At 36.6% G+C, this 144179-nt stretch overlaps 3 protein-coding genes across 11 annotated transcripts in view; all 3 read right to left on the minus strand.

The window, feature by feature from the left end:
• Positions 1 to 5980: 5980 nt before the first annotated feature.
• On the minus strand, positions 5981 to 77190 carry eya1 (EYA transcriptional coactivator and phosphatase 1). 9 transcript variants are annotated; one of them, XM_026201061.1, is made up of 19 exons: positions 77124 to 77190; positions 61691 to 61766; positions 42105 to 42232; positions 41481 to 41546; positions 39324 to 39401; positions 37721 to 37787; positions 37211 to 37353; positions 35518 to 35655; positions 31295 to 31377; positions 30748 to 30934; positions 29316 to 29458; positions 27935 to 28018; positions 22268 to 22357; positions 12844 to 12902; positions 12588 to 12748; positions 12290 to 12404; positions 11946 to 12067; positions 11214 to 11314; positions 5981 to 9145 (listed from the first exon to the last, which is right to left on the minus strand). In XM_026201061.1, the coding sequence occupies exons 2-19, from the start codon at positions 61759 to 61761 to the stop codon at positions 9065 to 9067; spliced, it is 1917 nt and encodes a 638-aa protein (XP_026056846.1). In that variant the 5' UTR covers positions 61762 to 61766; positions 77124 to 77190; the 3' UTR covers positions 5981 to 9064. The 9 variants fall into 9 exon arrangements, with proteins under 9 accessions (XP_026056846.1, XP_026056852.1, XP_026056847.1 ...); XM_026201067.1 differs by lacking the exon at positions 35518 to 35655 and having other exon boundaries at positions 37211 to 37356; XM_026201062.1 differs by lacking the exon at positions 77124 to 77190 and having other exon boundaries at positions 35518 to 35640; positions 37211 to 37356.
• Positions 77191 to 112619: 35429 nt separating this feature from the next.
• On the minus strand, positions 112620 to 114650 carry msc (musculin (activated B-cell factor-1)). Its single transcript, XM_026201758.1, has 2 exons — positions 114107 to 114650; positions 112620 to 113026 (listed from the first exon to the last, which is right to left on the minus strand). Exons 1-2 carry the CDS (start codon positions 114509 to 114511, stop codon positions 112943 to 112945), a joined length of 489 nt encoding a protein of 162 aa, XP_026057543.1. The 5' UTR covers positions 114512 to 114650; the 3' UTR covers positions 112620 to 112942.
• An 8998-nt stretch (positions 114651 to 123648) lies between these two features.
• The window catches only part of trpa1b (transient receptor potential cation channel, subfamily A, member 1b), a 170373-nt gene continuing 149842 nt past the window's right edge, over positions 123649 to 144179 (minus strand). The window contains exons 9-32 of the mRNA XM_026201071.1: positions 143708 to 143818; positions 143509 to 143617; positions 142743 to 142888; positions 141461 to 141597; positions 139833 to 139881; positions 139480 to 139579; positions 138764 to 138864; positions 138431 to 138600; positions 138043 to 138207; positions 136216 to 136330; positions 135369 to 135535; positions 134766 to 134850; positions 134610 to 134669; positions 134418 to 134516; positions 132513 to 132583; positions 132153 to 132306; positions 129561 to 129650; positions 129069 to 129238; positions 128045 to 128174; positions 127758 to 127940; positions 127587 to 127655; positions 127369 to 127464; positions 127113 to 127231; positions 123649 to 124851 (exon numbers count right to left, since the gene is read on the minus strand). Of these exons, the coding sequence (XP_026056856.1) occupies positions 124656 to 124851; positions 127113 to 127231; positions 127369 to 127464; positions 127587 to 127655; positions 127758 to 127940; positions 128045 to 128174; positions 129069 to 129238; positions 129561 to 129650; positions 132153 to 132306; positions 132513 to 132583; positions 134418 to 134516; positions 134610 to 134669; positions 134766 to 134850; positions 135369 to 135535; positions 136216 to 136330; positions 138043 to 138207; positions 138431 to 138600; positions 138764 to 138864; positions 139480 to 139579; positions 139833 to 139881; positions 141461 to 141597; positions 142743 to 142888; positions 143509 to 143617; positions 143708 to 143818 (2892 nt within the window). The 3' untranslated portion in view covers positions 123649 to 124655. The remainder of the gene's footprint in view (positions 124852 to 127112; positions 127232 to 127368; positions 127465 to 127586; positions 127656 to 127757; positions 127941 to 128044; positions 128175 to 129068; positions 129239 to 129560; positions 129651 to 132152; positions 132307 to 132512; positions 132584 to 134417; positions 134517 to 134609; positions 134670 to 134765; positions 134851 to 135368; positions 135536 to 136215; positions 136331 to 138042; positions 138208 to 138430; positions 138601 to 138763; positions 138865 to 139479; positions 139580 to 139832; positions 139882 to 141460; positions 141598 to 142742; positions 142889 to 143508; positions 143618 to 143707; positions 143819 to 144179) is intronic.

The raw sequence follows: 144179 nt of genomic DNA on the forward strand, positions 1-144179 counted from the left end.
GACAAATGTTTACAAGAATGAGTACAGTGAGGTTTCATACAGAGCACTGTGAATAATTAAGATGTATATTGTTGTTACAGGACTATGGATCATTGTTAGACTCAACAATCACTGTTGACTGGAATTCCAAATGTGTTTTGCCACAGCATTGTTCATATATGCTGATGTTGTGTATATGAAACAGAGACAATGTTACACAAATGCATAACTAATATTGTAAACAAAGACGAGAATTACATGTGTCTTGGTTTCTGTCACAGCCAATGCATTTAAATCTCAGAAATTTAGTGACTATAGAATGAACTAACTGAGTAAATGTTTATGAAACATGTCAGACACAGATGTGTAAAATGTCTTCTAGACTCCTTCAGTTCTGTCTTAAAGTCAACATGAAATCACAATAGACCCAATTTACTTTCTTAATATAGGTTCCTTGTCCCATTGGAAACAATGTATTGATTGATATTATTTGAAACACACACACACACACACACACACACACACTAACCACCTATCATACACAGCACACTTTTTATAAAAAAAAAAAAAAAAATGTAGTCTTTGCCAATAATGATATTTATACATATTGAAGTCAATACCTAAATATATTGAAATGAAATGCCAATACCTGAACAATACCTTTCTTGTATTGAGAAATTAAATGCCTGTGTGCTTAAACTAATGAAACAGATAACACTAAAAAGTCAAACTTATTGGTAGATACTGATATGACAACCAATATATTGCACATTACCATAATTCTGACGCATAAAATCATGCCTTGGCCAACATTTCTTCTTCCTTACTAATTTGAATATCTTGTTTCACTTTGAAATGTTACATTAAGAAAATAAAAAGTCTGTAAACGGTATTTCACGTCGACTTCAAATATGCCTGTGATAACTCTGTAGTCTTAATCGAACAAATAAACCCACTCGGAAGCAGACGTCCCCTCGCACAGCTGAGAGGGTATTCATTTCTACTGTGAGCGCTGTTAATGCTTTAAGGTGATGGCTTGGTCAATGGAGATACAGATCGTATGAATTATTGAACAAGGGCAATGGATGGTCCCTGTGTTACCCAAAGGGATCATAGCGTTCGTCCTGGACTCATTAGACAATAATGCAGGCGCATTTTAACACAAGAAATTTCTGTGAAATTAATAGTTGCGTATAACGTTACTATTCAAATGATCTTCGAGTTTGTTATTGATCGTATTGACTTTTTATATCTTTCTATTGTACTTGAATTGATTAGTTTGCGTCTGATGTTGCAGTAAAGCAGGCAGGGTTGAGTGATGTTAAGGAAGTCATTACTAACTTAAAACCTTCTTGCTAATTGTACTGAATTATAAAATATGTCTGGGCGCTCTCTAACCTGTCTGCGATTAAATATGCATGAGCGAGTCATTGTATGCCCTTGTCCCAAGCGAACCCTGACCCGGCAGTGACTCTGCCAGCTTCCTGTGGCTTCAGGCTGGCTAAGTGGCGGGCAGGGGCCGCTGGCGCAGAATGCCATACTGTATGCGCTCTCTGTTGTAGGGCCTTAGGGATGGAGGGATGAAGGTGGGGGGAAAGGCTGTGGTTTCCTGCTCTCTGAATGCTTAGCTCCTGTCTGTACGCAGGTATACAAAGCCTTCCTTCAGCTTACCGGAGGAGCAGCGGTCAGATGAAAAGGCCTCGCTGATGGCTAACAGATCTGTCCCCCAAGAATCCCTCCCCCACCTTCACAACACCGTGTTTGTTTACACTCTCCCAGAGCCTTTTTAGCATTTTCAGGCCTGGCCCGGGACTTGGCAGCCCTCCATACTGCTGATTGCCATATTCCCAGACCAGAAATGTCACTTACCACTTTGCTTTCCTTCATCCGCCGGTTTAAAGCCTCTGTAATCCCCCGGCCGACGGGAGTCACAGAGGAAATCAAATATTTTTTCCTGTTCAAAAAGACTGATGTGCTTTTTTTTTTCTTTGGCAAATGAAAGGTCAAAAAAGAGAGAGAAATTATTTGTCCAACATTAACATTCCTTTAGAAGTAAGAAAAAAAGGAAGAAAGAATGCAGTGCAAATAAACTCATTGTGGGCACACTGACATCATAGTTGATAGATTTTTTTGGTTTTCAAAGAGACAAGAATTGGTAAAGATATTTCATATTGTCAGATAAAATATTTCATATTTAAATTCATCCTGAAAACAAGTTTTATAGCATGCACTGTATTTACAGTGTTAAAAGAGTTTAAAATATGAATTTACAAGTGTTTTTATTTTACTCAAAAACATATATGATAGAATGTGTTTCATTTCACATATTATAAACAAGTCATGCAAAAAGTCACAAAAACAAATATAACACACAGCATATTAGCTACACAAAACAACTTAGGGTTATTGCCAAATTAAACCGTTCAAAACTTTACATTCCTTATTTCTTCATTTTGTTGGTTTCCAGTCTTTTGTGACAGTTGTGTATGCATTCCTTCTAACACCCTGAGAGCCAAAGATGGATGGCAACATCATAAAGTCATCGTGGAGAAGAAATCAAATGAGAAAAGCATGCTGGGAAACAAACAGGAACAGGGGACAACTCATGATATTAAGAATCAAGGGTTTGTAAACAGGGAAATTTATGCATATTCCATTATTGTTATTATTATGCCTTGTGGAATATATGTAAACAACTTATCAGGTTGGTACGTTTTTGAAACCTGTTATTAAAAAAAAAACAAAAACATTGTAAACAGCATTTATAAAAGTATATATAAACACGGAAAATCATCATTGATCCTTTCAAGAGCACATTACCTCAGCTGAGACCAGAGCAATTGTGGTGTATCTGTCATCTATCTGTAAATGACATCAGCCCACATTCACCAGTATAAGAGAGTCAGCACTGCTCAAACATCACTCAACCAACTTAGGCAGAAGAGAAAGAAAAGCAGCCTCCCTCTTCACTGGAATCCAAGGAGAAAAGGAAGTGTTTTACGAATGTAAATTCGACTTACTATAATGCTTTTCTGTGGTACCCAATGAGCTTGACACACCAGAAGAATCAGGCAGTAGGAGGAGATCAATTTTTATAGAGAGAGTAAAAAATCCATGATTCACTTCACACGGAGAGTATTTTAGCCTCATTTTTCCGAAATCGCCCGTGGAGAGAGATAGAGAAAGGTAGAGGGTGAGTGAGAGAGGAAAAATCCCATGACTTATTGAAGAAAAACAAGCCAAGGCGGGACACGATGCTGTTTTATTAACCGGACGACATAAAGTTTATTAAACTCACAGAGAGGTTGGAACGCGGGCCGGCCGAGAAAGGGCTTGGAGCGAATCCGAGCCATAATGGGAGAAATCTGACCAATTAACACCAGACCGGGAGGTCTGAGCGCGGCTCGCTAGCCAAATTAAGTCCCAGGAGATGCAGAAGCTCACATCTCAAAGCAGGGGAAGCCAGAGTCCTCGGCTCTGCACTGCCAAAACGAGCCCTGAGTCCATATAACTCATTGCCACTCACTGCCTGGTGGAACTAGAAGGAGCTCCGAGCATGCAGTTCGACCGCAAGTGTATGTGGAGGTTGCGAACGGGAGATAGGAAAGCCAATGTCGAGATCTCTCGCAAATATGACTAACAGCTCCCAGTTAAATGAGTGGGGCCAACCCTCAGCTGCTATAAAACCAGCACCGTTAACTGTGATAGGCTGCAATGTTTACACAACGGAGGGTTTGGAGGATACAACACACAAGGCACTGCTTTAGTGTTGCACTCAAGAACATCCTCTTAGAATTGTTAATAGATCAAAGATACGTTCACTGAGCCAATGGGAGAGACACTTTAACAAGGCCAATATCATAAATTGCACATAACTCAAAAAATCTATGTAGTATAATGTAATAGATTACTGGATTGGAGCCAAGGTCCTCATAGACCGAACAGGACTACAACAATAAAGCATCTGAAGACTCGGTTTGGCGTAAAAATGGAATTACCTCTTCATGATACTTTCATACTCTGTTCCAAACCTAGTGAGCTTCTTCAGTAGACATATTGAGCTCCATTTCTATAAAAGATTTGCACAAAACGTTTGCGATATTGTATAAATCTCAATAAGATAACTATTGCAAAATGCCAGCGTTTCTCTTAACAAATGGTATGCAGCTAAAACTGAAAATTTTTCCTCTCGCGATAAGTTATGATGATGGATGCTGGAAGGTTTTCATAAATAGCTGCCACCGCACTAGTCATTATTTTTAATCGAATGAGATGTAGGTGTGTATCTTTAGCGAAACAATGCAGAAAGCTGTTTCTGGGATGATTCTGAATAATGCGACGGCGCAGCTGGTATAAACACAAGCATTAACTAGAGTGGTTGCAATAGAGCGGTAATGCGTCTGTGTAAATAAAGGGTTATCTAAGCATTAATGGCATGGAAAGCCCCTTATAATTGAGAGTAGCCACAAAAGAAGGTGTTTATTGGAGTTTATAGTCCATCAAAGAGTTATCATATGATTTTTAAGTATGCCAGGTGACCTGTAAAATTTCCAATGCAGTTTTGTGAAATATACCTTTTTGAATTGCCTGAAAACCACCTCATACGAGCGTCAAAATATTTTTCGATATATGGGTTTTTTTGTGAAATTGACTTGATTGTTTCCATTTGGTGTATTTAAAATGCACGGTTTCAGTCTGCGCAATTTGAACAGTAATGAAAATGCAGCTATAGGCTGCCGTTCCAAAAGGGCATGTCTACACTTGGCAGAGAAACAAACACTGGTGCGATTGTTCTGTTTGTGTGGTTCATTTGAATAAGAGTGAACGCTGAACTCTACACCTTGGTTCACGCCGAACAAGAGGGCCGAGACCAACCTTTTAAGGGGTCTCAGTCTGCTTCCAAATGAGCTCTGGTGTGGTTTGGCTGATATATGAACAAAACACTGACCAAAGACATCTAAAGAAACCAAAGACAGGATGCAATATCAGAAGATGTGACTTTTAAAAGGACAAAATGCTCTAGGATGCATTGTTGTTCTCATCATAATACCTTAAAGTCATTAAATCACATAAAAAAAATTGTATCTGTAACTGTCTCAACTTTTTCACCCCTCATGAAACAAACAAAACAAAAACATACAAACCAAAAGGCCCACTATGAGCAGCAAGGCAGCTGGAATGGCAGGTCATTTGCTCCCCGGGAGAATTTAAGTAAGTCTTTACTCTGAGCAGTAAATCGGCCTGTCTAAAACCCACCATGAAAAGAGGCAACAATAACTTCAGATATGTTTTTCTTCTCCCAAAGGCAAACATCATAATTAAAGACGATGGCAGTAAAATGACAGGCACCGCTGACTTATGTAGTTTCATAATGTTACTGTTGGAGGAAAGAGGGAGGAATGTGGATTTCAAGTCCTTTATTAGAACACTCTCGCTCTCCCTTGTCAGCAGTGTAAAGACGAAGTGAACTCCCTCGGCTTGAAACACATTAGCTACCGCATCTGTGGGGAACAAGGGCCTTTTAATAGACCCTCCGGCTGTAAAGTAACTCATGCGGAGTGAGTTTTTATTGTTTGATATGTATGTAATACAATATTAGTTCACTTACGATGGACTAGGAGTGACTCTTTCTTTTTGGATCTGCATGAAATCGGTGTCTGGGCTAAAGCAGTAAATCACTCTGCTGTTTGTCAAGGCATTACTGGAATAGAAGTTTTTTTTTTTCTTGTTTTTTTTTTAAACACAGAATGTAAAGTATAACTTTTAAATAATCAAATCAATGTAAAAAAAAAAATTAAGCTGGGTGATTTAGTGAGAAATCTATTTTTTTGTGTTTTGCATTAAAAATGCTACTATTTTTTATATCGAGGATAAAATCTTTTTTTTTTTTTTATCGTGGTCTCTTAGGGTCTTTTGGACCCCATTGTATATCAAAGGGAACAAAACCCATTCTGTCTCAATGTGGTAAATGAGCCTCTGACATTATTTTGGCTTTCAGTTGCTGAGTTGTGGGAAAAGGTTTTTTTTTTTTTTTTGCATTCCAAGGATAACAGCCCTATCTGCTCTTCCTGCCAGCCTTCAAGTCCCCTGGTATATCACTCAGATGCCATCTGAAAACATAATTGACTTCAATATTGAAGAACAGAACCCTGTAAAATAAGACTCCGTGAATGCTTGATTCTTCTGAGCACTTGCAGGAGCGCCTCTATTCCTCTGCCAGTCTCTCGTTACATCTTCATTTTGGCCACCTCATAAAATCAGTCTCATAAATATTTTTCATGTGTTATATAAACCAACTCTACTCCCCAAATGCAAGTGGCCGAGCGGTGTGTTTTTTCGAAAAACACAGGGAAACATTTGTGGAGAGGAGCTGTTATTGGAAGCATTTGGCTGCGCTGCGAAGAAAAATCACAATTAGGTGAGGGTTTCACCTTCAACTGTCCCCAAGAATAACACAAACCTCCCGACTGACAAATCTGCGGGGCCTATGTAGCATGATTATGGCTCATTACCTCATCTGAATCCAGAAATTCTGGCTGAAGCAGAAAATCAAAGCAATGATCAGACTCATCATAACAAAAGGACATTTTTTTTTGCTGTCAGTTTATGAGAATTTTAGACGTTGTCTATAGATCACATTGTGTGGATGTGAGTCCTTTAAAACTGAACTAAACACACTGATTTTGATTGCACACTTCGAAATCCCACATATTGTTTTAACAGTTGCTTTGCACAGAGATGAGAGGGACATGGAGCTTTATATGGCATTACATCAGTTATGATGTTTTAAACAAAAGTGCCATACATGACGTGTTGTCTGAGAATCTGTCAGAGGGGGAAATGCTGAATTGCAGACCACCAAACGTCAGAGGAGGCCACACAAATTCTACATTCCCATCCCATAAAATGGGACTTTTATAAAGTATCCTTCTATGCATGTATATATATCTATATAAATTGTTTATATAATGATCTCTGGACATTCATCAATTGGAGAAAACTGCCATTCCGAAACACTTAATTTGGGGGGCATTTGATCGCAAGACCAAACAGTCAATAAATACAAACTCTGTGGCAGAAAATTGCAGAGCCACCATTTCAATCACTTGCATAAAGGGAAAAATATGTGTAACAGTTCACAAATCAGTTTTTATTAATTTAAACACAATCAAATAATAAATGTCAAAAACATCTGTACACATTTTCGTTTTTTTTTTTTTTTTTTTTGCACACACGACAAACTGTTTCACAATGAGGCCCACATATTGTCAATTATTTCCAGTTTGCATTATGATTGCATCATTTATAAAAAAAAAAAAAAAAAAATGTGTGTTAAATTTAGAAAACATCTACTGTTACCGTGATCTAGCAGCAAAATGTGATTCCCCGGTACGGGAGGTGGCGGGCGATGCAATAAGAGGAGTGAAATTGTAAATGTGGTGAGAAAGGCTAGGCCAGAGAAGAAGACCTCACCTGCAGGAGCCGAACATTATCATGTGCCTGAAGGGAGAATTAAAAACTGATCGAGTTAGCTGGGGAAATTCACAGTTGATAGCACATGTATGTTCTCAACTCCATTGTGAGTGCGTGTGTGTAGGTGTGAGTGAGTAGTGGCTTTCTTTCTTAAATTCTAAGAGCTAGAGTTTCCAGTCCACAGTTACCTTAGAACTACCAATATGCATCATGAAAATCCAACTACAGCGATTTCCAAATAAAATAAAAAGACTACTTCATACAAAATTACACTTGCTGTACAAGACTTTCTGCTTTTGCGCCGGTACAAAAGATAATAAAACCTATTTAAGCTTAAACGCCCATGGTGGACGCTGAGGTTCAATGTCCAGCTTGAGCAGGAGATACAGGGGATACAGACATTTACACTCAGTTCGAAGCTTGACATTCAAAAGATTATTATTTTTATTATGCTGCTAATGTTCTGCCTTAGAGTTTGAGCTACCATTGGGATTTAATTCACTTTGAAATCCTGACTGAAAGAGCCACATTTCATGGTGGAGAAAGTCTCTATGGACTCTGCAAGTTCTCACCACCTTTGAGGAGCAGAAGCCTACAAAGGAGGAAGCAAAACATCGCTGAAGAAAATTACGAAATTATTGACACTTGACATCCATGCTTTTGGTCATGACAAAACAATTTTCACAAAAAAAAAGAAAAAAAAAAAGAAAAAATCCTTATCTACATTTATTTATTGAATGAAACCTCGAACACGTCAACACTTTCAGGCTTTGCACGAGCTTCTGCGCCAACGCCTTTACGTACGTAGTTCCAAGAAACGGCTTTCCACAGCATGTACCTTAATCAATATAGGAAGGAATAGTCCAGTGATTACAAATTTACACACACACTCTCACACACACGCACACACGCACACCAAAATGGCTGTACACGATTGTCTCTGCAATGTAAATAACGTTTCGTTAAATTTTTTTCTTTAAATTATTTAGAAAATCCTTTTTTTTCCCTCCGTAGACTTCTTGGTGTAGGGGAATCAAAGTACTTTGTAATGCAAAAAGGCACAAGTCTCTTTTTCAGGGTCGGTGCCGCTCCACAAAGTCTCTCAAAGATTATAAATAAGAAGTGTAGGACATCCAGGGCGAAATAAGGAAAACGTAGGGCTTGTGCTCGACTGTCTTTGTACCATCGGTGGAGACATAAAGAGACAAAACATTACACCAAGTCGCAGTGGGATCGGAGTCCTGCTGAGTTCCAAAGGCATCGGTAGCTCAGTTTTTGTCACAGGTGTGAACCCTTGCCGAGTCCCCTGCATACACAGGGCTGTAAAACATTTTGATGGCTTCGGAAAAAAAGCCAATTCACAGTTAACCAGGGCCAGCAGCTGCAACGCCATAAATTCACTCTCCTCCACTTCGAAAAAGGTTTAGGGTTAAGACGAATTGCGGCCATGTGTCAACACGCTGAGCATGTCGCTCTCTCTCTCTACGTTATGTATGTGAATGGTTTTGTTTTTGGTCTGGTGCTGTAGGAACGCAGACGCTCGGGCGACGCAGGGTATGGGTCTGCAGGGCCCCCGCATGGTCTGGGACAGAGCGATAGGGCCGTCACAGTGCTACAAGTACTCCAGGTCCAGAGCATGATGCAGGGCCATGAGGTCAGAGTGACTAGAGATCCTCCAGAAAGGCATGTTGTGCTGGAAAACACAGGGAGAGAGAGAGAGTGTGTGTTTGAGGGTGAAAGAGAAAATAAAGAAACACAAAACCTGCAATGAACACTTCACTTAGAAAAACAATCACGCCTGTGAGTGCCGTCTGAACAGCCTCGATGGCCCGTAACAATCACACAAGACTTGAAAAGAGAAAGAACTGACAAACTACAACCACTGAAGCAGCACCATACCAATGAGATTACTCAGCAAGTATCAGTTAAGAAAATAATAATAATAATAAAAATACTATGGACAGATAGCTCAATATTACAAGGAAATAAATCTAGTTAAAAATAAAGGACATATATCTACTTCAATAAATGTATTTAATGTATTCTTTGTGTTCATGTTGGTTTAAAAGAAGAAAAAAAAACATTTTCAATTTAAACCATTTTTTTTCCTACATTTTGAATACACATGCACATGTGTATCTTAATCTTTTTTAATAATATCAAAAAGGTTTTTGAAAATGTTTAAAAAAGCTTTTATAATAATAATAATAAATAGCATTAATTATTCATTCATAACATATGATTTCATTTTTGGGAGGTCAGCTCACATGATATTGTATAACCTGAACTTGGTCATGAAAAGATTTTAAGAAACTTATGGACCTTGACACACAGTCATGAGATTCTTCAGGGGTCCTCTACTTCTTATTCAGTTTTTTTTTTCTTTCTGCAGGATGATTTGGTGGGTACATGTTGTTCAAATATTAATGAGCAGTGAGGGAAATTAGAGGGGTAAAAAAAAAAATCAGTTTAATTTAAATGAAAAAAATATAATAATATATTTAAAATATGTAAAACAACAAAGGCCCCATTAGAAAACACAGCAAAATGTTTTACTACTTGTAAGGAAATGTAAAGGTGCAATATATATATATATATATATATATATATATATATATATATATATATATATATATATATATATATATATACGGCACTTCTGCACAAACTTATCTGAACACAACATTGCAAATAAGGCATTGTTCCTGGGAGAGGCCACAGGGAAATATGATTCTGCCAGAATGAAAGAAGCTTGTCAGCCCAGAGTCGTCTGCACACAAACCATTACTGAATCTTATCAAAGGTATAGCCTCTCTCAAGCATATGTTCCGCTTAAAGAAGCTTGCACTGACCCTTAAAAGACTCTTTTCTTTTGTTTTGTAAATTGTCTTTGCTTTTAACTTTAAAAGCCAGAGATGATATCTACTTTTGCCTTGGTCGGGTTATTAACTAGAGGGGAATTGTTTCTGGGATACGATGGAAAAAACGAAAGTATACAAAGGTTTAACTTTGCTGTGGTGGTTTCCTAGAAAGTCACTTGACGCTAGTGTTGTATCTGACAAAACTGTGGCATTTTATATCAAGCCGGGTTTCTCAAGTGCCAAGGACTTATTAAAATCCCCTCCGCTACGTCGAAACACTTTGTTTCAGAGGAAATGGGGACTGACACGTAAAGCTTAGACTTCCTACATTCACATTCCTTGCATGATCAACTGACAACATGGAACGAATCACTTGGCACGATATAATAATCACACCAACAAGTTTTTGTCTGTTCGGAACCTGTCTGAACAACAAGCAGCTTTGATAATTAATTACACAATGAATAATTTCATGTTTTGTGGCTTACAGCTTTGGAAAACCTGGTGGATGTTCTGAATGCACAGGCGGCAGGTAACATAAATCTTCTGGTCTGAACAACAAGAGACGGGACAACAACACTCCTAATGTTCTTCTGAATATCCTCGACTTATCTAACAATGATTTAAGCGCCTTAAATGCATGTTATATTTATGAACCGGCCCCTCTAACGTGCCTGAGAGGACTTGTCTAGCATTACACACGGTGAAACGGCACAGTCACATGCAGGGACATGTAATTATGTCATCTCCCCTCCTTTTACATTCGAGCTGTCAGGGGAATTGAGCTGATTACAATACGAGAATCATTCTCTCACTGGTCAAATGACATTTTCAGAGAATGGACTGAAGAAATTGAAGGTTTAAAGGGAAAGTGCTTTAGAGTTCTAAGCATCTTCATACCTTTTTCGAACCTTGCTCCTCCTCCACGCCATCCCCCACCACCACATAAACAACTTTCCTCCCGAACCTCTGGATTACTCTCTCGAAGCAGCTCTCTTTTCCTGGGGAGAGAAGAATCAGGTTTAGGTTGCTGCAGAAAGCAAAGAAGCCACATCCAAGATCCAGCCCTGGTGAGGGGCTCTTTAAATACGCAATAAGTTACACAAAATTACGCAGTATAAACACTTTGCCTTGGCTTGGAGATACGATAAGATCGATGCTCCGATAAAAGTAGTCTGAAAAGCATTAAGTGTGCCTTATTCCTCCCACAACATGGGACAAATGGAGTTTAACAAGCTAAATCAACCTCACATGCAAATGCCGCAGCGAGGGAAGCGCTGAGCTTTGCGCGAACGAATGTATGAAAGTACAGGTCGGTGTTTATTTTGCATTCACAAAAGCAGAGAAGAAGAAAAACGTCAAAGTGGAATGACATAAATTTGCCGAAGTGGTTTCATATGTAGACCTGAAAAGGAGAGGCCCAGTTCAGGCTGAGCTCCAAGAAAATAATCCCAGCCTGATTAGACCTCTTCCTGAACATCAACCCTCTCGTGTGTCCGCCACTTCTGCAGCCTAACCCAATCACACGCCATGTGTCTCGCACTGTTTACACGTAATATTGCTGCAATTATGGCCACACTCCAATAGAGTCCATTCATACACGCAGGTAGTCAATACTGAGCTCACACTCACCTATTTTCGTGGCGCTATAAATATTTTCAATTGGAAATACTACTCCCAGTCCGTACAGGAGGACCTTGGCGAGGGCTGGTATGAGCTGTGTTGTGGTCACTAAGATGTTCACACAGTTTGATCTGTAATTGAAAGGCAAATAATGTCAAGTTAAATCACACAAGGGAGGACAAGGCTAAAGAGGAGCGCCATTTGTCATTCAGAATGCTCCATGAAAAATGTATGGTCACTTAAAATGTGTTCTTTGAGGTATTGGGGCATAAAGCACACTGTTATTCATGCCTCTCGCTGATTTATGTGTATCAGAGATGGGCTCTATATAATTCACTCGTGCTAAGGCCTACCTTGAGTGGATTAATGTTAGTGCTTTCAGAGCCAGTGTTAACCAGGAGTCAGTCAGGGCTTCAATTTCTGCTCGCAATTGCAACCAGGCTTCCCTTTTGGCCGGGCCAAGCAGACCTGAAATGAACAGAAACATTGTTTGAGTTGGAACGTCTTTGAATACTTTGCGAAATTTTCGAAATTTACCCAGACCAAGTGGTTTCTGCATAAGAGATTATTTGAGAAACTTGTGAGTGCTTTTGTTGACACACCACCCCTCTTCCCCAGTAATTTTAGCAAAGCAGTTTATTGGGGGATTACCTCCGACGTTATTTTTATAGGTGGTGTAAATTTCTTTTACTCGTCTGTAGCGGAAGGCCAGCTTTCTCATCCAGTCCACACCTCCTCGTACGCCGGTGGCCAGACACAGGTTGGCACTAGTGGCAGCAGCGTGGAATCCGTCTGTGCTAAAATTATATGTACTAAACAGAGAGGAGGGAAAAAGAGAATGAATGGCTTTTGAGCTTGACTTCAATTGGAGATAACTGTGAAAGGACTAGTAAGGTACTAGCTTTACCTTAGATCCTGCCCGTTGTCGTCTGATGACACGTCGTCGATATGGACCTGATCACACTCCTGGAAACAAGCAAAAACAAAGGGCGGCCATGGTGAGCTGGTTGGAATTAAAATATACCAATTTGATTAATGGTTTTCATGTGCAAAATTGGTTGCGATTTGGCAGCTTGAATCCATGAAGTGAATAATGTCAACAACTGTGGAATTCCCAATTGAAGGCTGAGCTCTCTCCCGAAAGCTCAAATCAACCCTCAACCACTTCCAGCCTCTAACCCCCCACCTGCTAAATCTTAATAAAAATAAACACCATCATCAGGGGACTGGGGATCCAACCCATTTGACCACTACCACTAGGGGGATCTCTTGATATACACATCTGGTGGTATGTAAAGTCGGTATCGGTAGACTCCGGGAAGGTAGCAACTGCCTCTACGTGTTAGGTCTGCTTATCCAGAGTCCAGTGCCTGAACAAAGAGATAGCTGTGGGATAATGAGAGCGTCTGTGCCCCCTTCAGGGTCTCCACTTCTTGGAGAGGCTGAGTGATTCTCCAGCTCAAAGCTGATTCAGCCAGTGTCCACAGTAACACAAACCAGACTTTCTGGTAAATGTAACGTACTAGAAAAATTGAACCTGATGCTAACCGCCAATGAAATTATGACCTCTGATTGCTGCCGAGCCACACACCAACACAGCCCGAGGCCAGCTTTTTGGAGAAAGCAGACTGAAAATCTGTTATTAGTTTTCCATTTATAGTCGTTCTCTCTCCCCTCCCCTTGCAAGAGCTCGAGATGTTAGTGAGCAGGGCATGAGCATTCAAATCAAACAAAAATCACATGGAAAGACAGGGTTGGCGGCTTGTGTGTTCCAAAAATCTTCTGCAAGAAAATAAGTTAACAGATAAAATAATAATAAAACTAAATAATAATAAACTAAACTTAAATACATTATTACATATTAAATAAATTATTAAATAAAATATATATATTACATCTATTATTACATTTCTATAATAGATTAAATACAATTTAATTATGAATTAAACCCCATCCAATGAAGTAAAAGAAAAATGGGTTGACATTGCCAGCTCTTCTGTTAAACCTCCATTCATATTTCAAGTTTAATCCAACAATTTACTTGGTAGTTGAATATTAAAAGGGGGTATTTCCTTTTAGCTATTCTTTTCTAATTTCCTTCCCAGAACTTTAAGCCTTTTAATTAAGTTTCAACAGGCTGCTAAGACACAAAAATACAAAAAGGACTTCCTTGTTTTAACTCAATCTGAACCTGGCCAAATGCTGACGTTATTGCATTCCTGTCTAATGCTACAGCAGGGTAGGGGTAAGCGCTTTAGACCGTAAACCTTTTTTATTTTACTGGTTCCCCTCTGAACAAATTTTTCATCTCTCTGGATTTGTGGGGAGAGGGAGGGTAGAGCGACGTGAAGAGAAACTCAAACCAGCTGTTCTTTAACAGAATTAAAATCTTGACCCCTAACCCCTGCTCTAATGCAACCATTCTCTCGCCAAGCCTCTCCCAGCAAGCCTCGAGATCCAAAGAGGAAAAGACTTTGACCCGGTGCCCTGCTCCTCCTCTCCAGGGCTCAGATAAGGGGGAGGGGGGCAGGAGGCAGGGGCGTTTGTGGGGGGGAGCTGGGGTGACCTCACATGGAGAACTCAAGAGTGTTGCGGGGCCAAAAGATGGACTGCCAAATGCAGCCGCGGCTCAGGAACACCTCAAGCTATTTGTGTAATCTGTTTCTAGATAGTCAGCGATGGATCTGTAATACATCTGAAGTACCAATTTGTTTTCCAGAGAGGACCTTTGGACAGGCCAAAATCATTACCGAAAGCTGGGGCCTCCATCGCAACGTTTAATCCTAAGTATGACGGTTATGCTGACAAATGCGCCATTTCAGATAAATCAAATATACTGAGATATTTCCAACCGAAAGTATGATTTAGAAAAAAAATCCAAACTATAAAAACTGTCATGCAAAAACACGTTCCAGAAGTACCACCCCCGTTCGAGTGCGTGCAGCTGCCTTGGTCTCTTAACACGTTACCATCTCCGTTTGACGGAATCACCGCATGTTTACATTGCCTTTTAATTCGCTGGTTATTACGACACAATTAACAGTCGTGTTGTGGGTTTCCAGACCTCCGGGATGAAAGTGAGGGCAAAGAAAGAATGCACAACCTCTAGCAATTACTGCACACAGCTGGAGCCCACATAAACCACTTGACTGCCTCTCTGGTAGCTGCACCCGGACCCTAATGGAGCCGCCCGGTCCTAATGTCTTACAGTAACTCATGAGACTCATTAGGGCAGCTTCTTAAGCACTCGTAAACACCGTTAAGCCTAATGACCGAGGATGGGCCAGCTTTAAGTGGTTAAATACAGCATGTGGTTGATCTTCAAGGCTGGCTGAAGGTATCTTCAAGAAGGTGTTATGTTGAAAGGGTGAGATAATATAATTATTGTATGAACAATAGCACGACTGAGCTGGTGGTAAAAAAAAAAAACACAACAATTAATATATTGGAAAAACCGAGATGGCAATGAAGTTGTCTTTTCTTTTATCGTACTTCTTGTTCACCAAGCAGTGGTTCTTACAGACTTACAATCGCTGCTAACTAACACCAGATGTTCCTACTGTAGGCTGTGTAAAGATCCTCCTCTGCAATCCGTACATAATTACGTCTTACACAAACACATTGTCTCTGTTTAATCCATCAATTTTTTGATCCCTTCTCATTCGTTAAACTCTCCGAAGGTCCTGCTAAAAGAAATAAATGTGTAAATGTGTGGGAAAAATTGCGGGAAACTGCGAGAGGAGCCTAAAAAACTACAAAATAAACACCTTGAAATCAGCTCTTCTCTATTTACATTTACTCGTTCTCATTTTCCTTTCAGTTCCTCCTCCGACTATCCCGGCCTAGAAAAACCTTTTCATTTATGCGAGCTATCAGAGCCTCCTTTGTTCGGCTGGCATCTGTCATTAAGCAATCAGGCCGGACTGGCTGATTCTTCCTGTTGGCCAGAGGAAGGGCTTTGCTGCCGACTGCACAGAAGCGACTGCTGCAGAATGTCAAAAAAGAAAATGATTATTTAAAACTACAAACCTCACTTTCCGTCTCGTCCCGAGCTGGAAACATCCGTATTGCATTACTCTCCCTGGCTACAACCATTTCTCCCCCCTCCCCTCTCTTTCTCTCTCAGCTCAGGAGCATTCATCCCTGGCTTTGCCTTTGGGCCAGACCCTAAACTCTGCTAAAGCGTAGTCTGGAGAAGGAACCGGCTCCCCACACAGGTGAGCGTCCCAGGTAACAAAGGCACAGTGTGAGTGATTACAGCCATCATCACAACATTCCTCCAAGCCTACAAGCTAAGTCCATGTGAAAAAGCCCAATCCACGGTTCGCAGGTTCTCAATACTGCCACTCCATTGGCAGGTCTATCATCCCCCCATCTGTGAGAGGGGTTCATGACCCCAGTGTTTGCCCCCCCCCCCATCACTTTCCCACCACAGTTGGCCCACGTGAAGAGTGAGAGAGGTAGAGGGGAAAGAGGGAGGGTGCAGCTTACCTGTGGGTCGGACACAGGATATGGAGAACAAAGAGAGTTCTTCAGACCCACTTCATTCCAATCCACAGTTTGTGCTTGAACAGTCATGGAATTCAAACAGCCGAGTATAACAAAGCTCTCTGGAAGCATGACCTTCCTAAAACAGAGGCTTTTCGCACTCTGGCATATGAAGATGGAAAAGAGCAGAGGCCAGATTCATGAAAATCTTCTTAAGAAAGAAACGGTATGATATGATACGATACTTACGATACAAAATATTCTTAACTCTACTCATAAAGAATAAGAATAGCAGTTAAGAAGAATTTCTTAACATTAATAAGTATATTTCGCGAAACTTCAAGTTAAGTAAACTCAAGTAAAGTGAGTATGATGCAGAGAAGATAACGGAAAATATGGTTTGAATTTGGTCAAACGTGGTCTCAGCATAAACATCCAAGGCCCAAATGTTCCACTGCATTTGTACCTTTTAGGTGTGAAGCCAGTTAAAACAAAAGTCCGTCCAAATTGGAAGAAAAGCAAACACCTGCTCTTATTAACAGTTTGACGATTATATCAGCAAATAACATGATACATTGTTCTCATATTGTCTAAACTGAGGATCTTAATTTAAAACACAGTGTTGCTTAAATCCAAAAAAAAAATAAAAAATTGCATAAGGATGAAGAAACAATCATTTGTCACCACATTGTTTATAACACTACATTTTCCACAGACGCACAACCCTTATTGCTTTTAGGCCCCATTACTGTGGGCTGCTGGGTAAGAGAGGGGCCGATGCTGAAAGAAGACTTTAGAAGCTCTCTTTTCTCTTTTTAGTCATTCCAAAACACATCAGGGCTCCTGCCTGGGGACCTCTGAAGCCCCGACAGCCAAAAGACACTACCTGCGTCTAGACGTAAAAACACATTAAATCCACAGAGTCAATCGTGTTCCCGAACACACAATGTGTGCAGGGAAAGTTATGATAATGACTTATTTCACTTTCAAAAGAGGTCCCTCCTCTATTTTGATTTGGTCCAAAGAGCTCGAGGAATTTTGATGGAACATTTGCTTGTGGTATTGGCCAGAAATACTGTATATTAAATAACAAAGCTACCATCTACCAAATCTACCTACGTAAATAACCGAGAGGAAAACTGCAAACTAAGATAGGTGAATTGCACTGGAAAGATTTCAGATTTACACACTGTGTTAAATGTTTTAAAGTCACAAAAAAATGCAATTCTAAAAAAAGTCACACCTCTACTCAATCCCAGTTGTAAACTGATAAGCAAAGGCCCTTCATCCTGGAGGTGCTAAAATCGTCCCGTTTGCAGTGTCACAGGGTTGGCCTCAGGTATGCGTCTGCGGAGGTACGGCCGGGGATAATTAAAACCGTTCCCACCTCGGCAGAGCCAGGGAGGAGAACTCTGTCCGGCAGACGGCTCTGTGTTGTTTTCTCTCCCGGCGAGCAGTGGCCCTTCCCCACTGAGAGGGAGCACGGACGGGCCTCCAGAGACGCACATTCCCACACACCAACCCGCACTCCACCTCTCACCCAACACACAAGAATGCTTTCATCCCCAACACATCCTCAAACTCAGGTACTGCACGCTGCATATCACACAGACTGGGGTAATTGCATACAAGAATTATGGTATAACCAGTTGTGGTATAATTAAAGGGAAGGATGCCAACTAAACCTGTGTGCGTTTATTTATACTCATTTTAAATGTGTGACTTCTCCTGTAAAAATGCTATTTGTTGTGCCTTGATTTCTCATAAAAACTATTAAATATTTAAACCAATTAAAGGATTTTTAAAGGGTTTATTTTAGTTTCAAATTCAATTGTGAATATTAAGTTTCCATAGAAAAAGTACATTATTTTATTTTATTTTATTTTATTGAAAATACTTTATGCATATACATTACTTTGAAAGTGATCGGACCATTATGATTTCTTTTTTGTAAAACAAAAACATATTACTGTTATTTATCAAGGGCACATTAATATGATCAAAAGTGGAAGTAAAGACATTTATAATGTTACAAAAAGTGTATATGTCAAATAAATGCTGTTTTTTTTTTCATCAAAAAAATCTTGGGGAAAAAATCATGGTTTCTTCAAAAATTATAGCAGGACAACTGTTTTTATCATTGATTATAATAAAAAAAATAAGCATCAATTCAGCATCTTAAAATGATTTCTGAAGGATCATGTGACACTGAAGAAAATTATGCTGAAGCTTTGCATTACAGAAAAACACACTTTAAAAAAGAAAACAGTTATTTTAAATGTTAAGAATATTTCACTATTATTGTTTGTACTGTATTTTTGTTCAAATAAACGCATCCTTGGTGAGCATATTACTCAAAAACATAAACAGTTACTGACCCTAAACTTTGAATGCTAGTTTACTTAATGCTACGTGTAAATCAATGACAAAATATAGTACATAGTAGAAGATTATTTATAAATGTAAAAATTAAAAAGGGCACAGCGTTTTTTAAGATTAAGTACATTTTACACATGCATAAAAAAAAAAAAAGCAATTCACTTTTTAACTAACCATTCAATAAAATTATTCATAAAAACATCACCAGACATTCTGCACACACTGTTTTAGTGTCAAACTTGTGGTTCCTGAAAATAACCTCTAAAATCTTCCTCTTTCATGAAGAAATTTGAATCAATATACTGCAATCAATACAAGGATCATATTGCTGCCAGGCATGAAATATTTTCTGTCATTGTACAACATCAATAATTAAGTGAGCCAAAAAAATAAGACAGAGACCTCTGCGTCAGTATATGTGTGTGTGTAAGTGAAGTACATCCCTTATGACCAATACGACATGGCTTTTTATTACATCCCTATATATGCACAATCGTGCAATTATCAGAAATTAAACAAACTCCAATCACACACAGGTGCAAGAAAGCAGGCGGAACCGCGAACAAATAACACAACCCATCCACTACACAGAACCCCCACACATCACCAACACACGCTGACGTTTTAATCACACAGGATGTGACCACAAGAAAATGTATCCATGTGCATTTCTACCCTAAACAGTCTTGGTTTATTCCCCAAAATGAGCGATGTAAGAGTTTGGAGCAAAGCAACTGCAGAGAGGCCGGTGGTGTATTTCTGGACTGCGCCGGCTGTCCTTTGCACATTTGTAAGTTACACAGTTGACAATCACCAGTCACCATTAGACATTTGTATGTGTAAGGCCAGAGAGAACTCTGACTATATTCGACTGAGCATGTGCATTTCTTCAAGGTCTCAAATACATTTCTGCTGTGGAATTATTTACAACTTGAAGTTCTCCACAATTTTGGCCTGTCCTTCTAAACACCCCGTTTAGTTCAAAGAATACATTCTGTCACGGCTTATAGTAAGTTTTCTGCTTTTGCATGCAATCGCCGTTTTAAGAGAAATGTCCTTAGCTTTAAAGTGTCAAAACGAAATGCAATAATTCCGTTGCTGAGACGTAGTAGAAAGGAAAAACTGCGCATTGCACAATCCAGTCATTTTACAAGATGCCTCGACAGCCGAATCCTACGCGAGTGGTTTAAACACATGAAACGAAATCAAAATACAGGACAGATGTTTTGAAAAGCCACATTTAAGCTTTGTCACAAAACTGTCATAATGTTTTAAATGACAGAAGGGCATATTCATTATACAGAGTGCAGCGGGCACAACTTAGTGTAGCCCAACACACGGAAATATTTAACAGCCAATTGCTGCCAATTAACTTTGATCAAGATGAGTGCGATTGGAATCTCCCCGTCACTCGAATGTCTCGGGCAGCACAAACATTTTCTTTCTCCCTGGTTCTCGCGGCAGGAAAAGCGGAGCAGGGCCGTTGACTAATGAGACTTGGCAGACTCGCAACAGTTCTCCTCACACTTCAGTATCAAACAAAACATTTCCTCCTCCACGGGGTCAGCCACGAGCAGGACACATAGGAAAATCAATGGGTCAGTGGTGTCGGGTTCTGGGGATGAGGGAAGTGGCTCGAAAGTGGTGTCTGGGCTCGGGTGGGTTCAGTGGGATAGGTTAGAGCTGGTCCACAAAGTCTGCTAGTGTCCTTTCAAACCCGAATTACTGTAATTCTTCAGTGGAACACAAAAGAAGATATTCTGGAGAATGTTCAAGCTGCTCTTTTTCATACAATTGGCACAGTTGTGCATGTGAGTCAAATTATTGCTTTGTGCAGGACTGATTTTTTTATTTTATTTTTATTTAATCACTTATAATCTTCCAATGCAACTGTAATCAATTAGTTTAACCCTGTAAAGCCTGACTATTAAATATATTTTCCCCCATTGTTGTTAAATTAACACAAAAAGACAAATTTGTATGTTTTCTGTCATATTTGATAAATAAGGCTTTTATCGCTTATACTGTATATTACATAATAAGAATATGGAGCTCATACTCAAGGAAGAAGAGTAAGAAAAAAAAAAAAACATCAGAATTTTCCTCAGAGGCCCAAACTGAGCAAAAAAAAAAGGGCAGTCAAAAAAAGAAAAGAAAAAAAAAAGCAATTTAATACAGTGATGATTGAAAAACTAAAACAAATAAACTGTCGATTAAACATAATGCCCCCCCCCCCCCTCAAAAAAAAAAGATGTATGTATAAACCTAATTGCTTCAGTCCAATAACTTGATATATTTTTCACTATATAATAGTTATGGTTATATTAACTTTATGTAAATGTGAGGAAAAAAAATCACTGTAAAATGATATATAATATTGGAATTATATTAAAAGGACTTTTACTTGTTAAAAAAAGTATAGACTGACAATCAGACAACAGTTTATTCAGCAAAGTTTAGATCGTATTGATAATTTTGTCTTAGAAATGTGCATATAAAAATGATACATAATCATATTTATTCTTTTTGTGAACGAATCATTCAGAACAGTTTTGTCTGAACTGAATCAACTGATTAATTGAATAGATTTCCAGCGAATAAAAACCTCAATTTTTGTCTTTTTCTAGCACAAAGCTTTTAAGGGGTTGTGCATCTATTGAATGATTTCACAGTCTGTATTTACAGACCTGCAGCTATTTTAACAAGCCATATCGCTGATCGGTTCAAATCACTAAATGAAGTGTTAGCTCGAGCAACACCAGATCTGGACAAACTGAACTTCACTGCTATGAACAAGTGGAGCGCTGCCAATCACGAGCAGAAGTGACCCTACCGGTCTTATTTTCACCCCTCACCAGGCGGGGCAGACAGACACCTAGATACCCTCTCAGTATCTGCCCCCGGGGGCAGATTTGACAATGATCCGACATGAATCAGGCAGAGCGGGCAGAGCTGCCACTTTCAGACCGTGACTGAGAGTCTGTGGCCGGAGCGGACAGAGACACAGAGCACACAGCACGACATGCAGATAGTCAGACCATGTACAGAAATATTAGAAGCTGACAAATCGGCCTGGGCGGCAGGGAAGGGATGGGGCCGGTGATGGCCGCAGGACGGGGAGACTGACAGTGCATGTCAAATTCATAGTGCCCCATGGGTTCCGAGGTAATACTTCACCACTGAGGGACGTTAGTGCGAAATAGGCACCCTGCTATTAAATGGTTGTTGATGCGATGGCTTAAACTTTAATGGACTGCTCTTGTGCTCGTAATGTAATGTATACACTGTGTTGTGACATATCCACATCTTGGGGCTGGGTTTTAAATATGGCCGCGAAGAACGCAAGCTGAAGAAGTAATCACTGTATTAGAAGACTTGCATTAAGCTTCGCAGGGGGTGAAGAAAGATACGGTGACCGCAAAAAAACACAATCCCCCCAAAGTCTCAGCAAGTCCTGGACTTACCTCCAAGTCGTTGAAGAAGAAATGTGTGTCGGCCAAGTTGAAGATCATCTCTTCCATTCTTAGTCCCAATGACACTGACGTTGGTGGATCCTGAAAGACACACAGCAAGAAAAAATTGTTTTTCCATATTTACTTAGGAAAATATATTTTGAACATAATACTACATCTCTCTCTCTCTCTCTCTCTCTCTCTCTCTCTCTCTCTCTCTCTCTCTATATATATATATATATATATATATATATATATATATAGTAATTTAATTATATTTTATCAAATGTTTCATATTATATGACAGTTAATAATACACACATACAGTATAATGTAGATAGATAGATAGATAGATAGATAGATAGATAGATAGATAGATAGATAGATAGATAGACAGACAGACAGACAGACAGACAGACAGACAGACAGATAGATAGATAGATAGATAGATAGACAGACAGACAGATAGATAGATAGATAGATAGATAGATAGATAGATAGATAGATAGATAGATAGATAGATAGATAGATAGATAGATAGATAGATAGATAGATAGATAGATAGATAGATAGATAGATAGATAGATAGATAGTACTGTGGGCAGTAAAACCCAATCTAAGATGCCTTATAAGTTGAAATGAGTTTGAGGTCAAGGTGTTCTCAAGAATATATCACTGTCCACATACCTCAGAGCCCAGATCATATTTCTACACATTACTACTGATGCATTTCACCCTCATTTCCCCCAAACAATCTTCTCACATCAGATAAAGCATTTTCCAACAATTTGTGAGAGGCTGAAGTCGGGAATTTAATAGAAACTTCTAGAAACAGGAAGATGCACACTTTTCCTACACAAAACCGCTTTAGCAAGTGATGCTTAAACCTGGGCACTGGCAGTAATCAAAATGGATTACTCACTTAAAATATAATGGACTCTTTTTTTAACATGTATTCCATGTATTCAGTTTCCACCGTAATGCAATACTGGCAAGTAATGGCGATCTCGTGTTGTGTTCGAGCTGACACAAAGATGGGAGCGACTGCTCTCTAAATAGTTAATGAATCATTTGCAGAGTGTTTTTTCTCTTTAATACCTAGTCAGCACTCATTAAGGAAGCTCATTACAAAATGACACCTTTGCACATGTATATGGTTAATTTTTCTCAACCCAACTGAACTACACATATTTAGGAGTTTGTGCATTTAAAGTGACAGCGCGCAGTGTTGAAACAAAGAAACACTGTAGTACAGCACCGTAAGGCAGCAGGGTTTATTAAATGGATATTTAGACTAGCATTCAATTTAAAATCATCTTTGGTAATCTTCATTCCACACAGGCTTATTTTTCTAATCAGTGGCTGCTCTCTAGTTGTTCATTAAGAGGTTAAAGCAAGTGTGCGAATGAGCGAGGAAAGCAAAGGAGGGGATTTATTCCAGTGTCTGTACAGCCGTGCTGAGTCAGAGAGCTCTGCTCAGGGATTAGAGCTCAAAGCCACCTGAAGAAACGCCTGAGCTTTTCACTGATTACATGTCACACGCAACAAAGAAATCTGCGGAAACCACACAAGAAGAACAGAACCCCAGCAAAAAAAAAAACTGATGAGGTTATTAAATTGATGTTCAAACTGAGTATAGTCTACAAATTAGTATATTTATGATGGCACACAGACATTTTTTTTTCTGTTCATACACAGTACGATCTCTTTTGCTCATCAAAACTGAAAAGACAGTATATAGTAATAGTGTGAAAATGTAAATAACCGTTTTCTATTTAAATATGTTTTAAAATGTCATGTATTCCTGTTATGGAAAAGCTATTTTTTTATCTGCCATTACTCCACTCTTCAGTGTCACATGATCTTTCAGAAATCATTCTAAATATGCTGATTTGGTGCTCAAGAAAAAAATTATTATCAGTGTTGAAGACCGTTTTCCAACAATATCTGATGAATGGAAAGTTCAAAATAACAGCATGCATTTTAAAATAAGTTATTTTTTTGTGATATTATGAATGTCTTTACTGTGGAAAAAATCTTACTGACACTTTTAAACATTAACCCACATGTTCTGTTGAGACTGACTCTCACAGACTCCAATTATGTACCAATTATGTAATTATCATGCACCATTTAAAATTTTTAAGTGTGAAATGTCAATTTAATACATTATAGTAACAACAGGAACTCCAGGTTTGAGTTCGTTGACCTCACAAAAAAATAACACACTACTAAAAAAATAAAATAAATAAATTCGACTAAAACAACTGAAATTGGCAGGCACGCACTTTTATAATTTTTTTTTTGCATGTGAAAATCCATCGCAATTATTCTTTGTTTATATCGGAGGCCTCCCAAACTAAAATAAAATATTTCACGGCGGTCGCTGGATGCATGTTAGCAAGTTAAAATGATGTTTATAATCAGTTCTCATGAGTGCAGGAAGTCATCAACCTGATACTTCAATGTTAAGTATGTTTTCAGAGCTATTAAAAGAGTCGTGGAGTCTCTCAGACTGAGAATAAGAACATGAGGTTTAATGAAAAAAGCGATCAATAATTTCACAGTTTATATACACTACTGAGTTGTAACTTTTAATTATAAAAGAAGTTTTTAAATATATAACCTAATCAAAAATAGGTTCTTTCTTTCTTAAGCGCTTCTCCGACTTGTCTGAACAGTCCTCCCTTCCCTCCCGTCTATTTTGAGTCTGCCAGTCAGTGGACTTAATATAAACACCTGCGTATGTATCTGACAGTTAATAAAAGCAGGTTTGGTGGTGAGAGGTATGCAAAGTGCACTTCTCTGGCCCGATGAATCCTCTCCAATTAAATCTAAACAATCATTCAGCGGGAGAGTTAAGAATACAAGCAGGTCGGAGTGCCGGAGGGTCTTCTGCGCTTGCTGCCACCTGTCCCCAAACATCAGTGCCACCCAAAGGGTGCCAAATCCTCCCCCACGAAACCCCCACACCCTGCAAGCTTTCCCTCCAGGGCTGACGGCCACACAGCTGGCCCGAACCATCAGCTTTATGGGAGCAAACTGCCCTGATGCCAATTAGGATAACTGATAACCACAGCAGTGAGTGCTCCAACACGGCTCTATTTATAGAGCTCTTCCTCAACGGATTCGCTGGAAGAAATGCATTTTGCTGGGTTTTCTTACGGTTTATGTCATCTACTCCTCATATCGGAGAAACGTGAAGCACCTTGGTTTTTAATGTAAGGGTTTGAGATGAGTGTGCTGATATGATTTAAGAGCACATTATATGCGGTTTGCGATGTTGCAGGGTAGATGGGATAAGCATATTTCTTCTGGAAGGGCAACGTGTAATCAGATTTCGACACCAGAGAGGAGGACAAAGAACGATTTAGCACTTAAGAAACATTTCTTATTATTTTTCGTGTTGAAAACAGTTGTGCAGCTTAATGTTTTTGTGGAAGCCATGACACTTTTTTTTCTCCTCAGAATTCTTTCATTCTGATATGCTGAAACCGTGATATTTTATTTATTTATTTTATTTATTTTATTTATTTTATTTATTTTATTTAATTTACAACTTTTTTCTAATATGCTCATTTGGTGCTCAGTTATTTTCAGTGTTGAAAACAGTTGTGCAGCCTAATATTTTTGTGGAAAACATGACAATTTTTTTTTTTCAGAATTCTTTCTTTCTAATTTTTCAGGTTTCTTTAGGTTCAAAAGAACAGCATTTATTTAAAATATAAATATTTTGTGACATCATAAATATATTCATTGTAATTTTTAAAAAAAATAAATTTAACGTATACATGCAGAATCAAAGTGGTAATTTCTTTAAAAAACAAAAAACAAAATGAAAAATCTTACTGACGAAACATTGGAACATTAGTATAGTAGGAACTGAAATAATTAACAATCATTTTCTGTTGAAACTTTCAGTATCTCCAACTATATGCTTAAAAGTAAATACAGAGAATTTGAAATTAATCTCTCTAAAAAATTTCTAATCCATATAATTCTCCAATTAAATTCTTCAAGTACGTTCCTCTGACCAGTCGAAATCCAGTAGACCGAAATTATTATGTGCGAAATTAGACTTTTCCATAGTAACAACTGAAACATCTGATTGGGTTCTGTTTGAACCTATAAGGAAACACACACACTTAAGATTGGTTAGGACCTTAAAATCAGCCATGGCTGCAGCGACGGCTCAGTTTAAGAGTGTGTGAGTGTGTGTGAGCAAAGTGGACACGGCTGAGGCGCTCTCAGATTTTCGCTTCTTTACCCAGCATGCTCAGCCAAGATAAAGTAAATAAACAGTGCAGGGTCGAGGGCCAGGGCTCCCTCACCCTTAAAACAAAACACCACCCCCATCAAACACCCTGACTGAGGAACAAAGAGAACAAACCAGCCGCCGGGCCCCGTTCCACTGACATCCGAGCGCTGCTGTCATCTACACTCACCACAAAGAAAAAACCCTTCAAGAAGCTCAGTCAAAAAATGCCAAGGAAGCAGCTTTCTACATTCTTCAGACACAAAGAGGGGTTAAAAACATATGACGAACTCCGCTTTTTTATGAAATTATAATTTGGTGAATCGAACCAATGTTTGAGCGAGTTAAATAAAGCCATGAGATCATTGACAAAGTCTGAGAATTGCAGATCGACATATTTCCCAAATTGTTTGTTTTGAAAGTTCAAATATAGCTTATGACGGTTTATACAAAATAACAAATACAACAACCGCAGAAGTAAACTAGTTCTTACTGCATGTTCATAACCCTTTTGAACCGGCTAGATTTACATTTAAAAATGAAATGATCCCATATTATATAAAAAGCTAAAATGTTATCCACTCTCACACAAAAAATTTAATTTACACGTATATTTTAATACACATTTTGTATAATAAAATTATTGTATGTACATTACCCAAACATTTGAGGACAGTGAGAAATTAATAGTTTTATTTATTAATACTTTTTAAATCCGGTTCTATCAGACTTACTAATAATCGAATAACTCTTAAAAAAACATGTATAATGGTTTCCACAAAATATTAAGCAGCACAACTGTTTTCAACATTGGTGATAATAAAAAGGCTTTTTGAGCTGCAAATCAACATATTACAATGACTTTCAGTAATGATGCTGAAATTTATATTCTTTTAATTTTAAAATATATTAAAATGAAATATATTTTATTGTATCAATATTTTGTATCACCAAATAAATGCATATTCCGTTCAAATACAGTATATATATATATATATATATAGAGAGAGAGAGAGGGGGGGGGGGGGGGACTCTTTGCCTTTATATGCTAGTAAATATATAATTCTAATATTCAACTTTGCTATAATACATGAGCCCCTCTCAAATGTCAGTTAATGCAAATATTTAATTGAGCTTAACAATGAACCATTTCTGAAGGACAAAACCTTTAAGAAGTGTCAATGGACACTCTCGGTGCAACTGGTTTGTAATCCATGCCTGTTCCAGCCACATAACTCAGACAGCTGCAGGCCGAGCTGAATGCCTGCGAGGCCTCGACCATCTTATTAAAAAAAGAAACAATTACACCGAACTCGGAGTTCCTCGAAGCTGGACGGTGTACCCAAACAGACCCTCTTTCTGTGTATTATTCTAAACTTTGCCGCAATATTTGCCTGTGTTTGCATTTCAAATACATCCCTTACCCTTCCGAATCTGTTGGCGTAAGATCCCGTGAGCAAGGAATGGAAAACGATGATTGTTTCATCCAAGTCCCAAATGAACACGCGCTGAGAAAAGAAAGAGCAAAATCAATGGCTCACTCAGCATGCAAGATGATCTGATTGTCAATAAGAAGGGTGCATAGATTCATGTGGCCCGGGATCAGTAGATATTCAGCACTGATGGTCACCATAGCACCCTGCAACCACCACTGGACAATCCATCTCCTGCCCCTGATGCATTAACACAATCGATACCAACAAACTAATTAACTGGATTTGTTAACACGCTATGATGTCAGCTTGCTAATGGGGCCAAAACCTTCGAGAGCTTCAGGTCATGTTAATGAAAAGACCATGACCTGCACATCTCAAATATGATTGAGATATACAATATACTTCTAAATATACCAAGGCTGTCAAACGATTAATCGCAATTAATCGCATTCAAAATATTTTTTATGTAATGTTGTATGTGTACTGTGTATATTTATCATGCATACAGTATATAAATACACACACATACAGATATTTGAAAAATATTTACATCTATATATTTATATTTGTATAATTTATACTATATATAAATATATTTCATATATAAAGTAACCATGTTTTTCTCTTAAATATATACATGCATGTGTGTGTATTTACATAATAAATGTACTCAGTACATACACATATACTTTGTAAACAAAAACTTATATTTTGGATGCAATTAATTGCAATAAATCGTTTGACAGCACTAAAATATACTTCTTGGTGTAGAAACAATTTTTACATAAGTTACACATTTAATTAAATGTGTTAATTAAATGTGAAATTTAGAAGAAGAAATTGCATAAAAAAATTGAAATTGTATTTTCTTTATTTTCTATATATAAATTTACATAAATAAAAAACTTTTTTTAATTCAAAGCATTTTTAGTAAGTAAATATGCTGGGAATTTTCATTAATATATATTAATAATTATTTTTTGTTTTTATTTATTTATTTTTGCAAAATGTAATAATGCAAGAAAACTATTTATATGATTTTTTAAGTCTTTTTTTTCAAGCCTTCATGTCTTTCATGTGGCAGCCACACAAAATAAACTGACAGAGCGCTGATTTAGGCTTTTGCATGCTAAGCGTGCAAAACATGCAAAACAAAGCTTTCACCAAAAAGCTCAGTTTAGGGCATTTACATGTTGTAACATGTAAAACTAAGCATGGAAACACACTCTTAAACATGTAAATGCATTCGTTTTAAGTTAAAACAGTGAGCAGAATGGACAATTCTAGATAATCAAAAGTATCTAATAGTAATTAATGAACTGCTGTGATTCCAGCTAGATACATTGACTGAGCGGCAGCGTTCCAATACCTCAAGGTCAGAGTCGGGAGGTGGGGATGGGTTGTTATTCCTCCTTCCCCGGCCACGTGACTTTCCATCTGAAGCCCGACGCAATCGATCTGAATCTGAATCTTTAATGGGGGTTGATGGACTGTGGATTGTACTGTAGTCTCCTGCAAGAGAAAAAAGAAAGGCATAAAGTATATCAAAAGAGGAAAATAAAAAAGACTTTCACCTTCACATTGTGGCTGGATCCGTTTACCTCATCTAGTGTTCAGTGCTGTAGCTGCTGCCCACATGCTCTAATATCACGCTGTTTATCTGATCTCCTTATACCCTAGATACCATTTAAGTCTTAGTATTGGCAATGAGGGTGTTATGCACCATACCATCGTTCCCTAATTACATGACAAGGCAAATGTAAGACAATTCTGAATGGGTCACTGGAGGAGCGAAAATAGTCTAAACAACTGGCAATAACAACCATTTTTCCTGAACGCACAATGATAAGAGTACATATTATCTAAATACATTTTAAGTTTAATTCGTTTTCTATGGAACCCGAGAGCACCCAAACAGAAGTTAGAATCCATCATGGCGGCGCTCATCGGTTACTCCGAAAAAAAGTGGATAGTATCAAATACAGTGTGAGGATATCAACTACTTGTTTATAGAACTAAGCAATATCAGTTCTGGCTGATGCAGATAAGATGATCATTATTTTCCCATTATGGATGATAATCGATAAATGGCACAAACTAAGAACAATAATTAATGGATATAAATAATAGATTGATATTAATATTTGTATATTTATATTCTAAACTATGTTTTAAATACATGCTAAGCATCACTATAATGCATGCACATACATCACACACTAATAAAAATCTTATAGATTTCATTTAATAATTTAATACATATATATTACATAAATGTATAACTATTTTGAATATTGCTTTTCAATAGTTTTAATAAATTAATGAGTTTAAAAACTTCATAATACTTTTACAAAATATAAATATTTCAAAACTATTTATACAGATTTTTATAATAATTTTTAAAGATTAACTTTGCGCGAGTGTTAGATGACAGCAAGATAAACTAAATGTAAAGAATACTGGAAATAATGCACAAATAATGCACAAAAAAGTTTGATAACCAATATGGTACCAATATATTGTATCGCATCACAAAAAACATTTACTGGTAATTTAACATTACGTTTAGGGACATTTTTAATCGTAAAATATTGCACACTGTAGTGCATAATTCAAAAAACTGGTAAAACGATAGGAATAAAAAATAAAAACTCAATACAGATAATTGCACGTTGGGACATTTTCGATTGCACCATCAGGGTTTAGTATTGCTAATTTAACCAATCACGTTTTGTCTTTACAGAAACTTGTTGTAGGACCTCCATACCTTTTTATCTCTCATTCAAACCAAGCTTTCTTACCTGGCGGTTGCTCTGAGAGGGCCTGGCTGGTGATCCCTGATGGAGGTTCCTGTAAGGTGTAGGTGGCAGTGGTGGAGGGTGTGGTGGGGCTGGTGTTGTTACTGGTCATGTATGGAGAAGTGTAAGGGCTACTGTTGTAATACTGCGCATACTGACTCTGGCCAAAAGCTGGGTAGGAGGGGTAGTCCTGCAGAAAGACATCAAGTCAAGTAATGTGAGATAGCCGCACGCAACGCTGCTACTTTACAGCGCAGATTCCAAAATGTAAATGTGAACATATGTCTCCTGCGCTCTACATCTGGACAGCGATCTGTCTTCACTCTTTTTTCCCTCCACTCATGGCATAATTCATTCGCGAAAAGAGCAAGAGGTAATCCTTGCATACAGTGGTCGAGACATTTCGAGTGATTCATATCATGCGAGCGTACACATGTTCTATAAAGGCTTACAGGAGGAAAGGAAAAAAATACTGGGCGCATGTGCCAAATGGAGGAAATGTGATTTCAACAGACTAGATAGTGAGGGATAGAAATTTGATTACAGCTACCTGTTGTGTACTATTGAATCCAGTCGAGTTTGTGAGGGAATTGCTTCCAGCGTACAGCCCTGAAGTTGTTGTAAAACTGCCTCCTACGAGAGAAAGAGACATAACCGTGAGCTATCGCAATGCAAAACACACAAAGATCAAATCAAATGAGGCTTTGTTTGCAACTGATGTAATTCTGAGGAAGATAAGTGTAATATAACCGTCAAAATAAATGACATTTTTAAAATTGGAGATGGGGGTCGAGTCAAGCAAGACCTAAAACACCTCAAAGGCATTTAAGACAAAGCCTTGTAGGTCCTATAGGGGCATGAGGGATTGTGTGTGTGTGTATGTGTGTGTGTGTGTGTGAGAGAGAGAGAGAGAGAGAGAGAGAGAGAGAGAGAGAGACTCTATATTTTCTTTCTTCATATCAGTGATTGGATCTTGGCCGATGGTTGGAAAGAAAGAGGAAAGGGGGTTGGGTCTATTATTTCATCCATCGCTACCTTTACAATGACAGACACATGGCCACTGTTGGGAATGAGGGGGAGGGAGAGGGAGGGAGTTTTACCTGACATCCTGTCTCAATGAATATGTATATCTGTCTTCTTTTCAAGCTGCTCAAAGAAGCACCTTCTGGGTAATTAAATCTCTCTATGGAGAGATAGCATCTAATGACTTAATAACATACATGACATGAGTTATAGGGGCGAGACAGCCTGGAGGCAGGCTGCGTTCTGAGGCGCTTCTTGGAGTCACGGTGCTCAAAACTGTTTGGAATTCTAAAGCGGACTGAAAGTCTGGTGTGGAAGAATATTCTGGGAATTTATTTAGATTTTCTACAAAAAAAGCAAAAGTCTGGGTTTACAGTGAGACACATAGAATGGAGGCAATTGGATCAATTTATTCAAATATTTCTGTTATGTGCTTTTATCATTTATTATATTTTTATTTTTATTTTCATTTGTTATATAATATTTATTACATTTTATTTCACTTTATATTTATTTTTAATTTATTGTTATATTATTTACATACAATTTTTAGTTTTAGTAATTTTAGTATTTCATATTAAGCTATATTTAATTCAGCTAGTCGCCAAGGCAAAAAAATTTTTTTTAGAAAACATATTTATGTGTCTTTAACTAATAATTTTCAATAGTGTTAGTGTCTGTTTAAGTAAACTATAACAACACTTACGTAGAAATGTTAAAGTGCTAAAGTGCTTCGATAAACTACATATTTTTTACGTTTCTGCTTTTAAATCCTCAAAAAATTTACCCCATTCATTTCCATTGAAAGTGCCTCAGAGTAACTTAGATTTTTTTTTAAACAATCAAAACCCATTAACCCTGGAATCATCAAGTATACAACACTCATAAACACAAAGTGTGTACAACATTAACTCAATTTACATAAAAGTGTAACTGGACATATGTTCAGCAAAAAAAAACGTAGCAAAGCCTTTCATCTTCTGGTGTTCAGGAAAATGAGGCCCCTCAGACTGTAACAGACATACAGCTTTACTTGTGGACTACTGTCTGGCTCAACAAGCAAGTTTGTTTCCTTTTCTTGTTTTTTATCTCTTGTTTTTAAAGAACAGCGAGAGGTACTCTAAAAGCTGTTGACTTCCTCCCCAGACTTGAGCCGTCACATAAAGTGAGACACATGAATCTCCCAATGCACAACAAATTAGCTAAATCCACAGTTCAAAAAGTCATAAAAGCCAGGACTCGTAGGAAAGCAGTTGACTCCAGAGAGAGTCCGGAGCCACATAAAAGCCAAAGAAGACCCCCTCCGGTCCCAAAAGAATGACTCCATGCTGGGGAGAGGCCTGGTTTTTCCCAGGGGCAAAAACTCCCCCATTCCTCCCCCTCTCTGCTCTGTCTTGCTCCAGTTAGTTCACTCAAGACGAGACACTGGCTCTCCTTATGGCCTCTCCAATTGGGAGTCCATTTGCTGTGCTTGATCAGTCCTCTCGCCATGGGCTATGTCTATCATCAGTGCACAATATTTGTAGCAGAAGTTTTGTAGGCGTCTCTAGGGAGCAGGCGATCAAGTCCAGATGGGCTTCTTTAAAAAGCAGTCTGCTGCTCCTCTCACACGGTGTGCTGAATGGACGGAGGCCCAATTGTTGCTGTAATTATCATCTACTTTGAGTGAAGTCAGTGAGAGAAGTCACTCTATGGCTCCACTTGTGCTTTACAGCCATTATGATTATGGAAAAGGAAGCCAAGCACAAACAGGTGTGAAACTGGAAAATTAATTCCTAATTTATACTTGGATGTACTGAGTGAAATCAAAAAGCCACCAAGAAGTCTTACAATTCATTGACGTACAGCGATTCAAATTTCCACCAAGATAGATAGATTGATAGATTTAACTTAGCTAATTTTTATTTTTATTTTAATTCATTGAAAATATTTATCTTTATTGAAGTTCATGTTCAAATAAAATACAAATAACGATATATATTATATATAATTATTAATGAAGCAAATTAAGTAACCACAATTGATCAATATATTTTCGGAGAAACCTCGCGTTCCAAAAATTGAATTTTTACATTTCAACATAACGGAACAAAGGCCTGATCACGAGCACCCTGAATTTTGATCTGAAATAATATCAGTTAACATTCCCATGTTCTCTCACTATTTTGTTCAATTTATGATAACGCAACAATCTGTGTTGACATTTCAAGCCAGGAAGGGTCGTTCTGTGTTACATTACTGGATCATGTTCAGAGAAAGCCAGCGTCGTTCCATTAGACTTGAAAGAGCGGGGTAAAAACATTAATTTAATTGTATTCCCTCTGACAGCTGGGTTCAGGCTCGCTCTACTAGGGTTATGGGACAACAGTTGGTATCATATAGATGGGGGTCTACATTTGGCTACCGTGTTGAGTCTCTTCCTCTGAGTCCAGACCTGCCTAATCGATGAGGCACAGAGAGGAAGCCAATAGAGACAGACTGGCCTGGTTAATGGTCATCTGTCATCTGCTCTTGCAGTCAGTGGCTAATGTGTTTATGGGTGCGTGGGCTTTGAAAGGAAGACGGAAGGCACCTCAGTTTCTGACGTACAAAAAACTCAATGCAGTGTCGTTGGGAAATGACGGTTAAAGAGGTATTTTATGCTACAAATGGAAATTCTATCATTATTTACTTTCCATCATGTAATTCCATACCCATATGCATTTATTTGTGGTAAAAAGAAGTTTGAGAAAGATGGTCACCATTAACTGTCAAGATGTGAAGATGATCTCCTATAGTTTGGAGTGACACAAGGGTTTTATTTTCATTTTTTTTTTTTGGGGGGGGGGGGGTGAACTATATCTTCAAGGACCATTCTTGCCAAATTTTGATGAACAATCATTGGCTTTTACTTAATGTCTTTGTTGATTATATATCATCTGGAGGCTAAACAAGGTCCTTTAGATTGACTAAAATTACAAAAATGTGGTATCAAACACCATTGGATGCATTTTTGGGGTTCTACACTTTCATGACATTTAGTTTCATTGGACTTGAACGGTGTGAACAGGCCTTTAAACTTCTGCGGTTGGGAAAGTGTAACGCTTACAACCCTGGTGTTGAGGCGGCATCAGCAGAAGCAGAACGTTTCTACTTATGAGGCATGGAAAAGAAGCTTCAACAGACCACATATGTCACATTATTACTCTGGAGAGCGTTCAGAAACGTGGAGATGTTTCTACTGTCACACATTATTTGGAGATTAGAGAGCTCAAACCGGCGCTAACTGTTGGAGGCTCGAAGAAAAACACTAGAGGGAGAAATATGGGAGAAAAAGAAGGGCAGAAAAAGACTGTTGGTTTTGGAGGAGGGACAATGTCTCAAAAAAGAAAACAACAAAACACACAGAGTTTGCCTGATGCACGTTTAATTCCCAGTACGCAAGTGTGACTTCCATGAACTGACCTCAAAGATGAGAGTCACGGGTGTTCCTTCTAAAGAAAACATACTTAAGAAAGTACAGTACATGGCCGAACGCAAAGGGGAAAAGGGGATTTTTGCCATCTGTGTTGGTTCTCTTCAGGCCTAATGCAAAAAAGACTGTGTCTAACTACAACCCAGTACAACCATCTGCTCAGGGATGTTATGAATTGGTCCGTGTCTGCCATTAATTGTGTCCTCTTTTGAAAGGGGCCAGAGAGGAATCACGGCTCTATTTTGTCACTCCACCGGGAAGAGCAGAAGAGGAAAAGAGTATAGGGTGTTCCTGACCTTGCATCTGGTAACTGTAGGGTGCTTGTCCCGTCTGAGGCGTGGAGAAGCTGGAACTGTAGCTGAGGAAGCCACTCTGGCCTGGAGACTGAGCCTGGGTCAGTCCGCCCTCTGTCTTGATGCCTGCCCACAATGGACCTAAATCAGTTAGTGACACCAGAGCAGCATGATGCACAATCCTCAGTGTTACTCCTTCCACGTCAATCAAGAATAAAAGATAACGGTGGCTTGTTTCGCACTGGGCCGTGGTTCAAGCAACCTTTGCATTGAAGTGTTTGTGCCAAACTCGGCATGGACTTCCAAGAATTGGCTGGTTGGAGTTCAAACAAACCTGCTTTTTGATTAGATTGAATCAGGCCCAATGCAGGTTTGCATTTTGCTTCCACTCAAACAAAGACGTGAACTCTCGGGAACGTATTTCGAGATTGTTGTACCTAAACAACATTATCTGTGTGCATATTTTCACAAAGGTTTTCATAACGTTCAAACCCCTGGAAAAGCATTTCTAGCTTGAATTGGGCTCTCACAGTGTATAGACGAGGAATTGGAATCTTTATATCTCTCTTATCTGTCGAACTAGCAAAAAATTAGTAACTGTCTAAAGGAGACACAGACTCTGCAAATGCAAAACAAAAGGTCAGCAGAGTCCCAAGGTGGGAAAAGGGGCGACTAAGGGCTGAAGTAAGCATAAGCCTAATCTAAGTGATCAGCACACTGTTAGCTAAGTTTTAGAATTGATCTTAAAGCTACATGCTAAGTATGAGACAAAAGGTGCATTCCGTTTGACAGGGTCCCTATGCAGTGTTCACTGCTCCCTACTCCCTATGCACGAATATCCATTGAAGTGGACTTCTTTAACAATAATTGCTCATTTAGAATGCGCTAGAATGTCAGCAAAGAATGGCAGCGACAAGATCACGCAGATTATGATGTAACATACATATTGTAATTTATTTTACTTTCAAATTTAAATACGTATAAAATACAAATACAATTTTGAATCTAATAAAAAAGTCAGAATTTATGTGTTTATCATACTTGTGCCATTTTCAGTACCCTTCGAACTGAACATGTTCGCTCCTTTTCGGGTTGAATCCACTTCGCAGTCCACTTACGGTTAAATGAAACACACCAAAGATGCTAAAAACGATTAATGCTCAGATTTAACGGAATCTCATTTGATGACTTGTAAATCAATTAAATGCATTAGAAGGACCAAAAACCATTAAATATTGGCCACAATTGTCAACAAATAAGGAAATATCGAAAAACCCGCTCATGAATTTGACTTAGATAGTGTTCGCCTGGTAGAAATATTTTATTTCTAAAATGTGGGCAAGCAAGACAAATCTTGTAAAATGATTATTTGCCAAAAATGTTTTTTAATATTATTCCTAAAGAAATAATAATAATAATAATGAATATATTTATAAAGCTGTCCACATTTCTATCACTCTGAGTAAATAAATAAATTCATTTTAAAAATGACCAAACAAATCCTAAAGCATAAAAAAAAAAAAAAAAAAATCAAATGAAGAATAATTGTTTTAAAATACTACAAATAAATTTAGTTTAATACTATGGCAGACAATATAGAAAATGCTTCATAAGTGTATCTGCTTGAGTGAAAAGCAAAGCACAATCTGAAATGCAAAGCTTTAAAGAATGGAAAAGAATGAACTGAGTCAATTACCATAGGCTGGAATCGCATAGGGCTGTCCTGGCTGAGGGTACGTGCCATAGGCAGCAGCCTGCTGCATTCCTGTGGTGTATTGTGTCTGTCCGTACGCCGCCATATTTTGGGTGGAAGGAGTCGGAAGAATGTGTGGATAGGGTCTGCTATTTAAGAGCAAAATAAGAGAAAAGGGAGACATATATTTTTACCCAAAAGCCCATATCGCAATATTTGCTCAAAGACAAATTCTCTGTGATTCTGCTACTTAATCATAAATATTTCTCCAAGCTGTGAAACGGAGAAAAATCTAGCCATTTAGCAGCTGATATACATTGGGAAAGAATAATAAATCACAAGGAACATTTTTTGCAAGATAATAATTACAACAGATTTTGGAATACGCAAGCTGCAGACATCAATGAAAACAAAGCAGCTGGGGAGTCCAGAATCTGGCAGCAGGATCTAATTAAAGGCCCAAATGAAGTTGGATGCTGCTTATTTTTTAAAGAAAAATAAAAGAAGCCTTACTTGGAAGGGTAAATCTGGGGAGAGAACTGGTGAGTTTGTCTTGGGCTGAAGCCACTGGTTCCAATGGCTGTGGAGAGTTAAAAAGAAAAGAGGCAAGCACATATTCAAACATTAAAAAATAGGGTAAATATTATTCTTTGCCAACAGAACTTCTGGAGTCCAAGGAAACAGTAATTACATTGCATTACACTATTTATTTCTCTAACCTTATTTTAGGTTGAAAAATTAAGAGCAATAATGAAGGAAAATAATCAGGTAATATTGGAGCATTTTCTGCTGACTGTATACATAAAAACCTACACAGGATGGAAAGGCCTAGTGTCCACAAACAGGCACACACACGGAGCTGGGAATGATGTTTAGCCGCACACACTGGAGGGTTTAAAGTAGGCCGTACAATGAGAAATCAGCGGGCCTGATTACAGGTAAGTAGTACACACAAGGAGCCTTCATTAGACACATACTGGCCCTGTGGTTCCCAGCCCTTAATGACGGTGTGGAGGGCCATTCAGTTAGCTCACACAAACCATACAGCAAGATGAGATCTTTTGATGTGCCAGTGGGTGCATGACTTAAGTTTTGAAAATAGCACTCAAATTGTAGTGCCATTATAAAAGGTACATCTCTTTGCCTTTTTTTAATTTTTTTTTATAATAACTATTGCTAATACTATAACTAGACTTACTACTTACTATTGCTGTTTTTAGACTTCTAAATTTAAATTGGTCCTTTGTGAATTCTCATTTTGTAGGGCTTGGATGTCTTTTCTTTAGGGTCTAGGTATTACGAATATTGCAATTTTCTTGCCTTGCATGTATAATTGGCTGTGACATCTAAAGTAAGGGTTAGTTAAGGAGCTCTTACTCTATGTAACTGTATTCTTTGCACCCCGAAACCAGGACCTTTTCCACACACTTCAGCACCTGGTCTGGGAAAACACTGAGCCTCTACACAACTATATCCCCTGAGTATAACGTGGACTCAAATGACTTCAGTTCATTCATATTGTCAGAGATAGAAGTCCAAGCCTTGATTTATATGAGTCTAACATAAAGGTATCAAGTACTTAGTCAAATGGGTAGTGAAATAAGACAAATTAGCAGGAATGTAATACTTTATGAATAGTTCTCACATTTGCTTAGTAAGTAATGTGAGGAGTCTATAACATGTAGAAGACCTAACTAAATTTGTATGCTTAAGTTTGAAAATAGACCATTGAGAGTATAACATTTTTGACACAAAGCAAAAGAGCTGGTTTTGTGGCTCCAAAATGTCTTAGCAATGGAGTACAAATAGGCATTTAGTATCACTTTACATCTCCCATCTTAAAAAACTTTATAAAGTTTTGAGGTTTTGAACGGCATTTCATAATTTATAAGCCGTGCATCTAAGACCCATAAGATGAATGGACCACCGATGGGGTGTCACTTGATTAGGGCCGAGAAGGGGGATGGGAGGGTCAGCCTGGGAACTGAGACAGAGCCTCACACTACTGGAGCTGGAGCCACAGAGCCACTTCCTGGGCCTCTGCTTATCAGTAATCCATCTGTGGAATCATCTCCCACCAGTCAGCCCTACAGCTTCGAGTGTGTGCGTTTCGTACCTGATCCTGAGAAGCCGTCTAGAGAGCCGTCTGCTACAGAGGTGGTGATTTCACTGCTGCTCATTGGCTCTGTTTTAACTGCAAGCAGAAGGAAAGCAGAGCATTTGTGAGCTGCACTGGTAAAGCCGGTTGTCAGTCACACTACAGGCAAATGCCTTTCTGCTTGTAAAATCAACATACTTAATCTTAAAGTAATGCGTGAATTAAAGCATTGCCAAAAAGCAAACTTTTGTAATGCCAAGTGCTCATCCAGATAGTTTTATTGCCTCACAATGTGGAAAGGATCATTAGGTAGGTGGTTGGGTATTGTAAGGATGGCATAATGAAGTGGGCTTCTTTTGAGATAATAGAGCTTTCAGGTTTCACCAGCTCTTTCCTCGGTAGCTCATAAGAGAGGCCTACAATTAAAGCTAATCTCTTCTACAAATAAAACAAGGACACTTCCCTTCCAATACACACAGCTCTTGTGTTGATTTATGGACAATAGCCATACTAAACACTATTATTTAAATGCATAAACCAATCTACTTCTGACAGAATGACATGTAAACATCAAAGATCAGAGAGTAGATAAATATATAGTTTCATAAATAAATAAATAAAATATTATATATATATATATATATATATATATATATATATATATATATATATATATATACACACACACACTTTGGATTCAGTCCATTTTTTCTTTCTTTCTTTTTTTCTTTTTTTTTTGTTGTTGAAAGAAATCCATTACAAAAGATTCTGTTCTAAACATATCACAAAAATATTACATAGCACAACTGTTTTCAACATTTATATTAATAAGAAAATATTATTTAGCATCGAATCGACATATCGGAATGATTTCTGAATGATGGCTGAATTTAGAAGAAAAGGTTGCTTAAAGTCTGGCTTTGCCATCACAGGGATCAGTTAAGAAATATATAAATAATATTTTTCAATATTTTTCAATATTTTTCTATCTATCTATCTATCTATCTATCTATCTATCTATCTATCTATCTATCTATCTATCTATCTATCTATCTATCTATATAAACTTTCAGTTTAAATTGTAACAATATCACAAAGCATTACTGTTTTTACTGTATGTTTGATTAAATGTATGCACCCTTGGTGAGCATAAGAGACTTCTTTCAAAAACATTAAAAACGTTACCAACTCCAAACTCTGAATTCTATATAATATACTCTTGTTTATTTATTTACATTTTATTTACATTTAACATTGAACTTTTATTTAATGCCAAACGATGTATTCTAAATATCATTAGTCACTTGTTTTCTTACCGGAAGGGTTTTATGTAGCATCAAGGGAAAACAGGCAAAAAAGGTGGAATTTAATGGCAGGAGTAAACTGTGGAATGCATGGACGTGCAGCATAATTGATATGTCAAGGCAATGCATGGTGTATAAAATGCGTTTGACCCAACCGCTCCGAACTATAATGAGGGCAACCGGGAGATGATTTCACAGCATTTAGACAGGCCCGGATCTTTGAAATGAATCCATCTCTGTCTCAGGAGGGGGTGGGGTGGAGGTTTACATTTATGAAAGCAAAATTCACAATGTGGGTACAGAGTCATGCCCACTGAAATCCCTCATGGCTGAGGTAGCCATCAGCTTGTCATGTCGAACATGTTGCAGCTATGCTCTCCCTCAAAGGAACACATGTCGATGGGGAGCGGTTTGAATACGTCCCAACGCTCCCCCCACCCCTCCTTCTCGAAGGGATACGGGAAAATAGTGGCACGGCACATGCAGAAACTAGTGCAGTCAAGTCTTATCACATACCACACATAACCATAAAACCGTCCAGCGGAACATCAAATAAAAAGCTAAACACACATTACGTGTGCCCACAGCTTTTTAACCATTCATTGATGGTCTGGAATCATAGCCAAAAAGTCTCAAACCATGCTTTCAACAGATTCACCATAACACAACACAGAATGCCAAACAAGAGTCCAAATGAAAGGCGCAATAGTTGAAGAAATGTGAGCGCATCAAATTGGCTTTTTCACATTTGTGAATACAATCAGATGGAATTGTTAGGATGGCCTCAGGCTGAAATGACTATATAACGCATGTAATTTCACATATGACGCCAAGTATTGTCCTTTCATTGTTTCGCCAGAACTGCACAAACCTGCAGCGGACTGTGAACTAGAACTTAACAACCAGTCAGCTGTGGTAAGCATAGTGATGTTATCACCTATAGGGAGAAAGAATGGGACAGGACACATGACAATCTGCACTGGCACAGGTTGGGCCTTATCACTGCAGAAATGGGAGAAAACCACAGTCAAGATTACATTGTGTAAACTACTTCAGAGCTGAATAAAATTCTTATGGGCTGTAACATGATCCGTAAAAGAACTGTAAGGTCTACAGTTTATATTGTGCACGCATTGAGTCATTTTTAAAATGAAGCGCTAAAGTGCACTGATGCCTTTGTAATAACTTATGTAGAAATATAGATTCAAGATATTGCAGAGGTCAGGGAAACAGATATTTCAAACTCATGTATATTTAAATGTAATTTTATTAAAAAAAAAAAAAAAAAGTATATGAATCCCCCTGACATGACAAGCATATCACAAATCCAACAGAGCAAAAATCTGCAGATGTTTAACACGGATTCAGCTTTTCACAACTTAACGGTGCATAAATGTTACACAAAGAGAATGGGCAGGTAAAATCCTTGTGCGGTAGTGCTAATAAATCCACAGTAATGAAGGTATACAACCCACCGGAGGATGTGGAGACGTACCTTCAGTGCCATTTGGTGTCATGGAATTGTTATTTATATGTGAGTTGTCGATGTTGGGACCGTTTGGGGACTCACTGCTTCCACTTACTCGGCTGTGTGGACTAGCTAGATCCTGCATTTCCATAGACCTAAGAGGAAGAGACACACGAAATGGTCACATGAAACTAAATGACACGTGCACACACGCTCAAACTAACAAGTACATCAAGATCTGAAATAGGAGTGATCGTTCAAAATACACAATTAACAATTACACAACATTGACAAAAAAATTATTATTATATAATACAAATCCATGTTTATTTAAAAATCCAATACTGACATTTTATGAAACTAAAATAGATTTTTAGATGCATGTAAAACAATACCTATTACCTTTATAAACAATATATATACTATTAATTATCATTATTTAAATCATTTTAAAATGAAATGAAAACAAATTACATTAAAACAAGAACATTCCAGCAGCTCTCCAGAGAAATCCGCTTAAGGGCATTCCTTTGAGGAGCACCAAATGACATTTGACACAAATTTTACAATTAATGAGACATCTGATGATTGATTGACTTTTAAGCATAAAAATGAACCACCATTGGCCCACCGCAATTTTCATACAATGTTAATTTCCCTCAACGATCTCTGATCTGAAACAGATATAGCCAGGCCCGTGTGTGTGAGAGAGAGAGATGTGTGATTGTGAGGACTCAAACCTCAACAAGAGCGAATGAAGAGTTCACTACAGCATGATGTTTGCTCTGGCGAGCGTCTTAATTGTTTCTTTGTTTATGTACTGAGGGCCACGCCACTGAAAACATTATTCTACTGGCTCCATCACACACTCGCGGGATTTTATTATGCATAGCAAATGGAAGGTCAGGCCAGTGTGCGTCTGCGGTTGGATGTATGTTACGGGTGTTTGTGTGTGATGTGAATGCGGTCGCAAAACTAAAACACACATCAGTCTCCAGAAAAGCATTATTGTGCTAATTGCGCCAAAAATGTGATTCCTTGTGTGCCGGGCTGCCAGAATCAATTAGGAATGGTTGTGTCACTGCTATCAACAATCAGTTGGATTTTTATGAATAACAAAGAAGAGGAAATAAGAAACGCATTATCAGCGTAGATTATCATACCTCTTTTTAGCCGTCGTTCTTGATCGGCTATAAAATATCCGTTACAGATGGTCGCAGTTAAAACAGGGAAAAAATTACACATGCCATAGAGAAATTTTTAAACTCAACTTGCTTTTTTAAATAACGCCTGTTTCTGACACAAAGCTTATATGTCAAATGTTTTCCTTCTCTAACACCTCTAACTCTCTCTGTCTTGATTCTTTCAAATGTCCAGCAGTTTACAAAAACTTCCAGACACCTTCTCCTGATGTGTCTCAAGCCGTTTAACTTGACTAAACAACTGGCTGCTTTTCAGTGATGCTGCTGGCAGCAAATCAGCTCCCTCTTACCTGAAAATGGACGGACCTCAACCATTTATGTCAAATAGTGTTTTACCTTGCTTTCTTTCTTTTTCCCTATCCCCTTTTCCACCTGCCAGGACCCTAAAAACAATATCGCTCCTTGTTATTTCAGCTCGATGTCTCTGTGAAGAGCCATCCGTGACACAATAGACGATGTCTGAGAAAACATTTTTGTTATTCTCACACAGAATGGCAAGAGAGGAGTCAGTGGAACAGAGAGGCACATTGTCTGTAGGCTCAACCCCTCCACCGTTGTTTCCTCCTTCCAGGTCTTCCCTCCTCCCAGCAGAATGATGGAAAGGTGATTCATCATTGGTCTACGACAGCTGCAAACTGGATTAGTCCTCCCCCAATCAACATGCAAAGCGGCTTAGCCAAGGTAAGCAACAAAGGGAGGGGTGAGTGACCAGGAGTGGGGGGGTGCGGTTTTAGGCGAGCCAGCCAGGGGTGCCTGCTCTAGGTCGCTGCCGCTGTTTCCTCTGGAAGTGTAGGGAAGGGGGGGTCAAGGCTAAGAGAGATGGGACTTTGTTGAACAGAAGCTAGTCAAGCATGACACCCCTAGCATCTTTCATCTGCAACTGACACTATCTGAAATTTATCTACACTCCCGCTCCAGGCGCACTGACAGTTCCTAATGATGGTCAGAGGGATGACTGCGACTTCGCTTGAGGGTTTGGGGGACAAATAGATACTACTCATTGCATCTTCTACAATAAGACATAGGGAAACCTATTTGGTGTATCTTGCTTAAGAAGTTGAACGAGTTGAACGTATTGAGTGCATCTTGTACAGTTGGAGTGGAACCTTTGGGGCCACATATGTTTTCTATGATACTTCAAATGGTACAATTACTCTTTTTAGCTGACAATTACATTCTGCTGTCCACTACTGCACTGATACCTGCGGCGCTATTACCCAATATCAGACCGGAGCTGAATTCTTGGATCTAGGTCACGGTTATTCGGCCTTTCCACCAAAACGTCTGAAAAATCCTTGCATGAATTTTTAATGCTGGGCTGTTTTCATGATTTAGTAATCCGAGCTGTTTGGTCTTGGTGTTTTTTGCCCCCCTCTTCCCACAATGGCCATGCTGTGATGAATAATGGTCAAGTTTTTTTCCAAATTTCTCCTTCTCTTGACCCCGTCTAGTCATATTAACACAGTTTTGTGCTCTAAAGTCATTCTTTACATCACCCTAAGCTTGGGAACATTACTTTGGCTTTCTATAAAAAGTCCAGCACAAGCTGTTTCATTGCAAGACAAGGGAGATAAAGAAGGAAGGGATATAAAGAACTTGCTACGGCCTGCATTCAGTGCCCTGAGCTTACGAGGCATTACGCATGCCGCTCTCACGGCAAAGCCCCTCATCCAGCAGGTGATTTTTTCACCAGGTGAACGGGCAAAGGAGGGGCCGGGGGGGGGGGGGGGGGGGGGGTTAAAAGCAGAAACAAGCCCTTGTGCTGTACTGCTAAATATTTATTGTTTAAACAAAAAAGGAGTGCATTCAGCATCTTTGATGTGCGCTTCAATTCAACCTGAACTGAGCTGTCTTTGAAGCTCTCGGGAACAAAGGGCTGCGTTGGAAGTGTCATCAAAAAAGCCGAACACGCTTCACTCACAACTGTTTGCACGGCTTTTTGTCTCGCTTTGCTTATTTCAAGCGCTGTTTTTTCTATCGGCAAACACCGCCAGGCTTTTAACATTGATCATTGTAGAGCACGCGGGTTGTCTGAGCCGCTCCGTCACAGATGAGATTCACCTGAATACTTCAATTCTGATGTAATAACAAGCACATCTGGCATATTTTGTGGTATTTATTATACTGTGGGATTTTTTATTTTTTTGTCAATTATATTTTAATTCAAATAAGATTTTTCAAATTTAAAAAAGATATATTGAAATATTATCATTCACTTTCCCCTGCCTGCTTTCCAGCCACGGTTTACAAGATTGTAATTTTATAGGGCAAGACATGCATGTCTCTTTTTGAATTTCATAGACTATGCAAAACATGTGTTGTAAGTTACTAGTTTTGAAAAACAACGCTTTAATCAAAATAACTTTAAAACAACTAATCCCAACTTAAGCTGGTCAGCTGAATCCACATGGTGGCCCAGGAAAAATAAATCCACTTGCAAAGAATGTCGATGTAGACAACAATTGAACACAGATGTGACTAGAATTAGACACAGTTTACAAAATGCTACACTTCACTGGACTCTGAGAGCAGAAAGCAAAGAAATGTGCACTGCCAGCAAAACACTGATTACCTTAAGCATAAAAAAGAACAGAATGGGAAATGCGTGCTTGTAATATCAGATTAAATTTTGTTGCAGGCATATGCTTTAAAGTCCCCCCCCCCCATAACAAAATTATGTATTTAAAATTGTGAATGAACTAAAATACTAATAATATTTTAACAAGAAATTACATGAAAACTATCCACTTAAGATAATCAATATATACTTATAAATGAGGCCTATAAAAATGTATGTGGAAACGCACACTTTATGTGGAAACACACACTTGGACACATTTTCACAAAAAAAAAAAAAAAAAAAAAAAATCTATTTGCTTTTTTAATTGTTCATTTAAACAGAGAATTTAAACTTCATTCTGAACACGTGATGCAGTTTTCTTATTTGTCTCTTCAATTTTGTTCAATCTGAGCTCAAGCAATGGACAGTGAAGCTACATTAAATCTGTTAATTTGCTCAACTGTTTCCAGAAGTCCATCCGCTTTGAATGTCCACCAGAGAAGATTTAAGGTACACATCTGATCAAATTCTCCCCACCGCAGTGTAAAAGGAAAAAAAGCGATCACACTGCGAACACGTAAATTGTTACTGAAAAAGCATTTAATTTTAATGCAAACTTTTCTTCTCGACTTTTAATTTTACAAAAACACTCCATTGCAATTAATTTAAATAATAAAAAAACAAAAACTGATTTTATTGTTAGACATTAACATTTATTTTTTTATTTCCCCTATTTTCTTTAATTCACAACACTAAAACCTGAATCTACACAGACATCCTAAAAGCAAAAAAAAAAAAAAAAAAAAGATACTCAGGTTTAGCTCATCCTCTGCGTCTCTGCTTAAGTAAACAAACTCCTTGATTACATGTAAACAAACACAAAGGATTTGTTCATGTAGAAGAGCCGTAATCAATTGAGCTTCTCAGTCCTTATTTCCTTCTCCCTCAGCGACATTTTCCTGAGACCAACGGTGGCATGTTAACAAAATAACACTCTACTGTGTTTAGTAAACAACTAATCGCCACAAACTGTTTCCGCTGTCTCTATCTCGTAAACAGTGGAGCGCAGCAGTTTCAATTAACCCTGTGTCTTTCACCGCGCACCGTTTCCAGCTCGGCCGCACACATACGGAACGCATTGGGCCTTCAGCAAACAACGGCGCGTCGTTGGGCTGAACGCATGAGGGCTTATCAGAAAGAGCTTAATGCAGTCGAACTTATGCCTTATTAAAACAAATACACTGTGTAAACAGTAGAAATCAAGCAGCCCATTATGAGGTAATTAGATAAGCGGGGTTATTGTGCGAAAGGAACACAGAGAGAGAGCGGCTGGAGGCAACACCGTATTAACACACTCTGGAAAAATCAACGCGAGCCGGGAAACAGCTGCCGTGGGATGGCTTTTCAATTATTATAAAAGAAAAGCAGATTTAAGAAAACAATTTCCAGTGCTTCTTTACTAAATGAATGTACAACAACTTAAAATTACAAGACTAAAGTAAGAACAACATTATCAATTTTGAGAAGTCCTGCATAATTTGAACAGATAACACAAAATGCAAAATTCTCAAAGAAACTTCTTCGTTCTCCCATAGGAAGCAACTCTTTCAAAAATGTACGGGTGTCTTGGTTTTGGTGGCTGCCTGCTGGTGTCTTACAAGACCCCAGTCTGCCTTTCTGTCTACCCTAATGCATTCCTGCCTGCAGCAGATGGCATTGGATGTCAACTGCTAAAACTGAATTGGTTTTGTTTATTCTGCCAGCTGAATAGAATCTTGGGTTTTGCTTGTTGGATGAAAAATAGAAACTTATTGTCTAGGACTCAAAATGGGGTCATTGTTTACAATGCGATCTCTTATTTCATTGCCTTGTACACCTGTTTTAAAGTATCAAAATGTTGTCCCCATCCGAGGGCTAAGGAGATGTAAAAAGGTGAATCTGAAACGGGTGAAGGTGTGAATCAGGTGCGTGAGCTCTCAGGTGTGAGAAAGAGTCACTGGGGATTTAAATTTGAGCGGCAAATGGTGAAAGTGACATGATGCATCTTAAAGACTTAAAACTGTTTAAGCTGTATTTTATAAGGAATTTTATGTTAAAATAAAAAGTGTGTATTCATTCAAATTTTTTTATAAAACTGAAATTGCTAATTTCTGGGAACGTGAACTCAAAATACTATACAACGTATTGCTTTTAAAAAAAGATTAAATTAGCTTTTATGAACTTTGATATCAATAAAAAAAATAATAATAATAACCTGACAATATATACTACAGCAACATAATTTTTTTAACCTATTAAAAATGGTGTTACTGACATAAGTAGTTTTATTTTTATATTTTACAGTCTTTTATTAAGTGTAATAAAGTAAACTGACACTATTGAGGATTTAACAGTGCATTAAGTGTAGATTTAAACAAAAAAAAAACACACAAATAAATAAAATGTTGAGAGAAAACTTAATAATGTTGCCGGTTTAGAAGGACTGCAATTTTGTCATTCAAACATCTCCTGATTGGCTAGCATAAAAATATCAGAAGGTGTTTTTTAAAAACTATTTCAATTTAATCTAGATCTTGATTATATTATCACAGCTGAAAATACCCATGTAACTCTAAAGATTACGTGAAAATTTCAACACGGGACGTGTAAAATAATAAAAGTAGAAGAAAAGACTAATCAAAATAGTACTCACTACAATGATGGTAGAATCCTTGCACTTTTTCTTTTATTCCTCCCTTTTTTTGCAATCTTCTGTTAAGTGTCTGTCCGTTCCAGAGCAAATAAAGTAGTATTTAAAAAAAAAAAAAACTTCTCTCAGAGTTGGTTTTAAACGCGCAGATTAGCGATAAAAGTCAACTTTTTTCTTTTTCATTTTAAGGGTGAAAAGTCATGGAGCCCCGTGCTAGATCTCAAGAGACAGACTCCGAGCAAGAACGAGAGTTGTCCGATTACTGCTGCAGGCAGTGACTAGCTAGTGTCTGACGAAGAGAAAAAAAAAAGAGTGAAAGAGAGAGAGCCAGTTGAGAGAGACTGAGGGAGGGAGGGAGGGAGGGAGCTTGCAGTTCGAAAGCGCAGAAAGTTGCTCACTTCTCTCTTTCACAGGAAGACTTTAGTTTGGAGGAGGCACTGGGGAGTTTTCTTCACACCAGTCCTCCATATGTCATTCGCTCACAGCTTTATGCAATATAGCCTTCCTCTAGATTGTATCAGTGATCCTAAGACAATGAAACGGCAGATCCTGCATGTATCTCTGCTAGTCTGCTGGATCCTGTGGCTCTGCACACACACAGCCCCAGGGCACAGCTTTTTTTCCTCTCTCTCTCTCCTCTCTCTCCCGTTTATTTTTATTTTCTTCTTCCCACAAACCGGCTCTTTTTGGCTGATTCTCTCTGGTTTGTCCCTGACAAAAGGATCCTAGTAGGCATGCATTGTGTAAATATAGTTTGTAAATGATGGAGGTGATTTTATTGGAGCAAACTGGCTCGTCCGATCAGCGTTATAGTGGAAGCCCTCCATCAACAAGTAGACTGTTCACTGCTGTTTGCAAGGTAATGACTGCCGTCTGTCTGCTCCAGCTTATTACTTCATTTGTTTCCAAAGTTTACCTTCACTGCTTCCTCATAATGGAATACTACCAACTGCAATCTATTACATAAAGAAATGCATTCCTATTGTGGAATTTATACATTATTATATACATAAAGATATACATTTACACTGAAATAAAGATGCATACTCATGTATTAAAATATAACATGCAATTCCATTTATTTTTAAATGTAATTAGATCGATAGCTAGATAGATAGCCAGTTATGTTAATATGTAATATATTTGTATGTGTTTGTGTGTGTGTGTGCATATATATATATATATATATATATATATATATATATATATATATATATATATATATACAAACACAAACACACACACACACACACACACACACATTATGAAATAACATTATATGTTAATATAATGGTCTTAATTTTAATGCCATTTTAAGCTACATTACAAACATAACATAGTTACATTATTAGGACCATTAAGAATGTAAATGAACATATATTAACAAACAAGTGCATGTCTATATTATACATTATATACATATAATGTATATAAAATATAAGTATATATAAAATATAAGTACATTTATTTTATACAAAAATAATACAAAATAACACACACACACATACAAACAAACATAAAGTGAATTTCTACTAAATACATATAAAATCTAAATATAATAAAGAAATATGTAATTAAGTAGCTTGTTTGTTTGTTTTTAACCTGTAAATTTATGAGGAAAACGTTTCTTTTTTTTAACTGGAGATACAATACGGTGAAAACTATAATTACATTTTTCAAATAATTTATGAAATATAAATAAATATCTATACAATTTGTTCTATAATGAACAAAAGCAGCCTTATTTTGTATATACAGTATACAGGCCTATAATAATAATAAAAAAAATCCCAAATAAGCTACGAGGTGGCTAAAAAGACAAACACACACTCACAAATTGACTCGCACACCTTCATGAAGCTGGTGTGTCACAATGAAAAGGGCTCAGCAGCCATATATGGGACAGCAGGTCAAACCTCTGCCATTCACCTCAGTATAAATAGACCCAAGCTTGACTTCTCCTCATCTAGATGTGGTGCTACTAAAGCAGTTGTCATGCAAATGCACAGGCATTTACGCTACAGATGTGCCTACAGGTAAAATCCAGCGTTTCACATTTCAGCCTGAGAAAATTAAATATATTGCATTTTGAAGAGGCTCTTGATAACTCAATAGACTAATAAATGCAGAGGGGATCTCAAGTAACTATTCGCCGTAGCTGAGGGGTTTATACGCCAATCGAGTTATAACCCCCTCTCTCGCACATAAAATTAACTTTCAAAGTAATTTTGCAGATATTTTAAAATTGCACAGCATAATTATCCCAAGCTCTTTGTCTCCCAAACAAACACTTTCAATTTCCCCTAAGCAAAGCTTCAACGTCAACGGAAAGGTATGTTTCACATTACTGTACCGTAACTATAAATAGCACAATATCAGGTGAAAGATCTCTCATAATATTCAATAAGACTGAGATTAAGATTCTGAGAGATATATTGACTCACTTAAATGAAAGGCCATGAATAACTTAACTAAATTAATATCATGGGAAAATAAACAAATTGCTAGTTTCAAAGTCGAAAGCTAGTTTCAAAGTTCTGATAATTTGGTTTTATCGTATTGTGTAATATTGCTGTGTGAGTATATTCAAATATATTTAGTTCTGAAATCTAAGCCTCAACAGCCTTATTTTTCCACTAGACTTAAACATGTAGCAAAACGGCCCTTTAGAATTAGACAATCAAGCTCGCGATGTTCCTATTATGTGCCCGCGGTGGACTTAACAAAGATGCATTGATAGTCCTAGACTGACATCAGTGCTAAAACATTACTTGCCAAAAACTATATCACGCTAGAAACATGAGAAGTGGGTAAGATTAAAAGTGAAGCCGTTCTTTATTAAGGATTATGTCGATGGGATCCTGCAGTCTTACTGGGAGGCTGCAGAGATGTCTGCTTGAAATCTAGACACATGGGGGGATCTACAGTGTCCTGCATTGCACCGGGGGTTATCAAGAAATTATGTCACAAATGCATAATTATGCTGTGATTCATGCATTGCCCACAGCTGACCCACTAAAAACAACTGGCTGAAGTTGAGCTACTCATTACTCACTAAAGTAATTCAGCTGAAAGACAATAAAAGGATGCCCTGATGGAATGTCATTATTGTTATTGTATGGCACAATTACGCTTCTTCAAACTACGAGCAATTTCTGCTTTGAGAAAACTGAGAAAACATACAGCCTTTGTGATGCTAATAATGCTAATGCTAACCAACACAACAACACTGGGTGTTTGCAATCCGCTAGCCGAGTGTTTACACAATGTCACACTTCGAGGGGATCGAGTTGCTTTTTCTGCCCGTCTCCCAGAACATAAAACTCTAACGCTTCCCCCAAGATACGAAACCTGAACTTCAGTTTGTGAATAATGAAAGCAACTTTTTACACATTTCACATAATATTTACCTACTAACGAGAGGGAAAAATTATTCTGGGCCTCTAAATTCATGTCCCTGACAGGAGGAGGATGGGAGAGTTGGCTCTGTGGAGATCTTACCAAGCCATCAAGCAGCTGATACTGGATATTTCTTCATACTTTAAAGGATTATTTTCATAGCAAGTAAGTTTTTTGCTTTAAATAACCGAGCTACAAAAAAGAATATAGACACCTTTGATGTACATCTACACATCCTAAACAATTAACATTTTACTAATACTTTAAAAGATAATTCACCAGGGAGAAAATAAAAGAGTTACTTACTAATCACAGTCAATTTAATGGCATGTTTAGCATGCGTTTATTAGGCCATTTAGCATATTTTATATAATCTGTACAGTAAAATTGAGGTAAACCTTAAAATAAGACAATACTTTTCCAAGACTGCATATGTAAATAATATGCAGTGTTGGAAAAAGTCTGTTGTGTTTATTATGTACAAATCCTTATTGTCATTTTGTACATACTTTTTTAAAGGAAGAAATTTAATCCAGCAATGATGCATTCAACTGACTATAAAAAAATATTACTATTTTAACAAATTCTTTTCTTTAAACTTATTCTTTTAAACAAGAATCCTGAAAAAAAAAAAAAAAGTTGTTTCCACAAAATATCAATCAGCAATAAAAATAATAAATAATAATTCTGGAGCAGCAAATCTGAATGATTTCTGAAGGATCATGTGACACTGAAGATGACTGCTAAAACTTACGTTTTTCATCACAGGAATAAATTACATTTTTAAATATACAGCAGTGGTTTAGTTATGACGAATAAAGACAGATAAAAAGGATTCTAATTGTTAATCTGAAAAACTCAATCCAGTGCTGTTGCATTCAAAAGTAATGGGCAAAGCTAAATTCAAACACAATGTATGAGACATTTTATGGATTATTCGACTCCATCAGTGGGTGTTTTTCTCTCCTACTGCCTGATCCCACAGACTGCATCATCAATCTCCAAAACTACATTTGCTGATCCAACCTGCAGTGCTTAATTTCAGGAGAACCAATCAGACAGAATCTGCTCGACAGAGCTCCATACCCACTGTTCAAAAACCGGCTTCATTTGACTCTAGGGCAATCTTTGATGATGATGACGAGTTGTCACCACAATAAAGATTTCTACAGCACAGACAGATAATTTTAAAGCCCCCTAAGGTAAATTAAAGCAAGCAAAGAGCTTTCAAGTGTTGAATAAAAGCTGCAGTGAAGCTCCATTTCTCTATAAACAAACATCACGTTCATCTCCTAGAACTACTGGACGTATGTTCATACGTAATGCCTTTGAAACAACTGGATTTCTCCTCAGAATAATTCAGCTGGTTAACTTCAAAAGAGCGCTGAATAAATCGAAGTTTGCAATCATGGGAAAGACGAACTGGAGAACAACCAAAAAGATGTTACATATGTTTCATATTCAGTTAGTTGCTTTCATTCGATTGCAACTCATCAGTGTGCATTTCCAACTACAATGATGTTTGTACTTTAAAAAATCAGAGACGTTAAAAAAACATCAATGCCGACAGTGTGTTTGTTTAAGAGCGGCAACAAAGGACACTTCTACCCATGAGTGCACCGCAGACCGCACTTTATGAGGATCCGAGCACACCTGGTGAAGTTCTATGAGGGCCCTCTGAACCTCAGGAAGGCGGTTTATTACTCTCTAGGGCTCTGAAAAACAGCAAAACAAGCGAACTGCAGAGACCTATTACTCAGAAAGAGACATCACAGAGAATCATGGTGATATACAGGACATACTCCCTACTGGAGTGTTTATTTAAATGCTGTACTCGAGCCATTGGCTGTCGTTAAAGAGAAGAGAAAGCAGGGCAAGGTTTGAAGTAACTTCAGCTGTTTATAATTTCAATCAAGATTACACTCTGGACAATGCATAAAAAAAAAAAAATGTTAGTCCATTCACTATCCTGGCCGTATTTCCACTGTTCTGGCAGTGCTGATGTTGACAAACTAAATTTCCAAACAAGTTGCAGGTGCTGTAAGTCACAATGTCATATGAAACCACACAATGCCTCAATCTAGAAATCAAGCACTGTCTACATCAACTAAAAGAGTGGCACCAAGTGCCACAAAAAACTACTGGTCAGGAGTATAAACAAAAACACTACTTAAAATATACTTGCATTGAAAAAGTTTTAGTGTTTTTAGTAAATGTATTTAAGAAGTTAATACTTCTATTCAGCAAGAATACATTCAGTAAAGACTGTTCAGAACAAATTTGAATAAATGCTGTTAATTTCAACTTTCTATCAAGCAAAGAATGCTTAAAAATAAATATCTTGGATTCCACATAAAAATTAATCAGAACAACTTCAAGGAATGTTTCAGACCATATAATATATGCATATTAGAAAGATTTCTGAAGGAGTATATCACACTGAAGACTGGAGTAATGCCTGCTAAAATTCAGCTTTGCAACACATGAATAAATTGCGTTTCAAAATATAGTGAAATATAAAATGGCTAATTAAAATTGCAATAATTTTACACAAATTACTATTTTAACTGTATTTTCGATCCAGTAAATGAAGGGGAACATAAGACACTTTTAAGGAACCTTAAAAAAACCCTTTTGAATGGTAGTGTGTGTTTGTGTGTTATTTATGTATAAACATATAAAAGCATAAACATACACACACACACACACACACACACACACACAAAAAAAAACCTTTTGAATGGTGCAGTGTGTATGTATAATATACACATAAACCATAACTATAATCTTAAATTCCTGAATGGGAAAGTCTGCTTGACTCCACTAAATTTAAATCAGCTGCGCTCTAAAATACCAATACGTTTGGTAATAAATTTTCAGGCCCCTTTCAAATGACTCCGAGCAAGCATGCCGGGCGTCCATGGGAACATTTGTCAGCGCTGGCCCAACTGTCTTGGTTTTGGTCAGAAATGTGGCATTCCCAGCCTTCACAGCTGCCTCCCCCAGTTGGGTCCAGGTCAGCAGAGTGCCGCGGCCAGACCGCCGCTCCCTGGCCCCCAGAATGGGCTCTCCCCTGCAGAGAGGACACTTCGGCTCTCAGGCGGAGGGATTAGTTTCAGGCCAGCAGAACTCCCAGTGGGGGAAGAGCACTGAAACTACAGAGGTTATAGAGCCACTGTTTCCTTCCAGCCGGCTGACATTTGTGAAGCCAGGAGCCCACGTAACAAAAACACATTAGGCAAATGTCTGGTTGGGGTTGTCTGTTTAAATTGGCCAGATGAAAGCCACTTTGATTGGGGCACTGCCATTCTGCACAATGGCAGTGGGCAGTTCCAGGGAAGGGGTAGGCACATGGAAGGAATGCAAGAGGGAGAATATGACTGTGTCTCGGCGTAAGGGAGAAATGGATCCGTGTGCACCTCAGCGGGTAGTGTAAATGTGCTAGATGATACCACAGCTTAGAAAAGTGCAGCCTCATTGATATGTAGGCATCATAGGTTAAAGCAATGCAGGCATCGTGAAAGGCCTTTTGTTCTAAACATACGGTTTCTCTCAGCATAAAACAACTTCTTCGTGGTTTATTGAAATACAGTACACAAACAAAAAATACAGTGGGCCAAAAAACAAATGAATGAATGACTAATATATAACAAAATATAAAAAGTGGGGAACAAAAGTTTAAAAGGGGCCATTTATTTAAAAATTATTCTAAAAAAAAAAAAGATGCACAAAATATATGCTTATTTCTTATTACAAACAAACACACACACACACACACACAACTGCTGTCATATCTATTAATCATGATTAATTGCATCCAATATAAAAGGTTTTTTTTTTTAATAATATATGTGGGAGTACTGTGCATATTTATGTTTCTATATATATTAACACATACATATCTATATTTACTCTATCTATATTTTATCTATCTATCTATCTATCTATCTATCTAACTGGGAGACATCTTCGGCCTACAAACTCTGAGGAAGCAACTAGAAACAATCTGTACTAAAAATATTTCCACACTTGCTCTTCAGGAAGTATAATTAAATCACTCAGGGCTGCTTACCATATATAATGGCAGGGTTGTTATAGGGCAGCAGATTTCATTTTTAACTCTAGTTTAGACGTTTAACAGCTGAACTTCTCTGGCTCTTTCTTTCTCCTCACGTATATGCATTTAAAATAATGCTCAGATTATCTGGATATGGAATGCCGTTCGTTTTATTGGACAGGAAGATGCTGCAGTGGCCCCTGAAGTGTGTGAACTATTAGCAGCTTGCTTGGCCAGCGGTTGCCTCCCATCATGCTGGCGTCATATAAAGTGACTTGAAGCATGACCAGAAGTTCAAAAATAACCAAAGGTTAATAACAGTTTAGGACTATCCATGAGAGAGAGAGAGAGCAAAGACACATGCTAATAGCATCCCCCGATGAGGCCAAACTCCCCATGACTTCAGGCTCTGGGTCTCGTCTACTTAATTGACAAAACTCGCAAAGACATTTGCCTTTAGTTACAATAAAAATCTAGCACCCCAACTTTGTGCAGACTTTTTCAAGGGGGCAAGTGCACCAAATACACTTCACATTAAAATGCCGAAGTGACAAAGTCACAGTTTCTGGACTGACGTGCCAACTTTCCATGTTTATTTCCTTTCGGAGCAGTGCTCAGAAGGTGATTTCCTCTTTGAGGAAATGGAAATTGCCTAGTGGGCCTTTTAGCTGAACTCTTCAAAAATATGTCAAACCTTGTCTTCTATATATCTAGGCCTCTCAATGATTGACATGATAGCCAAAAATCCCCTCTCAACCCCAGTGGGGTGTCATGGATGTACTCAAAAGAGTAACAAACTTAAAAGTAAAGCCACTATACGAAGGAGATGTTCATTTCCAGATGTATACATTCTGAACTTTCCTCACAAACACATTTCTGCACACCAAAACCACAGGGAAAGGGCTTTTATTGCTCGGTTGCATGTAGTATACTTGCTCCATGACTTCACTGGGGTGTATCATGTCACCATGTCTGAATGGGATGTGCAGGATTCCTCGTAATGGATACGCCGGAGAGGAAAAGTTGTTTCAAAACAGCATTTGAAGTTCACCTGATAACACATCCTCTTCACAGACCCTCTTCGACCTCTGCCTACTGTCACAGCCCATGGAAATGTGACGAGAAAACACTGACAGGAAGCAGTAATCAAGGCTCATTGGTGACACAGATTCCGAGTGAAATGTGCTTTGACAAGCAAAGAACCGAGGAAAAAACAGGCCATGATGGAGGTTTGAGAAACCCTTCCATTAAAATGCAGGCTCACAGAATCCCTGCTGCTCTTCATTTGATTCGTGTGACTAAAAAGTTTATGGGAGACGCTGACTCACACTTTCATTTTGTGAAAAAACACACAGAAAAAGAAAAAATATGATGCCTGGCCAACTTGAATGCTTTCAGACAGGGTTATAAAATCCTCTGCATCCAATAACATTAGCAGGCCATCCGTATGTCGAAGGTTTGGCTTTAATAAATGATGATAAACGAAGAGAAGGATGACTAACTTTGCCCTCAGATGGCTAACATGTGATTCAGTCTACACACTGCCACAATCAGCAAAAAAAGACACTCATATATATATATATATATATATATATATATATGTATAAAAACAGATTTGTCAAAAATTTCAAAACAGGTGTATTAAAGGAATTGATAAAGTGTGTCGTGAATGCTATGCTGCATGAACATCTTCAATTCCTTAACAACAAAACAGCGCAAAACATCATTTTTTAAAACAAACATTAAGTAAAGTGATATCCAAAGTCTCGTCGTCAAATGTCTGAGGAGTATAACTCACAGCTCACAGCAAGATTGATCTATAAATAGAGAAGCGTACCATGGTAACACTCCCTGCCAAGTCTCGGTTACACGACTCGCGACTTTTTATAGGCCGCAAAAACTTCCTGTTGCTATGGATACAACGCAGAAGAATAGTCCGGGATTTGGACGGGAAACAGGTAGGACTGGTCAGGTCAATTAGAGGAGCCATTTGCTTGAATGAATGCTACCAGAGGGACATTCAGGGTAATTGGGGGTTTGTTCATTCACTGGGTTGGAATTGTTCTCCCTCTCGGCCGCACCTGGCTTAGACTCACTAGAAGAATGGAAATGACATCCAGCTTCAGTTTTAATGGCTGCTCAGCAGAGACAGCTGTCATTTCTGTCTTTAGATGCATATTAGAACAGTGGATTAGTTAGGCGAGGCCTTTTTGGAGATGTAAGGAATGTAAAAGATCTTTTTAAGAGTAAAAGTCAAAAACCTGCTTATTGTTGTATAGTAAGTTTTCTTAATTTTATGGTGAAATACTGTTAAGTTGTCTTAGAATTATAAAAGAAAAATATTTATAGTTTGTTTTTTGGAAGTTATGTGCATTTGGCTTTTATGTTACAACTTAAGTTGGTAAATTAATGTTTTATTTTAGTGTGGTGTCTTTTACTATGATGGTGTGTTGCATTTGTATGATACCGTGCACCTTCTAATTATTAGTATTTACCACAATTTCTGACATTTCACAGAATTTTTTGTATAATGTGCTAGTAGCTCGTTTATATTAAGCACTGGAGCTTTTAAGTATTCAAAAGAACACAAAAGCACCAAAAAGAGATTGCATTTAATCAAGGAATCAGAAGTAATCAATGCAGTTTGTGTATTTTATTAGTATACTAAGTGTTCTGAATTTGTCTATGTGAGAAACAGACTTAAATGTATGTTGGTATTCCCTAATAAACCTCCAGTATTATTAGGAACTGAAAAGAAATCATCAACCAATCTGTGAATAATTCAGGGAACCAATCGTCAAACCAATCCGCTAACAAATCACTCATATTGATTATATTTTTAGTTTATTTATAAAATTACTTTATTAATTAAACATTTTACAAAACACATTGAATATATTAATATTTGAAAAAAAAAAAAAATTATGATGTGTACAGTTGTAAGGAAAATGTCACATTTTACTTGATGGTTAAACCACATACATTTTTTTCTTAATTTAAGTGTTCTGAAGTATTCTGAAGTGATCTCTGCAAAAAAAAAAAAAAAAAAAAAAAAAATGAAATAAATAAAAAAACAGACCAACTTTTATGTTATTCCCTGATAAACTTCCCAGGTTATTAGAATCTGGATCAGACTGATTCGTTCTGTAACAAATCATTTAGACAATTTTGGAGAACCAAATCAACTGAATCAATCCAAAAGAATTCAAACCTATACCAATTCTATGATACTTTTATTTTTTGAAGCTTCAAAGCTCCACTCTCCATTCCTTCACGACTGCACGGAAAAGAAAAACCACTATTACAAAAAATGTGTCCCGTTGTGTTTCACAGCACGGGTTTATGAGGGTGGGTAAAATATTTTGGGGTGACCTTTAAGTAAATGAACTCTTTGACAAAGTGAAACCTCACCTATTCTCTGTCTCTTGAGGTTCTTCTGCATTTACCGGCATGATGAATGACCCATCACATGATGACTATGCTATTTACAAAATTACAAGCTAGCTGAAATTCTGTCTCACCAAACGGCTGCTCTGGGCCTGAATAATTGATCAGATATTGAAAAGCTCTAATAAAAGGAGGCAGCCTGTTATGCAGTCGACATTCTTGTCTTCGGCTGTTATAGACACATCTCTAATACATGAAGGAAAAGGCTGATTAGGCAGAAGAGTGCAAATGTTGTTCCTTTATTTTTATCCCTCCAGGAGAGCAGAATTTGAAATAGAAGATTAGGTTACCGTGGTGCAATCTGTCATGCAAAGGGAACACGCCCAACCGGTGCCAACGCCAACTAGCTAAGAGCTCCCTGCTGCATGGAGTAACACGATCAGAACAAAACAGCATATTTATGACATACTGTAAACGGTATAATGTGCAAAAATAAACAAACTTTTCTCATTTTGTCAAATGAGAATATATAAAGATGTTCGGAATACACAGATAGACCCCAACAAAACACGATAAACACTGAATTAAAGATTTCTTTAAAGAGCCATGCCACCTCATAAAAACAAAGCCCGTCAGAGGTCAATGTCTCCTAAAATATCAGATGATTTGACTTTCTGACACAACAAGATTCAGGTTGGAAAATGTCACTTTTTTTTTTTAAGCAATGCCACAGAAGAGCCTTTTTTTGGTTTGCTTTAACTGAACAGTTCCTAAAATATTTTTTTTTCATAGTATGAAGAACATTTAAAAAATCTAAAGAACCCTTTTCCGCCATAAAGAACCTTTTGTGGAATGGAAAGGTTTCCTGGTTCTTATACCGTGGGTTCTTCGTGGAAACAAAACTGCCAAAAAAGTATCTTCATATTTACGAGTGTATGAAACCAAGAAAAATACAAAAAAACAAAAAGAATTAAAAAATACAAAAAAAAATACAAAAAGAACATTCACACAGGTGACATCAGCTAGATTTTCCATTTATTTATTTATTTATTTATTTATATTTTTTTTATTAATTAATTATTTTTTTTTTTTAAATGTTTTAATTGTTTTATTTGTTTTTTAATTGTATTCTTAATTGTTGCTTCCACGTCATGTAAATTGACCCATCCTGCCACGATTTGATCCCGAGTGCACCCATTCCCAGCGTCCCCGGCCTGCAACACCATCAGCTGTGGTCTCTTTCATAAACTGTACCTTTTACCAAAGCAAAAGGTGATGAATTGAAAAAATGTTTAGCAGCACGATCAATTATTCACGATGCCTTTTACTCAAATCAGCTCTTGATGAATAATTAAAATTAATCTCATTACAGGAGATTTCATTATGAGATAATTTAATTAAATGTAAGCCCAAGGATCTCAGACGTTCGTGAGACATGGGCGCTCGCGGTGCTGCTTTAATGGGATGAGGGGGCGCAGGAGTGGGAGGTTACACACATGGGTACCTACATTATTTAATGGCCTCTTCTAAATAAAGACAAATCAATAATAAGTTGTCATCTCATCAATGTGTTGAAAGCATTCCAGAGCCACGGCTTATCAGCTGGGCTACATCACCTGTCTGTCATATAAAAGATACTAATAGTTTATTTAGTGCTTTAAAACAATATACCTATGCATCAGGGCTAAATGCATGTGAAAAAAGACAGCAACAAAAAGAAAAAGCTCCTTTTCCACTGAGGTCAAATGTGCCTCTACGAATTATGAAGGGTACAACTTGTACATCTGATCCGAAAAATAAATGATATCACGGTCTTGTGGGAGCCATTAGGAAGCTTTCTTTGTGGGGAGATTTTTTGCATGTCTTGTCTTCAGGAGCACTTAAGAAGCCGAGGAATTCCTCTGAGCCTGTGATACACATCTAGGTAATGTTCCGGCTAAAGCCATTTTGTGCCATCCAGATATCAAGTGTTAAAGGTTTTTCACACACTCACACACACACACGCTCGTCCACATCACATTATATCATAATAGGTGGATTTAGGTTGAGTCACGGAACTGCACGTCGCTTATATAGTGGAGGAATGTGTGAATAAATCACACATGAGTGTTTAAGAATGTCACGCCATGACACATTACAATAGCTGGTTAATGTTACAGGTAATGTTTTAATCATGTACAGGTTCAAAAGAAAAACTTGAAAAGGAATTGTGGCCTGATTTTCTGTTAAAAAAGTAATTAACAGCTTTCAAATACTTCTCAAATATAAAGATTCTAGTCAATTCTGGTATTCACGGGTCAGATATTTCTGAATACTGACCTTTGTACATGGCAACACTGAACTGACCACTCATTCGGTTTCCAACAAAGCTGGTCTCTCGGTCTCCCCATGACCTCTGAAAGAAAGAAAATAAGATCATTTAAACTCAAATTAATAATTAATTCATTCATTAAATAAATATAACATTAATTTATTTATCTGTAAAATAGACAAGTGCCTAACTAGATGTTCAGTTCCCTGAATTGGAGTTCAGTGTCCTTGGACACTCCACTGCCTTTTTCTCCAAAACAAAACAAAACAAAACAAAACCTGACAGCACAAAACAAAACAAAACAAAACCACAGCACGAAACAAAACAAAACAATTAAAAAATGTGATAAAATTTCAAAGTAAAATAAATTGTTTAAACACACACACATTTGTTTTTGTGAAAAGTGGGTTCATCCCATAGGCGTAATGGTTTTTATTCTGTACAAACTGTATATTCTATCACCCTATAACAACCCTACCCCTAACCCTAACCCTCACAGGAAACTTTGTTCATTTTTACTTTCTCAAAAAAACTAATTCTGTAAGATTTATAAGCATTTGAAAAATGGGGACATGTATGTCCTCATATGTCACCCTCTCCTTGTAATACCTGTGTCATACGCATGTCATTATACAGAGTTGTGTCCTGATGTATCACAAAACACACACACACACACACACAGTATATATATTAAGTTAGAAAGTTTTTTTTTTTTTTTTTTTCGCAATAATGACAGCCTGACTATACATTACTATACATAAAGGTTTAAACTTTACATATACGGCACCATTTATATAAAGCTGAATTTACACTACATATTAAACACATAAAGTACTTATTTCATTTCTTCATAATAAGGCATGGTAAATGAAAATCCTTGAATGATACAAGGCGAAGGACAATAAGCTGTTGAATTTCATTTCAGCATAATGTATATTCAGACGCAGGCTTCAATTTAAAAGAGGAAACCATGGCCATAAACATTAGCATTTTGTGCAAACAACTGCGTAATTTGTTTAGCCTCATAATAAGCTGGAGATGGCATACAATGAAGGAAAGCCTTTTGGTTTTAAAATGAATAAAAATTGATTGCGTCCCAATAAAAAACGAATTGGCAGAGTGTTAACTGAATTGCACTCAAACGTCTGTAGCAGTCCCTGGTCGCTTTATTGTGTGCTAATGCAATAGAGCACACTTAGCAATAAATGCATCTTTCTGATGAGCTCGGAGAGGTTTTCCAAAATGGCCTGATGAAATTGTCCAAATTAGATTAGGCTGAGCTGCTAATGACTCTTAAAACAAAGGAAAATCTCCAAATAAAATTAGCCGAGCCTCTTGTTCTCTAAATAAATCATATGTAAATTACTGTCATTGGAAAAAGATGCCTGCCTGGAGGGTAAAGGTTTCATTATCTCAATGGGTTTGGAACTCTAATAAGGAGGCTCCTCCAAGACAATTAAAACTTGAAAATAAATCACAGGAAATTTATCTAACTCGCAGAAAGCCTCTTTGAATCCTGATACTATATTTAAACTCAGAAATTTCTGATTTGATTATCCTTGGGCAGTTGCTCTTTATGTCTTACGTGACGTCTTATATCAGGATGTGACAGCTTATGTTGTTTAATAGACTTTCCGACTCATTTCATTCTTTATCGAATTAAAATTCAGATGAGCATGGGAAGTTTCTAAGGAAAAGTTCAGTTGTTTAGAGTTGATTTGAATAGGTTCCAGTCACTCCGTTGACAAACCAAACAGGCTGATATGACAAGTCCGCAGCAATTACTACAGCAAATAAACAGAATGAATGACGTTTGAGAACAGCTTGAGTGTGACTCAATACAAACACAGGGATTTCAGTTGCTTAGGTACACGTAACCGCTCTAGTCTTCCTGCCATTCAGGTAATTCTGTGTATTGCTCGCATTTTATCCCTGTTTGACCTGGCGGACTTGCTAAGCGTTGGTGGAGAAGAAAATGTCACTGAGACCTGAAAACACAACCTCATATAGGTGCTCTTGAAATAGGCCAGAATTGTGTCGTTGTTTTCTGCAATGCAGAAATGCTGCTAATTCACTAAAAAGAAACAATGACATACATAATGAGAATAAGGCAATATTGACATTAACATTTTAACCATGGTAAAATCACTGTAACTAACAGTTTTGAATAGCTTATTGTTTTATATTTTTTGACATCTTCAAATGTCTCTAATCCAATCAGAATACAGAGTTATTGTAATTTACTTTCGCTTTCCTGATCTGTCTATATTCAATGTACACCCCTAAAAAAAAAAATTATAATAATAATTTATTAATTTAATTAATAAGTTCAAAAGAGCTTTTTATATAAATCTTTTGAAACATGTATTTACTGTCACTTCTGATCAATTTAAAACATTCTTGCTGAATAAAATCATTTATTTCAAAATAAAGAATATCTTACTAAGCCAAAATTTAAACAGTAATTTAAACAGTAGTGTAAATTTACATAAGTATGTGTTAATTTTATTTACATTTTGCAAATATGATCACATCCACAATTTAGGTTAATAAAACGTACCAATTACATCTTCTATATCTGTCAGAAAATGTCATAATTCACTTCAGCAAATGGAGCGACATTAATTGCTCCAAGTGTTCTTAAAGGGGCTAGAAAACACATTACCATAATTGAAAGTCCATACTGTGGTAAAAATAACTGTTCCCGTGTCGAGCTAGACCCAGTGGTGCCTTTTGCTGTCTGTTGGTGAGAACTAAATATATTTTCTGCATTCTGAATGGCATTCCAGTCCAAAGTGTATGTGCCAGTAGTTAACATTGTATCATAAATAGTTTTCTCAGCCAAAGCATTTTCAAGTTGGGTCTTAAGCGGTGGAAGTGCAACTTTCAGAGTTATTTGTCTTTTTATCCTGCTAAAAGCACACTTTGGCAAATGTTTTAATATCCAAGTATTCATGTGAATTGATTTCTGGCAACACAGTGGCGTTGTATTGCAGGGTCTCAACACTGGGCCAAAATTATGTCACTTAGACCACCTGTTCCTGGAAAACGTCATCACCCTTAAGCAGTTCCGGCTGGCTTCCAAAAAATGAACTTCTGAACTGCTGCCTTTGGTACTGATTTGTGAGTAAGCAGGCAGCAACAGCCACTCTAAGTTTGTGAGAGTGGTTAGAGGGCTTACATAAGGGATGGACGGACTCTGCACATGTCACTCAACATCAGGGTGCAGCAGTAACAGGTCAATTTAAGCGCTAATGAGAACACAGTTAGGATGCAAAACGTATGTGAGCTCCTCCATGTTCTAATAGTTTCATGTTAATGCGGACCGGCTGTGTTGTGGGATTCTGAAGTCTGACAATCCATCCATGAATTTGTAACAATGGAAAACTAATGATCACAGCCCAACAAGCAGAACTTTAAAGTGCAGTTAAAAGAGAAACTCATTATTTCCTCACTCATGTCATTTAAATCTGTAAAATAAGTTTTTTTAGAGAGCAGCTTTGGTAGAAGAGAATGAAACCAGTGAAAAAAAATAAAATAATAATAATAATTACAAAAATCTGCCCTACAACTTGAAATACAGTGCACAACTCACAACTCAAAACACAAAATACAAATTTGATTTTAAAATAACTTAAACTCTTGCGTTATGGAAAGATCTGTCTGAAAATAATTGTAAAAATGCAACTTTTGCATTTATTGAAAAAAAAAACAGTACACTACTGTAGAATGACGTGTAAATAATGACATTTTTGATGTTTTAATTATGCTATATACACTGGTGATGGGCACTTTCAAAGCACTGCTTTATGAAGCTTTGAAATATTTGTGAAACAAATTTGTAATTGGTTTGTAAAAACTACTTTTATGCATGTTTTGGCCTTAGTTTTTGCTGCATTTATACAGTTTAGACCAGCAGGAATCACCAGCGTGTGGTGTTTTGAGCACTTCGAAACAGTGAAACATTTTGTGAAGTAATTGGTTCAATTGATTCAAACCCATCGGCCATCCCTAATTTACACTAGCTCCACCCACCAATTTAATAATTGTAATAAATATGATATAAATTCAATGTTATTACTTCATATGGGTTAAGTGTAAACAGCGTCTACTATTTGCACTTAATGCTACGAAAATGCTACTATTTTTTACACAAATAGAATTGTTATTTGCAATTAGAGAAATTAGCATATGACTATATGAAAATACTGCTATTTTCACTTATTGTAAATCGAGTCCAGTACTAAAGCTGCTCACACAATTTCATAAAATGAAAGATCAGACACACACCAATTCTCTCTCTTCCAGGTGCTGACTTCAGAGTTCCCACTTTTTGCCGAAATTGTTCTCTCGTGGAAATTACATTTATTATTTTGGGAAAGCTTCGGTTTTTAAGACTAAATGTAGAGAGAAACACAGCCGTTTCCAGCAGAGAGAGTCCTTGGTGAAATCACTTCACACTTTGAGAGAGGTGCTGACAGTAGGGATCAGGGCTGCGTAAGTTATTCCAGAGGTCTCAGCAGGATAGCAAATGATGTGACCTAAACAAGCAGCCGATAAGCCTGTGACATACAGGGAAACAATCTCTGCTCTACCTCCAGCAATATATTCATCTGTATGAGCTGACTGCTTCAGGAAAGGCCCCGGGGGCCAGCAGAGGGGGTAGTGTGCTTCCTGACACTCATATTGGCAGGCCCACATGGAATCGGCAGACTTTCTCATATTTTCTTCATTACTTGTAGTGTAAAATCTTTGGAATTCTGCAGATACAGCAGATAAATCTGCAAATAGGCATCCACAGATTGTGCGCGTCATAATACCATACTGAAAAACAAACAAACAAACAAACAAAACCTTGGTGTAGGAACAATTTTCATTCAAAATTGCTAACAAATTTCATAAAAAGAGGGAAGTGGAAAAACTGAAATTGTATTTTCCTGTAAAACATACTCCAATAAACTTTATTTACAACTTTTTTACAGTGTAGAGTTATTTTAGTCTTATCTATTATTAGTAGAATTATCTATTATCTACTTAATTAACTATTATAGATTTTATTAATCTATGAATGAGCTTTTATTTTTACATTTTCAGTTCTGTTCATTATTCAGTTCATTCATATTTTTGACTATTTTTATTTAATTATATTCATTACTATTTTTAAATTAAATTAAATTAAATGATTAAATTACAATTTTAGTAATTTGGTTAAATTACATTTTTTTGTATTTTGGCTATGTTTTTTGTAGATTTATTTATTTATTTATTCATTTGCTTGTTTGTTTGTTTTTATTTATTTATTTATTTTTGTTTCAGTTTCCAATCATTAGTTTAAATACTTCAACTTTTCAGTTACTTGCCAAGGCAACATTTATAGTTTTTGTTATTTCAATTTAAATTAATTGATTTTTATTTATTTAAATTTTAGTTTCATTTTTATTTATTCTATTCGTTTAATAGTATGTAGGTTTAATTTATTTTCATTTTTCAGCTTTAGTTTCAGTTTTTATTCTTTAACTTCAATTAAAAAAATACAACATTTCAGATTTTTTAATTTCAATTCTTTTAAATGAACAAAATATGTCTTTTTAGTCAGTAATAACCCTGCAATAACAAGTTCCATTAGCGAGACAACTAAACCAGCTGAAGAGTGTTTACATGGCAATTATTAAAGATATCCAAAGATGCATTTAAAGCACAGCAAAGACACTCACCAACAACTGCTGAAAATTTAGACCAATTTTTGACATGAAAAGAAGTTCATGTAAACAGCGGGATTGCATGAGCGTATAGTTTTTTTTTTAAATCCCTACATGACATAATGGGCATGAGATTGGAGGCTGGGGGCACTTTATCCACATTGACTTTACACACCTATTTAAAAACAGCAGCCCTTCACACCAAGTTTAACAGGAAAAGGCAGTAAAACTAAATGGGTGAGACATACAGTATTTCATAATTAATAGTAAGCGGCGAGGGAAAGTGGTCTGCAGTGACGTAAAAATGTCAACAATAAAACATTGACAAAATAGTCATCAATCTCTCTTTTTATATAATTCAAAATAATGAAGAACTGGATAAAATCAGTAGTGGCCAGAAGCGAGGCACAGTAACTGTGATTGTTTTAACTGTAGACATCTCCTGCAAGTGTTGTGCTATAGCGAATAGTTTGGTAAGTTCCTGCGGTGGTCTCCTGCTCAGTAGGAGGCCACACCTGCAAAGCGTACAGTAAATTACTCTGCAGGCCCACTTGCCCTTGTCTGCTACACTGTGCTAACTCTATTGTCAAAGCTTAATCACCACCACAAGATTTATATCCTAGGGTTAACTCGTGGGAATGACTCAATAAAGCTTCGAGTTATTTGTTCTTTTTATAGTCAAATACTGCTGTACGTTTAGAAGGAGTGAAAAACTTTCAGCGATGAACCAACATATTTAATCTAACTCATTATTTCTGCTGAGATTTATCAAATAGAAATTAGACACTGGGGGAGTAAAACAACTTTATGGCAAAATAGAGAACAGAGAAAAGACTGACGCTTACTTGTTAAAGGATGTAATTTAGCCTCAGCTCTCAATGTTTGCGGTAGGGGGTGGAAGCCTTTACAAACCTGCAGCTAAAACAAAGTTATTTTCATGTCTCCATCATATAAAGCCTTAATATAGTAGATCAAATGAAAAAAAAATGTAAATCATTTTAGTTAGTTATCTACCTTTCATCCCACGGGTCTTTTCTAAGTTTCCTTCAACTAACAAAAGTAAGATACTTGATTGTTTTTTTTTTGTTTTTACGGTATAGAATGACAGTCATAGAAACATGTCAAACCAACCCGATCTCACGGCAATTCGTAACATTTTTCACAAGTTGGCTTATTCGTACGAATTCGTAGGACCACACTCGTACAAGTTCATACGATTGTTGCCAAATCGTACGTATTTTACGAGTTGCACAATTCGTATGTATTTGTACGAATGACCTACACCTGTGTCCCCGCCCCTAAACCTAACCGTCACTGGGGTTTAGACAAATCGTATAAAATCGTACGAGTGAGGTCGTACGAGTGAGGTCGTACAAATTCGTACGAATAAGCCATCTCGTAAAATACATACAAATTAGCCGTGAGATAGCGTTGGATGACTCAATGCATAAGGATCAACAGATAGATAGATAGATAGATAGATAGATAGATAGATAGATAGATAGATAGATAGATAGATAGATAGATAGATAGATAGATAGATAGATAGATAGATAGACAGCAGAAAAGGAATGAACTATAGCTGCAGACGACCGTTTGGCTGTGATGAGTAACTGTGTTAATTTCAGAGAGTTCGTTTGCGTGATAAAGACCGAGCATTTGCTTTTCCATTGTAGATTAAAACAAGTGACTTAATATGGTATAATCAGTTTATAAAAACCCCAAGTTTCAGAGCAGAAATGAAGTTGAAACCTCAGCCAGAGCGTTCATAACCTGTAAACATCCATCTTAATCATTCACTGCATTAATGGCCAAAAGTGTTTGCAACACTCAGTTCATAAAGCGAGTCGAACGCTTAGCTAATTCATCGATGCACTCAAGAATCAGGAGCTGGGGAAGACAGAGACAGAGAACAGCGATCTGGCTGAAGGGATGTGGTCTGTGTTGAGATGTCAGGAGCATAATGGCCAGCTGAGTCATAGGTTATAAAAAGCTGTCATTAGGGATTTCAACCCACTGCAACTCATGACAGTGGAGTAGTGAATTATTTATTAAGGGGGAAACTTAAGTGCCCCTAACTCAAGGCTGCCTGTTTTTCTGTGTTTTTTCCTTCAGGCTTGTTTAAACCGCTTTGCCAATAATTGTCATGTACGCAAGTTTAAATAGGGATGATTTATGAACATGACATTCATTGTTATTTCGTTGCTGCCAACTAATTTTGTTACATAAAATAATAAATGAATACATTTAGAAAATATGCCTTATATACGTTAACATAGGTTGCTGAGCATGATTAACATTGATTGATGTGCATAAATACACCCCAACATAAAGTTTAATGAACAATTTATTTAAATGAGAAATTTATTATTTTTACTACATTCAGTTATATTTTCTGTTTATGTTCTTGGCAGAGACAACAAAAGATTGTGAATGCAGTGTTTGTGAATATTACTAAGCAGGTAAATTAGAATAAAAGTGAAGTACTAATTTTAAGACCATAGGTTATTTAATCAGTCAGGGTTTCTGCAGGTTTTATGAAGGTAATCTTAAGACTTGCATAGTCCTTTGTAAGACAAAGTAAAGAAAATGTAAGGAATAAACTGAAGGGAACACAATATTGTCAATATATTCTAAAAATGTAAATGTCTAAGGAGCAAAAAATAAGTTTTAGCAAGACTTAAAAAAGAAAAAAAATTGATGCAAATTCCAGCAGATCTCTATTGCATTTGAATTCATTATACAAAAAAACTCAACCACTAGAATATAGAAATAACTAAAACTTTTACTGTATCTACAAAAAGTGATGTGCTTTTTCAGTAATGTGATGTGCTTTCTTCTTTTTTCTTTTTTTTTTCAGTACAAATGTCTAGACTCTTACACCAAGATACATTTACTTGATCAAAATGAAGGGTTTATAATAAAAAACATGGACAGATGTATGCTCAGAAATGTGTTCAGAAAACAGTTGAATATAAAAGATATGAAAGATATTTGCTCTTGCTTTGAATATATACTCAATTTAGTAGGAAACCAGACTTCAGATTTTCATTTTGCATCTCAAGTAAATGCATGTTAAGGTTTGTATTGAAAAACAAGACTAAAACACAGAGAAAAGTATTCAGCTGGCATAACTTTACTCCAATTCAGGGCCTTAACAATGGTAGATTAAGACCCGCTGCAACACAATGCATTGCTGTATGTAAAAAAGTGAACTATTAGTACTTTAAATGAATAAATAAAATTAAAAGGTGATTCAAATTTCCACTGCAAACTAAATAATTTTGGCGCAATTTAACCCAAGTTATTCAAAGCCATTAGCGAATACCCAGTAATTGCTTTTCAATTGTACATGTGTGTGAATATTTTCTGTACTGTGGCAAATGCAATATTTTCACAGAAACTGTACCAAGATCATTATATATCCACACACTAAACACTTTTTGCCGACAAATCCCACAAAATATCCCAAACTCTTTGCTCCAAATCAATTTCACATCGCGCTCATTGGAGTTTGATTGCCAACTGCACACAGATCAGTGAAGGCATTCGCTCTTTGTTTTCTCCGTAGTGTATGAAAATGGTTAAAAATCCCATGGGTCAGTGAAAATGATCTGTTCATTCCAGTTGCCTGTTTTAAGTCAGTCAAAACATTCCAGACTTCAAAAGGGGGCTTTGCCTTCTTAGGCCATTTCTGCGTCCCCTTCTCAATGGCCCAGGAGGGCTTGGTTATTTGGATAAATTAATTTCTGGAGTCTGCCTGCTATTGCAAAAGCACCGCATGTCTGACAGCAAATTAGTCTCACTGAAACAACAGAGACTTCAAGACGGAAAGAAGAAAACACCACTGAAGGAAGGTGGCATGGACAAAAATGCAATTTGATATAACACAAACCTGAAATGCAAATTGTGTCTTTTATTTACCATACTGAACTTTTTTATTAGTAGTTTGAAGCAATTCTATCCGATCACATGGCTGTTAGGATAAAACCAGCACATGTAATGGATATCGAGTTTCTGACCTCACCTCAAAAAGCAGAAAACAATCACTCGAAAAACATCCAATTGCAATAAACATCTCGCAGGTATACATGCCAGAAGCAATCAAACACTGCTTTTTTAAAAGTAGTTCACAACATAACTGTGGGTATTGTATCATGCCATTAATGTGCTCATATCAGTGATATTTACTCGAAAGTCTGAATCATATCAGTTCTCGACGACAGAAGTTGATGAAAATGTCTTCATAACATGGACTCAGACGCAAAGCCGCAGACTTAGAGCAGAGGTCTTTAAGAGCGGAGGCCTAGACCTCAGCCAACACATGAAGACAATTCAAGATAAATGGAGCATGCTATTTTCACAGTGCATGAAAGGCTGCCCAAGGACACTGCTCTGAAAGAAAGAACACAGCTAGCCAGTAAGAGCGGAAAAAGAAGAAACTTCAAAGTTGTACCAAAACACATTTTGATTTAGGATAATTCATTTGATGAAATGCTTTGTGGGTCTTGGAATCGGTGCAGTTACCAATCTGAGTGCTTGAAGTGTAGCGCGCCACAACATGAAACTACACACCGTTTGAGAATAACACCATATATTAGCCTTAATGATAATGTAACGTAATGGTCCATAATGCAGATAAAGGCCTTCAATTGTAAATTACAGTTGGAATTGGGTTAAAGCTAAATTTAAACTGGGCATGCATTAATAAACACAGAATTAATGCTGTGTCGCAATGAAGATCTTATGGAGATTATTCTAGCGTGTAACTGTGTCTTACAGAACAGGACATAATAAATGAGTGGTTACATTCATTTATTACTCATTATGCTGGAAAAAAATGGTTTAGAAACAGTTTCATTTAGAAACTGCTAAATTTCATATTTAATTACAAAGAAAGGGAAAAGTCATTTATTTATTTATTTATTTTTAGAAAGGGTAATAGTAGTTTCTTGTAAAATATACACCAATAATAATGGCCATATGCTTTATATATGAACATGGTAAGATAAAGCATTGATTAACAACATTTTATTCATTTCCACTCAAATTTAAATCGAGGAAAAATGAGAGAGAAGTCAAATGAATAAGAATAATTATATTTCAGGATGTTTGAAATTTGTTTAAGTGAATAGAACAAAATGGGGGCAAAGAGATATGATAATTAAGATACAGGGAAATAAGAAATAATTTAAAACCCATTTTTGTGCTAAAAAAACTGCAATTTCTTTCCTTGAAAGGTAGATGGGTTTTTTTTCTTTTAGAAAAAAATAAAGTTACCATTACCATCCCCCTTTTTTTCCATTTCCAAAATGCCATTTTGGGAAACATAAATTATGTAATATTTAACCTTTGTATGTGATGTTTAGCCCCCCAAAATGCATGATTTTACACACTGGCAACTCCATATGCATACGATTTACAGTATACAATTTGCATTTTAAATCCTTATCTTTCTAATGTGCATTTCTCAATAAGAGGCAGCTGTACTCTCTAACCAGTGGCATGAGTGAAGTCTATGAATTTTGTTTTGCCTGACATTTGTATTACCAGACAAACCAAAACAGTAAAATGACCAATTTATTGAACTTGATCGAGTATAAAACCAGGCCTCTCAGTCTGGATATAAATTACTGCACATATTCACTTCTACTGCAGCTCAACCTTGAACTCAGTGTAATGAGACCAGCCGGGTAATGAGACCACAGAGCCCTGATGACGCTACACATCTAACCAGAGGAAGGGCTAGTGTGTAAAACCACATGCGCTACAGTGAGACCAAACCCAATGACCACTGTTACAGTGGTCTGAAACATGTTCAGTTCAACTGATAACACTCTCAATGCAATTTTCAGTTGCCATGTTAATCTAAGAGAAGAATACTATCTTAACTGCTGATTTACCTACTATGGAAATGTGAACGCACACTAGCATCTATATTCAGAATATATTTATATATTTTTTTAAATAATAAAATAAAAAATGCACATTTTTTTTCATTAGGTATGTTAACTGAAATGTAAAGGCAGACTGAAAGAAGGAAATAAAATTCACCATATTCAAACTCCATTAAAAAATTTAAAGAAATAAATCAGAATAACACAATTTGTGTTACTGACTGATTTATACATTTTGTTTGCAATTTGCACATTTACTTTTTAAATTAAAGATCCATGATACACAATATATTATTAAGCTTATGACTACATTGCTTGTATTATTATTCGTTTTCTAGAAATTAACTGAATCCCTTTTTGATGAAACTTTTTTTGGTAGCAATAATTTTTTTTTTTTTTTACAGTGTTCTTGTTACAAGTCACATTTTCTTACCAAAAACAGTAAATTGTGCATAATTACAAACAAATAACCATAAATCAAGTCCTAATCTGAACCTTATAGTAAGTACATGTTGTTATTACACAGTAATTATCTTAATATTTACACTCCATCAAGGAAATCTTAATACAAAGTGTAACCTTAAAATACCCTACCTTAATCTTAAATGTTACTTAATTATTATTTTACTAATTATTAAGGCTGCATATTTATCTTTATGCATCTTTACTAACATTTTATATGACTTCATTCAAATTCTGCTAAATCTTATAGTAATTCTGATTGGTATGAGTCATTTTAAAATGATTTTAGTTTTGTGTGAAGCCTTGGAAAGGAACAGACTGATGTTCCTCCCCTTCCTGTTCCCCACACCCCAAGTAACAAAACACAATTTTATTTAGGCATTAAGCACAATTGGTCATAAGTAAATTAAATCATTGCAAAAACATCTATTAAAAAAGCTACCTTGAAAAAAAATAAATACCTTCAGGTCATATTATAGCAGCACATACTGCAGGGTTCCCCTTCACCCTTTGACTGTACTTGGTTTTAATACTGAATGTAATGTGCCCCCTAGAGGAAGTTCCTTCAAAACACTTTGCATCCTATGCAACAATTCTGACTGCCTTTAAACTGACCTAAATGTGCACACACACACACACACACACACACACACACATATACATATATATATTTGTCATTTGTCCAAATTAAATATTTAACCACTGGAAAATAGAATCGAATGAAACAAACTCATGAGCCCCAAACTTGAATTCCATCCACACGCATCCATCATTGTTTTTTATCCCTGTCGACACTCAAACCAGGAAAAACTGTTTATTTTCAGATGTGAACATTACGACTTGAATTGACCTCATCGGTTACAGCTGAGCTTTAGAAACCGTGCTGCTCGAATGACCTGCCATTAACCCTGTAGTTCCACACAACTCTATTGTGGACGTAAACCTGTTAATCTATCCCACTTGCCTTCTCCAACTAAAAGTTTTCTTCAATTAATCTCTTGTCGAGAATCAGTTAAAATAGCATTCTTCATCTGTAAGAGGATCACAGGCGCGAACGCGGGTACCATCAGAGAGAAAAGCGTCTGCGAGCGAGCCCTGCTTTGGCAGGAGCGCATTCTTAATTTCTTCATGCTCCATCTGTTGAAATGATAAAGTGCAGCCATAATGGAACACAACAAGATTAGATTAATTGGGTTTGTCCATTATACTGCAGGCCCTTCCACAGATGATCGCAATTTTCTCGGTTAGGGCCATTATTGTGAGATCTGTTTAGCGGCTGATGCAATTAAAATGGGCTTAATGTAAATTTAACAATACAAATAACACTTTCCCTCCATGCACGTTTGAGTGGGCGGCCTGCACAAAAGTCCAAAAGCGGAACAGATAAATAGCGCAGCAGGCCGTATTTAACTTCAAACAAACCAGCGCTCGATTTGATTAGTCTGAACTCTGTGATCAATAACTGTGTTATTGATGTGATCAGTGAGCATGTTTTCATGTTCTCAGGGATGTTCGGGGATCCGATTACAGAGCATTCTCGAGTGTTAGATGACCGATCTACTGTGTTTAAATCACTCGAGGGCCTCAGAGTTTACACTTCTCCTATATGCTGCTAAAGCGTGTTGATGTACAGACGTGTCAAAGCCGAAACACAAAAGCGAAGGGGGACGGGATAGTGAAGTGGAAGAGAACAGGATAAGAATTTCCTTTCATGTCTTTTCCCTCGTCCTTGTCGATCTGATAGGGCTCTTATTGGCGGTTTCCTGCAGCTGTATCAGGTCTCTTTTAGGGGAGGAGAGCAGGAGGAAGTAAAACTGACAGAAGGAGGTCCCCGTGTCTCACCCAATGCTCAGGTCGCTTCTTAAACGGACAGACGGTGGACTCCATGCTTTTGGTCTCAGCATGTCTATGACGTTTGATTTATATAAAGCTGTAAAAATCTAATGATGTTATAGCTATTTGTTTTATAGTTTCGTTGGAAACAGCCAGTTTTGGCAATGGCTTGTTTTGTAGCATGCATCTTTCATTTGATAATTTGGGGATCTAAAACGACATCTGTTTTTGGTGACTTTGTTTGCATTTGCAGCACAAAGTCCTGAGTTATTGTGGCTAAACAGAGCAATTACCATAACCAATCAGACAACACAGCGAGTGTTTCGAATTAGAATCCTATCATATTTCTGAACGTATGAAATAACAAGCACCTGGAGAAGAAATATTTTCTTTCTATACAGAAAGCGGAGGAAATAAACTTCATTAGTAATTAGCTGGTCACATCAGCACTCCTTGTACTCTGTGTCTATTATTTCACATCATCAAGCATAAAATTGATCAAACCTACAATGAAAACTTGTACTATCACAAGATGGAACGTGAGATTTCGGCAGAGACAAAAAAATTATAATAATTGTATGCAGTGATAGTATCTAAATGTTCTTTCTAACTCAAGAATATAAGAACATTTTTATTTAAATTAAAAAAATGTAAGAGTATACAACAAGTATGCATTAAAAAGCTAAATAAAACAGCAGATAAAAAAATAAATACATATTTAAAAACTAAATTAGAAATCTCAGTGTTTTTCAATTACATGTAACCCTATATCCTAACCAATAACAAACGTCAACGCATTGTAGATGTTGCCCAATTGCTGAGCATGTAATTCCTATGTAAAGAATGTGTTAAAAATGGTAACATAGAACCTTTGGACGGTTGAGGTTCACTGAGAAATGTTAATAAGCTGCTTTGCCTATCCAAATACTCTGTTAGCTTGGGTTTTGAGATGTGGCGTAAGGGTAGAGAGCCAAAGTAAATACTTACACAGGTAAGGGAAAAGAATAAAACATGCTCCAATTCAGACCTAATCAAGGACCATGCTGAAAAATAATGAGCATCAAACCCTGACCAAATAGTAATGCTGCAATACACCAGCAAAATGTGTTCTCTCACAGAAGTATTGTGTTCCCCCCAGAAACTTTGCATTCAGTCTCAAAAGCGCTGAACTATAGTTTTTCCTCCCACCTCATATATTTTTTTTTTTTTTTTATCACAAAGGCTCTTGGGGGAACACAAAAGTTTTTGGAGGAACGTTTCTCCAAGCAATGCAAAAGTTTTGCAAGTAATATATGTTTTTAAATATAATTTATATAATTGTTTACGTAGTTAATTTACACACATACTTTTTCCATATTTAAATTAGATGAATCTAGTCTCAGTGTATACCCCACTATGTGTGTGTGTGTGTGTGTGTGTATATATATATATATATATATATATATATATATATATATATATATATATATATATATATATATATATATATGCAAAGCCCTAAATGTAAATACAAATACAAACCAAAAAGACAATGCAAAATGAGAATTCACCTGGAAAGATGTTCTCCAAATACAGAATGTCTTGGTACGTCAGCACTGAACTGTGTTTGATCCTCACCATCACCTTTGCTCCTGTTTACAACAATAAAGTGATGAAAAAGTCAGCCAGGCCTTGACAGCCAATGCTCTTAGGCCCAACCCTTAGCAAACAGCGTCTCATATTGTCTTTATGCCAACAGAAATGTGGCATGATGACCCAACAGCTGAATTATTTGCTCCCTCAAAAAAACGTAAAAACACTCACCCAAAAGGATCTTTACATTTGCTATGAACAATAATACCGAGTAGAAAATGAATAATCTTCTGAAACAAATCAACTGACATCAAACAATTTTGTAATATTAGATGGAATTAAACAATAGAGTGGTGTGCAAGTGTAAATCATGTTTAACTTCTCAATGAGGTCTGCACAACCCAAATGTCTCCACAACGCACCCTCAATCTCTCATTTCACTTTGCCAAGCCATTTGCATTATGTGTGTACAACACAGGAAAAACAATGTAAATATGATCCACCTAGAATCACAAAACCTACAGGTGAATTGCGGCCAAAGTGTTACCAAACACGTCATGTTCACCTCTCTCAGTTCAAAAAAGTATATATCTTTTGTCTAAAAAAAGAAAAATCATGGCATGTACCATCATGTTTAGTCATTAGACCAGTTCTGGTTCCAGCTAATTTTATGGTGGGCTGTTCTTAGACTACTGACTCATGGGATAGACACAGTACTCCGCTTGATGGAGATGAAATGAATCCAGTCATAAAACCCAACGCCAGCACACGCTGTGGAACAAACTTGATTGTGACGCTTCTGGATGCATGAGGAGGATTTCAAAAAGACCCTTTCATGTGTCACATGCATTTTTCAAAGCAGGACAAGCTAATGTAAAAGTAAAGGTACAAATATGCCTTCAAGCCATAGGTCAGTAGGTGTGGCTTAGAGACTCATACAGTGAGGAATCATGGGAAATAAACTGCACTGAGCCATGAGTGCCTCTTGAAATTTGCATTGGCTTCACCCTTTAACGGCCCAGGCCAAAACCTCCTCAGCATTTGGACAGTCAACCTGGTAAAACAAAGAGAGGTTTTTGAGGGGGGTTTAAACAAGAAATGAAGATGTAGTGGAGAGAAGCGGTAGTCCCACAGTCACTGCCTTACTCAATCCATATGTGGGTTTAAACACAGGAAATACCCACCATTCAATGCAATCAAGCTGGAGGCCTATCCATCGAGGAAAGTTTTGTGGAACTAATTGAACACCATTAAGACCTTTGCTTCCAAATATGCAGCGCGCACAAAAATCAGCTTTTATGCAATTAAAGAAATCATCGTCATAAGACGCAAAAACCATCAAGGCCTGTATTTCCTTGAGATCTAATCATGATTTCAAGAAAAATGACAAAATTTAATTTGCGTCCTATCTGTCTTTCCATAAACAAGGGCTCATACGCCTATCTCCCGAAACAGTAATCAATCCATCGAGACATAAATTGGCAAACCAAAAGTACAAATAGTCCTCATTACAGTGAGTGCGTCGTCTATTGAGTTAAAAAGATTAGAGCACAATATTACAATGTAACTGAACATCTTGATGCTTACCAACGACCTCTATCACGCGCAAATTAAAAATGCAATAAACGACAACATGATTATTAAGTTAAAATAGGTCCTGAATAGGGATGATTCATCGATTCACAAAATAATACAAAATAATTCTGATTACACATGAAAGAAATTCTCTCTCTGATAACATATATTATGGAAGAAAGTGTGTCTTAAAAAACTAAACTAACTAAAAGGGTTGAATCAAAATAATCTTCTGTTTCTCAAAATCTGAATACAGTGGTCATACTGTATGCTGTTGATTCACTAAAAGAAATCCTATACTGATAAAAGTCATTTGTTAGGAAATCAGACTATACTAGTCATGCTGTATGTTTTTGTTTTTATGTAAAAGGAATTGGTTCAAAGGAGTCATTTGTTAAAGGATGAGATTATAGTGATTGATTCACTAAAAAGAATCAGTGTTTCAGAGTAATTAGTTCAGTAATCTGATTATATGCTTATGATTCGCTAAAAATAATTTGTTTATAAGCAGCATTTGTTTGTCATTCTGAATAAATTGGTCATGCTGTAATTTTTGATTCACTAAAAAGAATCATCTTTTAAGAATTATTTAGTTAAGGAATCAGACTGCACTAGCTGTGCTGTATGTTTTTGATTCAGTAAAAAGAAAATCATTCATTACAAATAAGAATAAACTGTTCAAAATCAACATATAAAAACTAGGGGTGTAACGATACGCGTATTCGTATTGAACCGTTCGGTACGACGCTTTCGGTTCGGTACGCGGTACGCATAATGTATACCGAACGGTTCGTTGGAGTAATTAATTATATTTGGAAAAAAAAAAAAAAGAGAGAGAGATAGAAATATAATGATATGCGTTCAACAAGGTAGCCCAATAACCCAAACAACGTAACAGGCAACGCCCCTGACACTCCCGAAGAAGAAAAAAACACCATCTTATATGTTTATGTTAGGCTACTCAGCAGGCGCTCGCTCACTCAGTACGCGCTGAAGGCTCGTTGCAAAATAGCCAATGCGTTTAACAGACTAGAAATTAGAAGATCCTCCAATAACCAACAGGTCTGGTGTTTGGGTGCACTTTGGATTCCCTTTAAGCTATAATGGTGATGGCAAGAGAGCGCTCGGGCAGAAGCGCTCGGGCTCGCTCATGAGGCGTCTGTCTTTGCTAAGCAACAATGACGTGCTCTCTCCATGAGACGCGGAAATTTCAGCGAAGGATAAATGGATTTCCTGCTCTAAAAATCGCTTGCAGTTGCTCTGCTACTAAATTTATTTCAAAATGGCAATCCATATACAACTATGATCAGCTGTTCCTTCATCTTGGCTGAGCTCTCAACCTTGTTACGGGAAAGGATGAAGCTGATTGGTTGGTTCTTGTCACATGACCCGCCGTGCGCTTGCGGCATTCTGAAAAGTTGAGATGTTTTTACATTTTGCTGTATCTAAAACGTATCGAACCGAACCGAACCGAACCGTGACATCAGTGTATCGTATCGAACCGAACCGTGAATTTTGTGAACCGTTACACCCCTAATAAAAACCATTCATCCAGGAACAATATACACTGGTCACACTTCGTAATTTTGTTTCAATAAAAAAAGAATCAGCTTTTGACTAAAAACTACCTGCATATGTCATTTTTTTAAGAATCAAATTACATTAATTTTGCTGTACTATGTTTTTGATTAAGCTTAAAAGTAGTGGCTCACAGAAGTAACAGTTATCAGTTATGGTCCAAATTAATCACAGTAAAAGATCAATCTTGAGATTTTACCAATCAATTATAGAATCTTTCAAACTGAGATTGATTGTCCTTAAATTGTTGAAAAAGGATAAGATGATCATGATGATGAAGGTAAATGTCATTATTGGACAGGAGTTATTATTCATTATTTGACATGGGATTTAGTCGGTAGCTTGTTTTTTGCTTCCAATACAACTATCAAGTACAACACAATTTCAGTCACAAACAGATGATATAGGTTTTGTAATTAGTACAAATTATTTTATATATTTGACACAACAGTTGGTGTTTAAATCTACTATATCACTTTCTTCAATCATAATCTCTTGTAATCAGTGAGCAGCCCACAGTTTTCATCCTTCGACATCTCTGACATCTGCAGAGTGAGTTTGTTTACCCCATAGCTAGTTGTGGTGGATGGAGTGTGACTGGATGGACCAGTGCCAGTTGAGGAAGGCGCAGCATAGATTCTGACAGCTCTGTGGGGCAGTCACACTACACATATGCCATTGATTTAACCAATGCTTCAATAAAGAGCCGGACGGCCCAGTTTACTCACTCACTTCTCTCACACACTTCCACTCCAGAGAGTGAATCTGAGAAAAAGGCTAGGTTCAGAAATCCTTGATTTGTAACCTTCCTGAAAAACCCCGACAAGCCCTCCCACACCCCAGCCGTCCCTCATCTCTCCCCTTCCTCCCACTCCCAGACTCCCACACAACTCCCAGCTCAGCACTCAATAGAGGGCTCTGTTGGTCTTCTGTGACAGCATATGGTTATCCACTCAAGCTGTCTCAAGACAATTGTGCATCATAGTCTGCTTATGAACAGCAGGTTGCTTTTGAAGCTGAATTGATCCAGTGGCATTCACTATGCTGGATATAAAGGTGCTGTTTTCACTATTTCAAACACTCATGACCAGGCCCAGATGGAATTTGTGGAGCTTTCAAATTTTCTGCACTGATTTTGAAAAAAAAAAAAGAAAAAAAATCTGCAAAATGGAATTAAATATAAAAGGTGTTAAAACTGAAAGTACTAAAGTTTAACAAGTATAAAGTTTAAAGTTTTACAAAAGGTGAGGGTGAGAGTGTACTAGAACAGGCTCTCATACTAGATTGTTCGAAAAACATCATATTTTTACATATTTTACATTAGCACGAACAGCTCAAATAGTTCCTGTATCAAATGAAGGCCCACCTCCTGAAATATGAAATGTGCTTTGATTGGTTAGTCCAGTGTGTGTTGTAATTGGCTCCACTCTGTGCCTGGTCTGGAAATGTCATGCCTCTTACCATAGCTGCCTGCGAGCTTCAGTGTAAATACTGCGTCAAAAATGCAATTTAAACCTGGATGATTTTAACTATTCTAAATGTGTCTGCCTTGGGAAAGCTAGCGTGTCTCTGACATAGTAATAACACTCATTGCCTTCTCTAGTGCAGCTCGTCCCATTCGTCTGTATTTGTGATATCACAAATCCCGGAAAATATGCGTTGTAGTCCAAATTAGTTGTTCGTTGTAGTTTTTGAAAAGTGATTTTTGTTAGATTATACATCTCCTTTTGAAGTGGAGAAGTGGATTTTTTTATGCTCAAACTGCAACATTACAAACTAACTAAAGCTGAAAAAGTGAAAAGGCATAATAGGAGCACTTTAAATTGGTCAAAAGTAACTGTGAAACCTTTTAAAATATTACAAAATACTTTTTTTTCTTCAAATAAGTATATGTAATTATATATAATCAATATTAATCAGAATCTTGAAAAAAGCATCATGGTTTCAAACAACAAACAAACAAATAAATAAAGGTAAAATAACTGTCACTGTTCCTGTTTAGAAGGTATTTGTACCTAAAAGTCCATTTTGGTACCCTAGAGGAATTTATTAGCATCTAAAGTGTACATATTAGTTAAGGTGCAAAAGTGCACCTTTTGAAAAGGTACCGCCATTATGACAGCTTTTCTACCTTTCTTCTGAGAGTGCATGTTAAACAGCATTTCTCGTAACTGTTCATTTAAAAATGGGGTCCAAATAGAGTGGGTGCATTGCAAAATAGATACAACAAGCTATACTCTATGTGTATACTGTACATCTTTAGCATGCATATACAGAGCTTAGAACTGTACACAAGTGTAAGAGAGAAATGGGGTGGCAGTGCTGAATGGAGCGATCTGTAGAGATTGATAGTATCCTTAACTGAGCCCCAGGGACTAATAGTGAAGGAAAGAGGAAGGAGAAAGAGAATGAGAGGGAAACTCTTCTGTCTTCTCAAGTGAATGTATTAGATGCTGTTCTTTTACTCCTGATGAGTGCCCATCACGACTATGTGTCTGCGGTATTTAAAGATAATGTCTCACAGCTGCTCTCTTTTCCTGTGATTGATTCTCTAGATCAATACATCGCCCTTAAAGCTCCCCTTCAACACATTGATGTATGCACTAGACCCACAATCAGTCCTGTAGTCAAAGAAGGGTTGCTTCAGAGAGGAAACTAAGATCTTTAGCCCAGTGCAGAGGCCATGTGGAAAGGTGAGGACAGTTTAATGGGTCCTCTTCAACAAGATCCCCCCTCAGGATCCAACTGCCCCACAAAAGAAATAGGCTTAATAGTCATTTTAGGAGATGGAGAATGAGGAGAATAAATTAGATGTTAACATTAAACTGTCATGCCACAAAAAAAAAAAAAAAAAAAATACTAATACTACTACTACTACTACTACTACTAATAATAATAATAATAATAATAATAATAATAATAATAATAATAATAATAAAGACTCTCAGTTAGCAAGATGATTAAAACATTTATGAATGATATTTTAACCTGGACTGCTAGATATTGTGTTTCATATTTACAGTATGTGCACTTACATGTACTTAAAGTGTACTTAGAGTGTACCTACCTAAGAAAGTACTGGTAATACAAAGTTAGGTTTAGGGGGTTTCATGGTTCTTACCTAGTTCCTCTTCAGGAACTCGAGCTGCCTCGCAAAACGCTTTGGGAATGCCCCGTGTTCCCATGCTCTGAAACACATGTGTAATCTTTCCGAGGGAATTCCAGGTGACATCACCGGCAGAAATGACGTAGGGACCAGGCAGTATAAAAGTACATACGGTGGAGACAGCGGGAGCTTCTGTTGTTCAGCAAGCGATCTATGTTTGTATTGTTCTATTTTTTGTTGTCTGTCTTTGAATGAGTAATTATCATTATGGCAAGCAAAGATAAGAAAGTAGACAAGTAATGTTTCAGGCTGTATGTTCTTCATGGCCCGCGTTTCATTACAGGTAGGGATATACACAGTTTGTGTGTTTGATTGTCTGGGAGCAGAGTACTCTCAGTCAGTTCTCGAGGGAGCATTGTGTTTTCGCGATGTGGATGCTACACTCCCAGAGAGCACTGTTCGAGGAGGGCACTCTCTCTAGCATTCCTCGCGATTAAGGTCCCGCTTCTGCCGGGGTTCGCAAATGAATGTGACAGAGGTATTTCAGATGGGCTGGTCCTTTTCTCTTTCCTCACTTGCCAGATCCAGCACTCTCTCTCAGAGAACGGAAGCATGTTCAGAAATGGTTTCTTCCACCCCTGGAAAGGGATCGGTGCTCCATTTATTTTCCTCTGTGGGGGAGAATGATTAAGGTTCCCTTTTATACGAAGATGAATCTGTGGACTTGTCACCACAGTCTTTATTGTTTGAGGAGCTTTTAGAGGAGGTGACTAGAGCTGTGGTCAAAATAAATATTGACTGGCCGACTGAGGTGCAGGAAGAGCATTTCCAGAGAAAGCTTAATGAGCGATTCCTGCACTCTAAGTCACTGTCTCCATTCTGGGGAGGTCATAGAAAAAGATCATAGAAAAAAACTTTCTCATCCCGCATCTTTAGTCCCAGTGCCTCGCACTATGCCAATGTGGTGGGGCTTAAAAAGCACATTTATGGGACAATGCCCCAGGTTGAAGAGAAGCTTGAGAGTGATCTCTCGGTATTACCCACCAAGCCGCTTAGGACTTCTTCGGCTTTGGTGGGTAAAGCATACACAGCAGCAGGTCAGGCTGGCGTTTGCTAGCACACCATGTCGGTGTTGCAGGCATATCAAGCTGAAATGCTGAAAGAAATGGACAAGGGAGAAGATATTAAGAACAACGCCCTCGCCACTAGTAGGGCTAGTAGGCTCCTACTCTTCAAGGAGGGCACTCTCTCTAGCATTCAGAGAAGTCCAAAAATGGAGCGTCACCACTCGTACTCCCCCACAAAGAGAACAGGAGGTTGCGCACCAGGCCAAAGTCTTCCAGAGATGTGGCAGATCTGAGGACTGTTATTTATAGCAGGAAGGTTTCGGCCAAGAAATCCTGAAATGAGAACGTCAGGACTTCCGAGGGCAGGCCCCTCTGGGGAAAAGTGTTGGATCGCCTGTTCTTCCACTTCAGGGCGCCAATTTGGCCATTATAATGACACCAGAGGTCAGTCTCAAGAGAATGATTCCCTTAGTAAACTGTCTGGCAGTGTAGAAGCTTCTGCAAAGTTTGTCACAATGTAGAACAGTGCACAGGACCCTATGTCCCTTAGGGTACCCTCTATTGTTCCATGGCCAATTCCTCTTCAGGTGTCCTTTTCTCCTCCCTTTTTGGGACTTTGACCAGGAAAAGCTTAATTATGTGTGTCCGGTACTAACATAGTAGATGCTATCACTACTTCTTATGAATCTCCCCTTTCCATTGGGGGTCAGGGCTCATTCAACTAGAAGTATTCCAACCTCCAAAGCCTTTTTGTCAGGTCTTTCTATGCATGACATTTGTAATGCTGTGGGATGGTCCACCTCTCTAACCTTCATCAAGTTCTATAGCCTTGACGTTCAGGCCACTCCTGGGTCCTCAGTTCTCTCTGCCTAGCTGTGCCGATCCTCCCTAGTCAGGGATTAGTCAGTCTGGGGACGTGGGCATACTCGTTCCCAAAGCATTTTGTGAGGCACCACGAGTTCCTAAAGGGGAATGTAAGGAGGAAGAGGACCGAGTGGAAAATGGATTGTTTCATTTTGTTTCTGTTCCACCGCAGACCTGAAGGCTAGTGGTAACATTTTCAAAGAAAGAGCAGTTTCCTTGTCCTCCGGGCCACCAGGTTCATGGGTTCACAGTGAGCAACACACTGCCTCCTCACTCTTACCCACGATGCCCCTTATTGCCAGTAGCCAAGAGATCATGGTTCAGGTACACAACACCTCACACATCTCCAGTGAGCAGTGAGTCTCCTGCACAGACACTGTGCAAGGTGAGGGAGGATGAGGAACAGGTTTTGCTGTTTTCCCCTCACTCGCCCACGCGTACCTGGTTTTTGGAACTCATGCTCCTCGTGTAAGCATCTCCCTGGTGTATCCCTCAGAGGAAGGACCTTTTTTCTCAGAGGCTCGGCAGTGGGAGACACTATCACTCCAGTGCTTTTGCCTTGAAGTGGAGTCTGTTCACGATTTGGTGTTCTCATCGCTGAGAAACCCCCCGAAGGTGTATGATTGGAGTAGTGCTTTCTTTCATGCAAGAAATGTTGGAGTGCAGGCTGTCGCCCTCCACCTTTATAGTGTATGTGGCTGCTATCTCTGCACATCACAATGCAGGGGACGGCCGGTCCCTGGGGAAACACAATCTCATCGTCAGGTTCCAGAGGGGTGCCAGAAGGTTAAATCCGCTTAGGCTACTCCTGGTGCCCTCCTGGGATCTCTCTACTGTCCTAGCTGGCCTTCAGAGGGATCCCTTTGAGCTGCTTGAGTCAGTTTAACTAAAATTCCTGTCTGCTAAGAATAAAAAAGCGCTCCTGACCTTGCTCACTAAAACAGGAATACATGCTGCTCTTACGTTTATTTTTATTGTATTTTTCACTTCATTTTCGATGCTTCAACAAATTCTAACTGACTGTTACATGCTCTGACTGTTCCCTCCCCTTTTGTTATGGGTTGCTGTATTCCTCCCCTTGTTAATGGTTTCTTCCTGTTTTCCCGCTCTTCGCTGTTTCTCTGTTTTTAGGTGCTGTGATTGGTCGGGTAATGTGTCCATCATGATTACCCTCGTCAGGTGAAACATCCAATCATTAATGGGTGCAAGATAAAAGACGCCTTGGAGAACAGAGGAGGAGGAGCTTGGAGTGTTTGTTGGCTGTACCAGTTTGTTTGAAGCTGCTGTTTAGTGGTGGTTCGCTTGCTTGTTGTGTTTGATGCAGAGAATGTATTGCCTGACATAAACTTCACCAGCCCGGAGATAAAGGAAAGGGAAGTATGTCACGTGACTTACACTGAGCAAACATGTAGAATTACTCTGTTAGACACACTAGGGAAGGAGCGTGTGCAACCTTGTGTAAGTTTTGTTTTGTTAGTTAGCGTAGCTTTAGTTATGGCATGTTAAATGCCGAAGACTTCTTTATTTTTGGGTTTTGTTTTAAGTTAGTTTAGAAGACGGAGAATTAGTTAGTGAATGTTTTGCTTTTGTTATTTTCTTACTAACTTGATCTGCTTCTTTAACCGACTCAGGCAACTTCAAAACATTTAATTTCCAAAGACCATCCAACACAACAGTTTTGATCGTTCTCTTCAAGGACTGCCGACTTACTGTAATTTTGAAGTGTTCAGCTATTACCAACAGATCATCCTTACGACATTTTTCAAAAAGATCTAATGTCGGATTCTCAATAAACCTACGTACATTTGAGGACATCACAAAGGTTACAAAAAAAAAAATCTAAATACCCTACTTCACGTTACACACAAAGCTCAATGCTGCCATACTTACTATAGTCACTTGATTCATTCCACCACACACATCCCCAGAGCAAAACAAAAAGTTATGCAAACAACCGGAATTTCCCCAATACTGAGGAATGTATCCCGGACGAGCGCCCAAATTATGTTACGTCTCCTGATGGCATAGAGGTATGAGGAAGACGTACATAATAAAATATAAACACAACCCTATAATTTTGGTCTCTGGGGAGTATTGGGGAAGAATGACACAAGGCCAACTGACATAACAATAAGTGGTTCGCTTTATTTACCAAAGGAATAAAAATTATAGGGTTGTGTTTATATTTTATTATGCCATCTATGCCATCAGGAGACGTAACACTGACCCTCTGATGGCACATGGACTACTTTGATGATGTTTTTATTAACTTTTTGGACATGGACAATAGACCATACACACACTTTAAATGGAAGGACAGAAAGCTCTCGGACTAAATCTAAAATATCTTAAACTGTGTTCCGAAGATGAACGTAGGTCTTACGGGTTTGGAACGACATGTCATTAATGACATAATTTTCATTTTTGGGTGAACTAACCCTTTAAGTGCAGCAGATTTTTTGTAACCTTGGCCAGATCTGTGCCTCGCCACAGTTCTGTCTCTGAGTTCTTCAGGCAGTTCCTTTGACCTCATGATTCTCATTTGCTCTGACATGCACTGTGAGCTGTAAGGTCTTATATAGACAGGTGTGTGGCTTTCCTAATCAAGTCCAGTCAGTATAATCAAACAGAGCTGGACTCAAGGTGTAGAAAAATCTCAAGGATGATCAGAAGAAATGGACAGCACCTGAGTTAAATATATGAGTGTCGCAGCAATGTGAAATTTAAATTTTTTTTTTAATAAATCTGCAAAAATTTCAACAATTCTGTGTTTTTAGCAAATGGCTGCAATATAACAAAGAGTGAAAAATTTAAGGGGTTCTGAATACGTACCCACTGTAGCTCTGCAACACACTACAATTACATTTTGGACACTGCACTACCAAAAAAATATCTCTATATATCTTTTAACACTGTCTACCCTTTATTATCTGTTACTGCCACTTATTTGTATTTAATGCTCTGTCTGTATTTATTGTTTCGCCTATGGTCACTGAAGTCACTCAATATCTCAGTGCCCTCCATAAACATGAAAAATAAAAATAATAATAATAAAAATCCTGGATTTCAATATTGCCTTGAAAGCAAAATTGAAAGGAACAAAACATTTAATGCAAACTTTGTCAACCTGACAACCATAACTAATTATATATATATATATATATATATATATATATATATATATATATATATATATATATATATATATATATATATATATATATATATATATAAAATCATTAATATTAGAAAATGATTAAATATGACATATTTCCTCATATTGTGGTTGTCACTATTTATTTATTTATTTATTTATTTGAGTCACTCAGTCTCACAAATTATGAATTTACTGTTGGTTTTAGGATTCATTTTGTGCCCAATAATAATTACATTCTCATAATATGGTAAAATCACTGTGACGTGGGGCATCTGCTGCAGTTTTTATTTGTGACATTCAATAACTGAAAAGCTAGAAAATCATCATAGCAACATTTACTCATTCACTTAAGCAGTGATATCTCCAGTACAGTAAAACTTTTTCTGCGGAGTCTATAAGAGGGAACTCCAGCTTCTTTGAGTGATGAGCCCCTATGCAGCCATTTAGTCTTAAGCACACACTACTGAGCGTGAAAGAGGAGTGATCATGAACACTAAAATGTTTTTAAACTGCAATTTATGCATCAGCAAGGTTGCCTCCCCACTCAGACATTACAATAATGGATGACGTAAAGGTCGCCATTAAGAGTTTGCTGTTGTGGCGCTGTAGGAGGCTGAACATGTAGTGGTTGACTCTGCAATGATTAGAAATAGTGCTTCAACATTCCATAGACATCAAAGGAGGTTTGAGTAAGGTTACTGACCCTCAGGAGGGGGTTAGTGAAATATGACCAATAGTGAAAAAGAAATTATATGAGGCTATCCTAGGACTGACTATTTGTGTTCCTTGTCAAATAATAAAGCCTCAATGCTTAAACTACGGCTGTTATGTGTACTATAAAGTGCACTTGTGCATATTGACGTAATGCTAAGAACTGCCTATGCAAAATATCACTGACAGGGCAAGAAATTAAGTGATAAAATTTCCTCATAATATTGCAGCTTAATTGCATGTACAATGTTTTACTAGTCAAGTTTGGGGTCAATAAGATATCTGTAAAGAAATAAATAATACCTTTTAACAAAGGGGGCACTTTATATTAATCAAAATTGACATTAAAAAATGCCGTTATTTTAAAAACTATCACAGTTTTCACAAAAATATTATGCAGAATAACTGTTTTCAACATGGATAATAATAAGAAATGTTTCTTGAGCAGCCAATTCAGCATATTACAATGTTTTCTGAAGGATCATGTGACACTGAAGACTGGAGTAATGGCTAGTAAAAATCAGCTTTTCATCTAAGGAATAGATTATATTTTAAAATATATTCAAAAGTGAAACCGTTAAATTGTAATAATGTTTCACAATATTATTGTATTACAGCATTTTTGATCAAACAAATAGATAAAAAACATTAAGGAATCCTCAAGACCCCAAACTTTTGAATGCTAGTGTATATTCTAGGCCTAGTTTTTCATATCCTATACATATAGTGTTGATTTTATGAGCATTTTTACCATTATTTATAAAGTTAGAAATATGTATACACAGTATATTTTTTATAGTTAATAATTTTTTTTTTTTTTAAATAAACTAATTTCAAGCAAATAACACCTTCCAAAATCATACCCCAGATGCAAATGTTGCCTTTTAAAACCAAGCTTCATTTCTGACACTGGTCACTGCATATTCAAAAACATACAAAAGCAAAACTGAAAGAATCGAACATTGCATGCTAACTTTGTCAGTATGATATCTGGTTTTCAAATAGCCCACAACATAAAAATTACATATACAAACCCACTTTAGATTTTAATGTCTGAATCAATTTCCCCTCATTCTGGAGTCTAAACAGCACGTACAGACCACTCCAAAAGGCTGGATCAAGGGATATGATTCTAGGATTTAGTCTTTGAAACCGAAGGTATGTCTGCTGGAAACCCAGGGTTTTCCCGCCAGATATAATAACACTGATTTATGCTAATGACTGCAAAGCTACTTTTAATTTCATGTCAGAGCTCCCCCACCCCATTTGAAACATGCACGCCTTCCTCTCCAACCAGCGGCCCATTTTACTATTGTAAGACAGATAATGAATACACAGATAAAGCACAAACTCTCCCAAGACAATGGCCTTCCTATTGCATGTGTGGATAATTTTCCTGGGAAAGGCAGGGCGTGTTTTGGCAAATTGCTCCAGATTCGTCTATTAGGCATTCCCTTTCATTATCGAGTTTCCACCGTCCATCTCTGGGGCGGGCTTATCGTGCGGCTGCCTCTCTAAAGCCTGAGCCATTGCTAAGATTTCAGGTGCTGGGGGACTGGGCTTTCGGGAAACAGGTGTTCCCTCTGTTTGTGGGCCGCAGAGGTCCCGGGATGGAAGCATGGGAAAGGGCAGTCACCACCATAGTTCTACATCAATGGGCAGCTAACAGTGAGCCATTGATTTCATGAATTCAGCTAAATTGGCATACTTAAGTAGAGGTTATAAGTAGTGGTAAGAAAGGGAAAAGAAGAAGTCTTCCATCAGTGTGTTTAGGAAGTGTGTGTTGCTTTTAATAACATACCAGAGCTTGAGTGGAAGCATGCAGCAATGATCCCACCCCATATCCCCCGGTGTTTCCAGAGCATCAACCATCAAGAATTCCAAGTATGATTGCAAAAGTCATTTGTGAAAAACGACTAGACTTATACCTTTCAAGCTTTATGTGCATTTAAAGGAGTAGTTCAGCCAAAAATGAAAAATTGCTGGAAATGTACTCAGGCCATCTAAGATCGATGTAGATGAGTTTCTTCTTTCCTGATTCAGGTGAGGCAACATTTTCACTGGAGAACGAAGTATTATAGGTGATGAAGCAGTATTATAGATAGGTGATGATATTTACTTAAAAGCTTAAAACAGCTTTCAAGTAAATATGTATTACACATAGAGTTTACAGTTCATTCATAAACTGAAGTGAAATTATTATCGTGCAAACTGAGAAAAAAGACATATGCAAATGCCAGCCTCTCCGTTCCAATACGCGCAGAAGTGATAATATATAGATGGGACTGTCATTATAACAGTTTCGTGCTCCTTGTGGAATCATTTGCGCTGACCCAGAATGCAGTATTTTCTTAACACTAGCAGCAGGCCGTTTTGATGTTATCTTCAGCGCCTGCGCCCGATCGGCCACAGTGAACAGGGGAGCCATATTAATCATCGTGAAGTCTGCGAGAGTGCCGTCATAAATTGCGTGTCACGGTCCTTAACGGAGTGTCCCTGGACGCCCTCTCCTCATTTATCAACATGCTCCGACTCCGGATGCAGAGTAAAAACAAGGGAGGAATATTGGGGTGACTGGGGCTCGAGATGTTGAGCATATCGTGGAGGTCGTAACGACTTTAAACCACTATGAGTGATGCTCTTTTCCCTTTCTCCGACCTCGCAAACAATAAATAGTCGTCAAAACTCTGTAAAGTTTTCCCCAAGTGGAAAGGAATGAATGTGTGTTTGTGTTCCTGCAGTGCTGGAGCATGATGGAAGTTCCGATTTATTTGTCCAATTCGAATCGGTTCTTTTGAACCTCGAATAGTGGTTTCAAAGAACCGATTCAGACGACACCATTGCATAGTTGTGTCTGAACTTTCTTTCAGAACATTTCATGCTCTGCTGAGTTAATATGTGGACTGTATTGCTGTGATGTTTTTATCTGATTAATTTACGTCAATCTCACTCCATTGTCAGTACACTCCAATGCTTTTTCCATTAGTTCTCTCATCATTTTAAGTTCAAAGCAAACTGGACCTATCCTAGATGGTTACCAATTCACCCATAATCATTCATACTGATTCAGTCATTCATGAATGAAACTTTCTGGTTTTTGGACAGGTTCAACTGACTCAAATTTGAGAAGCTGTGTTGAGAAGCAGAGAAAGTGTCTTATTTCTTGGTTTCATTTTGAAAGGGTGATTGTTGTGATTATTATATGAGCTGACTTTGATACTACATTCCTTGTTTAGCTCATGGGCAGCATTTAGAAATCTACTCATTCTCCAGTAAAAGTTGATCTAGTTCACATATTTAGGCCTACACATGCTGGAGGGGACTTACCTGTTTAAAAAGCTGTTGTTCAGCATTAGCTTATTATGTTTACATTAATATTTTGTTAATTGAATGCTTTAATTTTTTTTTTTTTATCTGTCTCAAAATGTTTGCATCTCAGGGGATACGTCACCCTTTTAGGGGTATAAATCAAGATATAATAACATATATATAGACTCCATTATTTTGTGTTCTTTCTGGAATCTTGACATAACACATATTGTTGGAAAGTTCTGACAGTCAAGGTTCCATGCTTGATGACTGTTTTGAAATAGAAATTATATTGTGACAGAAATTGATTGATTTGTGACCAAAAACTGCATCCAAAAAAAAAGAGTTTGGGTGTAACCCAGTGGTTAATTTTGTGTTTCTTAGTGCCCAAACAAAATTTAAAAAGAACCACAATTTTTGTGATATCAACTTTAAATTTGGAGCATAACATATGGCTTCGATTTTATAGCAATTTTGGACTAAATATTTATTTTATATAAAATACAAAAATAGTATACTACATTATCTTTACTGTAAACGTAAACTTCTATAACTTTTTTATTTCCTTTAAAAGAGACCTTAGGACTGTGCATTTAGTTTTGTTTTTAGTAAATGTATACCTATATAGTTGTAGGGGCAATGTATCCTGGGGCATACAAACATGAAAATAAAATTTAAAAAGAGTCACGTTTTAAAATAATATAATGAAATTGTATATTTGAGTCCCAATTGAGTCTCTTTATGGGTTTGCCCATTTTAGGGAAAAAAAATTAATTCGTACATGTTTTAAACTGTATAATATTTGCAGAACTTGGTTTAATTCTAGGGTTAGGTGTGTCCCATGGCCTTACTATGGAACATTTTCTGAGTGAAAAAAAAAAAAAAACAATATCAAAATGATAAAGGTAACCAAAAAAATGTAATATGATTGATTTCATATTCATAACAAATTTAACAAATAAATTAAATCTCAATATAGATTAATCTAGACTCTCAGGCTTATAACATGTACTAGTTTTTCTTTTGTGTTTCCCTGCTATGGTACTTTGCTTTAAATTTTGTTTTTCCAGGGCAGGAGCTACAGTGCCCTGAGCGACCCACAAGAACAGCTCATCGACACTCTGAGTCCTTTCATGTTCGTACCTCCAGATCCTAAAATGGCCGTGGTTAGGAGTGGCTCATCAGTGCAGTGTGTGTGTGAGTGAGTGATGACTCTCTTAAGGGCCAAGACAATAGCTGTAGTCAGGTTACACTCTTGGACACGTCCCCAGCACACACACTTTCATCTGTGGAGTTCTTCACACACACATATACGTTCAGACGCATGCCTCCAAGACATCATATACAGCAGTGTCACAAATTACATCCACTCACATTCAGCGTGAGAAATCATTCTAGACAGAACTTTATGAAAGCTAATATCTGCCACAAAAGAGAAAAAAAAAAAATCTCACAATTTGGACTCCAGAATTGATATACACTTGCAATTCTGAGAATTGTGTCAGAATTGTAAGATATTGTCATTACAAATTACCTTTTTAATTGTTTTATTCCATGGAAGAAACACAAAACATAATAGTGAGTTTATAGCAAAGACTTTTTGTCTCTAAAAGAGTCGTGTTTCGTGTTTGTGCCACAGAATAAAAATAGGTAATTGCGGCTTTATATCTCACACTTGTATTCGTACAATTCTTAGGAGAAAAGTCAGAAAAAGGTATTTTTTCATAAAAAAGATATAAAGATTGAGAAGAAAAGTCAGAATTGTGAGAAATTCAGAACTGTAAGAAAAGGAAAAGAATTATGTTTTGTATTTCTGCTACAGAATAAAAATATAAAAGATAATGGCAACTATATATCTCACAATTTGGACTTAAGAATTTATATAAATTTACAAATCTGGGGGGGGGAAACTGTCAGAATTGTGAGATATAATTTATAATTGCATGACAAAAAAACGTCATAAATGTAAGATAAAAAGCACAATAGCCTTTTATATTTTTTTCATTATATGGCAGAAACACAAACCACAAATAAATTGCAAGATCATATTTTATAATTCTGACTGTTCACCTCCAAGTCCAAGTTTAAAATCCAAGTTTATACTTGCAGTTCTGAAATCAGATATGAACTTAGAAGGGCAAGGTAATCTGATTTGTGAGATATACATTTTATTTAGTGGCATAAACATAGAATACAGTTACAACTTTATTTCTTGCAACTGTGAGTTTATATCTCACCATTCAGACTTTTCTTCTCAGAAGGGCAATGTATTTATCTCGCAATTGCCTTTTTTCTCAGAATTCTAAACTTGCAATTCTGTGTATATATTTCACAATTTGAAATTACTAGAAAAAAAACATGTAGATGTAAACACTGACTTTTTTTCTCAGAGTGGCAAAAAAAATAAAAAAAAATAAAATAAAGTCTGAATTGGGAAATATAAAGTCACAATTACTTTTTGTGTGAGAAATAAGCTTTTATGTCATCATCATATTTTTTTACAGAAGTATATTGTATCGTCCCTCTTGTGTTATGAAAACTCCAAACCGAAGGGTTTTCAACTAAACCACATATTTAAAGAGAATTAAACATATGTTGAAAAGCGGAGCCACCACCCTCTAATTCACAGGCCTACGCACAAAAGAATAAACAACACATAAGTAGTTTCCCAGGCTTTTGATGAGGACTGGATGAGGATCTCAAGGTTATAACACTGGTTCCCTGTGCAGGGGCAGGACAGAGGGACAGAAAGTCCATCATCGGAACCACACTGGACTTGTCCTCACTCTGGCAACCCAACAAAGCCTTCCAAAGACAGATGACAAGCACACAAAGAAAACACAGGTGGCTATAGACCACCTGGAGAAAAAGAGAGAGATGGAGAGAGAGAAAAGGTGGCACCCCTTTGAACTTTCAGCTTAGTGGGAAAACCAGGTAAATCCCCACCCCCAAACAGTCTTCTGGTCAGAATGCTTTGACCAATATGTCTATAGCCCCTTTCACACTGGTCCCGGAGAATTTCCAGAACATTGCCGGATCGGCTTCTGTGTGAACGCAAACATGTCCCGGGATTAATCCCGGGTTGTGGACCTAGTAACATTGCCGGGTTCAGTACCGTAGTGAGCTCTGTGCGAACAAATGCCAGAACCAATGGCGTAAAGGGTGTGTCGTAGTAATGAGGCATGTTAACATGAAACTCTTTTACCGGGTGTTTTGAAGGCAGATCAATGTTCGCGAAGGAAAAAATATGTGCAAACTGTAATGAAGCAGAGATCAGATACTTGGCTTCTCACTATCTACGCTAAAACTGAGATCATGCACCAGTGAAAGTTAACGTGCCTAGCGTTTTCGACTCGTACATTACACGTCACACCCTGATGTCACGTGTCATTATGGGACCTTTACGGGTTGTGTGTGAACACACAGACATATTCTGGGAAATCACTGGCATTATGAATGAACCAAAATCTTGGAAATTGGAATTTTACTGTTCTGTAATTTAATACTTTTTTCACTTGTGTTTTCATTATTTGGCTAAACTGCAAAGAACACAGATTTTGTCCATTAACAAAAATTGTAACTTTTTTTATTTAAATCAATTTTGTAAATTTTGCAGTGTGACTGTCCACAGTATAAAACTCTATATAAATGAAAAATATAGATATAAATACTATTTGAATATATAAGCATTATTCAAAATGACTGCATGGCCATGAATTTACATATTGCCAGAAAAGCTCTACAAAAAGTGTATTGTTACAAATTATTAATTAAATATTCTTAATTAATTTATTTCCATTTTTAATCATTTCCCTAATATGAAGTAAATCTCATTAAACAGCATTCTTCAAATTATTAATTTATGTATCTATTTATTTAATATACAATACCATTCAAAGTTAACAGTAAAAACATTTCTAATGTCACAAAATATCTTTTTTTTTTTCTTAAAATAAATGCTGTTCTTTTGAACTTTTCAGTTTTCAAAGAATTCGGAAAATAAATGTATCATGGTTTCAATAAAAAATATAATGCAGCACAACATGTTTTCAAAATGTCTCTTTAGCATCAGATCAGCATATTAGAATGATTTCTGTTATGTGAAACCGAACACTGGTTTAATGATGCTGAAAATTCAGTTATTTTAAATTGTAACAGTATTACTGTTTTTAATTGTATTTTTGATACAATTCTTTAAGAATCTTTACAAAATCTTACCGACCCCAAATTTTTGAATGATAGTTTATTATAAATATAAATCCATAATATACATACACATCATGTATGTAGCCATAACTATTATTAATTGATAGATTAAATTGAATATGAATGCGTTTATACTTATGTTTATAAATTCATGTCACAATGCACAACCTTTAAAAATGGCTAGTGAAAAGTTGGTGTAAAATGTAGAGTATACAGTGGTCAGCATTTAAAAACATACACTTTCCCTTTAATCTTTAATCTTCAGTCTTGATGTTGAAAGTCAAATAAACTGTCAGGATGTTTGTTACACAGTGTTTTAGTTTAAGTTAGTATCCATTGCCTGCAGGTTTTGTAGTTCCAGGTTATGTTTCATAATAATGTTTCACTGCTGACCCTTTGTTCACCAGGCCTTTGATCAATATTGTTTGATAATTAATGGAGTTGTTACGCTCTCTAATCCAATTACATGCTTTGCTCCCTGAAAGGTCTCAGTCTGATCAAGATTAATTTCTAACGGAGGGCTACTTCTCAATCCACCTTTGAACTGAGAGATATGTTCATCCACTGACCTCCGTTGATTTCATTCTGCAGAAGCCTTTCTGACAACAGCTCAACCCTCAGGTCTGACCGTCTTTGTGTAGGCCATTTCCAACCCTGTAGATCTTTACTGGAGCGTCCAGAGAAGAAAAATGAAACTGCTTTGGCTTTCAGAGCCATCCAGTATATGAGCTGAACCTAACTCATGCTACACAGACTTTAAAGATCTCTGGACCAGATTTGACCCTCTAATTGCTATAACAGGCCAAGCGGTTTCCTAAAGGAAGACTTAAAGGAATATTCCTAGTTCAGTGCAAGTTAAGCTCAATGAACAGAATTTGTGGCACAATGTTGATCACCACAAAAATAAATTTGCTTCGTCTTTTGGTTTCTTTTTCAAAAAAAGGGGCAAACAATCAAGATTACAGTGAGCCAATTACAATACAAGTGATTGGAGCCTCTTTTTTAAAAGAATGTAAAATCAGAAATGCAAGGTTATGATTTCCAGGCAAGATTATTATCTGTTAAGCTTTTTAAAACATCATCATACACAAGGTTACTAAGTGACTTTTTCACATTAAAATCATGTTATAAAGGGAAAATCCAACCAAAATTCTCACATATCATTCCAATTCAGTATGACTTTGTTTTTATGCAGAATAATATATATATATATATATATATATATATATATATATATATATATATATATATATATATATATATATATATATATATATTAAAGAATGTCAGAAATTCCGTTGTATTTTGTTTTTTTTACTTTTTACGATTTACTTTTTGTGGAAATACTGTTTAAACAACAATGAGTATTTAATGTTAACAATTGGTCCTTTTCCTTTCCATTGTAAGTGACTCACTTCAACCCCGAGTTTTGCTCTCTTTTTTAAATAAAGTGGAAAACTGCATGTCAACTGAGTTTAACGTGTACTCAAATCTTTTTGCTTTTGTATTATCTACATTATACTATTGTGTGAATTGAAAGCCTCTAATCTCACTGGGACTGTGTTTTTATTCAGAAACCGGATTCTAAGCTTTATGTATAGGTCGGTTGTTTTGTAACTTTGTGAAGTTTATCAAAGTGTGGCAGAACCTCTCCATTCCTCACCTATTGAACCTCCAGTCTGAAATAGGTTTCACCTTTGTGACATTACTGGCATAAATCCTCACAACCCGTGAAGGCTGTCTGCAAGTGACTTCAGTGGTCATCATAAGGTGAAACAGACAGTCTTAATTGCTGTTCCAGACTCAAGGAAACAGGACTAAAATATTTGCATAATTTCATGGAAGGCAGAGGAAATTGCTAAAACATGTGAGCCAGAATGTGCAACCCAAGACCTGTTCAGCCTGGCTCTTGGGTGCCACCCAGTGCTGAATGTGCCAAGAAGAAGGGCACGTGTGTATCCAATGAGAAGGAAAAGGTCACGGGCCGATCTTATCTCGCCTTTCTCCCACAATCCAGAGTGAGAGCCTGTCAAAGTCGCACCGAAATCTGCGTATTAAATGTATGGAGAGTGTTGCGTTTCTTATTTTGTGACATTTCAGATGTATTGCTGCGAATGCATTGGGTTTCACTCCTTGCTCGTTAAAGCTGACGTCCAATGTTGTTTTGGACAAGTATGTCTGTTTTTTTTAAAGTTTCTAGGATTTTCCAGAGAAGAACATGGATGAAACCGAGCAACAAAGCATCTAAGGTTTGCAATCAATCATATTAATTTCATAAACAGTGTTTGTACCACAGTGAAACGGAGAGTTGTGCCATGGCTGTTAGCCCATAGTCTTTTCTTTTCCCACACAGACGCAGACAGTCGTGGGTGGAAGGCACAGCTGAGCGGAGTAATTAAGCCCACATCGGACATGTGGAAAAGGCATAGAGACTGTAGAGTCCTCTGTGGAGCGCATATGAAGATTTCATATGGATCCATAGGGAGACACAATTCACATAGATACCAGCCTCACTCAGATAATGGTAAAGGTTTGTCACCTTGTAAAGTGAGGAGAGGAAAGTAAGCTGTCATGAATCATGAGGGAATATAGTGTCTTTTTGTTTGCCATCTGAGGAATAAAGGCCAGTAAATGGAGCAGTGATTTCTACAGTCTGGGGAACCAGGGAATTGTGGGGTATGAAATAAGGGTTGTTTAAGCCTTGATAGATTAACATAAATCTTACATTTTTAGCTGAGGATTTGGGGTATTATGATTTTTAAAAGGTCCTATTATGCTCTTTTACAAAGCCTTGATTTAGTTTTGGGGGTATACTAGAAAATGCTTTCATACTAGGTTGTTCGAAAAACAATTATTTTTCACATCTTTTACATTATTACAACACCTCTCTCCCCCGTCTGGCACGGACGGCTCAAATATTTCCTTTATCAAATGAAGGCCCGCCTTCTGAAATATGAAATGTGCTGTGATTGGTTAGCTGGGCCAGTGTGGGTTGTGATTGGCTCCACTCTGTGCATGTTCGGGAAATGTCACGCCCCTTACCATAGCTGTCTGCAAGCTTCAGTTGAAATACTGCGTCACAAATCAAATCAGTTTGAGCTGAAGTTCCTCTGCTTTGGTAAAGCTAGCATGTCTCCGACACTGTGATAACACTCGTTGCCTTCTCTAGTGGTGCTCAACCAGGTCTCGTCTCATTCGTCTGTATTTGTGATTTCACAAATATCTAAAAATATGCTATGTAGTCTAAACCAGTCATTCGTTGTAGTTTATAAAAAGTGATTTTTGTTCAATTAAATATCTCCTCTTGAAGTGGACTTTGAAAGTTGTAACTTTGCAGATCTTTTTTATGCTCAAACAGCAACATTACAGACTAACTAAATTTGAAAAAGTAAAAAAGCTTAATAGAACCCCTTTAGAAGGAAGTTTCTGAGACAGTTTGAGAGATATCTGAACCAAAGGCAGAATATTCATGCATGAAAGGAAATAGATTAGACAGGTCTGTATTACCCATTAATGTACCCATTAATCTGGAGTTAATGTTATATTTCATTAATTTATTATGATTTTGCATAAACATTGCTGAATGGACAACAATATATATATATATATATATATATATATATATATATATATATATATATATATATATATATATATATATATATAAAATTCATAAACTACATTAGCAATACATTTATTGAATAGATTTCCAGATGGGCATCACATTTTTTTTATTGTTTGCATGTTTGGCTACTATCTGCCACATCATTAATTCATTCATTCTTTTAAATTGGTTTACGTCTTTTTTTTTTCTTTTTCTTTTTACATATATCATTGTTAGTTTTTTTTTTTTTTTTACGTTTTTTTTTTTTTTTCTCTTTATTATTTTGAACCTGATTAATGTGCAAGTCACTGTAAGTAAATGCACAAACCAATATCTTTTTTTTTATGCTGGAAGTTGTAAAGGTTTGAAATTTTATGATATATCACATGTATAAAAGCTAAAGCTAAAATTTATTTGTGATTTATTTTATTTTATTTCTTTTATTTAATAGATGTGGGGGTTTTTTTTCACTTGTTATTTTTTATACAAAGTAACAAAGAAATTTTGTTTAGTTTTTGTTATAAATTTTCTCTATGATAATAACTATGTCATGTTCCGGCAAGTAATTAACATATTCCCAGGAAATGACAATTTTGTTCTCTTGAACACACTGATGTAAACGCTGCAAAGGGTTTCTCAGTATTCTAGTATTTTTCAAATTAGACAGAAACATGGCTACTGAAGGAGCTGTAACAGAAATGCATTCTTGTGGCCTAAAGCAGTCCCTCTGTGTCTTGTCATGCATGGCCTTGCTGCTCCTCTCTGGATTATCTATCTGTCAATGCAGGTTCTGAGGCAGCTTTGGGCCGTGTTGTTTGTCTCTTTCTGCACCAGTTGCTGGGCAAACAGTCAGTCCTCATCTCTGTACACTCATCCCCTGACCTGAGCTTTGATCTGAGGACTCCTAAGGGCCCCTAAGGTCCCAAACCTGAGTGGAGGTCAGGCGCCTCTGTCCACCCTGCCCTTGCCACAGTGCAAACAACACCATAGCTACTGTTAAAATGCATGTCTTAGGCACACTGCCTTTTTGCCAAACTACGACAAGCACCAATCTCCCTTTTTTGCAGAATGCAATATATCTTCTCAACCAATAACAGAGCACCATTCCATGCACTGTAAACTGTAACAACCAATCACAGCGCACCATTCCACACACTCTAGACAGTGATGGCGGCACTTTGAATACACTCCGCATCTTAGTTTTACTCCTCTAATTTGTACTTTGTGATCAACAAACAAGTGCTGCACGATAAATCGCGTGTGATTGTCATCTGCATCTCATCAGTAAAGCCTGTTCTGTGATTATTAGTAGCGGCAAATCTCCATCACAGGCTTTTAGATGGAGCCACATTTTATACACAAATCCGTAGATCACTGACAAGCTGCGCTCGCGTTCATTAGATGAATTAGATTTGATATAAACGTGATATTGAGTACCTTGTCAGTGTTAGTGTTTTTATTAATGCCATTTATGTTTCTGTTAATACAGCAGATAACACTAAATGAATGTAACAGGGCAAAAATGAATGCACTTTTGAAAGTTTTGTGGTCTAATGTGATGTTGTTCATGTTCTTGTTCATGATGACATTTTCTTTTATTGCTGTAATTAATATATATCATTAAAGCTGCAGTCGGTAACTTTTGACGCTCTAGCGGTTGATAAACAGAACTGCTTGCGTCTTGCGGAAGAACATCGTAGACGAAACTACTTCTCTCTGTTTATGTCTATGAAGAATCACAAAGGTACTGGGTTACTCCGCCGCAGTACCCCCGAAGCAATCTAAAATAGTCTGAATATAAACACTTATTATAGGTGCACCCTAGTGATTCAGGACAAGCTAAAAACACGGTTTGGAAAATGGATTCATGATGACTCGCTTATTATATAAAATTTTTATACATTTTGAACACAAACAAAGTTACGGACCGCAGCTCTGATTGGTTGGTTCTTAACGGGAGCGATGTATTTCTGCAAATGGCAATAGGACCACTTGGAGGAGCCAGAGGAGCTTGATTTGTTCACAGATTATCTGTCTCATATTCTACTGTCAGGACATAATGACAGGTTTAACAAATATGTAAAAAATATATTTTTACGAAAGTTACCTACTGCAGCTTTAACAAGATGACCTGATGAATTCATTTCAGAAGCGATGACTGATGGATGTATAATTTGGTCCAGTGCCTGTATGTAAGTGTTTATTATGATATAATATAATTAGTATTGACCAAGTTCAAAGGCTGTCATATGTGGATCAACTAACTACGTTGTGTATTTTCATAAATTTCAAATTCATTCAATGGATTTATTGCATTTTGAGAAAAAAAATGTATCATGTATTTATTGCATTTTGGGGGGAAATTTTATAATAAATCTTTAAAAATAAAAACCTGGATTTTAATTTATAATATTATTATTACCTAAAGGTGCTATGTGAAAGTAAAAAAAAAAAAAAAAAAAAAAAAGTGGTTTTCATCTTACCACTTTCTTGGTAAAGAATTTTTTTTTTTTTACTCAAATTAATCAAAATGGATTTATTGCGTTTTGAAACCAAAATCTTAATTTACACTTTGATTTAAACGAAAACATCACATCCGTACAGGCACTATGATAATGCAGAGAGACAAAGAGGGGACAAATTGTTAAATACAGTAGTATTTATATATATATATATATATATATATATATATATATATATATATATATATATACATACATGTATTGAAGAATGCTGGTAATTAAAAATTGTATGGTAGTCATGGAAAAAACTATGCAATAGAATACCAATGGCTACCATCAACTGTTTGGTTAGATTTTTCAAAACAACAAAATGTCTATATACCTTTATGGAATAATAAATGCCTATAAAGATCATTTATTGATGCAAAAAAAAATTCTGATGTTTCCCTTCCTACTTTGGTTGACATCAGAGATTCATGCCGACTCAGAGATGGTGACAAATATCTGAGTGACCAAGTCAGCAGTAAATAGGCTAATTTAATCTACACATGGCAAAATGTGTGTCGCCCCTTAGATAGAACCCTAATTTTGTGGTTAGCAGCTGTCATCAAATTTCCCTGATCAGGTTACTACCTTAACCACAAAGACAATGGGACGGGAAAGAGACCATCCCATCCTGTAGGATTATGACACTTTAATCAGTCTAATCCAGAAGACTCCTGAATTCCCACACAGGTAGAAATCGTACACCTATACCTCATTCACAACGACAGACCTGTCCACATGCAGACGTATGTCATGGGAACACTCGGTCACCCACAGTGACACACTCAGACATCAGCGCCTGCTCTTTTGAAGTCAGTATAATTAACAGGCCATCTGATACACTATCAGCCCAAGAGGCTCTTGGTCTCAGAGGCACGTAGCAGATCCATCAGTGGTTGCTAACTGGCTGCACTGTCAACAGTCCCAAATGCTCCCATTGTGACCCTTCCATGCCCCATAGACCTCCAGTAGGACGTGGGGTCACACTGGCAACTCTTAGGCCCACCACTTACCCAAAGATATACAATGTATCGTGTACAGTTTATTAGATGTTGGCGTAGTCTGAGATAAGTTATTCATGGCTATGTGTGAATAAAAGATGATTGCCTGCAAACTGGTGCATGTCACACAAATGTCAATGAGACAGACGTACAGCCGATGACTCACAATATGCATAATGGAGGATAATGACCGTCTACACCCGAGGTGAGACTGACCTCAATAATAAAGCCCACGTATCCAGTCACAATGCTAATGTTTGACAGAGCACAATGAAGAGCGGAGTACAATTTGTAGAGTGTTTCAATGTGGATTTTCATGTTTCTAATTCATGTTTTTTTGTGTGTTTTTTTTATATACTGTGTATATAAATACTGTGCTTAATGCATATTTGCTGAAGAAATTAATACTTTTTTTCAGCAACTATGCATTAAAGGGTTACCCCAAAATGTCTTTAATTAATTCTCTAATTCTCTAACTAATTCTGTCATTAATTACTTACCTTCATGTCTTTCTAAACCTGTAAGACCTTCTTTCATCTTCGGAACACAAATGAAGATATTTTTGATGAAATACAAGACTTTTCTGACCATTGGTTCATGCGTTGTGGTACTCTCATGAATTGGGCAACAGAGACTGACACAGAAGAGAAGACTTGTTGAATAAAGTTATTACAGTCACATGGATAAAGGCCTTGAAGGGGTCAGTTGCTGTCTATTGATAGTCAGCAAGCTCTCGGATTTCATCAAATCTTAATTTTTGTATTCCGAAGATAAATAAAGGTTTCACATGTTTGGAACGACATCAGTAATTAATGACAGATTATTTTGGGTGAACTATCCCTTTAAGAAAATTAAAAGTGAGAAAACCTTTTATATAATATTTTATATATTTCCTTGGAGGGGAAAAGAACTGTAACAGTTTTTACAGAAAAGTTAAATAGCAAAAAAAAAAAATTAAGAAATGATGTTGAACATGAAATAAGGATATTAGAATCATTTCTGAAGGATCTTTGAAAAAAAATCTCAAGGACAGTGAAGACTGCATGGCATTTTAATATAGTATTGTATTGTACAAACTGTAAAAATGCTATCAATTAAATTAGCCATAGCAATTCAAAGAAATCCGCTGATTCATAAAAAAAATGTGGTGGAAATTTTTCTTGACTTTTGAAAAAAAAAAATAGCGAAAATGACTGCATTCTTTTATGATGTGTGTATATCCAGAGTTGGACACTGTTAGTTGACGAATTAAATAAACTGAGAGTGTGAAAGAGAGTTTTAAGAGAGTTTATTTTATAAAAGTCCAGAGGCACAAAGGTGCCCATAGCTGTAGAAACTCCTAATTAAGAAAGCAATGATTGTTTATGGTGTGGTAATATTAAGTCAAACATTGAACAAAAAGTCTTCGATTTTGCCATGATTTTCCTTGTTGTTTCCAAATAGCTCTTAAACATTGGAATTTTAGTTTTGTCTATTGTACTCATTAAGTTTTAAATATGTATATATTTTTTCATTCTGTGTTTGCATAGGGGTGAAAATGTAAAACTATGTCATTTGTTTGACCGTTCAAAGAAACAAAATTGAGAAATTATAATTCATTTGTCAAACACAATCTCCTCGGACTACACATTGTACCTGATATCCGTGAAATCTCTCTGATGCGGTCACTAAAAGTTCACCGCGGAGAAAAACACAACGCTGAATTAGCATCCAATCGGTTTAGACATTTCCATCAAAACCTATGACAGACTATTTATTTCTTTTGAAGTCCTAGCTTATTCCTGGCTTGTCAAAATAAGACTGATGCTTAAGAAAAAATTAGTGGGAAATTTGTTTTTGTTCTCTGAATAGATTGGCGGGAATTTGCTGTAAGGGTTTGTTATTGAGTTAATTAACCAGAGAGGTGGTCAGTGCTATTAAATAAAACCTCATTCCCTCCCCATCTGACCGTAACATCGCCTGAAAATAAATCATTTTGCCGACCACCATTACAAATGTCAGTAGAATCTATAAAAAAGGGTGTAATTGTAATATGAATACTACTAAGGAACTAATGACTAGCAAGTTCTTTGTTTGATGTGCTGGACACAGCCGAAGGCTACAGCCATAAATCTGAGAAAAGACAGGTACAAGAGAGGAAAAAAGAGTTTAATCCACATTCACAGGTGTGTCACACCTTTGTTACCATCTCTGAAGTCCACAACGGACTCTGAGACAAAGGCCAGAGCCCCATGTGCCCATTGTAGCCCGGAGAACAATACAGTGACTGTGACTTACTAATCCCTGTGGATCGTTGACAGCTCAGGCCTGAAGCCACGCTAGGCCTCATCTTCGCTCAGAGCAGTGTCTGTGAACCACAGCCATGGGAACCGGGAGTATTTATAGTAGCCAGAATCTAGCCAAAAGGAGGGACCCAAAAGCCATTGTGGGAGAAAAATATTATCCCCATTGTCAACCTGTCGCCATCATTGTAGCGTCACTTGATGGATGCGAAAGTATGTGTCTGGAGGGGAAATGGCTCACTGCATGAAAGCTTTTCAGGAGATGTCTGTAATGAAACTGGCCCATAAAGGAGTGAAAGAATTGCAGTTCGTATTTCAAAAAGCAGGTGTCTGTCAGATTGTACTCACTTCACCCATCCTGGACATACCTGTGTCCCATAAATGACTACAAAAACATCTCAATTTCAGGTTTTGGGAATAGGTCAAAAGTTAGATTTGGAATTTGATTTGATTGGCCAAAATACACAGGAAGCCAAAACTTGAATTTGATTCGGAATTGAAGGAAGTGGAATTACAATTCGGTAAGCATTGTGGAAATGAATCGTGGAAATATGTATATTTACATTAAAAAGGTTTCTCACCCAAAAATGAAAACGTTTTACTAATGTGGAACCCAAATGAAGGTATCTGTCTATGAAAGTCAGTTGGGTCAAATGTTGTCTTGGACCCCACTGGCTTTAAAGCTGCAGAAAATTATATTAATAATATATATATATATATATATATATATATATATATATATATATATATATATATATATGGGCAAGTACATAACCGATCGTTTATAGCCTTTTCACAGAGCAGCTGGAATAATTAAAAGTATCATTTTGATGGTGGATTGTAATCCAGAAAGGATTATGTGTTTATGAAACACATGTGAAAGAAATTAAATAAAATTCCAGTTTTAAATATGCATCTGATTATAGATAGCCCGCAATTGCAAAAGATTTGTATTTTAAAGACCAGGTCAAAGGGATCATAATTTGCTTTTTGGGTTAAAATTATTTCTTAATATGAAATTTGAGTAGTATGACAATTAGAGATCAGACCATACAGAAATTGAAATCTACTCGCTTATGGACACTATATTCACATAGTCATAGTTTTTACTCAGTTGGTCAGAACAAACATGTCAGACTTGTTACTTGTTCAGATTACAATATATGGTGAAAACTCTTATTTGGGTCATATATTCCAAGACGTAGGCTAGAATCTGTGATTGCGAAGTACCGTAGATATCCACACAGGTGTGTTGTCTGATTGCCACACACACATACTCCTCAAAACATTCGATTCTTCCGTGCTACGCAATGAAGATAATTCCACAAACAGCTGCAATTGCAGGTTTTTAAACAGAGGTGGCGACAAAGAGGCAAAACTTTAACTTTAGCTTTAACTGTATGGACAAAACAGTTCTTCAATACATCTTAAAATATTTGTAATATCTTTAAATATTCAGACATATCTTCACAATATATCATCTTCTGGGTTCTACAAAAGAAACTGTTTTGAAACAGAGCAATGTACGACAGAATTTTCAGTTTTGGATTTACTGTCCCTTTAAGAGCGAATTTTTTCATGTAAAAATTACTTATCTGTCTTCTTTTAAGATCTATAAAACCTTCAAAGTTCAAGATTTTTTATTTTTTACTTTTTAAGCCAATTACATCTAAGTCAAACTGTACTTATCTTATAAAAAAATCACACTTAAATTATGTTATTTAGTACATTTCAAACTAAATCCGAATTACAATTCTGCATCATGTTTGGTACTTAATTTAAAATTAAAACAAAATCCCATAACTGAACTTTAATTTAAATCATTCTCGATTCAGTTCTGAATGGCCTGCAGTGCAGCATAGTTTATGTTCTGCACTGGAACTGTTTTTCCGTTCCATCGGTTATTATATTTTGTACCATCTGCGTGTTGTGATAACTGACACTTGGAACTTTTTCACAGGTGACATTATTCCCAAACACACCTTAGCCCTGGAGAATAGCAAAATGTGTGGCATTGTGACCAACAATGCCCTTCAGGGGCTCACCCTTTTGTTCAGTCCACAATGGCTGCGGTTCCCACCCTTTTCTAGTAAACAGCAAGAAAAGAATAATGCAGACCTCACAAGGAAATATCAGTATCCTGAATCACACTCCTAATCAGGCCATTGCAGAAAAAGACTGAAGGACGTTGCCAACACCACCCCTCGAACTTCGCAAATAATAGAGAAAGCAAGGACTGAGAGGGCAAACAATCAATAGGAAGAGGGGAATATCTGATGAAATGTTTTCTTGTCAATGCTCAACCTCATCACCCCTCCCTTCCCTGGTTTGACCTTCCTCTGTGAGCACATCCAGCCACAAAGAGGCTCCATTCTCTCGGGAGATAGAGCACCTTGCTCTTGTGCAGAAACTCTATCACCTGCCTAATAGAAAACTGTGTCATCTCCCCCGTCCAGCCCAGCAGGAAGTCTCCAGCCAGGCAGATCACACACCCTGTAATATTCGCCGTGACCTTCAGCGCGCCACCAAACTTTCTCACAGTCTGCAGTGTTTCATGATGCTACATATTGGATGTAGTTGTGGATTACACTGACCGCAGGGTAGTGACTTGGCACTGTGAAAAGAAAGCCATCTTCAAAGAAAGAGTGTGGCCAGGGTCTGATATGCCAGTGTAAACATACAGCATTCTATTATACTGCTTTCTAGAATACTGGTTTCTGATTGGCCGATCATGCCATCAGGTCTGTCAGGTGATTAAATCTCATTTTTTACTTTTAAACATTTTAATATAATTTAATTGGATTATGTTTGTATGCAAACATAATATATATATATATATATATATATATATATATATATATATATATATACATTACAAAATTAATATAAAGACAAGAAAAATGTTTTCAAGCAATTACATTTCATTGTTTTTATTGTTAAACATTATAATCTAATGAATTATTGCACACTACTTTCATACATTTTTATTTCTAAGTGGAAGCCTAATATAATATGCAGGTAAAATTATAAAATAATTCCAACTTAAATCAATATTTCATCATATTTGTCTGAAGGCAACACACTGTAGGAAAATAAGGTAAAAATGTTAACTAGTAAGTATCAATATACTTTACAGGGCGATTCATTACTGTGCATTTAAGACAATTGTTTTGTATTGTGTTATGATTTAAAATGCAAACGAGGCATTACATTTGCACATATTTGAATACATTTGTAGAACAGAAATCTAAACATTTGGTTAAAGTTTCATATTGATTACATATTAGAGTAAAGTGTTTTTACAAAAGGGATTTTGGGTATCCATTTATATCACTCTATTTATTTAAAATAATATAAACAACAAGAAAACGATCCATGTTTTTAGGAATAAAATGTTATAAATAAGGCAAATTATATGAACACACAACAAACAAATATACAAACGAACCACTCAAGTAGCAACCTTAAGAATATAGTGCACAGTGCATGAGAAAAATATTATGAGAAAAGAAGCCCTTTGGAGATATGTATTTTAATCTACATAAACAGATAAAGTGTAATAAAATGTATGTGTAAAGGGTTTTTATTATTATTATTATTATTATTATTATTGTTGTTGTTGTTTTGGCCTATCCTGCAATTATGCATCAATTTAGCGACATTTGTTTTACAAATTCTATTTTTCCCCCTTAAATTCTTGAGATAAAGCTAACAAGACGCAAGATTAAATGACCTACATGTTTTGAATGAAACCAAAATAAAGCAGATACTTAACTGATAATCAAAGTAATAGACCACTTTTAACATTTTCTTCCTTCTCGCTGTTGAGTGAATAGATATTAGATAACAAATAAGCTCAGAGTGTCTTTTATATCCTCAAAGACTGTTCTCTGAATTTTGTGCCGCCATGGGTTTGCATTAAGTGCTTTTGGTTAAACTACAAAGAAAGCCTCGGTGAACTGCACTGTTTTGGACATACAGTTCCTTCCTGTTCATGGAAATTTTGTCTCTGAAATGTGTTTTTGGTACACCAAATATTAGACTTCCTTATGGGTTAATACCAGAAAACACAGCTCCATATTAATGAACATGTGTTCCACCTGAGAAAAGGAAGGATATACAGAGTATTTCAAGAATTTAATTACATCTACTGGACATTTTTGCTCTCCATACAAACACACACCAATAAGCTACAGAAAGGCAGTTTGCTAAGTTAGAGTTAACAAAAAAAAAAAACTTTTATTGTTCAGTGTAAATTAGGAAAACATCAAAGTTAAAATTAAATAAAAATGAATGTTTGTTGTGACTGAGGCGGATTGTGGCGTGTTGTGGATCAATAGCGACCTCTACTGGTCATATACAAATCTACTAACGTTTAAAATCACAATAACAAATGGTCCTAATCAAATTAGAACGCTGTATTTTTTTCTTCGTATTTGTAATATAAGCTACATACACATTAAGAAACAATTAATGAAGCATTGCAAATTTATTTTCATTAACCTTGAAATTATATTTATTTGAGAATATTCAAGTTAGCCATCGTAAGTAACGTTTTACATTTAATCATGTAATTATTCAGCTTATTTAGGCTAATAAAAATAAATAAATAAATAAATAAATAAAAAAACTCACCTTTCAGTTCACCAACAACTCCACTGACCAGTAGCCACTGCACGATAAACAAATCCAAGTCGGGTCCGACACTGTTTGAGGTCTCCTTGAAACATTTCCATTGTGGTCAGTGCAATTTGCAGCGCTTTTGTTAATTGCATGTATCGTGATGATTTGCAGCGTGTTTCGTTATACTATGCATGTGTTGTGATGATTTGCAAGACTTGTGTTGTCAAACTGATGAAGATGCTTTATTCTTTTGCTGATGTTTTTTTTTTTTTTCAATTTGAATGTGTTTTCTTAAGTTGCAGCGTGTTGAGCTGTCTCGGCCACCGTATATATTAGATAATTGTATATGTTTAATAAGTTGGTTACTGAGGCACCTACTGACCCCCCCGGCCTCTGGTTAAGAACTACTATATCATGTCCCCAGAAAGCTCGGTCACCACTAGATGGAACTAGCCTATTAATTAAGATTTTCCTTGTCTATTAGTCTTACATTTTAAACTGTTGTAAATCGGAAGAATGATGCATGAAATGCACATGCACGCTTATTGAATACTAGGTATTCTATTCTACATTCCAGTTGCGTTCTGATAGTATGTATAATGATGTATTATAACGGTTAGAAGAGGATGACAAATCACGGTGGTTTATGAAGTCAGATAATGCTTTCCTCATTCTAAGCTCGGTGAACTCCAGAGTGTCATCCCGAAGCAGCGGTGGAGAACGTGAGAGCCGTTTCTGAGCTGTCCTCGCCTGACAGAGTGCTTCATCTCCTGTGAGACTCCCTCAGGGGACCCGTTCAGTGTTCTGGGAAACTAACGGCTCGACAGCTGCAATCCTCCACAAACGTGATGAAAAGTCGTCTTCCTCTTCAAACCGCACACATTCTATTGTCCACATGGGCACAAGCTCACACATTTGGGGTTCTGCAATTACAGTAGCCTGTTTTAAGTTGTGTACTCTTGGGCGATAACTTTAAGGTGATAACATGAGGCATTCTGAAAGACTGTTAAACATTTGATAAATGGACGCACAAGATGTTGAGCTTATTTATGAATGAGCTAAAACCGTTTACATATTCAGAAAGTTAACACAGTACCTATGGATTTATGAGCCTATATATACATTTATTAAAGAATTCCTCCTAAGAAAATAAGTGCCATTTATTTGTAATAGGGCCTATAGATCTCACAAACTAAATCAGCGGAGACAGGCCTGCATTTGTTCAAGTGACAGAGTCCAGCGAACACGGAACATTCTCAGAACTTTAGCTTTGAATGTTTTGGCATGGTTCTCTCAAAGTTATGAACAAGCTTTAAAGATTCATTCAGATGTATGTGGACTTTAATGACGTTTCCAAAATGGTAGCATATCGTTCATGGAATGCTTTTGTTAGATGTTATCTAGCTGTTTAAAAATGTTATTTCTGACTAGTTTCAGATATTGTTTTTAAAAGAATCATTCAAAAGTAGCATTGCCATAATAGGAAATGCATATTTATGCAAAGTTATAAAATGGAATGTTCACTTAATGTTTTAACATTAATGAGAATATTTGCAATTAAATGGTCTTAGAAATACGTTTTTGTTAGCTGGGTGGTCCAAAATTATTATGTATCAAGATTGTGAAGTGGCCTAGGCCTTCATTCAGTGATAAATTCATTCAGTTATAATGTAAAGCACATTAAAAGAAAAGATAGAACAAGCCACAAATATCACATTCATTAACTTAAACATACTTTGGAGTATAACATATGTGGACAAATGACAAGATATCAAGAATAATTTTTGTTCTGTTCCATCTAGCCTTAATTACACAGGTCATATTGCTGCTCAGTGAAAAATAAAATGTATTTTTAAATGACTGTTGGATGAGTAGAAAATTACAAGTTCCTTAAAACAATAAGAGTGCTTCCCTGGCTATGCAAGATGTTCTTTTTTACAAGAGCTGGTTTTAAGCTAAATACAGACATAATTTCCAATATTTCAACACATATAGTTATATCTGTTTTTGTTTGCTAGAATGAACATAAAAAAACATCAGGCTATATGAAGACAGATTTGTGTGCAATGACTTGTGTTTAAATTGTAGTTCCACATGCTGTTGCATTCATTGCATCATGTCCATTGATGTAAGTTCAAAGGAAGTGCATGAGTACAGACAGTAAAAGAGAGAGAGAGAGAGAGAAAAGACAGAGAGGTGCCAGATGTTTATGCTGTAGCTCCACATAGTCTGACCGCTGCTGAAATGTCTTTGGTGTCCTCTGATCTCGCTGAGACCACAAAAGGCCAGGTCTGTGGAAAAGAATAAAAAAGTCAACCACACATTGCTGGTAGATTGCCATTAAATGCGGATGTGAACACAGGTAATGCTTAGTGTACTGTAAAGTATTACTACATCTTTAAATATTTATAGGATTTATTTTATTAAACATTATATGATTGATAGCCTAATAAAATATATATATATATATATATATATATATATATATATATGAACAAATATACTTCAGTTTAACAAGACGAATGATTTAATGATGAATAAAATGACATTATACATTTAAGTATTAAGCAGTATCATTTAAATACATGTAGTTATTATGTGGTGAGGTTTAGAATTATGATTTGGTTTAGGTTTACTTGCATGTAATTATGCATAATTAATTGTTATTATCATGGTATGGACAGACAAGGACAAGGACACCTTCAAATAAAGTGTTACTATTCACATTAATATTTAATCTATCATATGAACTGTTGAGTAAAATAATCTGTAAAATATATATATGTGTGTGTGTGTGTGTGTGTGTGTGTGTGTGTGTGTGTGTGTGTGTATATATATATATATATATATATATATATATATATATATATATATATATGAAAAACAAATATTATTTATATTATGTTATTCATATTAATTATTAAATAATTAATATTATTTATGAGTATTTTTGTATATACTTAAGTATTATATTATTGTTATTTAATACAGAATATATTTTTATTTTTGTATATATATATATATATATATATATATATATATATATATATATATATATATATATATATATATATAATTCTTATTCAGGTATATTCATAATTGAGGTATGTTTGAAAACAAATAAATTTCTTCAGCATTATACCATGGTACAGTAATGGTATCTAGTAGTAATACCGCAGTACTTTAAATAAATAAATATGATACTATTATATGTTACAATTACAATAACTTTTTGTTTGTAATATACATTTTATATGTTTTAAAATGTAATATAAATGATGCATTTTACAAATAATGCTGAGCAATAAATCTTCTTGACCAGATGGAAGTGTATAAATTCCTGGGACAAACTCAACAACACTCACTCATACCAAGTTTACAGGGTGCACAAAGCTGTTCTCGTATCTGTCCTCCTGCAAGAGCTGTCTGAGGTGAGAAATGTAGCTGGATGCCAGACGCAGCGTGTCCAGCTTTGACAGTTTGGTGTCTGCCGGTACCCACGGCAGGCTGGTCTTCAGCCGCGAGAATGCTTTACTCAGAACCCTCATGCGTGCCCTCTCTCTGGCGTTAGCTGCATTTCTCTGAGACTGTCTGCCATCCTTTCCCATCTTCATTTGTTGCTTGTTGTTGTTGGCAGCAGCTCGAGGTTTGGTCTTTGCTTTCAGACTGTCATTGATACTAAACTCCTCTTCTGAGTCTTCTAGAGAGTGTGTGTCCATGTGAGTGATTGACAGCTCCTGGAGATCTTCAGGATCACTCACCGAACCCGTAGACATCTCGAGTCCACCTGCTTCAGAGCAAAGAACTTGATTTCCTGCGTTTCAGTGGTATATGATATTCAGTGTCCTTGCTGTAGATTCAAAGCAACAGGTGCTGCCTTAATTGTAAATTTCTGTAGAAGAAGCCAAGGCAGAAAAAAGGTGCATCAGTACAGTGACATTATTTAAAAGTCATTCAGCATCTTCTGAATGTAAATGGGTGTTAAATTGGTCAAGTAGACTGTCTATTCTGCCAGTCTTTGCTGAGCATCTCAGAGTTTGTCCTGCAGTGTCCCAAGCACATTTAAGGTTTGGGGTTTGGCAGGGTCACTCTGGATTAGGCATTTCTCCTCCCCTTTTCCCAAACTAACTTTTGGCAAGACAACTTGACACAGTGGCACTGACAGCATATGCAACATTAATCCATGGAATCTACCATGAACTAATGCCATGAGATTTTTAACTGCACTACATAAAACAGCCTGCAGATCTGGTGATCTATTGGTTTATTATTATTTATATAAAAAAAAAATATAATTTCATAAAAATGACACAATCCTTAAGAAGTAATTTTAATACACTGTTTTTTGCTCAAGAATCATTACTCTTTATTATCAGTTTTGTTGTTTCATATTTTGTGGATACAGTAATACACTACTATTATTTTTTTTTTTTTTTTTTTTAAGAAATAAAGATTATTATTCAGTAAGGATGCATTAAATAGATTAATAACAGTTATAATATTACATAAGACTTCCATTAAAAAAATGCTGTTTAGTGAACTTTCTATTCATCAAAAAATGCTGAAAAAAAAAAAAGTCTCAGTTTTTTACAAAAATGTTAACTAGCAACAGCGGTTTCCAAAATTAACATAACAAATTATCATTAATAATTGGGCACCAATAATAGTGGATAATGACTGAGCACCAAATAAGCATATTTGTCAGGTATCCGGTCTGTGGCCTTCGGTCCGATTGCCCCCAGAGGTTGCCCTTCCATCATATTGACTCTCACATTGACAGACGGTTTCACGCTAATGATGGGAAGTTCGATTCTTTTCTGGGAACCGAAGTCATTTATCATAACTTTAGTCAGTTAAAAACCTCATAACCATGAAAAGTTTACATTTGAGTTTTGCAACAACGCACCCAAATACAGTAACAGCAATAATGTGCATACGAGGATCTAAGTCTTGAAGATATAAAGTAAATAAATTAGGTGTCATCAGCACAGAAACCATGATCCACTTCCTATACATAATCCATTGCGATGCATTTTTTATTAAATTAACTTACGTTTCGCCAGACTGCCCTTCATCCAAGCCCTTGGTTTACCCGCGCTCATAACATTAGCACAGAATCAGTTCAGAATCAATCACCAAAACAATCAGTTTGGTTCAGACGCTCTGTGTGTCAGTCTGCTTTACGCTGAATCACACATGCGCAGTATCATCAGCTCCTTGGCTCTCGAATCGGACGCGTCCGAAAGAAATGGTTTTCGGTTCAGTGTACTGATGATCTGAAAACCGATGCAACCGGATCTTGACTCGAGAACGAGAATCGCTCTAACCGGCACGTGCTGCAGTTCAGTTTCATCAGCTGCTCTACTCGTGTTCATGTTCTGTTTACTACAAACGCAATTTGTGAATGTGTCATCATTAACTATAAATACAGTACAGATATTTAATATATCATCCCTTATTCCTATTAAACAAGAGTCTTAATTATTGTCCAACTTCTATGAAAACCCCTTTGGCCTATACATTATCCACAATATACAGAGAAACAATCATCTTAAAAAAAAGAAAAAGAAAATATAGTCAAGCTTTCCAATGCAACCGATTCTTCCTTTGAGAACGAGAACTGCTCCAGGAGTGGACGTATTCGTTCATTATCTGGCTCGGCTTGGTGTTCACAGCAGTTCAGTCAGTGTAATGTTTGAGTACATGAATTACTACGGGATATTGGTTTATTCTGACTCAGAGGGAGTGTCACTCACGTTAAAAAAGTTAACAGTTTAAGTAATTTGTGGATTAATGCTTATTGGAGACGTGAACCGTTTCAAACGATTCAGTTCGGTTTGGTGAACTGGTTCAACCGGTTCACTTAGAAGAACCGGTTAAATTGAACGATTTGTTCACGAATCGGACATCAATATTTCACATTACCTTGGACTACATTTCCCATCTGCCATTTCACTAATCACAAGCTCACCTGAGACCAATCACAGACATTATACTGTATAATATACAGTAACTCAGACTGTGAGTATTGTTTATGGGTTTTTGATCCTTAGCTGATAGCACATTATGGAACCATTCCTTGTTTTCATAGCTCTTGTCTTGTTCTTCGCCTAGATTACCCTTGTCCTGATTATTGCCTGTTTTCCCTGTCTTGCCTAATCTCTGCCTGCCCTGGACTGATTATGCCTCTCATCTTGCCCACTGTTTGAATAGTGTTTGTTCCTCGCCTGAATTATTGCTTGCTCATTTGGATACTCCATTGCCTTGCTCTTTGGATTATGTTTGCCAATCGTTGAGCAATATCTGTTCCTGGAATACTCTTAGTCTTGCCTGAAATGTACCTTTTTGCCACTGTTTGACCCATGTGTATCATGACCACATCTTATAATAAAAGCATCCACATGTATCCGAATGGCTCTCGTCACATTCGCCCCATAACAGAGTACACGGCCATTCAAGGATACAGCAGTTGCTCAGGTAAACACTGGCCAGGTATGGACATACTGCAAGAATTTGATTAGCCCTTAAACAAGACTCGTGTTCAATGGAGAACTCTATTAAGAGACCGCTCAATTAATGGCAAACAAAATGGCAGCGACTGCAGTGCCCATTCGCAGAATGGCATCAATAACAACACCCTGTCACTAAAACAAATAAAAACAAAAAACTTGTAATGACCAACCTAGTCACTAAATAGTAGAACAAAGCCATAATAATAATAAAAAAATATTCCAGTTTATACAGCTCGCGGTACAAGGAAATGCCACATCGTAAACCCGATTCCATACAACACACGTTACAACAATGTGATGCAGGATTCCTAAGTCCACACTAAGAAGAAACAAGCAGTAAAACCCCAGGTGATATAAACGTTTTAAGGTACAACCACAACAAGGTACAACACACTACTTCATTCCACTAATTAGTGAAAAAGAAAAAACTACTATCATCGCCTTACACTTATTTGGATACTCCTTTGCCTTGCTCACTGGATTATGTTTGCAGATTGTTGACCATGTCTGTTCCTGGAATACTCTTAAACCCATTTCACACTGCTATTCCGGCAAATACACGGGTAAAGTGTTCCGGCAATTGTTCCCGGGTCGCTAGATTTTGCACTTTCACACTGCAAGTGATTACCCGGGATATTTGCGTGCTTTCACACACAACCCATAAAGATTCCGTAACGACACGTGACATCAGGGCGTGACGTGTAATGTACGTGTGGAAAACATTAGGAACGTTGTACTTTCACTGAAGCAAGCGAACGATCTCGGCTCTCAGCGCTGAAAGTGAGGAACTAACTGATCTCTGCTTCATTACAGTTTGCACATATTTTTTCGTTGTGAACGCTGATCTTCCTTCAAAAAAGCCGGTAAAAGAGTCGCGCGATAATGTGCGGCATCACTTCGACATGGCATTAGATCTGGCTTTTGTTCACACAGCACTCGTCCCGGGATGAACCCGGCAATGTTATTAGGTCCCCGACCCGGGTTCAATGCCGGAATCAATCCCTGGACGTGGTTGCTTTCACACGGAAGGTGACCCGGCAATGTTCCGGCAATATGCCGGGTCGGACGTGCAGTGTGAAAGGGGCTTTAGTATTGCCTGAAATGTACCTTTCTGACCTATGTCTGTTATGACCATGTCTTATAATAAAAGCATGCACATGGATCCGAATGTCTCTCATCTCGTTTGCCCCATAACAATATTAGAATGATTTATGAAGGATCGTATGACACGAAAGACTAGAGTAATAGCTGAAATTAAATTGATGAAAATTCAGCTTTGCTGTCACAGGAATAAATTCAATTTGAATTTGTTAATACATTAAACTGTTATTTGAGATTTTAATATTTTACATTTTTTATACAATTTAGCATAAAAGGTCCAAAATAATATATCCAATATCAATTTAATATTAATAAACAATTCTGAATAAATAAACACATATATTGATAATAGAATATTTAATAAATAATATATATATATATATATATATATATATATATATATATATATATATATATATATATATATATATATATAATAAGGTATTTAATGCATATATATATATATATATTAAAATATTAATAAATCAGATCTGATTAAAAAAAAGGCATTCTCCAAAACAACCTGCTTTACACTATTGTAACCCAAACCAACCTAGCCACGCTTCAATTAATTTATTTAGTGAAAAAACTGTGGAAAACTTCAGTTTCTTATTTCTTCAGTTCATTGGTCACCCACGGTCCACTTAAATGCCTTTTCCCACATGCTCTTAAGCAAATAGAAATGTCTGAAGGCTTATCAAACGTTCTTAATCCACTGGCCATTTCACAGAGATATTGGGTTTCTGCTTGGTTAGAGCGCTCTCACACACACTTGCTGCATATTGGCCACAGCTGTCAGCACTTTACATTACATCTGCAGGACGGGGGGCGATCGCTCAGACCCTGTGGGTGAAGGAGAAATACACATGTTGACATTCTTCATATGATCGCACCATGCTCCCATTTGTCTCTCTTACCATGCAGAAACATGTAAGCATTGCACATGCCAGGCAAATTAAAATGATTTTTATTTCATTATACTTGGCAAATGTCAGTTCAGCTGTGTTATAGGAAACTTTGTACGCCTGCCTCTTCACTGGGGTCTGCTCATATCGGCAAATGAATGACACATCAAAGTGGGCCATAGCTATTTTGGCATATAAATTAATTATTTTCAACATTATACAGAATTCATGATTAAAAATGTGTAGGTTAGACATACATATGAGGATTGCTTCCCATTTAAGTTTGAACATTTTGAACACCACCAGCTCCTAAAGAAGAAAAACCTTCATTAGCCACATCCCTAATACTATTAATGTATCCATATATCTCTGCATAAGATGCGTATGCTACACTACATCTTTCATATGACTATACATAAAGAGCGAAATTTCTTAAACCATAAAACTGAAGTTCCCACAGCTGAAATTTTCTCAGCATCTCACAATATATCTCGGTAAATTCGATATGTATGAGTTTTCATTCCCGCCTAATGAGTGTGAAATTAAGATTTTATATTACCGTGGTCACCCTCGGCCAACAAATTATCCAAAAGCACAGCTGACTCGCATGCTCCATTTTTGCAGAGGGTACATGCCAAGGGCAGACAGCTTTGGAATTACCTACAATAAACAGTTTATGCTTCCTGCTCTGTGGAATTTAAGATATTCATTCATATTGTAAGGGCCAGTTCACACAAAACACCTTCTTGTGTACAATTTTCAATTGTTTTCTATCAGTAAACATGTTTTAGATGGAAGTCTTTGCACACATCTTGCTGCTTTTTCAGCATCACACACGAGCTTTAAACACACGTGTTTTAAAGTTAAAGTTATTATTTGTCTACACCATCTTGCATTTTTCCACCATCTCGCCAAATTATTCTATTTGCATTTCCACTTTGAACCGTTCCAACACATCATCAAATTTAACTGTGCTTTTTTGGAACCCATGGAGTGATAAAGTATTGAGGCCATTCACATAGTACATGTTTTTTGCATTCGATATTTTTTTGTTCATGATATTCAACCAATAGCAAGCATAACCCCTTTTGTTCTTCTTCCCTCGTTCTTGTTCGAGCGTGATTCAAACCTGAGTTGCCAGCATTGGGGCGGGCATGCTAACGAGGACGCTAAAGACTGCAGCCTTTAACATCAGCCGCTAGTGCACCTTTTGAGATCAGGGGAGTTAGGTTTACCTGAATAGTCTTTCCAGCTGGCCTCTGTTACACTCACCTCCTAAATCTCATTCCCATCCGGGTCATGGCACCAATGTAACCCCTCCTGATTCCTCTCCTCATTCTTGTTCCGAGAACCCAGGTCACTGGGAGTGAGGATTACCTGTGCTGCTCTTATCAGCTCAGCTGGCCTCCGTTACACAAGAACACTTTCTATTGTTTACCTATACAAATGTATGATGTTACCAACTCTTGTGCAGAGGTGTAAAGAGTACCGTAAAACTATATTTGAGTAAAATTACATATACGCTCTTTACTTATTACGACTCCAATTCCAATACAACTTGAGTAAAAATCTTAGAGAATCTAATTTTAACAATATTTAAGTATTTTACTCGTACTGAATATAGGCTAAAGACATACTAGTACTCAACACCTAAAAGGCAAAACACACTGCACAATTTTAGCAATCCCATAAGATCACTGCATGTCACACTGTGCGACATGGATCTTATAAACTTGGCTACGATGTGTGTGTAGACTGTACAATGATGACATCTATTGACTTGTACACTACGATGCACGTTCCTATAGAATAATAAAACGTCATCAGCAGGCACTAATGGTAAACAAAAAGAGCATGATAAAACACTTTAGCAGTTGTTGTTTTTGTGTGTGTGTGTGTGTGTGTGTGCGTGCTGAAAAAAGTGGAAGAGGTGAAAGAGGAAGGCATAAGAGCTTGAAGTAAGCAGTTTTATGTTTTTGCATCGTCACGGTGATTTCATGTTGCAGTTTTATTGGTTGGTCAGAAAACGTGGATCGTAGCAGCATACACACTGTGTGATGATCATGCTGTATTGTAAGCTATCTTTGATAAGTAATGAGTAATTACATTGCTCATCACAAACAGAAAGCTGGGAAGCACTTTATTTTACAGTCCTGTTCCCCATGCACATACTATGTACTTATTATAGTAATTACAATAACTATGTAATAACTAGAACTAACCCTGAACCTAACCCTACCCATGTAGTTACCTTGTATTACCAGAACTTTCTTAGATAGTTCTTAGACAATACACTGTAAGTACACTATAAGTACATGTTAGTACACGTACTGTAAAATAAAGTGCAACCGAAAGCTGTTTAGTTTGGAATAAAATAAAGTTGTGGCCACATTAGCAAAAGTTCTGCGGGAAAAATGTCCATTGCGTAGCCTATTGTCAATAGTATATTAGACCAAAGTGAACCTGTTGTAAAATGTGCATGAGAAAATCCTTCGCCTTCACATGAAAATCCTGCTCACATGGATTCCAACTAAAATGTCTAGATTAAAATGTGACCGCACCATAATTTTCATTTCACAGCGCCACAGTGGCTTATAGTTTTTATAGCCTTTATGGCTGATAAGATTCGCCAGAAATCTGCAGATGCATATTGCATATGGCACAGTATAGCAACTTCAGCGACTTATCCAAGGACACATTAAGGTCTTTGGTAAACTTGTTAACTATTAACTATGACATTTCTTTCAATAAATTCTTAATTTACTGCTTATTAATAGTTAGTAAGGTAGTTGTTAAGTTAAGATATTGGGTAAGATTAGAGATTTAGAATAAGGTCAAGTAGAATAAGGCATTAATATGTTCTTAATTAGCACTAATACATGGCTAATATGTAGTAACATGCATGCTAATAAGCAACTAATAGGTGTTACCTATTCTAAAGTGTTACCGTTTTTTTTATTTTTATAACTATAGCAGGTCTAAACTGTTTTACATACAAAATATCTGTTCACCTTATGGGAACTTGTTGTCCTGAGCTTGCAATGATTTAAACAAAAACTATACTTCTTTGAGGGAAAATCTGCAGGATCAAGATGCCTTAGTATAAAGTCAAAGCAAACAGATGTATGTGAAGCAGCAGCAGAGGCACCTTTCATAGCATTTTAACACTAATCTCTGCTTTAAACAACTGTGTAAGCACATCTTTCCCAAGCTTCCACACAGGGACTAATTACATGGGAACAATGCTGCCCACGTTGTTTTAGGTCAGAGCTAACATGAGAAATGTGCAGTTGTCTGTCGGTAAGCGTGTTAAGGGTCGTAGTGTGGGCAGTGGCTCTCTTCCTTCTTTCTCTCCCTCTGTTTTGTGTGAATGAGTAAGTAGGACAGGTGCAGGACTATGACATCAGCTATGCGCGCTCTCCTCCCCTGGTTCCCATGGTCACCTCACTCTCACAGCTGCAGTGTAAAACAAATGGCATGTAACAGCATCAAAACGGCCATTAGGAAAATCAATACGCCCCCATTTTAGTCAAGCCTCCCCTGCATTGAACCAAGCACATTTAATTGAATGATATAAGTGGCTGAAGATTGAACTATCCATTTGCTCCCAGTTCAAGCCTGACTTTGATGGTAGTGAATATCACAAAATCTAAGAACATGTCCAGACCATCCACTCACAATAAAATGAAAAGACAATAAGTAGTTAAGTTCCGCTTTAAAAAAAAAACAGATGCCTTTTCATTATTATACATTCTTTTTTATATATATTACTAAAAGTTTTGTGAGCAGGAAATATGCATATTATTATGATTTCTGAGGGATCATGTGACACCGAAGACTGAAGTAGTGGCTGCTGAAAATTATATTTTAAATTACATTTTAAAATATAGGCTACTGTTTTTATAAATTGTAATAATATTACTGCAATTACTGCATTTTTTTATTAAAATAATGTAGCTTGGCAAAGCAAAAGAGAGTCTCTTCTGAAAATAATTATTTATTATTAAATTTGAAAAATATTATTGTATTAATAAATTACGTTAGCAACCGCGTAGCAACACCCTACCAACCACTCTGAGTACCCTAGAATCTATCTAATCTTTAAAAATATTTTAAACTTCAAACTACTTCAAACTTATAGATTTTAAAACTTGTCTAACTTTGTTTTAGCTTTCTAAAGCCAACTTCAAAGTTTGTCTCGACAAACTTTTTTTTTTATCTAGTTATAGGCTATTAGTATTAGTATTACAATAATGCACAAAAAAATAAAAAAATAAAATAATTGTCAAATTTCATTTCATTTCAGTTTAATTGTGGAAATGTTTGAATAGTTTAATAAAATAAAATGCATAAATCTTTAATTTAGGCAGATTTTATTACATGCATGTTGTGGTAATGAGAATTTGCTGGGGGGGGGGGAGCTTTATTTGCATGCAAATAATGTTCTCAAAGCCTAAGAACAGCTAACTAGGGTTCAATGTCAGAAAAACGGGGACTTGAAGAACTGAGGTGGCTTAAACACAGTATATTGCATTGATGCAATTTTCTTAAAATTGAGGTTGTTCATGCATCAAGCACATGTTCTGCAGTAAAGACATAGGTTTAGTATTGCTTAAAGTGACCAAATCTAAAGCAAATCCATTTCATCTGGATATTGTGATCCTTGTCATCAAATTTATTACATGTCATGATGTCCATGCAAAATCACAAAGTGATTTTTACAGTGTTCCGGCCGTGCAGGTGCATGTCTTAATCTACTCCCAACTTGAGTGACTTGTTTAAGTCTGTGAAATCACCATTGACAATCTTATCAACAAGACAGTTTTATATAATGCAGCTTTCATGGGAATGGACTAAAACAGACCCAAAAAATGAGGGTTACACACTTATGCTCCCCACTACAGAACTACTTTGAAATTACTGTTTGGTATAACAAAGAGTCTCAGGGTTACTACATCCGGGCACGAGGCCAGAAGAAATGCACATAATAATTCTTCTTCTCGGCCGATTGGTGTGATAAATCTACATGTGATGCATCACAGAGTTTCAAGTCTTTAAGTTTGCATTAGGAGCTTGTCAGTGCATTAATTCCAAATGCTCTTCTCATTTTCAGTACTGGTGCTATAAGATCTTCATTATGTATTAGACCATTGGATATCATTCAAACACTTCTCTTCAGAATTCAGTAAAAACTTTAAGTGGATTTAATATACTGACTCATATATATATATATCAGTGTAACCTTCTAAATACATTATGAGCTCATGATTACACAATTACACTTAATCAGATAAGAGGAACAACTAAAACTATATACTAAATCACAACAAAATATAGCCAGTATAAGTAATGAAGGCTGGGTATTTGGCTTATATTTACACATGATGTCATCATCTTTAATATTACTTCTTTGTCCTAATGGCTTGCAGCAGCGGGACCCACTTTGACTTCGGCGCTGAGGAGGAAGTGGGTTGTTTCAGAGCTCTAGGGTTATGTGGGCCGTCGCATTCATCAGCCTCAGAAGTGATTTCCATCTTCTGGATGATCAGCTTGAGCAGGTTATGCTGTTTCTCCAGCGAAGAGGACATTGATTTTAACCTGAAAGAGAGAGCGGTTTTAAATGCAGTGTATGTCTTGTATAGATGAGAGTAAAAAAGCACATTTTAACTGATGCAACAACTGCACAGTTGTACTTAAAAGCTTGTGTTTGTTATGAACCTATAAGCAGACTCGATTTCAAATATTATTTTTAAAAAAATCACTTTTTCTGAAACTGTCTAAAAGTAAGGCAGGTGAGATATGTGAATTAGATCTGTGCCATTCATCTTTGAATTTGATTTGAATTGATGTTGCAAACAAAACTTCGAATTGCTTAGTGTAGTTGATGCTGCATTATGTCTAATGAACACTAGAGGATGCTCTCCCATAAGTCTGAAAGTTTTCTGTCATTGTTATTCTAATTTTTGTGCTTTTGTCATTTTTTTTATACATCTATTTAGTTTTTAAGTTTTAGTTCTTTTAATGGTTCAACAAACTAAACAAAATGAAAAATATTACTTTGACAACTAGCTTAAGTCTGCAAAATATTTTATTATTATAAGCTCTTAAACATATTTTGTAATAGTTTTAGTGGTAGTTAATGAGAATAACCCTGGTTAGCAGTGTTCAGATTTTAAAACAACCTACAATATCTTTATTTTCACTGAAATACGTCAACGTGATAAAAAAATGTAAGAAACAGTTCACCCGAAAATGAAAATTACCCCATGATTTACTCAAACTTAATACATCCTAGGTGTGTATGACTCTCACAAATACAATCAGAGCTATAAAAAGTTAATTGAAATAAATGTCCTGGCTCTTCCAAGCTTATAATGGCAGTGAATAGTGGTCGAGACTTTGAAGCAAAATAAAGTGCATCCATTAGGGTGACCAAATTTTAGTTTTTATTTTTTTTGAAAGGGGACAGTGGGAACAGGATGCATACAGGAGGAGGGAGGGGTGTTTTGGGGTTTGAAGGGGGCCTCCAAAAGTTGCGACTCCAAAGTTGCCCAATGACCATATCATAAAGAGAACATATGGTCACTCTAGCTGGATTACCGGTTTAAAATACGGCATAAAATACATTTGGCTGCAATGCATTTACTGAAACATTTAGCATTCTACCTAAAATAAATTTGTGGTGGATGTTAAGTTTTGTGAAGCATGGCCACTGGTACTAAGACTTTTAGCTGTGTATATGATTGATCTTCATACCATTGACTTTAAAATATGTATTTTAGGTATAACCCTGTGCATCCTGCTCCCACTGTCCTCTTTTTTGAAAACTAAAATATGGTAACCCTAAAAACACCAAACAAAAAACTGGTCACTGGTCATTAAAAGTACAAAAAAAGAGTATCTGTTAAGAAAAATGGAGGATTTCTATATAATACAAAGAGTAGCCTATTTTTCCTTCGCTGTAAACAAAATGCAGTACACAAATGCAATGCTTCGTTTGAGAAGGCCTTTATTAACCCCCCGGAGCCGTGTGGAGCACTTTTTATGATGGATGGATGTACTTTAGTTGGTTTCAAAATCTGGCCCAATACCCACTGCCATTATAAAGCTTGGAAGAATCGGGATGTTTTTTATTATAACTCCGACTTTATTTGTCTGAAAGAAGAGAGTTATATACACCTACTGTAGGATGGCTAGAGGGTGAGTAAATCATGGGGTAATTTTACATTTACATTTAGTTATTTTGCAGACGCTTTTATCAAGAGAGACTTACAATTTTCTTTTTTGGGTGAACTATCCCTTTAAACTTTTGGCGCATTATTTCTTACATAATCACCAAAAATAAAAAAAATAATAATAACATATATATATATATATATATATATATATATATATATATATATATATATATATATATATATATATATATATATATATATATATATATACAAATATATATATAAAAGCTTTAAATGTTTTCTAGAGGTTTCAGAAAAGCGTATACGTTTGTGACTGTACACTTACAATTTAATAAACATTAATATTACATTACTAATATACTTTAAAAATATATTTTTGAATGTTGTTAAAAGGTACAGAGGTACCTTAATGTCTCAGTGACAAGCTGTTGCACTTCTAAAGCTACAGTTTTGGCACTTTTTTCTGACAGATGGCTTTATAGGCATAATTACTGCATAAAAAGTCTGATAAACCTTCCCATTTTTTATTGTGATGTTAAATAAATGGAAAAATAGAAAACTTTTCACACTGGAAAAAAAAGTATCTGCTCACTTTTGAAATCCAGTCCTTTATGTCACTCTAGTGGGTGTCCCTGAATAAACCCAAAACAAAGAGATCACCTGTTCTTTTGCTTGTGCAGCTCTATCTCCAGAGGCCCTCCCTGCCGCGAGCAGAGGTTCAGACGGGTGCGAACTGTGTTTTGGATCTCACCATCAATGAGTGCCTGCATCAGCACTTTCTGTTTAACAAATGATTGTCATTAAATGTTAATCTTCACTCAAATGTCTTTTATACTGTTTAAAATACGTTAGCCTAAAGAATTTTTGCAAAAGTTCATCTGCGACCACTAGGAATAGCATTTGTCGATAGACAAACCTTGCATTTATTGGGATAGACGGTGATAGATGGTTTGTCCACTCGCTTCAGGAACCAGTAAGGTAGCTTCTCCTCAAGGGTAGTGTGAAGCTCGATCTGTAAGGAAGCGCTTTCTTGATTAATGTGATGCACTAGATGTGATGCTTATACTAAATCTGACTAGGTGTGCAAAATACTGCTAAAAATGTATGTTAATTAGAGATATCCAGACTGCTCACCTGCATGGCTATTCTCTTCAGCTCTGCATTTCTCTGTACCTCTGCGATATCTCCTACTGCCAAACCAATCTGCAATATGATTTAGACAAATAAGCCTAATACCTCCTAACATATTGCAGCCAACATTAAAATAATAATTGGCTTCCAACAGGCCAGTGTTGAGTGTCCTACCATGAGGTTCATGAGAAGAATAGGCATTAGAAGCACAAAGAGCACAAAAATAAAATAGGTGACCCCGGGAAACGCCATGCGGCTGTTTTCATAAGCATTGAGAAATGTGCTCTGGTAGTTCAGCTCTCCCACTGTCATCACAAACGTCTGGGCTAGAGCAAGGCTGATGGAGCTGAACTCATCCTGTCGAAAGCAGCAAACGGTAAACATCATCAAACCACACCGAATTGATAAGACTTGACAGGTCTGTCAAGGTGGGTTGATATCATCTCTTTGTTTGGACTTACCTGGTGGAGCATCAAAGCGTAGAAGGCCAATCCAAATGCGAGCAATAGGAAGATAAAGAGGATCATGATGCACATCAGGGTCCTAACGATCCCACCAAACATCACCACGTAAATTCCAATTCGCTCAAACCTGCCATGTGACAAGGGCATATGAGAATTCAGATGTTTTATGCAAAACATTTTAGACTATTTTCGCAAAAATCTATTTAAAGTGAATTAATTGAATGCTAAAAGTGGGTTTATTAATCACATTGTGATATTCATTTTTAGATTTACAAAAGATTAAATTTCACGGTGCTCATAAATGATAAGATTAATTTTAAGTGAGTGTTAGATTATGCCAATATTTATTTTATTTTTTACAAGGATGCATTAAACTAGTGAAAAGTGACAGATATCTTTTGTAAAATTAGACATTTCTTTACTATTGCAAATAATGGTTTCCACAAAAAAATATATATACTAAGATTGATAATAATAAGAAAAGTTCTTGAGCACCAGATCAGCATATATTAGAATGATTTCTGAAGGATCATGTTCGCACTGAAGACTGGAGTAATGATGCTAGAAATTCAGTAATTAAATAAATATATTAAAATAGAAAACCATTATTTTAAATTATAATAATATTTCACAATATTACTGTTTTTACAGCATTAAGTAGATGCAGCATTGGTGAGTATAAAAAAATAAAATAAAAATATTTGACTCCAAACTTCTGAACGGTGGTGTATTCTAAATGTAATAATATGAAAAATAAACATGCATTATATCAAATATCGACTGATATTGATATATCTATAAAAATCTAAAAATATCGGCTGATAACCCATCTATAAATTGTGCATCTCTTACAGCACATATACAATTTATAGCACTTCCTTTTATTAATCAGCATATAATGTACTGTATTGAATATGATTAGAAATTAAAATTGATCAGCAACCCTATAATATAACTGAGATAAATCTAGAAAACGTGACTTGTTCATATTAAAAGTCCAGGAAGGTCACATATACTAGACCTCTGAAAGTAGAGCAGGAAGCCGATCCATGAAGTCAGAATGGCGAAAGCTCCTGCCTCCCATTGCCAAGTGTTCTCTAGATTGAAGCACATGGGAATGACAAAGGCTAAAGAGCTAATAGCTGCACACCAGTCAGGAGGGTTCGAGAAGTCAGTGAAGTAATTTATTCGCTGTAATGTAAAATATATGAGGGGTTAAATAAAATCACCTTTAGATTCCAAACATAGTGCAATCTGAATACCCTCGCAAGTGGCAAAGAGCAGTATATAACAATGCATGCAAAATCTGAGCTGTGTTTTTATAGGTAAATCACATGGCTGGAAGGCTTAGAGCCCTGCGAGGGAATCCCCACAGCCAAGGCATGTGTGTTTAATGTGCATCATGACATTTATGATTAGTGATGGTTTGATTGCCCTCTGCTGAGGGTCTCTGTAGTGGTACGAGAGGAATTTATAGTGAATGCATCATGGGAAGTGATGACATAACTATTACCTGCTGAGCCATCTGCACCAGCTCTTTGCAAACGGAATACACATTCAAGACTAGCACCATGATTATACAGACCGAGATTAAACATTTTTGCTGGATGGAGAGAAAAGAGAGAGGGGGAGAGAGAGAGAGAGTATCATTACAACATTATCACCAAATTAATCACATTTACATAATGACTGTACTTCTTTTCATTCATAACCCAATTAGCATATTATGCTAAATTGGAAAAATCTCTGCTATGGTGAGTGCATGTTCCTCACACTCAAAAATGGATAATACTAATGCCAATATGAGTATTGTGTGCTATTTCTAAAAAGATAAATAGTAATATGCGTACAAGATTAGACATACTTAATTTCATGGGGATTATAACCTTGAGCTGATGAATAAGTCAGAAGTTGATGGATGCCATTCAGATCAAAATGACACTCACTAAATTAAGTAATGGGATATGGACAAGGTTATAAGGAAGTGCAGGCAAATGTGAAAGGATATGCATGTGATTATGAATGATAGCTTGAATAATTGGCCTGTCATTGCATAACAGATTAGGCCAACTTGACAACAAGAACCATAGGTCCTTCTGACCCCTATATAATGACTAAAGTTGACATTGTTGGTGTGCTTTAAAGGAATTCCTCATCCCAAAAAAATTAAGAAAACATAAAATGCTGAAAATGTAGCATTATTGCTTCAATTTAAAATACTCGTAATCAGACTTACTTATCAGTTACTTTTTTATGGATTACATGATTACATTTTATTTACACGATGGTAATAAGGTGTTCACAATTCATTCTTTTTCAAAATTCATGTTTGCAATGTAGCTATTTTTGTTTTGTTTATCATTGATACATTCACATGCACTTCTAGTGTTTTATTAGATTAAATATTTAACCTGGCAGTGATATTGCTGTGAATTTCATGTTTTTCAATATTGTTTTTTGTAGTGTAGCAGTTTCCTAAATTTACTCAATTATAAGTAATTAATTATACGTTTTATTCAGTGTTACTAGCAAACAATAACAGCAAGGCACATTGTTGTTAGTATTTTGTAAGTATTAACTGTCCACACATTGCACTTGAAAAAGAAGCAATCGTGGCTATTGTAGGTGAATTAAATATATTTTGTGGAATACAGTATATTTTTTCCTTATAATGTCAAAATAGTACAAGATTAGGTTAATTCAATATATGTGCTATCAAATAAGGGTTAGCACAAATGTAGTCTAAATGTAATCCAAAAGTAATCAGATTACGTTACCAAAAATGTGTAGTTTTAGAGATTATATTACTGACTACAAATTTTGTCATGTAATCTGTAATCAGTAACTGATTAAAATTCATAAGTAATCTACCCAGCTCTGCTTCTAAATGTCTTGAAGTAAAAAAAAAAAAAAAACAGTGAGTTTGAAAGAAACAATTCCATCATTAAAAGCTTTTTACTTTTTAACTGTTGCTTCTGGTCAAAATATGAATCTATTATCCATAATAAAGCTTCATCCTGTGAAAAAAACCATGCCCGGTTATCTCTCATATCAAAATCCACTGACATATTTGTTTAGAGCTGTTTTTGCTTGTAAATAGTGCTTGATCTGTGCATATTTCTCTTTTGATTAAGCTGAGACAACTTTTTCACTGGAGAAAACATTATTATGGATAGAGGATAATGTAACAAGAAACAATAGTTTGAAAAAAAAAAAAAAGGATGGATTTATTTATTAGAAACAAGCCGTTTTTATCTTCAGAGGACATTAAGTGATGGACTCGTGTCATGTGGAATATTTGTGGATTATTGTGTTGTTTTTAGCATCTGTTTGGACTCTTATTCTGGCAGCACCCATTCACTGCAGAGGATATATTGATGAGCAAGTGTTGTAATGCTAAATTAAGAAGTTAACTTGGATTTTCATTTTTGGGTAAATTATTCATTTAAATAATGCCAAATTATTTCTTAAAGGGTTATTTCAAAATTAAAATTGATTGATCGATTGTAGTGTGATTACATTAAATTCTATGATTTGTTACCTTTAAATATAAGCCAAGACCTTCATTCCTACAGTTGTTAATTGGGTGTGAAGATTTGTCTCATTCATTTTCTCTGGAGTTGTTTGATTACTATTTTTATTTTACAATTTTGAACAAAATCCAAAATGTTCCTAAATTCATGTGAAAAATCAGCATGTAAAAAAATAATGGGACTTTTCTACTCTTTTCATGAAAAGTGACCCCTAGTGACACCAGACCCTCCCTTGTGTTTTGACACCACTGATTTGTAGCACCACATCTATCTAGAAGACAGAATTATATTAATAAATCTAAAAAAGGTATCATCATTTCCCTCTCTCTTAGAGTTTATGACACTGTGTGACTTTGAAAGTAATTCACAATCAATCTGATTGTCATTTAAATTCAACTACCATTATTCTCTTTCACCTTTCCCTTCTCTGCTTGTCCCTGATACGCATCTCCAGCTGTCATTTGTCCCACACATTACAGGAATTACACTCTACATTGTGTTCACCTCAACTCTTTTGAGCTCATCTCTTCCATATACAAGATGCCACAGATCTCTGAACAAAGCCTATCTACCTCTCTAAAAGATACGGGCACCATGATTACAGATGTGTTGTTGCCAAAACCGTCCTGCTTTGGTCTCAGATTGAGGATGAGGTATGTGAGGGGCAACAAGCCAAGCAGGTAGACAGCCAGGTTGAGCAAATGAACCTTGCTTCCGTACGCCTTCCTATCCGAATAAAACACAATATCAGTAGGATATTCAAATCTTATGTAAACCAGTCTATTTGTTTAAAGTGATGTTAACACTGCAATGCTGCTATTTTTAACCAGATGCACTAAAGTAAAATGCAGTGACTGTATTGTATAGGACTGTAGAAATTAGCTTATCATAGTGACTTAAAACATCACTACTAGAACCGTTACAGAACATACCACTTCATCTCCAGGTATTTTCGGCTCACGGGGTGAGTGAGGAGCTCCAGACGGTTGTACTGCACCATGGCCTAGTGTGATGCAAGAGTTACTATTCATTCTCACACTATTTTAGGATGCAGAAAGACTAGGAGCTTTGTATTTAAGAACATTTAGTGTACATTAGGGTCTAAAAGTCAGATATTACCATATTCAATGCGTGTGTGTGTGTTTGTGTGTGTGTACAGTATGTATATATATATATATATATATATATATATATATATATATATATTATGAGGTGCCAAACGGATAATAATTATATACAAATCTGAATGTATAGTTATTAGCCTGAATATATAAATGTAAATCTGAATATATAGTTATAAGTCTGAATATATAAATGTAAATCTATATAAATAAATGTAAAACAATTATACATATATAATCATATTAACTTCTATATATTCACAAACTTAAATTGATATATTCAGGCTTATAACTATATATTCAGATTTACATGTATATATTCAGATTTATAACTATATATGCAGGTTTACTTTTATGTATTCAGACATAACAATATATTTACAATTTGCATGTATATATTCAGATTTTTTATAAAATTATTTCCTGTTTGGCTATATATATATATACACACTCATCTAAAGGATTATTAGGAACACCATACTAATACTGTTTGACCCCCTTTTGTGTTTAGAACGGCCTTAATTCTACGTGGCATTGATTCAACAAGGTTCTGAAAGCATTCTTTAGAAATGTTGGCCCATATTGATAGGATAGCATCTTGCAGTTGATGGAGATTTGTGGGATGCACATCCAGGGCACGAAGCTCCCATTCCACCACATCCCAAAGATGCTCTATTGGGTTGAGATCTGGTGACTGTGGGGGCCATTTTAGTACAGTGAACTCATTGTCATGTTCAAGAAACCAATTTGAAATGATTTTGTGACATAGTGCATTATCCTGCTGGAAGTAGCCATCAAAGGATGGGTACACAATGGTCATAAAGGCATGGACATGGTCAGAAACAATGCTCAGGTAGGCCGTGGCATTTAAACGATGCCCAATTGGCACTAAGGGGCCTAAAGTGTGCCAAAAAAACATCCCCCACACCATTACACCACCAGCACCAGCCTGCACAGTGGTTACAAGGCATGATGGATCCATGTTCTCATTCTGTTTACGCCAAATTCTGACTCTACCATCTGAATGTCTCAACAGAAATCGAGACACATCAGACCAGGCAACATTTTTCCAGTCTTCAACTGTCCAATTTTGGTGAGCTCTTGCAGATTGTAGATGAGTGGTACCCGCTGAGGTCTTCTGCTGTTGTAGCCCATCTACCATTGTGGCTTCACAAATGCTTTGCTGCATACCTCAGTTGTAACGAGTGGTTATTTCAGTCAAAGTTGCTCTTCTATCAGCTTGAATCAGTCGGCCCATTCTCCTCTGACCTCTTGCATCAACAAGGCATTTTCGCCCACAGGACTGCAGCATGATTGGATGTTTTTCCCTTTTCACACCATTCTTTGTAAACCCTAGAAATGGTTGTGCGTGAAAATCCCAGTAACTGAGCAGATTGTGAAATACTCAGACCAGCCCGTCTGGCACCAACAACCATGCAACGCTCAAAATTCCTCAAATCACACCCCTAAGTGCATTGAAGCCAACTGCCATGTGACTGGTTGATTAGATAATTGCATTAATGAGAAATTGAACAGGTGTTCCTAATAATCCTTTAGGTGAGTATAGATAGATAGATAGATAGATAGATAGATAGATAGATAGATAGATAGATAGATAGATAGATAGATAGATAGATAGATAGATAGATAGATAGATAGATAGATAGATAGATAGATAGATAGATAGATAATGCAACATAATTTAAGGGGACTTACATTCATAGCTGCCAAAGGTTGGTACTTCATTGATTTGTCTGTTTTGCTATACTTCTTTAGCTGTATAGGAGCCTGAAGCCACTGAAAATCATACTTGATCTGCCAACAACATTAAACAATTAAACTTTAGAGAATTAAGGAACCTCATTAATAGTCTTAATGCAACTTTTTGCACATTTGTGCAAGGCTTACATGATAATCTGGACTGTTGGCATCATGATCAGATTCTAAAATACACCGGTCCAGAAGGTGCTGTTCAGCAGAGAAAGGGGTTTAATGAAAACATTGTTTTTTATACAAACAATAGCTTAAATAGATATTTATAAGATGGGAAGATAATACACAGACCCTGAAAGACTCTGGGAGAAACTCTATGATGTCCATCACGGCACAGCGGGATGTTGTTTTAAATGTCTTTATTGCCTCGCCAAACCTGCAGTGAATTAAAATAGCTTTTTCAACTGTTGGAAAACAATATAGGTATAAAAAAAAATAACAAAATACATATTTAAAGAGTTTTGCATCTGTAGACCCTCAAATGATTCTCCCATGTTGTTGCATTAGAAATCCTACTGTACACACACACACACACACACACACACATATACATATATATATATTTATATATATATATATATATATATATATATATATATATATATATATATATATATATATATATATATATATATATATATATATATATATATATATATATATATATATATATGAAAAGGAAACTTTAAAAGTGCTTATTAAAAGTAGTTTAAAATAGTTTTTTTTTTTTTGTTTTTGTTTGTTTGTTTCAGCTAAAATAAATATCCCGATGGAATGACACAAATTTATTTAAATAATAATCAGCCAAAAATAAATTGAACAATGATTTTATGATGCTAATTCATATATATTTTATTCATCTGGAATTAGTCCTCCAAAAGTATGTTTCCTTACCTCTCACTTTCGATAATAGCGTTCACTACATCTTTTCTCTCATTACGCACAGCTTCGTGCAAAAAAGAGTTGTTAGCATTGTTGAGAATGATTTCTGCTCCTCTGGCCAATAACAGCAAAACAGCACCTACATGTCCCATTTGTGCAGCTATGTGAAGAGCCGTGTTCTGTTAAAACATTCAGTGATTAATAAGCAGCGTTGTTCAATTACACTCATAAAGGACAATAATAGTTTGATGCATTTGTTTGATCAAAATACAGTGTTCACAGTAATACTGTGAAATATTATTAGATTTTAAAAACTAGTCTAAAACGGCTTTCTATCTTAATATATATATATTAAAAAATGTCACACTTTATTTTAGGGTCCAATTCTCACTATTAACTAACCATAAACTATGACTTTTGCCTCAATTAACTCCTTATTTGCTGCTTATTAATAGTTTATAAGGTAGTCGTTAAGTTTAGGGCATTGGGTAGGATTATGGATGCATTATATGTACTTTATAAGCACTAATAAACAGCCAATATGTTAATAATAGACATGCTAATAAGCAACTACTTATTAGTGTGAATTGGACCCTATACTAAAGTGTAACCAAAAAAAAAAATATATATATATATATATATATATGTAGTAGCTATAAATGTTGAAAACAGTTCATATTTCAACATTAATCTTTTTTGTGAAAATTGAGATACATTGATCATTTAATGAATAGAAAGTTCAAAAGTACTGCATTTATGAGACTATGTTACGTTTGAATCTTCTTCAGTGTTTTACCAGTGCCTTAGTAATTGTATTTCTCAAACTGATTGCGTTATTTAGGGGTTTTACGCCACTTACCCCATCCTCATTCGTTTCGTCCAGTAGTTTGACATTGGCTGCCAGGAGAATTTTTATTGTCTGTGTGTATCCATCAGCCACAGCATGATGTAAACAGGACCAGCCTTTGTAATCACTAAATATTACACAAGACCTTATGACAGAATGCCCAACTGAATGAACTCACAACATAATCAAATGCAATTTGTGAAGCTGTTGCTAACTTAACTGAAAAGCTGGAATATTAGGGACCCACTTTTTATTAAGTGGCCTTAACTACTATGTACTTATATTTTAATTAATAATTTAGTACAATGTACTTATTGTGTACATACATGTTTTACATTGTGCTTACATTTAAAAAAAACTACATGTAATTAAATCTGTATTTAATTTATGTAATTACATTTATAATTACACTGTTGACCCATACTTTACACCTTAACCCACCCTTAAACTTAACCATACCTCCAACCCTCTCCCTAACCTTACCCCATCCCATCTCAATAGCAGCAAAAGTGTTTTACAATACAATATGAACACAATAAGTACATTGTACTTATTTTTTTATGTAAGTACATAGTAGTTAAGGCCACCTAATATAAAGTGGGACCAATATTAGCTTTTGAAATTTTGATGCAATTATGACCTTGTAGGGTTATTATTGTTAACTAAAACTAAAACCATAAACAGGTAGGATTAAGGGATCTAAAATATGGTCATGCAGAATAAGGCATTAATATGTGCTTTATAAGCGCTAATAAACAGCCAATAAGCTAATAATATGCAACTATCGGACGGGACTAGTTTTCTAAACTACGTTTGAGTTTCGATTCTTACCACCTGACATCTGTGATTTTCATGTACCAATTCGGACGGGACTAGTATCTCCGTGTTTATTACAGAGGTGGGAGGGTCTGATTTGATCACGCGCTCTGTATGCGTGCATTGCATTCATTCAGAATGATTACCTTAGTATTATTACACAATAAATACTAAATGGCTAGTATAACAAAACCATGTTAATGTGTGGATCCTTTAGTTTGACTTGGTTTCCTTTTTTATTTTATAAAATGTAATTAAAACATTATGTAACTGAGTACATAAATGAACGCGAGTAATCTTACCTGATGCTGATATTACAATAGCCGGTATTAACAGTTTACGCGATCTTGCTCTTGATTTAATTATTTGTATTTTTTTATTATTATTATTTATTTGCCGCTAAGCAAATATATCAAACATCCTCGCGGTAAGAGCATCTACGGTAATTCACGTTGGCCAAAACACACAAGGAGACGCGTTGTGAAATAAAATATCACCGGCAATCACAGACATTCACATTCGGACGGGATTAGTTTTCTCAGAGGATCACTGAGTTTGCTGAAAAACGGTAGGTAATTTACTCTGGAATTATCACAGAGGTTGTGTGAGAAAAACACAGACGTGGCAGATTCGGACGGGATTAAAATCACCAAGTACATCTGTGAAACGCAGATTTCTCTAACGACCCCCTGTAAAACTAGTCCTGTCCGAATAGGGCTTAATAATGAGAATTGGTTCCTAATTGGTTTTCACCAGATTTTACATTAAAACATTAAAAAAATATATTTTATTTCAGCTATTTTCCAATTAAGGCAATCATTTTTCATTTAATTTAAGCCGAAGTACTAAAACAAGTAAAACTTAAAAATAATGAAAATGTCACACACAAGGAAATTGCTAAAACTTTAACTAAGATGATATTAAAATAACACTGCCTGGTAATTATGTAAAAAATGCTTTTGATAAATGCATAGATAGAATAAAAAAGTAGATGTTACACTTTCTCACAAAAGAATGGTGTACCTCTGAAAAAGCGCACCACTCCTGAGCAGCAGCTCCACGACTTGAGTGTGTCCTGCCCTTGAAGCAAGATGGAGGGGCGTCAGACCCTTGTCATCCCAATCGTTCAGCATTTTAGAGTCTGTGAGGGTCTCCAGCAGCCTTTTACATGTGTTTATACGCCCATATCTGACAAAAATTGGAGAAAACTTTTAATATTAGCATTTTCAAGAGTGCATGAGATGTAAAAGCTTGGAGTTATTCATTTTAACTTGCATTTTAATGCCTGCACAATACTCATACCTTTGATATGTTATTATAGGTCAAATCGTACTTAAATATAAGAAAATAAGCACAAAGATCTGATTTTCATATAGCTGTGTGCCTGTAACTGTATTAAAACCGTTCTCACTCTGCAGCGAAGTGAAGAGCTGATTTCTTCTCGCGTGACTTTTGACCCACAAAGATATTGAGCCCCAGCATATTTTTGACCGAATCATGAATGCCAAGTTTGCAGGCGTAGTGCAGAGGAGTGCAGCCTTCAACATCCTCATCAGACAACATCTCCTTCAAGGCGTTACACTGGAGGAGGCAATGGGCTCTTATAACTATATACAGAACATACGCAAGTTCAAAACAGTACATTATGTAATAATCCATAACTAAGGGTGACTTGGACACTTTAAGCTTTCTTTTAAAATGAAAGAGCTGTGTTCTGCATCTGACAAACAGAAGGTTTCCACACCTGTAAGACTGTCTCAGGAAGGTTTTTCAGCCCTTTTGGTTGAAGAACGACAAAGTGGAGGAAGTTGCGACCAGCTTCGTCTTTGATTCTGAAATCAGCACCTTTTCTCAAAAAGACAATATTATGTTAAAGGGATAGTTCACCCAAAAATGACAATTCTGTCATTAATTCCTCACCCTCATGACGTTCCAAACCCACATGAACTTTGTTCGTCTTCAGAACACAAATTAAGATATTTCTGATAAAATCCTAAAACTTTCTGACCCTTCATAGACAGCAATGTAACTACCACTTTCAAGGCCCAGAAAGGTAGTAAGGACATAATTAAAATAGTCCGTGTGACATCAGTGGTTTAACAGTAATTTTGTGAAGCTGCAAGAATACTTTTTTTGCGCAAAGAAAACATTGTTGTGGTTTTCTCATGGACTGAAGACTGACACAGAAAATACATAAATTGTTAAATCATTTTTTTTTTTCTTTGTGCTCCAGAAGTATTCTAGGCTGTCTATGCAGGGTCAGAAAGCTATCAGATTTCATCAAACATCTTAATTTGTGTGCAGATGAACGAAGGTCTAATTTGTTTGGAACGACATGAGGGCGAGTAGTTTATTATAGAATTTTCATTTTTGGGTGAACTATTCATTTAAATATGCGGAAATGTGCATGCAAATAATTTTGGAGCGAGAATGTGTTGAATATTGATAAAAAATGTTTACCAACTGACAGCAAAAACACAACTGTTTTCCAAGCACTGCATTTGGAGGCCATCAGCAGAGGAGACAGTCCCTTACAGTCAATGCAGTCAATTTCTGCTCCCTTTCCAAGACAAATGAGATCCAAATAACAGTGAATTAGCAACTTTGTCTAAGGATATACAACACGATATTGGACATCAAAGGACATGCAATAAAATGATGAGCTATTGGGTGCTTAATATCCATTTTATCAAAAGATCAATCCATGCTTTGCAGCTTGCTGTTTCACAGAATGCACATACAGCAGAATGAGGGTTTGAGTTTGGATGCTTTAGCCGCTCACATTCTCACAAAGCAGCCATTCAAACATTTACCTTTGAAATAAGATATTCAGCCAACTCGACATGATCAAACAACGTGGCTCTATTAGGAAAAGAACGTCATTGTTAATAATTAAAGCATGGAAATTATTCAAATGCAGCTGTGAATAGTAATAGGCCAAGTACGCTATTGGCACAAACTTTATTAGTACAATAATATATATATATATACATACACACATATATATATATATTTGTGTGTGTGTGTGTGTGTAACTATATTAAACTAAAACTTTTATAAGTTCTGTGGAAAAACTTTCCTTTGGTAATTAGCCCATATTTATTTTATAGTAAATAAAGTCTAATATTGCAACACCAGCCCAGGAATGCCAGTCATGATTCAGTGAATGCTCTTTAAGTTAGGTTGCTTTAATGAATGTTTCACCACATAATTTACAGGGTTTTCTTGTACTCTGAATAAGTTATGAGTGTGAAATCCAGTCCATAGTATGATCCTATCATGTTTTTATATTTCATGTTACACTACTAGCACTGAATCGTACAGTGAATAATTTATTTTTAGTTGTAAGCAGTCCACTGTGTGCATTTCTGTAAACATTGAATATATTTTTAAAGGGATGGTTTAGCCAAGAACAAAAAACTTCCCATTTCAGGTTTTAAACAGGTTTTTTTTTTTTTTTTTGCATCTCCTAATCAAATCAAACATAGCAAGTTTATTCACACAACAGTGTGAAAAAGTTTTAAGATTTGTGAGTAACTTTTTAAAAAGTCCACAATATACAGCTTTAAAAGACTTATCATGTGGACTTTTTTTTAACCCATTCACGCCAAGGATGATAACTATAACTATGTATATATATATAAAAAATAAAATCTATGACAGTAGGGATGTCTACACCACAACTACACAAATAATGACAATATTGTTGGAATTACTATTAGAATTTGTTTTTCAGTTGATAAATAATAAAAACATTGACAGCCAATCAGAATCTACCTGAATTTAAACCAGCTGTATTTAGTTTTGTCTATTTTTGCAACTTTCCCCTTTAAAGTTGTCCTTAGCAATGCATTTTACTAATAAAAAAAAATAGTTTTATATATTCATAGTAGTAGGACATATACAAAATATCTTCACGGAACATGAAATGATTCTTGGCATAAAAGAAAAAAAAATATTATTTTGTCACATACAATGTATTGTTGGCTATTGCTACATACCCATGCTACTTATGACTGGTTTTGTGGTCCAGGGTCACATGTAGTTATTGTTATAATAATCATTCTTGGTGTGAACAGCCCTTTGGTCAGTATTTGTTTTATGGAAAACAGCAGCATGAACATGCTTCAAATTTGACCTTTTTATTCCGGTCTAAAATTTCCTTTGTGAAATCAATTGTGTACAAGCTGCAATTACAGGCAAGCTTCCAGAACTAACCCTTTTAGCAAATGTGTTTATAAATCTTAAAGACATTCTCCAGTACCAGCAGCATCTTGGGTAATAGTATGGAGTTTCCTGCTTATGTTATTTGCTTTCCTTGGCATTTATGCCCATATCTGCTAACTTCACATGAAATGAGATTGCATCAATCAGCTCTAAGATAAACCAGGAGGGTAGGTCACATAATAACTATTGGAGAGCAGCATGACATCGCACTGACCTATGTAAGGGGGTCTGATTGGCTCCATCCCTGATGTTGATGATGTCTTCCACTTTGTTGTAAGAAGAAAGCATGATTTTGACAGCTTCCAGAGCACCCTGAGTGCAGGCAAAGTGGAGGGCCGTGGATTTGTCACACTGCAGAACAATCAAGCCACACACACATACAGAGAGAAAGAGACACAGAGATGGAAGTCAGCTATTAGCTTGACATAAGTAGGAAAGGCAACGTCAGGTAATGCAAGAGGGGGGCAATTTCTCAGCTGCTGCACCAGTAACACAAACCATTAATGAGAGAGCACCCTGGATTGCTGTGGCAATGGACAGAATGGCCAAGCTCAATTATAGGCGTAAGTGGCTGCAATCTGTATCAATTTAACTATCTGAAGCTATTACTGAATGCATCAACCCTGCTGCTACAGACTGAAAAGAACAAATGGAGGAGTGCGAGTGAGTTTGTGTCTGTATGGTCGTGAGTCAGGAGAGTTAGGGTACTTTCGTATTCATTGCAGGCCACGTTTGTTTATGGCTGCATTTCACGAAAAGATCATTTTTGTCTTTCTTTCAGAATCATGACATTATAGCTCGACATTAGGCAAATTTTGTTGTATTTGTCCCCAAACTTCTAAGTTAGCGTTAATGCAGTTTAATGCATCAGAAAGCTTTTACAGAAATAAGTCTTGATGATAATGGGGCCGTGATTATATTACCTACATTTGCAGACTATCTTATTACCACTGTAGGAAGGGTTTGATAAAATATGTTGATGACAAAATTCATATTGGTGGAAAATCTAGGAACCTGAAACCACCGGGTGCACTGAAATTGGCATGTTTCTAGGCCATTATATAGAATCCCATTTCCACCCCATAAGAAAAAAATGTCTTGGTAAAATCCTAATTATGATATAAGACACCAGAATTATTAGATGTTATTAACTGACATAAAAAGTCAAAATTAAGTTACTAGAGATAAAGTACAAATGATGACACAAGTTATAATTATAAAAACAAAATGCCATGATCACAATTGGTCATAATTGTATCTAATAATCATATTTTCTCATAATTGTAACTTATGACTTATGAATTCTGATTTATCAGAGGAAGGTTTTTTTTTTCTTTTTTTTTTTTTTCTTATGTAAGGGAAATGGGCTTTCATAACAAACAGTTTTGGATACCATTGACTTCCACTATATGAGAAAAAAAAAGAGTTATGTTCCACAGTTGTTAACTTTTATATTTAAAATGACATTTTTTATATCTATTAAAAACAGCACTTACCTGTTGCTGATCCACTCTGGCTCCTTTAATGATGCAAAGTTTGATCACCTCAATGTTGCCCCCACGTACAGCCAGATGGAGGGGGGTACTTTTGGTTTTATCCAAATAATTAATGTGCATTGAAGTGGGATAGCCCATTTCTTCTCCTTTATAAGGGTGAGAAAGAGTAGAGATCATGTGATCAGCCTTATTTTTCCATACATGACAATTCATACGGAGGAAAAAAGCGGGAAAATAAAATGGTCTACTAAACATGTACAGCGAAAAAGAGGTTTAGAGTATTCAAACTTAATACAGGAAAACAAAAAGCAATACTGATTTGGAATGACAGGAGCGTGAATAAAAGATGACAACATTTTCATTATCAATTGACATTGGCTTGACATTGGGTGATGTCAAAAACCTCAATCACAATGAAAGCATGACTGCTTTGTTTGGTCACCATGTGTCATGCTTGCTCTGGAGAGCTGGAGGCTGGCAGTCACGTTTGACATGTTGACCCTTCTATCTGTTTTAGCTGTTTTGCTTTTAAGAATCTGAAAATATTGGAGTGTAATGTAAATGAAAACTGTGTCATCCGTCTCTCAGCCAAAGGGAGCTGTCAGAAAAATCCACAAATATTTACATCTGGAACACATCATTCCGGAACAGAAGACCACCCGTGTATTGTGCACAATCATTGAGCCTGTCTAAACAGCAGGGTGAAAGGGTTGAGAGTGGATTCGTCATGGTGGCTTGATGGAATAAGAACATTAAATTCACTTGCCAATTTTCAAAACCAGCTCCATGGCCTCTTTAGCACCTGCAAAAGCAACCGTATGGATAGCGTAGTGACCCAATTTGTTCTGAATACACATCTTGGCACCTTGTTTGAACTGTAAGGAAAGGAAATCATCTATTTTAATATGTGGGAATGAGACTTCTGTCAGTCACCTTTTTTTATTTCTATTGCCCTTTGTACTCACAAGAAACTGAATAGCTTGGCAGTTATTAGTGCAGCAGGCCATCATCACAGGGGTGTTTCCCAGATCCCCCTCCAGATTGGCATCTGTTTTGTCACAGGACTGAAAAAGGACCTGTGCCAGACGCAAACAAAATGATCATGAGTTTCCACAAGGCACTCATCAGTATAATTCATCCAGGATTTCACCCTGACAGGAAGCAGATTCTTCACAGAAGATGCCCTTAAGTTTCCCACTGAGCTGTCCGTATGCTAACCGCGCAATATCACGCAAGCAACAGTGTTATTGTTGGGGATATCAGTAAGACTGTGATTTGAAAGGCATAGGCATGAGGCCACAGGAAATTATTTACTTTTTATTCAACTTATTTTCAGTTAATCAAAAAAAGCTACCTGTCTGTTTGAGTTTTGTTCATCTAATAGGAGGTATATACCGCATATACATTTACGCTTCATTAACTAAAAACATTTCATTC

This window comes from Carassius auratus, chromosome 24, assembly GCF_003368295.1.
Source record: "Carassius auratus strain Wakin chromosome 24, ASM336829v1, whole genome shotgun sequence".
Taxonomy (NCBI): Eukaryota; Metazoa; Chordata; class Actinopteri; order Cypriniformes; family Cyprinidae; genus Carassius; species Carassius auratus.

Coding starts and splice junctions, on each gene's coding strand:
- eya1 (XM_026201060.1), bottom strand. CDS start 61,761: ATGGGGAGACCGAGAGACCAGCTTTGTTGGAAACCGAATGAGTGGTCA. Junction 12,405..12,587: donor CTATAAAAATAACGTCGGAG/GTAATCCCCCAA, acceptor TGTTCATTTCAG/GTCTGCTTGGCCCGGCCAAA. Junction 9,146..11,213: donor AGGAGCAAGGTTCGAAAAAG/GTATGAAGATGC, acceptor TGTGTTTTCCAG/CACAACATGCCTTTCTGGAG.
- msc (XM_026201758.1), bottom strand. CDS start 114,511: ATGTCTACGGGTTCGGTGAGTGATCCTGAAGATCTCCAGGAGCTGTCA. Junction 113,027..114,106: donor TTGTGCACCCTGTAAACTTG/GTATGAGTGAGT, acceptor TCTTTTCCACAG/ACCTGGCCTTTTGTGGTCTC.